Source organism: Tetrao urogallus (assembly GCF_951394365.1).
Source record: "Tetrao urogallus genome assembly, chromosome: 2".
Lineage (NCBI taxonomy): Eukaryota > Metazoa > Chordata > Aves > Galliformes > Phasianidae > Tetrao > Tetrao urogallus.
Window position 1 is genome coordinate 50,973,887 of NC_136814.1, and position 124,334 is coordinate 51,098,220.

General features: G+C 40.1%; 3 protein-coding genes across 3 annotated transcripts; 2 read left to right on the top strand and 1 right to left on the bottom strand.

Moving 5' to 3' along the window:
• Positions 1–9,215: 9,215 nt before the first annotated feature.
• SYNJ2 (synaptojanin 2) lies at positions 9,216–74,808 on the top strand (the record flags this gene model as incomplete). The annotated part of the gene is made up of 27 exons (XM_079550572.1): positions 9,216–9,336; positions 18,418–18,504; positions 27,282–27,552; positions 29,905–30,133; positions 39,814–39,897; positions 41,520–41,581; positions 44,659–44,755; positions 47,659–47,831; positions 48,248–48,329; positions 48,549–48,698; positions 48,802–48,967; positions 50,210–50,401; positions 52,359–52,443; positions 53,328–53,468; positions 56,100–56,292; positions 57,876–58,034; positions 58,278–58,434; positions 60,170–60,287; positions 62,651–62,869; positions 63,524–63,602; positions 64,817–64,985; positions 65,340–65,492; positions 68,101–68,235; positions 69,366–69,478; positions 70,211–70,319; positions 71,609–71,811; positions 74,038–74,808. 27 exons carry the CDS (start codon positions 9,216–9,218, stop codon positions 74,806–74,808), a joined length of 4,518 nt encoding a protein of 1,505 aa, XP_079406698.1.
• A 5,915-nt stretch (positions 74,809–80,723) lies between these two features.
• Positions 80,724–99,610, bottom strand: SERAC1 (serine active site containing 1; the record flags this gene model as incomplete). Its single annotated transcript, XM_079532833.1, has 17 exons — positions 80,724–80,860; positions 81,538–81,681; positions 82,170–82,352; positions 82,904–83,001; positions 85,343–85,443; positions 86,215–86,356; positions 87,153–87,303; positions 88,979–89,141; positions 90,529–90,642; positions 91,785–91,913; positions 92,433–92,554; positions 95,422–95,571; positions 96,544–96,633; positions 96,952–97,088; positions 97,427–97,463; positions 98,767–98,858; positions 99,549–99,610. The coding sequence occupies 17 exons, from the start codon at positions 99,608–99,610 to the stop codon at positions 80,724–80,726; spliced, it is 2,052 nt and encodes a 683-aa protein (XP_079388959.1).
• Positions 99,611–100,801: 1,191 nt separating this feature from the next.
• On the top strand, positions 100,802–103,879 carry GTF2H5 (general transcription factor IIH subunit 5; the record flags this gene model as incomplete). Its single annotated transcript, XM_079532653.1, has 2 exons — positions 100,802–100,836; positions 103,699–103,879. The coding sequence occupies 2 exons, from the start codon at positions 100,802–100,804 to the stop codon at positions 103,877–103,879; spliced, it is 216 nt and encodes a 71-aa protein (XP_079388779.1).
• Positions 103,880–124,334: the final 20,455 nt, after the last annotated feature.

Below are 124,334 nucleotides of genomic sequence, written 5' to 3' on the forward strand. Positions count from 1 at the left end.
TTCCCAGTATAAGCATTTTTGCCTTACTTGGCAATAGATGAGAAACTAGTTAGAAGTAACACTGGCCTAGCTGCTGCCTATAAACACTTGGTTGTGCAGGACTCTGGTCTGTTTCTCGCTGCTGTGAAGCCAGAGAGCAATATTCATCCTGGGCCCACTTCTGCAGCAGGGAGGACAAGATGGACACGTGTGCCTCTGCCCGCTTCCCCTGCCACCTGAGCTGGAGGACGAAGATGCTCAAGAGCACATGGGTTCTGCTCCAGCCAGGTCAGCCTTCCGAGTGGCAGCTGCTGGGCTGGCACTGAGCCTGGGCTACACTCTTGTCAATGAGGCACACAAAACTCAAAGAGCATCACTGCTTTTATCCAGGCTATAAACTCTGCATTAGCCTTTCCGTGTGGAACAGATCTTGCATCGGTTCTGGCCCTTCCACGAAGCTTGCAATAAATCTCCAGGACCAAACAAAGTTTATTTCAAATTTCTGGAAGGAGTAAAGAGAGAATTCAGCTGAACCCCTACCAAAATATGCAGAAAATATCAAGATAGCCACTCCATAAGGAAAGCACATGAAAGCAGTCATTGCACCATCTCTAAAAGCCACAGAAGGCATTTGCAGGGATGGCTGAGATGGAATTACGCACAAGGACTGCTACTTGACAGACCCGGACAAGAAGCAGCAGGGAACAGAGCAGGAGAAGGGAGGGCTGGTGATCAGTAAGGGTGATGGTAGCGTAAGGAGTGGGAAGTAAAAGCAGGATAATGGGCTTAAAATGAGTCTAGCTGCAGCTCCTGCAGCATTCAATCAGCGGAGCTGATCAGCCCTAGAGGAGCCTCCTCGCTGCTGTGATGTGTGCCACGAGCACTCCTCAGCCCAGCAGGGATTAACGAGGGCTGCAGACAGTGTAACCCAAGACTCCCGCACTGGGGTGGGGACGGATCATTCCTGGCCAACCTCAGCCTCTCCTCATGGTTTGTGTGTGAACAGCAGACGTGGCACAGGTCAGGAGAACAGGCAATGCCTTTTATAAATGTGATGCGAATCCTTGTTTCGTTGAAGCAGAACGGCACACCTAAGTAAACATGTCACATTGTAAAAAAACAAATAGAGGCAAGACAGCCAAATGAAAGCCAATCAAAGTTCAGTTGTAACAAAGTCCAGGGATTTAATTGCTACATTAGGAATAACACAGCATACCAAAATGGTTGTTCAAATAATTCTAAACCATGGTATTTCCTCAGTCCTTCTCTTCCTGGCCCGCTCCCCTCACTCAAGCTGTGCGCATTCAGCCAGCTGCCCCTCCACAGCCACACCAACAGAGATACGCCTCTCTCCAGACCTCTTTCCCTTTCAAGGAAAGCAAGCTATGCACTTTGCACTCACCACAGAGATGCAGATAAATTACAGCACTGTGAAATAACTCCTTATGCAGTTTGCTCTATTGTACTATTTTAGTTTTTATTTGTTCCACACAGGCAACACTTCTCCGTTCCTGGCTGGTGTTGTACTGAACTGCACTAAGTGCTCTGCCTTGAACTGATCGATGTTCACTGTCACTTCAGTTGCCCAGTCCAAGACAGATCATCACAAAGCTGCTGAAGAGGATCATTTGACATTTATTGCCCAGTACCATTTTTTTAAGCTTTACAAACTGTACAAATACTTAAGCCTTTCAGACAAATGCGTACAATCTCTTTCCTTCACATAAGCCTGTTACTATGCTCCTCTTTCTCCCTCTGCTTTCTTGTCTGAAACCCCTCCCAGATCTGAAAATGAATGGCTAGGGCTTTCTAAATCATGAGGAGACATAAATACTGCAAAGCATCTCTTAGTAACATGAAATAAGAGAAACAAGATTTACTTGAACTTAAAATCACCACATACGTTGTATTGGAGAAAACTAAAATGAAAAACAACAACAGAACATTGACATGGTAATAGAAAACTGGTTTGTGCAAGGCAGTTTGGGTTGCTTCGAGAGGGTGGTTGAATCCATGGCAATTAGTTGGTATCTGTGCATAATCAGCAGTCCATTATCAAAGGCACTGCCCAGAAATTCTGTATTGGAATGAGTATGAAGCAGCAAATCCTGAACCTTACATCTAAGGAATGCCTCCCATGGGAACATGCATGTGAGAACTGGAGTTCTGGATTATATTTAAGCTTTGGGAGCAATGAGCCTACTGCCAGTGATGGAAGCAGAAGGCTCTCTTTGTCCGTATCCACAAGGTGGTGGCACTGAGTGCTGGAGAGCTGTTGTGCTCTGCCATGCTACCAGCATGGTGCTATTGCTGATTGCTGCTGCCACACGCTTTGTCCAAAGCAGTTTTCCAGACAGGACTTTGAGATTTTTCTGAAGAAAATACAGAAAAAGTTAAAATGCTGATAATACAGTCACTGACTCAAGATGAAGAGTCAAAGAACAGCATTCTGCTTTTCCACAAAGTGTTCTCCAAAGTAAGTTATCTTTTTCTTTTGGAAAGCAGTGATCTCATGCACTCTTGGCACAAACTCATGTTTTTGGAGGTAAGCACTTTGCTTCTAAAAACCCACTGATGTCATGATTTGACTGCTTAAAAGTGGTGTCCTCGAACAGACCACTCTCTTCCCTCCTCCCTGCCTTCTTTTTGTCCAATTACTTGACCAAATCTGAAACTTCCACAAAGACAAACTGTATCCAACATTCACTTCACAAAAAGATCTATGGTTTTGCTTTAGCTTTGTATTATGCATGCAAGAAAAACAGACCTGGAATGTGAGACTACTTTACAGTATCAGACCTACTGTGTTTATAAATGCATTTCTATGAAGACAGAATACGTGCTCGTGTAGCTAACAAAATCCTGTAAGAAAATGCTACAAATGCAAATAGTGAGCACTGAAAATAAATGCACTTAAAGTGCCCCATTATCCTTCTAGGTGTTCAAACAATTCCTATTAAAGGTTATAGATCAAAATTCTTGGAAGATGTTTTCTCTCAAATATCCAGTTGCACTGAAGGCAGACTCTAGTTCAATAAGAGTTACATAAATCAATATTAATTAGAATCAGGTATTGAATGCAGCAGCTCCTTTACCCCCGCCCTCTCCTCCCACCCCCTCATTGTTCTTTTTAATTATTTACACTTTACTTTCACATTCATCTTCTGTATCATAATCAGCTTCTGGTTGTATTCATGTGTTTTCTGCATAGTCTAGCTAGTTATAACACCAACAGGCAATGAAACTCACGGATTATGAACAACCAGGAAATCTCTATTCTTCCTTCTTACAAGCATGTTATGAACAACCAGGAAATCTCTATTCTTCCTTCTTACAAGCATGGAGTAGGATGAATGTGCTGCACTGGGCCAACGCCCTTTCTCTTTCAGTGCCCTATGGCAACAGTAGGTACAACATAGCAGAGAAATGTCACAACAGGCAACCTGAGATTGTCTGTTTCTGCACATTTCTTCACAGTCAGTTCATGCACAAGGGGGTGGCCTCTGCCGCCTTATCAAAACCGCATGCCTTGATACAGAGTAATCACAGAAGTGCTTTCATGCTTCAACAGGAGCATACACGATTTATCCAAATATTAAAGAAAAGACCTTTTGCCCACTGAAAAAAACCTCCCAGCTTATGTGCCACATCTCTGTCTCTGTGGACATTAAGCATTTTGCTTTGAATCTGAACATTCTATTTTACTAAGTGCTTTGGTTTTCCTGTGAGGAGTTTAAGGAAATTAGGCAAGAAGCAGAGGAAAACTTTGTGGGTTTCAAGTCCTTTGAACACAAGAGAGGAATACCTATGACTAATCATGAGCCTGTCAGCTGGAAGAAAGCACAAAAATTGTATCTGGTTGTCTGGTCACTCTTACCGCCTAAACAAACGCTGCCTGACTAAGGCTGCTCATCTGCACATACTTTCGGGATGAAGAACTTTAAACTTTAAAACAGCTGTTGTTACTGAAAATAGTATCTTAAGAAAAGGCAATTATCCGTGAAAGTAGTGTCTGCCTTTTCAGGTAGATGTCTTTGATTTAGCATACATGCAGTCAAAGTCAGTGGAAGAGGAGGTGAGAAATTCCACTGACCTCCCAACAAGACTTCAAACACAGTTTTTTCATTAGCGGCACTTGCAAAACAGCTAGCCCTTCACCAGAGAGCCTCTCAGCTCAACTTCAGAGCTTGAATTCACAGCCCGTTTTTTGCCAACACTGAGCTGCAGCCAGGTAAGCCCTGGCTCAACTCAAGTCCAAAGCCAGTCAGCTTACAGCCCAACTAGCACGAGCAGCTGAACCTGCACTGCTCACACAGTGGAACAACTGCTCAATTGGCAGAAAAACTGCATGCATCAGCAGTCTGGGGGCTGACCTGCTGGAAAGGAGCTCTGCAGAGGAGGACCTTGGTTTTTTGGTGGACCACAGGTTGGCCATGAGCCAGCAGTGTGCCCTTGTGGCCAAGAAGGCCAATGGTGTCCTCAGGTGCATTCAAAAAGGTGTGGCATAGGTACAGAAAGTAGGTCGAGGGAGGTGATCCTCCCCTTCTACTCAGCCCTGGAGAGGCCACATCTGGAGAAGTGTGTGCAGTTCTGGGAAAGAAAGCAATGCAGCTCCTAAAGTTCAGCAGAGGGATGCAAAGATAATTAGGGGGCTGGAGCATCTCCCTTTTGAGGAAAGGCTGGACGTCCTGGGAGTGCTCAGCTTGGAGGAGACTGAGGGGGAATCTTACGAGTGCTTATAAATGTCTAAAGGGCAGGTGCCAAGTGGATGGGGCCAAGCTCTTTTTGGCAGTTTCCAGTGGTGAGGCAAGGGGCACTGGGCATAAAGCGGAATACAGGAAGTTCTATCTGAACATGAGGAAGAACTTCTCTAGAGTGAGAGTGACAAGAGTTCTGGAACAGACTGCCCAGAGAGGTAGTGAAGTCTCCTTCTCTGGAAATATTCAAAATCCACCTGGACACTTTCCTCTGCAACTTACTGTAGGGAACCTGCTTTAACAGGTGCTTAGACTAGATGATCCCCAGAGGTCCTACAGTTGTCTGATTTACTAGAAAATCTCACTTGAGTACAGATCTGTGAGACTACTCATGAAGTCAGCTATATGTTTTAATGCCCTACTAAAGTGGAAGCTCAAGTCGTCTTCAATAACCCATTGCTCTCTCCCTCTAGTAATTGGTTGAAAGGTAATAGTGATACAAAATGTTAGCATTAGGTTAATTTTTCCTGCTTCAAGGGTCACAGAATGCAGGAGATGCTGCCTGGGAAAAGCTGTAAGCTAGCGGAAAGTTGAAAATGTTGACACTGTCTTAAGTAAAGTGTCTGCATTACTGCTGTAGTATTTGTGGAAAGGTCAAACATTCTTTGTCAAATTCTAAACAGACAAATAAGCAATGCTGATTTATCACTTGTGCTTCTTTTTAAGGAGATGTTGTTGACTTTGTTGAGATACAGTGACCTAGCACGAGGTATATCAGCCTGTTTCTGGAACAAAATACCAGATGCCTTTTGCACACAAACTTCTTTACATGGTCAGGACACAAGAAACCAACCAACACAGGAACATTTTCTCTCAATTTTGTGGAGAATGTAAGAGGTGACATTGAAAGCCCACAGCTACTTTCATAGCAACACTTGGAGTACTTTAGCCTACGAATGTCGCAAATGCTTCTCTACAGCACATTCTATTTTTAACCAAAAATGTGAAAACAATAAAAAGTTTTGCACATTAGCTGCAATAACTAATTGTCTTAAATGTCATCTGCAGGAAAAGCTACTTTGAGGTATTTCCCCTATTTCTTCTTTGATCACAGTGCCCAAAAACTTATTGGAAATGGCAAAAAGCAAAATGTTTCAATGACCTCGAGAACGCATTTCCTGTGAGGCATTTGTGACTATGTTCAAGTGGCCATAAATCTCCAAGAACTGTCCTCACTAGTAATCTTTGCTATTTAGATTTAGAGCTTTAAAAAGAATCGCTGTTGCATAAGAATGGGCACGCAAATGTTTGTTCCCACTGTACATCAACAAAGTTTTTTTTAATGTAAGTTCCCCTGTTGCAAAGGCAACTCAGCAGCACACAAAAGCCAACCTGGACATTCATCCATCCCATACCCCAAAGTCTAGGATCTGAGGTTCACACAGCTCTTCCACACATCCCAGCAGACTGCTGAATAATGCAAATTCTGCAGCACTGTTTGGTAAATGCCCTGCTGCCCTTTCTGATGCATCTCTGGATCAGCACACGGCCCCACCTGCTAAGGTCAGCCCCAGGACTCCTTCTCATTAAGGTGGTTACCAGTCCATGAGAGCCTCATTTCCATAAAGACTTGGGAGGGAGTCATTATAATGCACAGCATGTTTCAGAGGTAAACTGGGGGCTGGGGAGGGATTAAAAAATAGCAGTGGAACTGAATAATGACTCTGAAGAAGATAAAAGTGTTTTAGAAATCACAGTTGTCCATGGCAGCTGAGGCAACAGCTGAATTTCTCCTGACAGTCAAAGAACCAGGCTGAAAAATTTGTAAAAGATAGAATGGTAGTCTGTTTGATGGAGGTGAGTGAACAGGAAATAAACTTTGTCAGCTGGATGCGATCCTGCTACGACAGGGACTCAGCAGTGTTGCCATTTTGTGTGCACTGCATTGCACATAACCGTGGTCAGCAAACATGAGATCTTTAAGACTCCTCCCCCATCTGATGGGGAGATAGACAAAAGGACTTCCCTCCTTCTCCTGTAAATACAGGAAATGCAAAAAGAGCTGGAAGAACAGGAAATAAATGTTCACTGAGAACGGAGGATGAAATAAAAAATAATTTAAAAAAAAAATTGCTAAGGAGTTAATGAGGGTGTATGGTCTGGGTGAAAACAGCTGCTCTGGAGAAGAGAATGGTTTCACCTGGGAGAATCCTCAGCTCCAGAGTTAATAACTTTCCATGTCAAAAACATACAATTGCTCCACAGCAAAAGACAGATCAACTCTAAAAGTAACCTAAAAGGTGAGCCATCAAATTCAATATTTTCTGTTAAAAATTGATTTTTGTGTATTGAATGGTAGTTTGGGTTAAATGAAAAGATTTTATCTACCATAAAAAAAGCCTTTCCATGTCCACCTTGTACATCAGGCAAGGTTCCTTCCTGTGAATATTTTTCTGTGAGGGAGGATGGTAAATTGTATGGCTTTAGTCAGCACTCCATCATCCTCTGACAGTTGCGTTCTCAGTCTTATGTTACCTTGTTACTAAGATTACCAAGGAACAGAGCAGCTTTCCCTATGGGAGAGGCTGAGAGAGCTGGATCTGTTCAGCACAAGAGGAGAAGACTCTGGGGAATTTCATCAGTGTGTACAAACATCTGAATGGGAGGGTGCAAATGTGAAGACAAGCTCTTTGCAGCGGTGCCCGGAGGCAATGGGCACAAACTGAAGCACTGGAGGTACCCTCTGAACAGCAGACAGCGCTTCTTATGCTTACTTAGACACAAGGAAAAATTTTTTCTCTCAGAGAGTGGTCAGACACTGGAATGACCTGCCCAGGGAGGTGGTGGAGTTCCTGTCCCTGGCAGTGTTCAAGAGGCGTCTGGATGAAGAGTTATGAAATATGGTTTAGTAGCTTCTGGTAGCAATGGTAATAGAAAGACGGCTGAACTAGATAATCTTGTAGATCCTTTCCAACCTTGTGATTCTATGATTCTGTGCTGTGTGGGTGATGGAGCGCTGGCACAGGCTGCCAAAGGCTATGGGGTGTCCTCTGACACTATTTTTTTTTTTTTAATTTATACAGTAAATTGTATGTTGTAGTTGTTTAACACAGGCAGCAGCCCAGCACCACCAAGCTGTTCACTTATTCACCCCATGTGGGATGGGGCCGGTGAGAAAGGTGAAAACATGGGAACTCATGGATTGAGACAAAGACTACACGAATAATGCGCAACAAGGAATTTGTTTGCTGCTTCCCATCAGCAGGCAGGTATTCAGCCACTCTGCCAAGTGAGGTTCAGGTTGGATATCAGGAAAAATTTCTTTTCAGAAAGAGCTGTGAGGCATTGGCATATGCTGCCCAGAGAGGTGGTGCAGTCACTGTCACTGGAGGTGTTTAATAAATGTGTGGATGAGGCACTGAGGGATGTGGTTAATGGGAATGGTGGGGATGGGTCAACAGTTGAACTTGATGGTCTCAGAGGTCTTTTCCAACCTTAATAGCTCTTTGATTCCAGGAGAGCAGAACATCTTGTGGTTCCTTGGGAAGACAAATGCCAGCTCTTCTAGCACAGGGCAGTGCTAAAAGCAGAGAAATTCTCAACTCTGCTCTGCAACAACATTGGTGTGTTATCACCATCACCTTCAGCAAAATTAGAATTTGCTGTGAAAAAAGCTACTGACAAAAACTGCTCATGAATTACAAGCATGGGCAACAGAACAGCATAGCAGCATCCCCAAGTGCCGGCTTACTGTCATAATGGAGTTCATGAGGAATCATTCCTGAAAGGCAAAAGAAACACGTTTAAAAGGCCATCTTTTATTTATTTGTTTTTGATTATTTTAAAACACACAAATGAATGATCCAGGGCAACTACCTGCAGCCATGTGACACAGCTGTCCATAGGCAGCTCTGATTGCTTAAGTGGTATTTCCAGCCTTTCACTTCAAGAAAGCACTTTTCTCTAGGAAAAGAAGTCACCGTGAGAGACGAGAAAGATTTAAGAGCTTCTCCGTGTGCCTTTTGCATAAGACAGCTGTAAGAAAGGCATCTCTTTGCTCTTTAGAAGTGGGTATGATTAAATCACATCCTTTCTTACAACCTCCGGACTCTGAGAGGGCTGCGGTCCCATCGCACTCGTTTCACTCGCACTCTGAACTTTGTGTAAATAGGATTTCTGCTAGAAATCACTCCCAACTGTCTCTGCTCCCTGACGGCGCGGGCAGGACTCGCCCCACCGCCAACGGCTGAGGCCCGGCCGGAGGAGCGGGGCAGCAGCCGGAGCCTGCCGCGCTTACCGCCCCGCTGTGCGGCCGTGGCGAGGCGGTGGATGTCGCTGCTCCTCCCCTCCGTCGCGGGCAGGGCTGGCGGAGCACACCTGCCCCGGAGGAGGAGCCGAAGGGACAAAGTTGACTCCGGAAAGTTTACGAGGGAGCGTGGGTGGGAAGAGAAACGGGGCGAGTGGAAGGGCGCTGCCCAGCCGCGGGCCGCCAGCTCCGTCGGAGACCCGCGGCGCCCGGTGCTGTGAGCGGCGGCTGCCATGGCTCTGAGCAAAGGGTTGCGGCTGCTGTGGAAGCAGGAGCCGGGGCCGAGCGCTCTGCTGGAGGCGCGGGGCCGCCAGGACTGCTTGCTGCTGGAGGCCGGCACCATGGCGGCGCTCAGTAAGTCAGGGCGGGGGCAACGCGCGGCTTTCGCGGGGCACCCGCGGGTGTGAGGAAACGGCCGGGAGGCGCGGGGCTCGGCGGTCTGCGTGAACAACGCTGCCTCGCCGTGCGCGGGAGGTGGCCGGCTGCTCCCGCAGCGCCAGCCCGGGCCGAGTCCCTCCAGCCTCCTCCGGGCGCCTGTAGGCTCCTCGCGGCAGCCGGGGCGGAGAGGGCTTCAGAGGAGGGTCCCGCTGAAGGGTTGGGACTCGGTGCCCGAAGTTTCTCTCCGGCTGCATCGGTGCCAACTAGCAGATCGGACGTGCAGTTTACGCTCACCGGCAGGTCACAGCGGAGTTTGGCGTGGATGACTTGCCTGAGATTGATATCCCGCAAAGAGAGCTGGCTTCCAGCTGCGTGCCGTGCACGGGTGTGGGGGCACCTGGTGCTCGGTGCGGCGGCCGGGGGCTGTCGGGCAGGGCAGTGGGAGCCACCGGTGTTCTCGGGATCTCCTCATCGCGTGCAGTGGGTGACGCTGGGACGCCCGTGGAAAAATTAGGTGATTAGGGGTTGTAAGGTGCAAAAAGTAATGCCGGGGGTCGTTATAGATTGTTGTTAATTGTGGCCGGTTCTTACCTGCTCCGGTAGTTGTGCCCCCGTTGTGGTGTGGAACGCAAACGGGGGAAGAGAGAGCTGAACTGTGAACTGTGGCAAAATGTGTGCGTATGGTGTGCTTTGCACGGTGCCGGTTACGATGGCCTGCGGAGGAGAGCAACAGGAAGCTGGATTAGATCTTCCATGATACTCTGCGATAAAGCTTCCAGGCTAACGTGTTTGGTTGTCAGGTCCTGGGGCTTTTTATGAGTGAAGAAGGCCAACCAGGTCTACAGGAGACGGATGATATTTGTGAGAAGGGTTCTGAAAGTAGGAGCATTTTAACCTGTCCTGATAAAGCTCTGTTAATGCCACAACCTGCGTTGTGTTACTGGAATTTTATGTTGTGTGATACTTTGAGAGTTCTGTTACATGCTAAATTTGTTGGTAAGAATGGACGTGAATGTGCAGAAAAGTTATTCTGTATGTTTTTGGTCAGTTTTCACTGAGCTGTCAAAATGACAGGTCTTGTAGTACAGACCAGCACTGTGTGCACACCTTCCCTGATCCAAAACTGTATTGACAGAAAAAAGTCAATGAATTTTGGTATGGCTTCTGTTATTCCATTCCAAACCCAGAGCAAATCCACTGTCTAAAGCCAATGTGCATGAGTAGGACTGAGAAACCAGTGTTCAATTAGCGACCTCAGGCCTTAGTAGAACCAATTGTTGAGAAGTTTATTTACAATCTCACTAATCTAAGGAATCCTTAACTTAAAATAGGCTTTTCTCTCACAGGTGTTGCTATCTTCCATCTGAATACCTGTAGCTAGAAGTGTGGAAGTGATTAAAGAATTCATATGGTCTCTTCTAAAATGTGTGTTATTGTGCTTTAGCACTCAGTGATCTCTGGAGGTTTCTTCCAACCCCTGCAATTCTGCAGTTCCATGGTGGCTACTGTAAAAGCTGGTTTCCCATGCCTTTGGAAAGTCACCTAGGGAGATAACTGTGATCATTCATGCATTGGCATCCAGCCTAGTTTGTGTTAATGAATTTGCCATTTTAATTCATTTAGTTTCTCTTCCTGCCTGGTTCTGTTCCTATATTAGAGGAAAAGGTAGTTTATCCAGTTGAGCCAGTTTAGCTCCTTTCTCCTATTTATGAAGGAAAGGACCAGAAAAGGAGGAAAAACCAGAGGCAGGTATTGTGATGGTAAATTTACAAGAACTGTGAAGAGGAAACTCCATGGCTAAGATGTCAACAGAGACAAGGTCAGTTTTGTTTTGATTGCCCTCAAGTTGTTACTGCCTGCAAAACATTTCAGATAAACACAAACCCAGGGCTAGTAGGTTTGGGCTACTTTGATTTTCCATTTCTGAAATGGAGATATGAAGAATTGCGTGCCCGTGGTGATGAGGAAGTAATGTGATTATGCCTTGTGCAGACTTCCATGTTCTAAATCAAAATAAATGTGTAAGTTGTACAGATATTGTAAGTTGTTCATGCAGTTTTATAGTAGCAACCTTAATCTGATACAAGTGTAGAAAGGAATAATTATGGATGGACAGTGAAGGCCTGGAAACAAATTATAGTCATTGTATGTTATTCTTTTTTTCTTAATTACCAAGTGTTTAGTTTGCTCTTAAGCAGACACGGCATCTGAATTTTTACTAGAAGAGGTTAAGTCACTTCCTTTCCTGCTATTCAGTTTAAGTCGCAAAATGGACTGAGAATCATCCTAGAGGAAGAAATGTTATAAGAAAAAAAATTGGAAAATGCACATGTGTATGAGCACGATATCTGTAGAGGCCATGAAACTCTGCCAAACTCAGAATCAACCCTTTCAAATATATAAAGCAAAACTTTGATACTAGTTCATGGGAGATAAGATACTTTTTTCCTCTTTCGATGTATTGTAAGGGTTATGATGACAGTGTATTTTCAAAATTCAGAGTTTTAGTACTTGAAAAGTGTTTGCATGTTCAATTTCAGTAGTGGAAAAGTATTATGAGGATCTTCAACTGTCTGAGAAGACAAGAATTCATACAATAACCAGATTCAGGCTGTAAATGAAGTCTAACTTGAGAAACTTTTGTAAAGGTCAAGGAATCAAAAATCACAGTGGGAGAACTAACTGCCCTATCAAAACTCCTTTTTCTGGATAGTGAAGCAATGTAAGAGTCACACAATTTTCTGTTCTAGCAGAAATTCAAGCAGTACTTTTAAAGAAATTAGTTTTTTCCCTCCTTTTCTCATGATGTCACTGTAGGGTGGGGGGTAAGACTCTCTGCTTTGAGTTTAACAGCATGAAAGAATGTCTCCAGGAGTTCACTGAACTAGAATATCAGTAATTAACTTCTGCCATGGAAGGGAGTTACAGGAAAAATTGTCACTGGTTCAGAAGCCTTTGCTTACATGAGAGGGAATGTAGGTAGAAGTGCTGTCACTACTTTTAACGCGGTAGTTTTAACACTTCATAGGTGAAGTGAGCTGCATGCTAAAGCCATAGAGCTGCAAATATAGTTTTCTAACTTTATTATAGAAATGAAATGATGTCAATAGGAATGCTCAGCTTCTGCAAGTCATCACAAAAATGTATTTTTGCAAGGGCAGGGCCAAAGGACATACAGACAGTTAAAAACTTTTGTAAGTGCTTTGATTCTGAAACTGCCATTATTAAAAGATGTTAAAACACCCATCAGAACGGATCCTAACTGGTCACAGTGTTTTGAAAATACTGAAATTCAGAGTTGATAAAGTGCATGCTTTGCAGGCGTGTCCGGAGGTTTTTTTCTCCAGATTGTCACTCAGAGATCTGGGAGGTGAGCCTGTACTGGAGCGGATGGGCATAGTAAGATGGTGGAGAAGCTCTGTGCCTCCTCAGCGGCTTCAAGCGCAGGTGAAGCTGGGGCTGAGTCTGGCAGTGGGAGGAATGCGAGGCCAGATGCTACTGTGTGCACATTCACCATCTGCCATTGGATTTGTAATTCTGTCTACAAATACGTCATTGAGCGAGGCTATGGAAATAAAGCACGAGTAATTGTGCAAACATACTGTGAATGTATTACTGTATGCTACACGCTATCAGAAACAGTGAGCCCAACAGCATGACTTGTTTTACTCATATGCCTCACTATTTATGTATCTCCTCTCCTTATTGTATTTGCATTCCTAAAGCTTTTTTTTTTTTTTTTTTTTTTTTTTTTTTTTTTTTTAAATAAAATACAGTGTTTCATAAAATTTTCTGAGGTTTAGTGGTGTTCAAACTTCTCTCATCTGTGGATTCATACAAACCTTTTGTAGTGGGAGGAGTCTGACAGAAGCCTTGCTGATGTTGGTTGTGCTGTTTGTGTCTTTGTATGACTATATATAATATATAACATTAACCACATGAAGATGATGGTCAAGCTCCAGAGAAATGACTTAGGAACTTCTCCTTTATGTTCTTGGCTGCCTGCTGACCACAGGAGTGGCTGGTACAAACCTAGTGGTCTTCTGAGTCCATTCCTTTACTGTGAGTGAATATATCCATATCCACAGTTACGAGTATGAAAACATGATTCCTTACTGGAAAAGAATGATTCCTATTATGTAAAAAGCTGGTGGATGAACTTCTCCAACTGCCACTTTGTCATGTTTTCAAGCAGAAAAAACTCTTTTCTGTAGAAAGCTAGGAATATATTGCTTAAAATTTTGAGTATCCAGACTGTCAACTGGAACTCTGACCTTTTCCCAACTCTGTACTGCATGACGTATATTGTGTTAGAGGATACAGCCTGGCTTGTGTAATATCTGTGTAGCTTGAACTGGATGCGAACAGGAAGTTTTTAGCAACAAAAGGTTATGAATGTAAATGACAATACAACAAAGTGCTTTAGGTTTGTTTGAAAAAACAGGCATTCTAAGCATGTCATTTATCTTCACTCATATAACACCAGATGCTGGATGTATTTCTATGTTAAGATGCTAGTATATGTATTTTTTATCAAATTTTTTGTATATGAAATTTGTTTAATTATATATTTGCTCTTTCGTGTAAAACTTCACACCTCTTTCACCAAAATACTAGAAGAAGCACAAATAAAGCCCCCATCACATCAATCCAACAACTCTGCAAATATGTGCTTGTGTATTATGAAGTATTTCTGTAGCTGTTAAGCAAATATCTAAATACTTCCAGAATCAGACTTAAGAGGAGAGCCAGAATCCATAACCCGGCCTCTCACCTTCTTGAAGAGTTCTTTCCGTGGTTTACCTGAAAGTTGAAGGTGTTACTGTGTCTGCCCTTGATGTTGGACCTTGAGGTGCCTTCCTGCAGTCACTGGGCTTTTTGGGCACTACAGGGCTGGCAGCCATGGTGGTTCCTGGTGAAGTCTGGTGGTCACAATTTGAATTAAGGAAGCTGCGTGCACCTGGCCGATTGCTGCTAGACATTACATCAAATGTGCAGCTTTTGTAAGCAGGAAGTCACACTTGGATAGTAGTATGTTGTTTTTTTTTTTTTTTTTTTGCATGGCTCTGAAATATTTTCTGCTTTGAAATAGCTCACTTTTGATAGAATTTATTGTAATTTGATTTTGTTGAATTATTGTGCCCCTCTTGTTTCACAAGAGTTGAGAATTTCAGCTAACATGCTAACCTTACATATTATTTACATCAGAAGCTTCTAAATAGTATTAAAGATCGTGAGGAATGCATGCAGTGTGCAATTCTATAAAGCTCTTACGAACACACAACACAGTTGTAATTAGTGCAGAAGGGTGGGTACTCAATTATATGTTTAGTGGAAGGATAGATTGCTAAAAAATACTACTGGGAAGCTTTAGAGGAGTTTGATAATTACTAGATGTACTCTCTGCTACCTGAAGCCATTGTTAAACACCAAACAAATGCACTGTGTGTTTGGGAAAGTCAGCTTGTTCCCCAAGAAACACAACCTCATGGTGAATTTCATCAGCTTCTGTAGCACCTCCTTTTATTAACTACACGTATATACATATATTTTGCACCTCCTTTTATTAACTATATGTATATACATATATTTTCCACCTTTCTTGAGAAAGAAAGGATTTTACTTGTGGGCAGAATGTAGTTACACGCCCATTCTTCATCCTAGATTTTAAAGTAGACAGCACTTACAGCTTCTGCATTTCAGAGCTTTGAGAAAGCTCTTACACAATAAAAACTCGGGCATGAAAAACTTTAAGTGGAAAACACGGCAATGATTGTCATGTTACTGATTAGGAAAGTGCTGTGTACTTGGATGTAGCTAGCTGTCAAATGTTTCTACTAAGACGGTATTTACAATATTATTCAATCTTGTTCTGTGTGTTTTATATTCACCCTGTATATCAGCAGTACTTTAGAATTCTGTAGTAATTTTTCCCTTTAGCTCTGCTCTTTATCCAATAGCATTTTGTTTTTTGTTTCTTTTTTTGTCAAGCTGCTTGCTTTCCAACCCTTCTGTGTCCTCGCATTGCTAGCCAATAGTCTTAATATAAGGTTTGGTGGTGAGATGTCAATAAGAAATGTTGAAGGTTTACAAATAATTATTTCTAGTAATAAGATATGAAATTGACTCAGACCCTCTGCAGTGTCCTTGTAAAGTCACACTCTGGTCATCCTTTCATTGTATCAGTTTCTTTGGGACAGCAGGTCCCTATCTCAAGCAGCATGGCATTGTTTCAGAATATAGCCGGGGAGTGCAGTGGGATAGGAGCCTGCAGTATCTATAACAAATAGATGCTTTTCCTCACAAAAATTTGGTCTCTGCACGCTACAATACTCTGGCCTCCCAGCTTATGTGTTCATATGGCACAGATGTGTTGGCTGGGTTTGTTTCTTCTTGGCCTGAGGAGCGAGCTGTATCCAGAGTGCATGGAGCTGGTCAGGGAAGAAGCATTTTGTCCCTGCTTTGGTTTCATGAATCTAAATGTCTTCTAGAATAAGTATCAGAATCTGCTGTATGATAGAAGTTTTGGGGAAGTCGTTGTCTGGTGAGAAAGAGAGGCAGCACAGCCCAGCATCCTCCTGCAGCTTTGTGTTGGAGGTACTCCTCAATTTTAGGTGGCTCCTTTGATTCTGAAACCCCAGCTGCTGCTGCCATGCTGGCAAATGTTCAGTCTTATGGTCTGCCCAGAAGCAAGAGTGTTCCTCTACTGCTGTTGGCAAAGCCTAGGTCTGTGCAGATGGAGATGTCCCATGCCAGGAGCTGATGGCTGCTGCCACTGCCTAGGAAACTTCCGTGGCTTCTGTATGTGTTAGAGCCAGGTGCTTCTCACTGTTAGTATTGCGCTGCTTAAGTGCTTCCAGGATGTGCCTTGCCTGCAAGTTTGTAAGGTTCTGCCTCAGTCTGAGATCAGAATTTCTCCTTATTTCTGTCACTCCCTCTTTCTTTCCGAAGGTGGAATATTTAGAGCAAGAATTTTGTTTGTTTTTTCCTTTTTTCTTTTAAACGTAACAAAAACAAAGTTCTAAGGCAGAGAAGAAATCTACGAGGATACCAGGGTGTTGTTGCTGCTTCTTCCTAGATACTAGAGATGATGTGAAGTGAGACATCAATTTTCTAAACTCTTTTTCTCTTCTTTAATACATGAGGAAGGCTTAACACTGTTTAGAAAGAGCTGGGGCTGTTCAAAGAAGGGGAGGTGGTCTGATGGCAGCCTTTCAGTACATAAAGGGGAGCTACAGAAAGGAAGGGGACAGACTCTTTATCAGGGTCTGTGCAACAGAATAGGGGGAAATGGCTTCATGCTTAAAGAGGGTAGATTTAGGTTAAATATAAGGAAAAAGTCCCTTGCAGTGGGGATGGTGAGGCACTTGAACAGGTTGCCTAGAGGTGTGTTTGATGCCCCGTCTCTGGAGGCTCTCAAGGTGAGGCTGGATCAGGCCCTGGACAACCTGATGTAGCTGTGGTGTCCCTGTTCATTGCAGGGGAGCTGAACTGGATGGCCTTTAAAGGTCCCTTTGAACCTAAGGATTCTGTAATTTTTATGATATACATATATATATTCATATACATATATATAACATTGTTATATTCTACCTAAACTTTTTTTTTTTTTTTTTTTTTTTTTTTTTTTTTTTAAATTTTTGCATAAGTTTGCTTTGGTGTTTTTTGTTTGGTTTTTGTTTTGAGGTGCCCAGCCCTAAAGAAGTACTATAGCAGAATACTTGGACTGTTGCTGCCTAGAGGTTCACATTACCCAAAAGAAATCTCTTTATTCTTTCTATTGCTTATGTTTTATTTCATTGGTGTTTGTGGTATCAACATTTTACTGCTTTCTTGTGATTCACTCAGTGTTTGTAAGAAAGCAAAATAGATACATTGTGAAAGTCTGGTGGCGAAAATAGAATTCAGAAAAAAATTAACAATTTTTCCTTATTTGTGACAGATGCTAAAACTGAGATAAATATGTTTTGATTTTGTTCGTAAGAGTTGCCTCTTCAGCAATTTACAGGAATTGTGCAAATGGAAGAGTTTCCCATGCTTCTCTCTGAGCTCCTTGCATCTTCAGGTTTATAAAGAAAAGTCTGCTTCTTTTCCTTCTGTCATCCATCGCAGGCAGCTCAGTTTGTCCTTGTTAGGCCAGAAGGTTTTAGATTCATTTTTCAATTGCTGAAGCTTACTAGTAGCAGAAGATTTTGAAGTATTAGCTAACTTCTGAAAGTGCCATGTATCTGTTCATCCGTGGTCAAGAAGTAAATGGGCATTTGAGGGTTACTGTTTTACTCATTCAGGAGGCTGTTTGCTCCTCGTTGGGAAATACGTACCTGCTGGTTCAGGAAATTATCCTTGCATTAAGGTATCAGGGACATGTTTGACCATGTTCTGGCTTAATGCTTGTGCCCATTGGGATCAATTAATGCAGAAATACACAAGTCTAGCAACAGTATCTGATTCTCTTATTTATTTCTTTTTAAACAGCTAATTCTTATTCTATTAAGGTATAAGCTCAGTTTCTCTTGAAATCAACATTTGATGTGTGTCTGCATTGAATTGTGTTATCTCCCTTATCTCCTGTAAAAAAATCCCAATTCTGTTAGAAATTAGACTGCCAGAATCTGAAAACAGAATCCATCTCTTTTTGTATGTCAAAAATATAGATTGTATTTTAGCTTATGTTCAGACAATCGTGTTTCGGTTTTTCTGTTGCTGTTAGTTCAGAACAGTGTGAAGTTCAAATGTGCCTATACATTCCTTCATGAATTCTGAAACTGATGTGGCATCTGCTAACACCTCCACTGTAGAACTAGAGCATTACTAATGATCATATTTTCTAGAAGGGCAGAGTGCCCCTTTCTTTCTTTTAAGATGGCATATGGAAAGGCTGTGCACTTTTGTCCCATCTCTTTTTAATGACTGTGCTCTTATAAGGTTTTAGGGCTGTCTGTGTGGTTTTGCTTTCTGAATGAGATCAACAGGGGTGGATTGCTGTAGACTATAGCAATCTTAAAATGTGATGAGAACCAAAAATTAAGGTTTGCTGTCTTTCATTTTGCTTCTCAGCTCCAGAAGAAAAGGATGCAATTAAAGGACAATATGAAAAACTCATGGATGCTTATGGCTGTTTAGGAGAGCTTCAGCTTAAATCTGGTAAGTGACTGTCTGTATGATTGAGATTATAAAAATGTCCAGACAACACTGGCATGCTGTAGTGCCAAATGGCTCAAGTTCTCCACTTAGCATGTGAAAGCTAATTGCAGTCTGTTATCTGTAGTCTGGAAAAGATCTGCTTCTTTTTTATGCTGTGCCAAAAGCATACTGTTAAGTGATAGCCCAAGAATTTTGGATTTTTTGTTTTGTTTTGTCTGTTTTAACTGCCTGAAGATGATTGTCTTTTTGTTTTCTACCACATTTCTTCAAGGCAAATTCTGTTTTCTTATTTTTTTATTTTTTATTTATGAAGGTTTGTATTTAAACAGTAAAAAATTATGATTATTTGAGACTGCAGTTCTACAGCCCTATCCTTTCTGTAATGCCCAATTGCCTTTAATTGGGAAATTGTTATGGATAAAGATTTTTAGAAGCAAGCCTTTAACTTCAGGCTTTTAACTAATATTGGTAGTAATGTAAGGAATATTTATTATCACTACTTTCAATTTTGGTACAGTTTGGGAATCTTGATTTAGCACAGGACTTGCTATTATACTGCCCACAGGAATTTTAATGGAAACAGCATGTTTTAGGAAGAGGACTTCTATAATTGATTTGAAGGTAACTATTTTGCAAAGCAGAATTCACATCTACTGATGAATAGGATGCATTAAAACAAAAGCTTGATGATATTAAAGCATTGTACAGTTCCAACCCTATCTGTGCTCATTAAGGAATACAGCATAAGCTTTGCTCCCATGGTCTTCTTAATGTAAGCCTTACTTTTGACTTGAGGGGATGACAGTATTGATTTCCATACAACTTGGTGCTTGATCAAGGAATCTGTCAAAGACTACAGTGACATGAGCACTGCCTTATTTAAATCAGTACATAAAGTGTATCTTTTTGTAGTTCACTTGCCATTTTATGGCTCTTAGAATGTGATGTGGGATTGATCAGAAGAGGTGGCTGCAATCCAAAAGATTTATGTTTCAGTATTTAAAACTCTATGTCTGTCTAGGCTCTTCAAATGAACGCGTTTTTTTTTTGTTGCGTTTCTTGTGGAATTAATTATGCATTTTTATAAAGATTTATATCTATTTGTTAATGCAATTAAAAATGGAGGGCTTGTGATTGTTTTTTTTCTTGGCACTTGGACCTGTTTTTCCTCATAGGAGTCTAATTAAACCTGCTGTAATAGTAAAGGAATGTGGTCAAGCTCTTCAGGTTACAGATGAGTTTCTTGTACATGATGGAAACTGAATATATCTGGTTTCATATTAAAAACTTCATATCTTTCATTAAAAGTTTCTTATCTGGCTTCATATTAGAAAGAAATTAATTTCAGCTGGGGTGTAAAATATACTCAACCTTATTTTCTCCTTTTTATTTCTGTGCTCCCCATGTCCTTACTTCTTGAACATCTGCTTCAACGCCTGTAAAGTGTGAGGCTTTTCCTCTCTAAGCTCTATCACTGCTCCTTTGTCTTGTTCTAGTGTTAAATTACAAGTACTGGTACAGGATTTCCTTTGGAAAGCACTGTTAAAAATTTTGTTGGTAATTGGATTAAAAAAGGTTCATGCTGGAGGCCAACTCCTAATTGTGATTGAGTGAAAAGTCAGGAGGGTCATGCTGTAATGGTAAGCAAAGGTAAGCAAACATTGTCTGCTGCTAAGCGTGTTTTAAAAAGCAGAGAGGATTGCCTGTCTGCTGTTTCACCTGCTATTTCAGTAAAAAGGTAGCCCTTTTTTTTTCATGTCTCATATTTTCCATTTGATGTGTAAATATGCCTTCATCCCTTTAGCTTTCGCTTATGTAAAAGATTAACACTAGAAAGGCATGCAATATAACTTTTTTTAAAAATATCTGCAACTGCAAACATGAGCATAATTGGCCAGCTCCTCACTGCCCATCAGTGATCAGGAGTGTCACTATTTTTTTTTGCTTACTGTTGAAAATGTGTAGATCATAAGTCATAAATTAACTGAAAATATTTTAAAAAGTGCATTCCACTGGGATATTAAAAGAGTCTATCTGTAGAGCAGAAGGGGAGATTCTTTTGAGACATGAAAAGATGTCTCTGAGCACTTTAGTTAATCTGTAAATATCGTTACTTAGGAATCCAAATAAATCACATTGTATGCCTGCCAGAGTAGATCATGCTTTTCAAAAAAAAAAGATGAAATATGTGAAGCTGACTCACAAAGTTAATGTTTCCCATCAGTGATAACATTCACTTGTATGTACTTCTGTCTGTTAACATGACTCACTAAGTTCTGCTTTCTTTTGTGACATAGATGGCAGCAGAATGAATTGTACTGTGTTTCTGAGCTGTATCTCATCCAAGACTTTGCTACCAAAAAAGATCTTGCTGCAGCAAATACATTTTCAGCAATGAGCTGGTTTTGCAGTGTTTGGTTTAGACGTTGTGATGTCAGGAAGGAGGGTGCATATAAAGTTAGTGTTCTGACATCATCGTCATGTAGTTTATGTAGTTTAGTACAGCTGCTGTATTTAGGGAGGCACTCTGACATCATTTGTCTGTATATACTCTTATGCTTGTACATGCAGTGTGTTTGTTTGACAGCCTAAAGGAAGAATTTTCAAAGGCAAAGAGGTCAACAAAGTACATTTCCTAATATATAATTGTGTTTAGAAGTGAAAGAACATCTTTGAGGCTAAAAACGTCATTTGAAAAACTTAATTTCTTTTTGTGATTCTGATACAGATTTCACTGGAGGTATTCAGCTAGCTGCTTAGAACCAGATCATCTGCTACACTCTATTGCTAATTTTGAAGAAAGATGAGAGGCAATAATACCTTTGACTTTTTTTTTAGTAGACTATAAAGTGAAGTAGAGCTATGTGAGGAGATAAAATGCTGTGGAAGTGGAACATGCTGACAGAATATGAGAAAATAGCATGAATATTGGAATGAAGAGTGATCAAAAACTGGACTGAATTCATTTTTAAAAGGTGATTTTATGTGGAATATTTAAGTTAAAAGGACAAAGTCAGAATTGAATATTGCCTTCTTTAAACAGTATCACATAACAGGCACCTCTGAAGTCATCCCACAGAATACAGGGGAAACAACTGTCATGAGTCAAGGAGACAGGTTAAATACAGAAACTGCAGCTCATTATAGGTGTGACGTACCAGAACTGCATTTCCTGCAGCAGGCTTGCTGAAATTCCATTAAAGTAGTTGGCTTCACAAGAGCTTTTAAAAAACAAATAAGGACAGAAGTTATTTTTGTCTTGTTTCTCTGCCAGAAAGTTCTTTCTCCTCTGCCTATCTGGTACAACTTAATGAATAGGGCATTCAGCACATATTGCTGGGAACAATGCATTTCTAACATTTCTTCTAAAGGGTTCTTTACAGACTACTGTGATGATTTATAGTTGTAATGGGGCAAAATAATGATCTTGTAAGAAACACTTCACTTTTCATTCAAATGTTTATTCAGAGAAAAAAAAACCTGTGAGGAAATTAGAGATTTCTACATTTGTGATATTCTATTGCAGTTCTTAATGTTCTTAAATCACTTTCATAGGATGGTTTGGGTTGATAAGGACCTTTAAGAACATCTAGTTCCAACGCCCCTGCTTTGGGCAGGGACACCTCCCTCTAGACCAGGTTGCTCAGAGCCCTATCCAGCTTGGTCTTTGAATGCTTCCAGGGAGGGGACGTCCACAGCCTCTCTGGGCTCATCTATTCCAGTGTCTCACCACCCTCCCAGTAAAGATTTTCCTCCTAATATCTAGTCTAAATGTACCCTCTTCCAATTTAAAGCCATTTCCCCTCATCCTGCTGCTACCTACCCTTATAAAAAGTTCCTCCCTGGTTTTCCTCTATGCCCACTCCAGGTACTGAAAGGCCGCTATAAGGTCTCCCTGAAGCCTTCTCTTCTCCACTCTGAATAACCCCAGCCTCCTACTTCCCTCACCGGGGAGGTGCTCCATTCCTCTGATTATCTTTGTGGCCCTCCTCTGGACCTTCTGGGTCCATGTCCTTCTTGTGTTGGCTGGACACAGTGCTCAACATGGAGTCTCATGAGTCAGAGTAGAGGAACAGAATCACCTCCCTTGACCTGCTGGTCACACCTCTATTGATGCAACCCAGGATGCGGTTGCCCTTTTGGGCTGCAAGTGCACATCGCTGGCTTATGTTGAATTTTTCTTCAAATGGCTGCCCCAAATCCTTCTCCTTATGGCTGCTCTCAAAGTAGGATTGTACATCACATTATTTGTGAAACTTTAGAAGAGAAAAGAAAGAAAGAAAGAAAAGGCTTTCTTGTTGTGAGGGCCCAGCAAGCTGATGTGGCTATGGATACGGAATGAAGGGTGAGTGCCAGACCTGGAGCCCCGATCACACCATAGGAAAGAAGTTTGCTGTTTTCTGGGATGCTTTTAATCAACCTTAGTGCTGGTCCCATTTATCATTCACTTTGCAGCTGCCAGCTGAATGCAGCATACTTTCTGTTACTACAGGGTGCACTGACATCAAGGACAAACTAGTGTAATTTTCCTCCCATTGTATCTCTACCAGTTACTTTTTTTTTTTTTTTTTTTTTTTTTTTTTTTGGTGTGTGTGTGATAACAGCTGTGGGCTCCTATTTTAAGAAATAAGACTGGACTTTGTTCTCCTATTCCAGATGTGCAAGAACCCCCAGAGAGGACATAACTTTGGTTTTGGCTTGACTGCTCATTTATTGACTTTAGGTGTTGCTTGTTTTCGTGTTTTTTTTTTTTTAAATCCATTTAGCTATAGATGTTTTGATCAGAACAAATATAAATACTCTGAACGCTGTTAAGCTTGTTTCAAAGGCAGTAGCCTCATAGTGTGCTTCATAATGCTGCTGCCAGGTGGATTTGACTGGACTGTATGATATATTTTTGTGGTGACCCGTCTAGCATGGTACTTTAAATGCTATTTGCATGGGAACAGTTTCACTGCAAATTTTAAAAAAGTAACAATATTTTTATTATAATTACAGTATTGGAAATGATAGTGAGCTGTGGTTTTGAAAAGTTAAAGCTTCAGGAACTAATGAAGTAGTTATGGCTGTTTTAAGGAATGTCTGCGTTTCAGCTTTCTCTATTTCATTAGCACTGTGGTATTTTCATAGTTACCTCAGCAAAAACAATTTCATTACAAAAAAATCCTCACTTTCTCATGCTGTGGCCTCACAAATGCCTGTACTGTCAGAAATTCTAAGTTGTATTGAGAGCAGGAGATTTTCTGTGGGGGAGGGTTTAGGAAGCCAGGAATGCAGCTTCTCACATTCTTTTGTAGGAATTGCTGGATAATAAAAATGAATTGCGTAGGAACAAAAAGAATCTCTGAGTAAATTCCTGTCAGCTAAAAATGTTATTTTTCTTCCACCGAATGAACAGTTACCAAAGGACGTAGCATCTGCAAGTCTTAGAAATGGAGAAAGTCAATTTAAAATTTGGTTTTTATAAAAGTTGCATGCGCCAGTAACAGCAACATCTGTCCTGAGGGAAGCAATCAAAGCAATTTCTAGCAGTGTGTTTGTGCTTGGTACATCTGTTTCCATGTTAAGTGGTTAAGTGTCAGCGACTGACAAACAAGCAGAAGTGTCCTGTGGCTGGTAATGTTAGGTTTCTGCCAAATGAGGTACTATTTGGAGATGTAACACTTACGTTTTTTTCCTTTGAATTGGCATTTTCAAGCTGAGAAAATGCCTAACTAAAAGATCAAGTGCAGGTAACTCAGTTATCATTTCCATCACAAGCTTGATCAATGTAGTAATCATTTTATTTAAAATCGTAAGCAGCCTGCATCAAAAGAGAGACGTGAGGTCGAGACAATGTGAGCAAATAGATTTGGGATTGAAAGAAGAGATTCCCAAACAAAAACTGATATTCCTGTCAATGAGGGAAACATGGAGAAACATGTGTTCTGCTGTGTATAGCTGCATAGCTTAGTGGTGAATAATTTCTTAGATTTTAACGGAGACATAATTGAAAGGTGAATAGCTGTACAATCTTTTGGTAGCATTAATTTTGTTGCGTGAGGCTCTAGGAATGTGAGGGGTTGCTCAGAGCCCTCTTGCTGCTCAAACCCTGTGGCTACATCCGTGCTGTGGGTGAGGATAGGGCAGGGCACAGGCGTGAGCACTGTCATTAGGATATTACAAGGAGACAAGAGTGGCACACCCATCAGGCAACATCAGGCAAGGATCTTCCTCACCCAGACAGCACAGAGTGCCCCAGGCACTCTGGGAAAGGTTGCTGAAGACTGGGGCAGTGCTTGTGCTCCTTGCCTCAGCATCTGAGCCAGCCAGCTCTCTGAGCCTGTCACTAATTATTTTCTATCTCTGAAACTGATTGATAGTAAGGCGTATATTAACAGCGTTTCTATGCACTGCTTTCAAATTGTCATGAATTGAGTTCACTCTGAGCTGATTAGCGTTGCAGAGTTTTACCAAAGTCACAGAAGCTATCAGCTTTCCTGCAAGACAGCTGACCTTTGGTTCTTCTGGAGGTTGCAAATCAGAATTTAGTTGGGTGTAAACTACCATGGTGATAACTGATGTCATCTTCTACTCTTAATCTTCTATAACTATGCACATTCATGTGCAAAGAATTAATAAACTTTCAAATTATAAGTATTTGTAGTCCTCCCCTACAGCGTTGTCTACAAAAGTGCAGAAAATGTGCTGTAGAACACTCAAGGAGGAGAACACAGCATACCCTTGTTACAGAAAGAAATGTGATGAACAGTTGTTTGTTTTTCTTTTTAGTAAATACCACCTACACTGGCCTTTATGCAATACTGAAGTCAGCAGAACACAGCAGAATGAATAAAATCCTATCTCCCACCTTGTCCTGCCATCTCAGTCCCCCGTGCCTACACAAATACTGTAGCCCTGCTGAAAGCCAGCTCCAACTCCAGTTTTTGTGGCTTACCAGTGATCTGAAAGCAAGGGCTCTGCTGACATTGCAGGAACAAGCTAGTTGTTGCAAAGGAACTTGTCTGCATTTCTGAATGCCGGGCCTCTGTGGACAGTTGAAGAGCAGTCCTGCTAAGTTGGTTGGGTCCTGCAATTGTGGTCACAACGACCCCAGGCAACTCTACAGACTTGGGGAGGAGTGGCTGGAAAGCTGCCTGACAGATAGGGACCTTGGTGTACTGATGGACAGTCAGCTGAATATGAGCCAGCAGTGTGCCCAGGTTGCCAAGAGGGCCAACGGCATCTCAGCTTGAATCAGGAATGCTGTGGTGAGCAGGACTACAAAAGTAATCCTGCCCCTGTACTTGGTACTGGTGAGACCTCACATCGAGTACTGTGTTCAGTTTTGGGCACTTCAGTACAGAAAGGACACTGAGGTGCTGGAGCAGGTCCAAAGAAGGGCAACAAGGCTTGTGAAGGGCTTGGAGAATATGCCCTACGAGGAGAGACTGAAGGAACTGGGGCTGTTTAGTCTGGGGGAAAGGAGGCTGAGGGGAGACCTTATTCCTCTCTTCCAATATCTGAAAGGTGAAATGGCCTCAAGTTGCACCAGGGTAAGTTTAGGTTGGATATCAGGAAACACTTCTTTACAGAAAGGCTTGTTAAGCACTGGAATAGGCTCCCTAGGGAGCTGGTTGAGTCACCATCCCTGGATGTGTTTAAAATCCATTTGGATGCGGTGCTCAGGGACATGATTTAGCGGAGGGTTGTTAGAGTTAAGGTAGTATGCTTAAGTTGTGGTTGGACTTGATCTTTAAGGTCTTTTTCAACCTGAACTATTCTGATTCTAAGGTGTTTACTTTTGCTGTTTGAAACTTTGCTGTGCCAGATTGTCACCAAACTCTTAGCTAAATAGGGCCCGGTGTCAGGCTATTAGCAGGTCAGCTGTTGTTTCTGCTTTAGCAGAGCAGTAAATCTTGGCTTATCTTGGCTTCTACCTTTTCTTACTAACTTTATTTAGTAGGATGACATTGCCTCCGTAAGAGGCCAATTTAAGTGAATGAGTTTCTTCCAGGCAGAACCAGCATTTTCAGAACAATTGTTACGCTACTGCTTAATTACTTTATCATTTTAGAGAGGGTGAACATTTTAGAGAGGTTGAAATTGTTCTATGTACTAAAGAGCATCAAAAATTTATCCTTGAGTTTTGGGGCCCTTGAGTTCAGCTGCTTCATGGTCTCAGCCTCTCCACAACTGTGAGAGATAGAATAATTTCTAACAGTGTTTGAGGGTGTCATCTAATAGTGTACACTCTGTTTTGGTGATCCAAAAGAAGTAAATCTTGAGAACTGGTAATACAGAATCTTTCTGAACAGTTGAACACAGCCAGCTTCAGCAGAAACCTTTGTAGGCTCAGTAACTTTAAAATTCTGAATTCTTTTGAAAAACCTGCAGCAAAGAATGTCCTTAATCTAACAAATGACCAGTGTTCTATCTTTCCTTGATTCAAATCCAGTGAAAAATGTATGTTCTCCGGGGGATGAAACTTGTTTTTGAGTAGTGACGTGACAGATAGCTCATTGCACTTCATGAACTAAGAGGGGGAAATTTAATCTGGTACAGAAGAGGGTGGATATGTATAAACACTGAGGATTATTATGCAATTTTACTCACTTACCTACAGTCAAAAGGAACTCAGAAATGCAAATGGGCATGGATGATGTGCTTGTGGTTTGCTTTTCTTTCCTGAAGCAAAGGTGCTGTCCTCTGCTGGAGCCCTGTCAGCATTACACATGATAGAAGGAAACGAAATAGCTGTGTCCTTCTGTAACACTTCTGTAACTATCGCCTTCTAGGTAACGCTCGGCTGCACTTTCTGGTCCTGGTGACGGGCTGTACGTCGGTGGGAAAAATCCTGGACGCTGAAGTTTACAAAATTACTGCAACAGATTTCTGTCCTCTCCAGGAAGAAACAAAGGAAGAGGAGCGTGTAACTGCCTTGAGGAAAATACTGAACTCTGGGATGTTCTATTTCTCCTGGCCTAATGCAGGCTCAAACTTTGACCTGACTGTGCGAGCTCAGAAGCAGGGTGATAACCTCTATGAATCCGGTAACTGGTTCTTCTGGTTAGTACTGCATGTTTGTACCCAAGTCTACTGTCAGCCCCATCTGTATGTTACAGGTCAAACATCCTCAGCAACAAACGAACACGTGTGTTCCAGATGTGCCACCTTTCACTGTCACATCCTTTTACATGACCTGTGGCCTTGGTGAATTCATTGTAAAGCAGGGCCAAGAAAGTAACTTTCATTTAATTAAAATTAATCTGATAGTGAAATGCAATTCTAATATCTGGAAATGTCTTAAAAGCACAGCAGAAATAAGGTTTATTGTTCACACTACAGAAATCCTCCTCTGCAAGTTACGAATAGTTTCCCCTGCAGTAATAATTTGCTTTAACATTTGTCTGACATTAATCTCTGTTTGAACTTTCCATAAATCACGTCATCTGTGCTGACATATCTTATACGTCTTAAAAATGTATGAGTTTAGAGACTGTAGTTTAATCCTTCAATAAGTGCCCTAGTTTTTGTGTTGAAAACATCAATATTAATATGTTTGCATCTCAGTGTAAATGTTGCACAGCAGACTCCAGTGATCCATTGCTCTGCAATCCTAACTGTGCCTATAAAACAAAGTACAAGTATTTCTTGTTGAAAATATCAATTGAGTGGAAAGAAAAACACAAGTTTTGGGTTTTATATCAGTTAGGTGGGTTCACCATAAAGACAGACTTTCTTTACAAATTCTGGCAGTGTTTATGATTTTGGGGTTTTTTTGTTTGTTTTACACAGAAAGATATATAGGAAACATAGTTGTACTGGAGATAAATGAGGTTGTGGCCTCAATACGTCTTGTGGCTTGAAGTAGGTGAATATAAAATAGGCAAAACAATTCATAGTGGCTGATAAACATGAGAGAACAGTTCATTCAGTCTGAATAGCCTTTCTAGCTATTATGTTATTTCAAATTATAAAGGTTAGAGTTGCCATTTTCACTCAGAAGGGAGATATGTAAAACTTGCTTTCGACTTTCCTAATCATGCAAAATCAGAAAAGCTCAAAAATCTCTCTAAGCATGTCAAGTCTGATACAATATACAAATGAGCTGTGTTCCAGTGTAGAAACTCCGAAGGTGGCAGTATCTCCTCATTTAAAAAAAAAAATATACATATATATATGTATATATAAAAACTTTTAAAGTAACCTTTTTTTACCTGTATCATCTTTTGAAGCTCTTGGAAAATAAGTGTTTGAACCTTCTGAATATCCTTTCCTGTTTCTGGCTAATCCAGTGGTAGCTCATGAAGGGGTTCCATTGTACAACCCCTTCATGAACAGTGTAGAACAATGAACATGTAGAACAATGATGAATGGTGACGACATCACATTTAGCACAAAAAAATGCTCCAAAGAAAATTTACCTTGAGGCATTTATGTGATATGGGAAATGTTAAAAAAGCTTCAGACAAGCTTAATTAAAAGCCATGCAACTCATTTGTTAATTGAACTGCAACAACAACAAAAAAAGTACTGGAATTTGCCTGAGCCCTCGCTCAAACTTTGTCTTTGAGTAGAACGAGGAAAAGAAGGTGGAAGGGATATACCTCAAATTGTTTTGGAGTTTTTTCAGTTGCATATCAGTTAAAAAAGGTAAGATTGTCTTGCACCTATTCAGAGAGATGTTGTACTCCAGAAATATAATCCTTCAGGGTTTTTCTGTAGATGTAATAATTCTTGAAGAGATCTGCTGTGGAGCAATAAATGATCATGTGAGGGATTTTCTCTGCCTTCATCTGTGATGAAAGTCACATTTTGAAAAATGGAATGAGGAAAAGGTCACAATATAGGAGACTAGCATCACTGCTAACCAGGCATGATAGGTTTCTTGGGTTGTTGGTCTTAAAATAAATTGAAGGTTAAAACACCCATTCTTCTAAATTTTAATAGCACTTTTTGTGACGTCTCCATTGACTTACAGGTCCAGTTTCTGCTTGGAGTTTTCCTGGAAATCTTGCTGGGATTTAAAATGGACCTTCATCCTGTAGCGTTTGTTAAGGTCTAGGCAGCACTGTTCAAAAAGTAATTAGTTTAACAGCACTGTAATTTAAGAAAAATACTGCTCAATATTTATGTATTTCTTGAGCTAGAAGAAGCAACATTTGCACCTGAATTTATAAGCCAGAGGGGCAGAGTATATGTGACAGTAGCATACTATTAAAATTTGAGATGCTTTTTTCTACCATGTTAGTACACAAGGATTTTCTCCTGATATTTCTTCATTTTAGATAAGGTGAAACTGCAACAGAAAAGAGGTCACAAAATATAAATTGCTTAAATTAGTGATTGTTGAGTGATGGGATCCATGCCTGCCTTACTTTATTGAGTAACAGTTATGTATGTTGTTGAACTTTGCAGGAACCAGCTATTGCATGTTCCCTTCAAACACTACCAGGTGAACTGTTCAGACTGGTTGCTGAAAGTGATCTGTGGTGTAGTGGATATTCGCACTGTTTACGCTTCCCACAAGAAGGCAAAAGCCTGCCTTATCTCTCGGATCAGCTGTGAGCGAGCTGCTGGTGCCCGGTTTCACATTCGAGGTGTCAATGATGATGGACATGTGTCTAACTTTGTTGAGACGGAGCAGGTAAGTGAATGTATCTGATAGCCTTGAATAATTCAGTCGCCTACTGTAACTGGGGCAGAGTTTTCAAGAATTAAAGGAGTTCAGCAAGTTTTTTCAATGGATATTTAAATATTATTCCACAACGGATCTATTTATTCTTTCTCAGCCGTTACATGTTTCTTTACAATCCTTTTTTTTTTTTTTTTTGCATTTCTTTTTTTTTCCATACTTTTGATTATTTTTTTTTTTTTCCTGAATGTGAAAATCATGGCCATTTGATATTGTGGTGAAGTACAGACATTGGTTTTTGAAAGACACGGCGAGCTCTGTGTGCTAATTCATGTGAAACCAGCATGTTTAACAAGAAGGTATTTAATTGCATGCAGCTTACTTAGCATTAGTCGTGAGGCCTGTGTACAAGTATTAAACAAAAGGATGTTTTAAAATCTATTTCAGAATAAATATTGTTTTCTTAATGCATTCTGCATATGCTTTAAAGTAATCTTAAAGTCATCGTAATTACCATACCAGATAACTACTTTGAGTTATTATAAAGCAAAAGTCTGTATACTTTCTTTCTTTCACTATTTTAAAGTACCTCTGGTAGTCCCCACTGCCAGGTTTCCTGGAACAGCCATTGAAAGTCTCCTGCACTATAGTGGCATAAATAGTACTGCACTGAAGTAAAAGGATTCTGTTAGGGATGCTGCAAGTGATTTTTCAGCTGATGTTTGCTTCTGGCTCTTGACAAAGACTCCTAGAAATAGGAGAATAGGAGAAAATAAATTTCTCCGAATGCATGTATTGGCATGTAAAGTTACTCTTACTTGCTTTGAATTGTAGTCATCTCTTTCTGCAGTAAGTTTTTCAGCTTTAAATGAAGGTGAATTACTAATTTCCTGCCTCACAGGGCCTATGCCTCATTTACAGTGAGGACATTTATAAAAGGGTAGGTATTAAGATTATTGCCGTACTGTGGTGAAGAGGAACTCCTACTGCTGAAATATATCATACTAGTCAGAAGGAAACTGTCTAGCAAAGGAGCTGTGGTCACTAGTAGTCAAGTCATCTTTGACTAGTAAAGAAAACAAAGCAAAAACACAATCTTCTCACAGTTAGGCAAATTCCAGTGCAACTCATTTTGGAAGAGACTTTACATGCCCCTTTGCTTTATGGGGCTTTCTCTCCAGTGAGAGACAGATAATACAGCTTTTGTAAATATGTAGTAGAAACCTTATTTCCAATTGATGCTGAGAGGAAATACACGAGTGAAGTACATTCAACAGGCTCATTTGATTGACACAGCAAAGCAAAATAACAGCCTGTTGGTTTTACTGTGCTTGCTACTTTGAAAATGAAGAGAAAGCATTGGACCCTGAAGAATCTGAAATCTTTACCAGCTGAAATGAGTGCTTTCCTTGTTGAATCAAAACTGAAATTACTAGGAGTCAGAAACATCATACTTAAAATACAGAAATGGATGTCTCTATAAGTGGAATAGATATATGGGCTGGTAGTAGTTCTCACAAAGAACAAGGATCCATTCATAAAACTTACTTGTTTTCAGTGTCTTTTGGGCATCTTTGTAAAATAATGTATGTAGCATAGTATGTTTATCTGTATGTACATATGCATCTCTATATGTATATTCAGGTACAATGAAAATAGATTACTTAGATGATTTTCAGAAGGGAAGACTGGTGACACTCCTGTGCATGACATAGTTGAGTTTCTAGCTTTGCCTTCACCTTTTCCAGAAGATTTATAGCTGTAAGACTATGCTTGACTACTCAAGATGGTGTCCCACCTCACAAGCATCTATCCTTGAGCACTGTATTTCCTCATGACATTGGCATTGTGTGAGTGTTGCAACTTACTCAGTTCTGTCAATTATGTTACCCCACTGCATGTTGTAGGCATACATTCTGACACCTGTTTGCCTAAAATCCAGCAGTCCTTTAAGATGTTGCCTTGATGTTACACCTTTAAGCTCTTCCCCTGATTCTGCTTAAGTATACATGTAGAGCTACCTTAGATGTGACAGTACTGCGTTGCTTAGCTGAAGAGCCTGGAGGAGTCACAAACTGGTGTTACCTGGTCTTCCTGTGAAGTTTAATCCCCCTGAAATTCTCATAACGTGCACAATATTGCACACATAACTTTCTGCTCAGTGGTCAAAGTTCTTATTTGGGATGTGGATGGCTCTTTGCTTATATCTCTTTTTTTCCCAGTTTGCCTACATTTTTCGTAGCCTGGCCTAGGGGGCTGAAGCACATCTGCTGTGTAGACAAACTGAGAGTTGGGATTGCTCAGCCTGAAGCTGACTGTGCTGGTTGTGCAGCCTTTCACTACCTAAAGGGGGCTTACTAGAAAGCTTTATCAAAGCCTTTGGATAATGGCTTTAAGCTGAAAAAGATTAGATTAGACTTAAGGAAGAAATTATTCACTCAGAGCATGTGAGGCACTGGAACAGGTTGTCCAGAGGATCTGTGAATTCCCCATCCCTGGAACTGTTCAAGGTCTGGTTGGATGAGGCTGTGTGCAATCTGACCTAGTGGTTCCCGTTGCAGTGAGGTTGGAACTTTAAGGTCCTTTCCAACCCAAACTGTTCTGTGATTTTAAGTTATGCTTATTGGATTGTAGAATCACAGAATGGCTTGGATTGGAAGGAACCTTAAATATCATCCAGTCCCAACCTTCTGATGCACTAGATCAGACTGCCCAGGACCCAGTCCAATTTGGCCTTCTACTGCAGTGCTTGGACCTCTAAATTCAGCCTGTGAATCCTCTGCTAGTAATTCTCTTTTGTACCTCTGATTCACAGAAACTGCAAGTCAGATCCTGCAGCATGTACAACTTTCTAGAAAGCTTGTCAGTGCATTGAGTAATGCAGATAGGTCTGCTCACTGAAAAGTGGAATTTTCCTCTAGGACTTGGAAAAAGAAAGAAGGACATATGCCGTTTTATGTAATGACTTGGTCTACTCTTTTAGTTGAGTGCCTTCTTTGCATGAATGCTCATGAGTATGTTACTCATGATTTGAAGAGTATTCTCTTGCTGAAACACAAAGGAAATGTTAGAAGGTTGTCAGCTTTCTTTCAAATTGGTCTCACATTCATGGCTCTACAGTTAACAGTTGTCTAATTATAGGGAATACTTCTGCTGTTGTGCTCACTGGTTGGGTCAAAAGTTACTCTTCTATTTAATTATATGTTTGGAGTAGATTTTGTTGCAAATTATTAGCATGAAAAATATGATTGCCTTTACATCTCAGCAGAAAGCCTGGGGATTGGCTCCTGGTGAACTGCAAAACAGCAGTTGGTTACTAATGCTTCCCTTGGCTTGGGCCAGGGCAAGTTCTTCGCAGGAGCTGCTGTGCTTTGTTCTGGTATCCAGGGGTTGCTGTGAAGTGGGAGGACTGAAGCTTTTGATAGTTTTGCAATAGGTTAAGCAAAAGAGCAAGAGTAAAATAGTTGCAGGGCAACAGGCTCAAGTAGGTTGAAAATTATAACAAGAACTTGCAATTTTAAAGGATTATGTTTTTGTTTTTAAAGAAGAAAAGAAGTTTGCTGTTGCTAATGGTGATAAACACTAGTTCTACCAAAATGAGCATCCTAAAAAAGCAGAACTGGGCTAACCACTGAGATGCCTGAGGTCCAGTTCAAGCTGGCATCCACTTACTGTTAGGAAGGAAGAGTCCAAGAAAAAACTCTCTCTTACTTTCATAGTAGACTACTGACTAATCTCCTATGAGGTAATATCTTGGCTGAATAACATTTTGTTTCCATTTGCTGCAGCCTTTCTAGTTTAATGGCATGCTTGCTCTGTGCTTTCATGGATAAGTAGCACCCTAGGATTTTGAAAAGCCAGGACTTTTCCGCCCTTGATAGGAATTGCTTCTAACATTTTTCTGTTTTTAGAAGAGAGAGAAACATTTAGTTTTATCTCCAGGCAGCTCTTTTATGCATGGATGGTGTGCTTGTTTCTCCCACTGTGCTAGCCTTGTGGCATTTTAGCTCTGCAATGAGTCATTTTTGTGGGCTCACTGAACTGCTGTGACTCATGGTGTTTGAGAAGAAGTGGGGAAAAGTTAAATATCTCATTTACTTTTGCTTTTCAAAAACACACACACGCACGCATGCACAAAAAAAAAACAAACCAAACAAACAACCAAAAAAACCAAACCAGGAATCAACAAAAAAGTCCTTTACCAGTAGGTCTTTTGAATATTTGATAATTTGGCTTGCATCTTTATAAAGGAAAAATAAAAAATAGTAGGATTGGCAAGCAAAAATAAAACACAAAGGAGAGAAAAATGAGGGCTTTTTTGAAATCTCTCTAATGTGTACTTCCAAATTTGCTGCTAGTTTTTTTTTTTTTTCTAATATATTGACATACCCTTTCTAATTGCAGAGTTGCAATTAATCCTCAAGTAGATTTTTAAATCAGTCAATTTTCCAGTGATAGTTTAAATGATACATTTTCACTTTGTTCATATCTGTTTGATAGGCACCTGCTGAGAGCAAAGTTTGCTTTGTTTGCTTTTCTCCTTCCTCATCACCCTTTCTACCTGGCCTAGCAATCTGCTGAAGCTGAGGCTGTATCACATTCTTTTAGTTCTTCTCTGCTGATAACATTGAGAAGAAAGCATGTTTTCCTCATTTAGTTTGTGTGCTCGTCACTGCTTACATTTCAGCTCCTGCCCCAAATATTCTCCACAGATTGAGGGTGAACTCTTAACGTCTTAGCATATAACTTAGGGGAAAAACTCTGATTTACCCAAGATAAACAAATGGTTTCAGTTGTTTTCCCTTTCATGGAACTGTTCGGAGAAGTGTCTAATATGGAAACCTTGACAAGGCATTAGAAGGAAATGCCATGAATTTGGATTGATGTTCCCTTTATTCCAGTTTAAGAAAAAATATTGGACGCCGATGAAGAAAAATGATCCCTATTTCACAATATCTCCTGGGCATGTTGGATAGCTCTCCAGGCTAGGAACGGATGCAATCATGTGGTTAATTTATTTTCTGGATGCAGTCTTACTGTGGCCACAGGCAGGACAGAGAGGATTATTTTGGCGAGTATATTATTGTGTCCTGTTGGTCTGAGTTAAAAGGAGTCCTGGAGAGGTAGGTTTAGACCATCTGTTATCTGTGCTTTTTGTAAGTGGTGTGACAGAGATGGAGATCCCAGAAAAAAGCCACGTTGGAATCCATTTCATCATGAACTGCGTGTGTTTCTTGAGTACATGATTAATTTTATCATTGGAAGTTGTGACTGGATAATTATTTCCTTCTAATGAAGCTGAGCAGGAGGTAGAGTTTAGTGAATAAATTATTCACTAAGTGATAAATGGGAGAAGCATGCTGGGATTAGAACACCAGCTAGTTGAAGTAGGGGCTTGTTTCTTGCTCAAAGCCAATGAGCAGTACCTGTACACCAACTTTTGCTCTGTACCCGGAGAGGTCCTTGGATTGGAGGGTCAAGGTCTGGCTGTATGCAACCAAAGAGAAAGCATGACATTGTTGCCCTCTTGAGCTGTCACCACTATCACCCTTGATCCCAGAGCTGGAGAAAGTAACCACAAAAAGAAGCTAAGCAGGAGTCAAAATAAACCCATGACAATTTCTAACACCAGATATCAGAGGACAGGAGATGTACAAGGCAAAAAGGTCCTCGATGTAGTGTAAGTATCCAGTTGCTATTATGTTGTCTGATTGGAAACTTGAAAATATATCTCAGAATCCATTCAGCTAAATAGTTTGAATTGTTTTATGGCCAGACCTTTTGAGAATCAAGCAGTCATCCTTGGATGTTTTGAAAATTTGATAGGAATGAATGTTCTCCTTGGGACAAGTAGTCAACATCACGCTGTCATTATGGAGGTAAGGCTCCACAACAGGTTAGTTCTCTGAAGCCCAAAGACAAAGTCATCATAGCATTAGCAGTATGTATCAACCCTAACAGCAAAGCATTATCCAAAATGTGGCTGACAATTGTTGCACAGTTAGAGGAACATGTGGTCTTTGTGGTCTTCTTGGATGTGTTCCTTGTCCATGAGTTAAACAGAGGACAGATAAATTCTGGAAATAAATCACTGTTTAAGAAAGGAACAGCCTTTTATCTTGTACTGGTCATCTTTCGTGCGCTGCCTTAGAAGAAGAGAAATGGGTCCATTTAGAACACAGGGCAACCAAGTCAACACCAGAATGACAAAAAAAGCAGGACAGATATGTGCTTGTAGAAAACATTACACTGTGAACAAATAATGATCCAGACTTGAAAGAATATGAGAAAAGAAATTCAGTACCTATCCATTACTAAATGCTGGAATTGCATAAGCAGCAAAGTTAGAGTTTTTGTTTGTAATTGTAATTTTAACAATTTACAATTGTAATTTCACCAGTGCTTACTTAAGTAAAGTTAGGTAATGTGTCTTGTGATAGTGTGTATAGGTGTTAAGATTACATTCATTTCTGATCTGGGAAGTCGTCTTAGTCTCTGTTTTTGAAGCTGCTCACTTAAGAGGCCTGCTGGTAGGAAGGTTCTTGCCACTGTTACTGTTAAGGTCAAGGGATGTGCATGGGAGAAGGCAGTGTCAAAATCATGGGTCATAGTGGTGAATAATGAATGGCAATGAATACTGCTGAAATTTAGAGAAGGTTTACCCGGTTGTAATGCCTAGTAAATTTGTTACAGTCTGTTTAGGAAGGAATGACTGTCAGTAACTGGGAGTTGCCCTCTCATTCATTAAAAAAAATATGAGGTCTTTTTCCAATTCACTGGCAGCTTTGAAGAAAATAATTTTAGATTCATCTGGGTCACGAGAATGAGCTGAGAGGATTGTGAAAGACCACAGAATTGCTTTAGAGAACAGAATACCAAGCTCTGTAACTAAAAAGCAAAAAAACCCCAAAAAAACGTGCTAATGTGGAGAACTTTCTTGTGAGTGACCTGTACTGAAGAGGCCATGCTCCCAGTTCAAAAACCTCATTTGAATTTCTGAAAGCTATGTGACAATGTGCATAAAAATACCAATTTGTTTAAAATGCCTTATCAGCATAGGCGAGTTCAATATTTGTCCTCATCCTGACAGAGGATCATCACATCAGGCTATGGGCATCACGTTTGATGACAAGAATGATCCACAAATAGTTTTTTGAACGTGTTTTTTTCTTTCAGTTCTCCAAATGACAGCTTAGTAGAGCAGAAAATAGAGAAGGCAACAGTGAATAGAAAATGTAAATAATAATATAAGCAAACATCTGTTAACTCTTACAATGTCAAATCACTGGTAAATGGAAATATGAGCAAATAAAAATTCTGTCAGTGCAGAAAGGCAGAAATGTTTGGTCAGTATTTTTCTACTGTATTTGGCATAAAGAAGGTGAGTTGTACGTGCAGGGTCTATAAATTGTGGTGAAATACTTGCTACTTAAACTGTAGCTTAGGAAGATGTTAAACTGCAGCTATTAAAGTTAGAATTATTATTTTTCTAATCAGTGAACCTAGAGAATTTGCAGCTGAGATGTTTTAAAAAGAACTAACCAAAGAGATACTTGCAACTGTGAAGCTTTCTGTTAGTTATGGAAATTGGGATGCTCCAGAAGATTGCAGGAAAACAGGTCCTCTGCAGTAAGTTGTTTGAGTAGACAGATTGTACTTTATGTGAAGCTTTGTCTGTAATCATCGTTACCAAATGTTAATGTTTTATTTCAGCTCATCTCATCACTGACTGTTCTTGTCAAATTTTGGGGTGGTCCAGTCTTGACTCTTCTTTTCATAGATTCAGGAATCCTTGGTTAGTATGAATCAGAATAATACCAAGTCTGTCAGTGGAGCAATACAAATTTACTTACTTTAGAGTGGATCCTCTGGGTCCTTGGCTGCCTGCAAAAAGATGATTGGGTGTTTAGAAGTCCCTGACTCATCTTTGACAGCCTGTCTCAGGAAATGAAGAGGAAGAAGGTGGGCCTGCTCACTCTTCCTGCAGTCCAACTGTGGGATTATTGTGGAGCGAGGAGCTGGACTCCTTTGAAGCTGGTTCTTTGTTTCTGTGATTTCTTCTGAGCACAGAATTGTAAAGAAAGGTACATGGATGTGTTGCTATGGTAATTAGTTCTTGCACTCAGTTATGGGCAACATTTAGAAAACTTCAGTGGAAGTGCATGTTTTCTGAAGCTGAGGTAGACCTTGCAAAGAGGCTTCAATCACCAACATACCAATATGAAGTACCTGTGCTTTTTTCCTGGAGTGGTACTAGGGTGAATACAACATGAAAGAGCACTTAGTTTATTGGTTTAAGGCTAAAAGCATACCATTTTGCTGTGTGTCAGAGCTAGCCATCATTCAAACATGGACTTTGCATCCTTGGCTGCTTAAATCTTTCATCTTAATGAAATGGAGATAATTTTGAGGGCACTACAAAAATATTGTAAAAGTTATCTAAATAAAACTGATGACAGAATATGGAAATACCTGCCTCTCTGATGTATGCTTCTTTCTGCACGTGGAACTAAAAACTGTACATTGGTGGCAGGGTCAAGGTTCAGGTAAGATTCTTCACCTGATCCACCCAACTGGAACATCTAGTGGCAAATCCAAAAGCAAAAAAAAAACACATTGAAGCCGTATGGTAATTCATTTTCATGCTCTTTTCTATTTTGGAGGCTAGCAGCCAGCTGGCAGCAGTTGTGCTAGATGATACGATGCAGTTAGAGAAGCAGCTACCTGAGTGACCTGTATGGATACCATTCCTCTGCAAGGCTGCAAAAGGCTCGTTGTGATGCATGAGATAACAGAGATGTGTATCATGTGTCACACGTGGAAAACAGCCAGGATTCTCCTGCTAAGAATAGGCTGGGGAGAGAGCTGGGTTTCACACAGTTGCTCTGTGGTCATACCCTGTCTGAAGATAGTACCTTTTGTGCTAAGTTAATGTATAATGTGAGCTTTGCCTGGAAGCTGGTGGAGGGGGAAGCTAACTGGGGAAATCAATGTTTGTATTTCATATGAATTTGATTAGAAATCAGTTGGGTAGCAGTGATCATAACAGATATGCAGCAGGAGTCTGAGGTCCGGTCTGGGAATGCAATGGATAGTTTGGAGCCTCTGGCTATAAACCCTCTTGAAGAGAAATAGGTAACGCACTGTTCACTGTGTCCTGGAATGGGAGTAGCAAAGTTGTTGGTTTCACTGAGATTTATTTGAACATTGACAAAGCATGACATGCAGTGAAATAAGAAATAATAAATAAAGCATGGGATAAGCCTGTCCCACACCTGACATTACTCATCATCAGTCACAGGGAGCAATGACATTTTGCAGTTAAATTTTGTGAGAGAGACAGAGGGAGAGCATGTCCTGGTCTTCCTGAGTTTCTGCACCAGTAGATCAAATCCATCTTTGTCGTGGATGAAAGATTCCTTCTGCCTTGCCAGTGGTACTGTTTTAAATTCTCTCTTATTTCTGGTGAGTAATGAACTGAATCTGCTGTGAGTACATGAAAGCGAATACGTTGTACTTTGTTCCAGTGCCTGTGAGACCATGGAAAAGTGGCTGAGCAGTAAGGGGATACGGTGAGATATGCTGTTTACTTTTTTCACCCTTTGTGTTCAGGTCTCAAACACATTTGATGAAGGAGTCACAGACGGATAGCTCTAATTGGAGAACTCCTTCCATTTGTTTTATCTTTGCAGACAATTTACTTGGACGACGATGTCTCTTCCTTTGTGCAGATCAGAGGTTCTGTTCCGCTGTTTTGGGAGCAACCGGGGCTTCAGGTAAACAAATAAATCAAAAAGCCTATCTTCTCTTTCTACTTCTAAATAATTGTTTTTGTAACTTTTTTTTTTTTTTTTTTAATGCGATACGGAGCTCATTCTATGAAAATGCTGATCTATTTCTTTTTAGGTTTGCTTTATAGGAAATAGCATTTAGATAAAAGGGAAAACCAGCTAAACAACACAACAGGCAAACAGATATAGTCACTGAAGTTCAGCATTTTCACATGTTCGTGTGCCTTGCTGGAAAGTTTTTGTAAGGGGTTATGTCCTGATGTCCTAAACTGAAGGTTACAGCAATATCGTTATAACACTTTGTTTTGGAATATCCTTTCATTCTGAACTGTCTGGTTATCAGGAGTATCCTGATTATATTAACCTCCTGGATAAAACTGATAACAGCAGCTCTATAAGAGCACTTTACCTTTAAAGTATAATGTTTAGCCTGTTTACTAGGTTTCAGTCAAACAGTAGCAATTATCTGACCTGACCTGACCTTCTTCAAGACAAAGATGTAGGATTTCATTAGGAGATTAATGCATGAAGCCTAGCAGGTTAATATGTGTTACAATTTATGTACTGTTAGAAGCTCGACAAAGAATCATCCTACCATTCCTCTCAGAGCAGAGGGATAAGCAACTAGTCTGACTATGCACATTCATTCATATGTGTTAGTGGAGAGATGTTACATAACTTTTTCTTTTTTTAAAATTCTTTAATAATCATTTGATACATCTTTATTTTTAGATCTAGCACCTAAGTACCATTCAGAATTCACCTGTTGGTGAATACTCATTACTCTTATTCCTTGGACGTGAATGTGCTGGCACTGGTGTTGGAAAGGCTTGCATAAATCAACATTAGGAAAATAACAGAAGATGCTGATGTACAGACAGAGATATATGATCTTATAAATAATTAGCAGTGTAGATTTATGGCACAGGGTTTGATCCATCATATTTCATAGAATCATAGGATAGTTTGGGTTGGAAGAGAACCTTAATGTAATCTAGTTCCAACCCCCATGCTATAGACAGGGACCAGGTTGCCCTCTAGACCAGGTTTCCCAAAACCCCATCCAGTCTGGCCTTGAATGCTTCCACAACCTCTCCAGATAACCTGTTCCAGTGTCTCACCATCCTCACAGTAAAGAATTTCTTCCTAGTATCTAGTCTAAATCTATCCTCTCCCAGTTTAAAGCCATTTCTCCTTGTCCTGTCACTACATGCCCTTATAAAAAGTCCCTCCCCAGTCCATGGAGCTAGCATAACATAAGCCTTTTCTGAGGGATGAAGGGCAGGAAAAGTGCTGGACACACAGCATATTCATGTGATGCAGTGTGGGATATCTGCTAGAGAAAGTTGGCAAGGGGAAGTGATGATTTATTTGATTATAAAAAGATGTGTAGAAGGTATCCCTTTGCTTAATAATAATCTTTTCACCGGTAATTGTAAATGTTGTGTGATAAAAGCTGTGGCTTTTGTATTAAGGATATTATGTGTGTGGGTGTGTGAAGACTATTAGGGGTAACCAATGCTATTAAAGAGATGCTTTTCTCTTAAGGAAAAAGGGGGACATCTATTGATTTACAGATAATTTTTCTTTCCAATATTTTATTTTAGGTGGGTTCCTATCATCTAAGGCTTAACAGAGGTCTAGAAGCTAATGCTCCTGCTTTTGATAGGTAAGCTTCATTCAACTTTGGCAGTAACACAGCAGCCTGGCATTTAACTGAGATTCCACAACTTTATGCATTCCCAGTGAATCATTAGAGATGTGAAGCACCCCTCCTATGAGGTTGCCAGTCCCCAAGGTGTTGCAGGATCATTATGTGTGTTTACTTTATTCACTTATTCTCATGAATTCTCCTCTCTATTTATGTTAGTAATTGAAATGATTTGGTCTCCTAGCTTGATTCTGGAAAAGCTATGAGATACTGAGTGATATGCCAAAGAAAGGCCTGTGTATCCTCTTGTAACATTTAAATAAACCTGAATTTACAGTACCCATGTGTTCTTTACCTCTGTGACTCAGACAATTAAAAATTTGACACCGCTTCCTAACCATTCTGGATTTGCTTTTCTCAGTGTTGCTCTGCTATACTGAAATAACAGCGTCTTATTCTGTCACAGCTGATATTGTATGGTGCTGTTGTGATGTTAGTCTTTTGTGTTACCCAAAGGCTGGCTGATAAACATTTTAAGCCATTAAGACTTAATATGGTATCTATAAATCATGAAAAAGTCTATCTCTCAGCATGATTTCTGCTGGTTTTCGGTAAAATGTCTTAATTTCATGGCTTCATTTACTGTAACTGTTAGCAAATGTGCTCTTAGGAGCTGTTAATAGTTTTGCTCTACTGAAAAGTCCCAAACAGGACCTGGCATCTGAAGGGTCTATGTACCATAGCAGTCCCTGCTCCAAAGGGACTTAGCCCAGGTTCTGAAAGCCTGGTAAGACTCCTAAATGCCTCTGAATTCAGATGTATTTGAGACTCATGTTCTTGCTGTCCTCTGGTGCCATGTTAATTTGCTTCACTACTTTTCCCGAGTCTTTGTCATAGAGTTCTGCATTCCATAGCAGAGAGAATTCATGTGAGAAAATTCTTTAGCATCCTCCTATTCTGCACAACGAACTGGGAGTACCTCAGTAAGGAACTACTCTGAACACCTTTTTGCTCAGGGAATCTGTTCTCTCTGATTGCGACTGGTGAAAATTAGCCTCTTGTAAGAAACATGAACTTGCACTTTTCCTTTTCCTTGTGCGCAGAAAAATCTGTAGGTTAGGTGAAGTTCAGGATCTCTCTTTTTGCAGAGCTGCTAAAGACAGCCTTTTGGAAATCATGGGATCATAGAATCACAGAATAGCCAGGGTTGGAAGGGACCTCAAGGATCATGAATCTTCAACCCCCCTGCCACAGGCAGGGCCACCAACCTCCCCATTTAATACTAGACCAGGCTGCCCAGGGCCCCATTCAATCCATCTTGAACCACCTCTAAGGATGGGACATCCACAACCTCTCTGGGCAGCCTGTTCCAGCAAATGGACAAAGAACATACATGGAAGCAGGCTCTCAGATGTAACAACATGCTACAGTTTCTGAGTGTGCTAGAGAGAGTTCAGCTTGTTAGATTTTCCAGCGTGATAGGTTAATGCTTTGAGAGGACACTGTGAGAAGCAAATGGTTATCTTGTTAGCAGATCTTTTTCTGTCCCCTTTCCCTGACAAATTCTTGGGGAGCTCTTCTCATAACAGGTGACCTGTGTTTCAGCAGTTTTGTTCTTTGAAAATAACGTTGCTGGAGAAGCAGGAGCCTGGTGCTGGAGTCAGATGGGTGCAAATGTACGGAAAGAGTTGGTGTACAGAGAATTGGCTGCAGAATTGGAAGCACAAATAATGCCAGAAAGTATATCTAGCCATGTTTCTTGAAACATATGATGCTAAGTTTTTCATTTCTCCATTGCCATGGTTATCTGTGTGGCTTAACTCTGGTTATAGATTTTAAAGATGCATGCAATAAAATAAATATTTGACACTTTGATTTTCTGACACTTTGTCATTGCATGTTGCTTTGGAGCAAGTAACAGCTTTCCATTTGTGTGGTTATTTTTCCTGTCTATTTCTATTCAGCTTGCTTTTAAGTATCGCTGTGGTGGTAGTACATGATATAAGATGACTAAGGTTCTAATTGTTTCTTGACAAGCCAGCACAGCTTTTGTAACACATGTATGCCAACTGGAAAAGAATGTATTAAGGGATCAATTAATGGGATCATGGATCCAAGTTGAAGGAGGGAAGATTTAGGTTGGACGTTAGGGGGAAGTTCTTTACAAGGAGAGTGGTTAGGCCCTGGAACGGGTTGCCCAGGGAGGTTGCGGATGCCCCGTCCTTGGACGTGTTCAAGGCCAGGTTGGACGGGGTCCTGGGCAACCTGGTCTAAATGTGTATGTTTGGTGGCCCTGCTAGGCAGGGGGGTTGGAGCTACATGATCCTTGAGGTCCCTTCCAACCCGGGTGATTCTGTGATTCTGTGATTCTGTGAAGGGGAGAATGGGTGCCTATGTATCTGGCTAACAGCTCTTGACTTTAGATTCCCTAAATGTCAGGCTTTGAAAGGTTGGCAATATATGCCAGATGAAATACTACTTTATACTTGTTCTGCTTCTCCTGAAGAATCTGGACCAGGCCATTTTGCTATAAGGATCTTTGGTCTTAACCAGTGTAGCAGTAGTTATATTTACTAACTTTCCTGCTTAATTTTAAGTAAGCCGTGAGTATCTCAAGGTTGCAGCAGCTCAGAGATGTTTGAACTCATCACCTATGATGTGTTCGTGCCTCTCTGACTTTGGTCCTGGAATCCTACGTCCCATTGTTGCCACTGAATGTTGGATCAGCAATGCTGGGCAATTCCTGCTGAAGCATAGTATGTTTTCTTTCCTGATCATCTTTTCTGTGCAGCTTTTAGGCTGAGAGCCAAGAGATGGGAACACATTTTGGACAATATCAAAGATAACAAAAGATCTGGGACCTGCTTCCTAAAATGCTGCTGTCTATGTTCAGTACAAAGTAATATGTTCTTTAATTTCATACTTGTACAACTTGCACTCAGCAAAGAAGCTGAGGACAATGTCTGTAGCTGCCATGGCTGAAGCATGCTAGATGGAACTACCAGTGCTCTCTACTTCTGTGTTTTGGAAAAAAGGTAGTAGGCTGTATTACATTGGTTTGTTTTTATTTTTTATTATGGTTACTTTTGCTGTAGGCATATGATGCTTCTGAAGGAGCAGTATGGAAAACAAGTGATTGTTAACTTGTTGGGAAGCAGAGGAGGAGAGGAGGTGCTCAATAGAGCTTTCAAGGTAAAAGACATGCATTTTGTTTTTATTTTGTTGTTGTTAAACTGCTGACTTCCTGAGCCTTCACATTTTGTTTTCTTTCTGGGCAAGTACCTGATGAATAGTAGATCTGAATATGTTTTTGTTTTTTTTTTCCCACTAGATATTACAGGGAATTAAGCTTTATAGTCTCTGTGACTTGATTTTCAGGACTGTCTTCTTGCTTATTTCTTCACACCTTTACTCTTTTAAACCAGAATTTAAAAATAACAATGTCCTAATTGTTCTAAGAGTAGTTCATGTTTGCAAAACTGAGTGCTGGTCAGCTTTGTCCATAGTGTGTAGTCAACAGTACAGTTACTATATTCTTCCAGGTGCCTCACCAGGTTGTCAGAACTGGTTTTGGGCCAGTACCTTGCTCTAGCTTGCTAAGAGGAAGATTTGATTGCTCTGATTATAGTGAGAAATAGCTGTTTACCACTAATTGTGATGGGAATTAACTGTTAGAGCACTAGATGACAATCTGGTTTATAGAGAGACATTTTCCTTCTCCCTAAATATGTTTTCCTAGACACAGCTAATGCTTGAAAGCGTCTGGGTTTCCTTTTCAGGATGACTGGCACTGGAAGTTTAAAAAGCTGCCCTGTGTTTTAGTCTGGAATGATATTTTCATGGCCAGATTTTTAAAACAAATGTGTACTTGAACCTGGAGATTGTCACTGAGTGGTATTTGTGGCAAGTGGCTGCTCGCATTAGCCTGGAGATTGATGGGAACCTGCCTCCAAAGTCCTCGTTGCTTCAGAAATCAGACATAGACCCTTGGGAGTATGTATTTACAAATAACTGTATGAATGATGTTTTAAGTACGCATCTATAGTGTTACATGTATTTATCACTACTGAAGAGTGATACAACAGTTCTGAGTTCAAATACTTACTCTGAAAGTAAGCACCTCTCTACTGGAAGGAGACAAAGAACATTTTAATGGTGTTTTTTCTGTGTGATCATTTCTTCTTTCTACGGAAGTGCTGGGAGGGATCAACTACTCCAGTGGGAAATGACAAAGTGAACGACTTCCTCTGTATGGAATATGATCACAGCAATTGCCACTGGAGTTAGTGAAACAGTGAGGAAGGTACAGAAAAGAAGTCAGGTCCTAGCTTCTAGTTTCAGCTTTTTACTGAATTTTACCTTGACACAGCTAGGCCTCTATACCCTCCTGGTTTTGCTTTCTTTACAGTATTTGTTATAGATTATTTTGAAAATATGTTGGAATGTAATTGTAAGATATGAAAACTTGAATGTTCAAATATAAAGATACAAACCTGACTTTTCTTGTAAATTTAATTCTGATATTTTTATCAAATACTTGCATTCCTGAAGGTAGTATTCTGGTCAATATCATACAGTGAGAAATTAAATCAGAAATAGGACGTCTATAGAATAAAGACCTTGCATTCCAACTGAAAACAGCCACCTCATGGTCTTTTCTTTACCTTTGTGTTTTAACAGATGAATCGTTAGAAAGAATATATAGTTAGATTTTAGTCCAGTGATTTTAAAGGACTCAGATTAAAAATAAATTATAGAATGGTCAGGAATGAGAGCTTTTCTCCTGTTGTGACGTTTGTTTCTCCATCTTCCCTCCTGTGCATGTACTTTTCTCCCAAAGGTTGCTGCAACCTTTACAAGTTTTCTCTGAGTTGGCTCAGAGTATTCCTGTTGTAGTCACTGCCACTGCTACTGATTTCCCTTGATCAGAATGTCTACACTACCGTTAGTTTGTGCAACTGGAGCAAACAAAAAATTGTCAATCATGACTTTGCCTGTTATACAACCAAACAAAAAACCAGTACCTTTCCCAGTAATGCTGTTCCTCTCACAAACGTCCTCTGTAACAGATATAATTATGTTTACAGCGAAGGCGGTACTGTAGTGTAGACAACAATTTACGCCTCAGGTGTGTCACCAGCGCCAGTGGATCTGGTGCAAATACAAAGTGTTTTGACTTCTATAATAATGTAATGAAATATATTGCTTTTTCTCCTCCAAACACCATGCAAGACCTTCAAATTTGTTTCTGGAGGGGTGATTTAATTACTAACTTGATACAGTTGTATATAGGCTTCTAATATAATATCAGATTTTTTTTATTCAATCAGGTTTTTTGTATTCATTTTGTATCAGAATAAAGGGAATAAAGCATTCCTTTCCTGAGATGAGTCCAAAAGTAAAGGGAATATACAAAGGTTTGCGTAATTAGAGTTAATAAAACAATTATCTCTGGCTTTGCCATGAAAAGCAGGATGTGTTACAGCTGTATCTATTATAGAAATGTTAATGAGATTTGTGGCAATTACGGAAATACATATGAGGTCATGGAAATGGGAGATGAAATAATCAGGCTGTTTGTGTCCCTTCTTTCACTTCTGTGGTTTGCCACAAAATTCTGTAGTATGTTTCCTGGGATATCATTTGTCTCTTCCTTCCTCCTCAGCCACACTCCACCTAAAATTAGGGCCACGCATTTTCTCTTGGCATTTAAAGAAGAGTTGCAAAATACACTCATGCTTTTTTATGTTCATGTACCTTAAGCAGCTCTGGGCATTCTTCATGTCAGAATTTGCCCAAAGCATCACTGTTGTTGTGCAGGGCTGCCACTAGTCAGGGTGCACACAGGACCAGTGCTGAGGTATGCTTTGCAGGCATAGTTTGGAATTTGCTGCAGGAAAATTGGGGTATAGCAATCCAGTTCAGTTTTGGAAAGAAAACAGAATTTTCATTGCTGTTTTCACATCTGGCATTTCAGACTTCCATGTGAACTTCTCAAAATTAAAACCTTTGTTTACAAACAATGAAAAGCATGCTGGTATCAGTCTTATGCTGTCATGTGAACAGGATTTGTTTTCCTTTCAATTTCTAAACAGAAACTGCTATGGGCGTCTTTCCATGCAGCAGACACTCCAATGATAAACTTTGACTACCACCAATTTGCAAAAGGTGGGAAAACTGAAAAACTGGAAAATTTACTGAGACCTCAACTGAAATTGCACTGGGAAGACTTTGGCGTCTTTGCAAAGGGCGAGAATGTAAGTCCATGGTGAGTGTCCCTGCCCCCATGCCCCAGCATAGCCAGGCACCAGCCCTCCTGGCCTTCCCAGGTTCATCTCTGTGTTTGGACCATGGGCGTATGTGGCCATATTGAAATACAGATTTGAAACAAAGTGTAGTCTTGGCACTAAATAGATCATTTGGTTTAACTACATCTCCATGGTCTAGAATTTGGAAAATTACCAATGCATGGATTTGCAAGCACTGTGTTGCAGACAGTCAGGTAATTAGATATGTAATGGAATACACTGTGTACTGTGTACTGATCCCACTTTCGCACCGTCAAAATGTGGGTGGGAATATTCAAGCTGAACATTTGACGATCTTGTTCAATCAACCTGTAATTAGAAGTTATTTTTAAAATATACTTTTCTTCCTCCCTCCTCTTGTGTTTAATTACCAAAGCCTGCAGACAGGTACTTTTCGAATGAATTGTTTGGACTGCCTGGATCGTACTAACAGCGTACAGTCCTTCGTTGCGCTGGAGGTAAGTTTATCAGAGGACCTTTCACAGATGTCTGTACTGCATACGTTGTCACACAGGAAAGAAAAGGGGCATAAGCCTCACCAATACAAGTCTTTCTTGCTAGCTCTGTGTTACAGAATTGTGCTGGCTGTAATAATTAAATTGAGAAGAAAAGGCAAAATATATTCAATAAAAGTGATTTTATTTCTTTTTTTTTTTTCCTTTCTCCTCCAAACCCAGATTCTGCTTACACAATTGGAGATCCTTGGGTTGAATTCTAGATCTATAGTTGAGCGCTTTGTGGAATCATACAAAGCAATGTGGACTCTCAATGGTCACAATCTGAGCAAAGTGTTTACTGGCAGCCGTGCCCTTGAAGGAAAACACAAGGTAAAGAAAAGCAGCAAAGCTGTTTACTCAGAAGTGACTGTAAAGAAAGGTGTCTGATTTATATCTTGTTGCCTCTTATGCTGATGATCTTGGTCTGATGTAGGTTGGGAAGCTCAAGGATGGAGCCCGCTCTGTCTCTCGTACCATTCAGTCAAATTTTTTTGATGCAGTAAAGCAGGAAGCCATCAAGCTGCTTCTCATGGGTGACTTCTTCAGTGAGGAATATGCAGATAAGGGCAAGATGCTCATGGATCACACTGCACTGCTGGGTAAGGCCAGCATAAACCCTTCCTTTTTCTTTTCTGTCTGATCTTGACTGTCAGATACAAGCAATTGCATCTTTTTATAAATAAACTACTCTTCTGTTGTTTAAAACACTTTTTTTTCAAGTTACTGTAGCAGAATCCTGTAAATTTTAATTCCACTGTGCTTATTTCTCATTTGTTTTGTTTTGTTTTGGACTTCCAGCATGTTTATCTGCTCTTTGATTATCTTTGATAGTTGAAAGGAGATGGACTGAAGGGGAAGATTTTTAGGTCGCTCTGACCTGGGGAAGTCTCTTGAGTTCAACATTTTTATCTCCTTATTTTAAGCCTGCAGTTTGCGTGTGCTCTTAGCCGTTTGGATCTGAAAGACACATTTATGCTGGTTCATTCTCTGCTTTACTGCAAGGCTCTGATAGTCCGTAACATATACATAGCTGTTTGCACCCAACTAGAATCAACCAGCCTAGCTCTTTGAGAAGAAACTCATGTGCAGAATACAGAATAACCTGCTCCCACAAGCAGTCTCATGTTGCCAGTTTGCTCCAGAGAACTGCTGGATTTTAACAGGGTAGACATGAGCCATTCAGCTCCATTTCAGACCTGAGGCTGTCACCATTGTGGACTACAAGGACAGTATAGATACCTTTTCTATGCCTGACTGCTGCTGCATATCGAGTAGTTGAAGATTAAGGTTATTACAGCTACTCACATGAAAAAATGCACTCTTAATTGTCTATACTCATCAAAAATAATGAAGGTAGCAGTTTCCTCTAAGGACTTCTGACTAGGCTAGAGAGCTGTGACAGTGCTAGTTTTGAAGATACGATGTGCTACTTTCTCTCTTTCCCTCATCTAAATTTGGTAGGTCTTGGCTTTAAGTCGTAATTTGTGGTGTACTCAGTGTCTGCAGGCAAAACTGAAAAGATTAAGGGAAGAGAAAAGAATTTGTTCAGTTGTTACTTGAAGAAATTCTAGAAAATATATGCTGGAAGTGAGTGACTGGCTTCTCACAGGCACAGCTGCTTTTGTAAGATGCTTGGAGTCTGGAAGAGAAATTGATAGCATCAGCCTTACTTTACATTGCCATTGCTACTGGAGTTATTCTTTAGCTTTTGCATTTTTGCTGCTAGGGTGCTGTCATTATTTCATAGTGACTTACATGTCACTGCTCTCTGGATTCTTTCTCTGCTTTTATGGCACATTTTTGTTTTACATGCTCTCTTTCTCTCTCTTCTCTTCCATTAGTAACTCCAAGTATTCTGAAGGCCATGTCGGAACGTCAGTTTGAATTCACAAGCTTCAAGCGTGTTCGTGTTGCCATGGGGACCTGGAACGTGAATGGAGGGAAGCAGTTTCGAAGCAACATCCTTGGTACCAGTGAGCTGACAGACTGGCTGCTGGATTCTCCAAAGCTCTCTGGAGTTTCTGAATTTCAGGGTAAGGCTTCAGAGTCAGAAAATGCATTTTGATATTGCAGTAGGTACTGCATTTCTAGGGTCTGCAGGTCAGAACACCAGTTTTGACCAGCTGTTCCTTTCAGAGTCAATGCATCATCCTGAAGGGCATTTTCTGGAAACCTAAAGGATGTATTCAGGCTAATTTAGACCTGTACAGCCTATTCTGCATACCACGTTTTCTTTTGTTCCTCAGTTTCCCCATTCTTGGTTCTTTATTTTGGGTGGAAGCTTTGTGCTTAGGTGCCCCTGGAATGTCTCCTTGTTCTTCATCTTGCCTTTCCTTAGAAGTATAGAAAATTCTCATGTTTCTGGCTTGCTTAAGATAGCCACTGAATTCTGTATGTACTGAACAAAGTCAGTTACTGTACTTTATTTCCAGATTTTATTAAGAAAAATGAAAAATGAAGGTACTGTCATTTGAAAAATGAGTGTATCCAATGAAGATATGGCAAAATCTGTGCTTTTGTTGTTACAGTGGAACCTGTATATAACCTTCTGCTGGCATCACAGGGATATTTATGTTCCTGCCCTTCAAGCTCAGGAATTAATTCCTCAGATCCCTGGCTCTTACATAAGCTGTCCTGTTTGAACCTGTCCCGGTTTCAGAGACAGAATTCTTAGTTCTTGAGTGTATAGATTTGCAATTCAGTGCAGTCAACTATATTCTGAACAGCTTGGGTGGGTGCTTGGTCCAGTCTTGTTCAGAAGCAGTTTATCTGTACTGGCAAATGGCTGTGCCCATGATATTAAAATTTGATGAGAGCCTGTTATTTGCTCTCCCTGCTGTCCCTTGTATTCCTGAGTGAGCTGGAGGAGCAGGACTAATTGATATTGGCAGTCAGAATATGGAATGTCTAAGTAGCTTCTGAAATGGAGCTGACTTATGTTAATGTGCAGAGCTCGGGTATGGCCACCAAAAGGTCTCTGTACATGGAAATGTCAATACAGTGCCTGCGTAAGTAGTTACGTGTTCAAAATTATTTTGTGGGAAATAAGTAGTTAACATGACAGTGCCTGTCATGTTAAGCCAAAAAAAGAAAGGGTAAGTGTCTTGTTCTAGTTTAATGCTTATGTCTACTGAGAGTAAAGCTATATTTTACTTCTCTTTATGTTCTTTTTCTGAGATAGAAAATAAGACTTCTGACTTAGACTCCTTTTTTACTATTTAGTTCTTTGTGCCCAATTATGTTACTGATATCTTGGGTCTGTGACAGTTTAAACAAATAAGCAAAACTTCAAAGAAAAAAAAAAAACAAACCCAAAATCAGCCCTTTAAATAATGGGCAGACCTGATGGGTCAACAGAAGTAGTTCATACTATCATAGGAGAGGATTTGATCCTTGCTGTTTTACCAGGATTGTATTCACACACTTGAATCAGGGAAGACAGAGTTGCTGTGCTCCAGAGTGACCTAATCTATGAAGATAAGGAATTTGAAAGTCTTCTATAAATTAGCAGATAAATGTACTAAATACATTGAGAGGGAGGGGACAGTATATAGGAACTTTGTATAGACAGTAAGTTCAGATGGACTTGGTGTAAAAAAATAAAAATGAAATGGGTGGGCGAGTTGGGCAAAAAGTGGGTGAAAAAATGGCAGGTAGTGAAGTGCTGTGTCCTTACTATGTTTGGAGTGAGAGAGGGAGAATACTGAACACTTTTTCATCTTAACACTGCTACAGTATAGTGCTTATAGTGATTGTTCTGAACTCTGTCTGCGAGAGTCTGGTGGGAGAAAGACAGGAAAAAAGCTGGAAGGAACTGTGGGGGTTGTTTTGTGAGATTAGATTAAAGAAGTAATGATTATGTATAAGCTTGGCAGGGAATGCACAGGATAGAGCTACAGGAATGATCTCTGACACAAATTAGAACACAAATCATTAGGAGAAATAATAAGGTAGTAATTCTTGTATAACTTTTTCCTTTTCTGACAACAGATGATGAGAACTGCCCTCCTGACATATTTGCAGTGGGATTTGAAGAGATGGTTGAATTAAGTGCTGGGAACATTGTAAATGCCAGGTAAATAGGATTTGTTTTTGTTTTGTTCTAAAGCCCAGTATTCCCCAAAAGAACGAGTCAAACAAAAGCCTCCAGAGTTGTGCCTTGCGTCAAGTATGTAGAACACTTCCTTCCAAGTCTGTTGCATGTAATTATAGCTGGAAATATGTTTGCTGTTAACAAACAGCACTGGGGTACTGCTGAAAGTGCTCTTTATTCTTGAGCTTCTGTGCATTAGAAAACTCTATATTTTCTAAGTCTTTGTGTCAGCAGAGAAGGATTCTGATGGATGACATTGTTTAACACTTGTCCTTAAATCCATGTATGGTGTTGGAAAAACATGCTCAGTGACTTGTTTGGTTTTTTTTTTTGTCTTTTTTGGGTTACAAGTTACAGCAGTGTTCAGCATGACTGCTGAGCTCATGGTGTACCCACATGATTCAGTTGACTTTGTAGATGAGGCTGGGTCTGCAAAACTGAAGCTGTATAACCCACTCACAAGGCTTCATCTAAGAACAGTCAATAGCTAACTCTTCTGAGGAGAGCCAGGAGAAGATCTCTTTATTGAGTATAAGAAATCTTATAAGTCAAAAGATTTGACTTAGATTTTTGGTTTTATAATTATGATTACTACAGCATAGATCATTTTTAGTATAGTTGACAGAATGCACCTCATGTCCCATAGTGGGATAACTATTTCTGCTTGTGTCTTGGCTTGCTGACCCTGCTTGCTCTGCTCTGGCTCACAATCCCTGCCATGCATCCTAGATTATTTTTAGTTCTGGAATCAGCATGTATAGAGCCTAATAGATTGTTTATAAACCTAAGGCACAGTTAATCTTCTCATTTTATTGATTGTGTGTGGTTTCTTTTGATTCCATTAAATGATTTTATGTTTGTTCCAGTACAACAAATAGAAAGATGTGGGGAGAACAGCTTCAAAAGGCTATTTCCAGGACTCATCGCTACATTCAGCTGACATCAGCGCAGCTTGTTGGTGTTTGTCTTTTCATCTTTGTTCGACCCTATCACGTCCCCTTCATCAGGTAAAAATAAAACCCAAGTCATTATAGTCTACATTTTCAGTGGTGTCTGCTGATGGAGTTTGACCAGAGAGAGTGGGAGTGATTTTTAAACTTGGCGGAAATTGTGCAAACCTGAATTCCTGTGTAGGAGAGACATGTCTCCAGGCAGCAGTTGTTTGGACTCTCTCCTCTTGAGCAGCCCAAGGTCCGGCCCAGTATATCTTATTCCAGTTCAGCAAGGAGTCTAGGCATGCTCTAGGTGGGCACTCATGGTGTAGCATCTTTTTTGGGAAGTGAATGACCTGACTCAGAATGTCCAAGAGCAATCTGAGCATCAAGTGAAGGCAAGTGCCTGCCTCTGCATGAAGGACAGGTTTTACTTTCTGTAGTAGGCGCTAGTGAGGCAGCCCATCGGGATGTGACATGTCAGGACCTCCCCTGCTCTGTGATGGATTTATGATGCATGCTTTAGGGGCGTAGACGAAGTACATAGGATATATAAACCGCTGTGTAGTTGCAATAAACGCCATTTGCCTCTCCATCATGATGTATGTGTGGCTAATGGCCACTAGTCATTCGCTAGTCCTAAGGCGACCCGACCCTTCAGAATGGGAGCTGCAACAACTTTCTAGCCCTATCCTTATTAGTTCTGTGCAGAACACAGTTCCAGACTTGAAAAGAATTATGGAAAAGTTGGGAAGAGATTTTAGAGGGAGAGAGAATTTTTCTCACTGCTATTTGAATGCCCATTAAGTATTTTTCTCTATGAGATGTCACAAGAAAGAGAAGTATGTCCCTAGTTAGAAGAGCCCAGAGCTATGTGTTCAGCTTACTAGCACGGATGTCCCTGGTGCCCAAACAAACCCTTCTTGCCCCTAGAAAATTCTCATTTTTATTAAAAAAGGAAAGAGTATGAAGCTGCAGGGTTTAGTGCATTAAATTGTTTTTGCCCTGGGCAAGAATTGTACAAGCTAAGTGTGAATTGGTAGGAAATGAGTAGTTAGCTGAATCTATCCTTGGGCATCTTCTTGTCCTAAAGTCTAGAGCAACTGTCAAACTGCTAGGAATTGGATATGAGCCTCTGAAACTGGGAGAAAAAGGGAAGGGTTTGTTTGTAGTGACCGAGTTCATTATTTAATGCTGATATATTGCTGTATGCTAGTTGTGCTTAATCAAATGTAACCTATGTGCTTATGTAACTTTTCCCATGTCCCATAAAAGGAAAACAAAAATGATCAGAAGTGCAAAAAAGCTTCTGTGCTTACAGAGATTGAAGAGATTAAGACAGAAATCAGAAAATAGAGGAATAAAATGAGAGAATGGCAGAAGCTTATGGAGTAGTGAAAAAGGAATGAAAAAATACAAGCATATACAGTGGCTTATCTCAACCTTTGCCATGAATAGAAGTCAGCTAAATACCAGTCAGCAATTGAATAGTCAGGAAGCAGAAAGGGAGAAGTATTTACAGAGAAAAGGGTGAACGCTTGCTTCTTTCTGAGCACTCAAAATCCAACTTTTCACAGCAAACTGTGATGCTCCACTTTTGTCTCCCTGAGGGTGTCTTTTCTGGTAGTTTTCTGCGATCAGGAAAAGAAGCCAACAAAGAGGAAAAAAGATAGGAGGGCAGAAAAGATGGGGAAGAAATTGAAAAAGATAGATGAAAACAAAGAGAAAAACAGGGAGAATCTGTAACGTCTTTCTTCATTCAGGTTATCGGTGCCTGGCAGGAAGCCAAATAGGACTTACTGTTTTCCCCCTGCCCCTTACTTAGAGCCAGTAATAGTCTTGTCTAGAGCTACCTGGCTTCTGTCTGGAAATTTTCTGAATGGGAAGGACGTACATGGTGCTGGAGTTGATTACAACAATGATGTCATCATTTGCTTATCTGATCAGACAGGCATGGTTTATTCTTGGAATAGACTGGCAATCTGAGAGGAATTTTCCTGCAGGCAGGTCTGCTTTGCCAAGCAATTCATCTTTCTTTAGGAAAACTCATAAGTGTATGCTAGTCGCAACACTGAAATATTACATAATCAAACATGTGGAGGATCTAAGTAATTTGTCATTAAAGCATAACTTATTTTAAGAGTTAGATCTAAACAGTTGTATCTGATGATTACTGCATCTGATTTAACAAGTTATGGGTTATGATCTGTTGCTTTTTAATGGTCTGACAAGTGTGGCACTGACTGTAAAGTTGGGTTTCAGTGGATAGTAACACCAGCTGAATTGTTAGCTGTCTGAAAAACAGATTCCCATGTAATTAAAAGTATAAAAGGGAATGCAATGGTTATTCATTTAATGTCTTTAGGATCATGATAGAGGTAAACTTGAAATGTGCATCCTGCTGAAGTTCCCACTGTTTCTCTTGCTGTATTGTTTGCAAGGACAAGGAGAGGGAGAAAATTAATTTTAAATAGTTTTACTTCTATAGTAACTTATAATATTTCATTTGAAATGTAAGTACGTGAACATCATCAAAGAGTCAGTGTGAAAGATATGCCTAATGGCAGCAGTCTTTCTGTTCAGGCCTCAGTTTGCAGAGGAGAGAAAGGAGGCATGGCACTGTAAACAGATTTTTCCTTTATGTTGGAAAATTATTTGAAGGTTTTCCCTGCAGCTCTTTATTGTTGTTTTTTTTTTTTCATACAGGGATGTGGCAATAGATACTGTGAAGACAGGAATGGGAGGAAAGACTGGAAATAAAGGGGCAGTGAGCATCCGTTTCCAGTTCTACAGTACTAGTTTCTGCTTTATATGCAGTCACTTAACTGCTGGGCAGACTCAGGTGAAGGAGAGGAATGAAGACTATAAAGAAATAACACAGAAACTCAGCTTCCCAATGGTAAGAATAGGTGTACATGTGCTGAAAATGTGGCAGGGTAAAGACTGTGCCTTTACGTTGTCTCTCTTTGTGTTCTTTATCACCCAGTATAGCACTTGCTATGCAGAAGTTCTACACTTTTCAAAAATACAGTGGTTGCAGTGCTAAAAAAGTCCTGGCCTTTGAGCAATTTTCAAGCTGATGTTTTAGGACAGTGTGACTTGATTGACAAATCTGTGAGACCTCGGGGATAATGTCTAAGTGGCTGGCGTTGCGTTCAGAAATGTAGCTCTTGCTGGCACTAGTTAGCAGGGATTCCTCAAAGACCATCCTTGCCACTCAGCACATCAGTGCCTTATCTGCTCCTGATGGGTACGATGTATCATTGCTTGATGTTTGATAAGGTACATTCTGTTCCCGTCTTTGTGTCTCTTGAATGTTGTCACTGTTGAGGAAGTGCTGTTTTTTCTCAGGCTATGGCAAGTAGGCACTATTTATTAGTCCATATGAATAATTTTTCCCCTGAAGGGTGTAAAATCAATCACTGTAGTGTTTTATTTCACATGTATCTCCTCAGGCCAACAAGTAACCTATGGGATATGGTAGTAGTGCCTCCTTGCTTCCCTTAATCTTGGTTCCGTAAGTTTATACAGTGTTTCCTCAGACCTCCCGGGAGAGGTCCTAAAGCAGACAGGGAATGGACCAGTCTGTGTATTCTGTTTAGTCAGCAGGCAATGGCATTTAGATTGCAAAGCATAAAATTTTGACTCCCTATGGTTTGCAAGGTTTAGAGGCTTGGCACACGCAGCATATTAATTAGTTATGTTTTATGTACGAAACAGTATTGACAGTTTGGAAATCCTGCATAGGATATCTGTTCTATATGGCCATAAAGTTGTGCTTGTGGTAGTTTTTCTTTGTAATATTTCATTAGCTATTTTATGTCGTCTACACTTGAAGTAATTGAATGTACCTTGTGTGTGAAATACATATAAAGAGTGCCCTCTAGTGCTGTGACAGCTACAGCTGTTTTAGAGGCGTTTAGAGGATTTTGGCGGTTTATAGCTTGACTAAAAGAAAATGACTGCATAGAATATAGGATATTAAGCGTAGGACTGGAGTGAATTTCTAGTGATGGTTTATTCCAGTATATTTAAAAAACTATGGCAGTGTGCACCTAAGGTCAAATTTGGAGCTCATTCTTAATCAAGACCTTTGTTGCTGTGAATGTGTTTTGGTAGTGTGGTGCATCTTGTGCTTTACTTAGAATGAGTAAGTGTACGTATGTGAAATGTGTTACAAACAAACCAATTTTCTTTTATATTCATGCATTCAGCCAAATTGTGAATTTAAAACTGGGGTTCCCAGCTTAGGCATAGCTTCAGAAAACAGGAAATCTGATACTCTTGTTTATAAAATTCAGCTCAGTGGGGCACAAAAGACAGTGAAGGAAGTAGTCCTTTTTGAAATGGATTTTAGTATGTAGGATATGGGAAGTGTGTGATCTGGTATTTAGTAATTCAAAGACTCCATTGTGTATTTCAGTGCACTTAAAAGTTCTTTTCCTAAGTGTGATTTAATGCTAACTGTATTCTCTAAACTAGGGACGGAATGTGTTCTCTCATGACTATGTCTTCTGGTGTGGCGATTTTAACTATCGCCTTGATCTAACATATGAGGAAGTCTTTTATTTTCTCAAACGTCAAGATTGGAAAACGCTGATGGAATTTGATCAACTACAACAGCAAAAATCCAGTGGAAAAGTAAGGCAGTGTGTCTTATTTGTTTACGTTTTAAAGTTGTTGTTTTCTTGAATACCAGTGTATTGGCTTGGTCTAATTCTTTGAGAGAGGGAAACGTTCTTCTCAGACATTTATTTGTAGTACATGAATGTAGTAATCTGTTTAAAAATCAAAATGTTGTTTATTCACAAAAAAAATTGGTAGAGCACAGTGGCACCTACTTCATCTATAACTCAATCAAAGAGAGGGTACTTCTTTCCATAGATTTTTAAAGACTTCCATGAAGGGACTATTAATTTTGGACCAACATATAAATATGACGTTGGGTCGGAGGCTTACGATACAAGTGACAAGTGCAGAACCCCGGCTTGGACTGACCGAGTTCTTTGGTGGAGAAAGAAATTGCCCTTTGAAAAAACAGGTGCGTAGGCTTTTTTCTCTTCCCTTATTTGAAAATTTCAAATTTCATTTTGATCCAAAACCCACATAAGGAGAGGGAGTTTGGGAATTTTGGGCTGCAAGAGCTGCACGTGTCACTTAGGCGTACTCAAATGGCAATGTCTTAGCTAAAGCAGATGTATTTCAGCTTCATTGGAATAACTCACAGAGACAGCCCTTAATTTTTGAGTGGGTGAACAAAGGCTTCATGCTACAGATTGAAAATGTGCTAGGAGATAGCTGAGGAACTGACAGCAACCCACCTGTGATAATCTAGAAGTTATTCTCTTGCTTTTCAGCAGAATCATTACTCCACATGAAGTTCCCATGTTGATAAAGGATAGATTTGTTGTTTGTCTTGTCCTTGGTAGTTGTGTAAGCACTTTTCTGTATCTTCTTGTGCCTTAGTAACTCTAGGAGTGTTTCTGTCAGTTTCTTGAGTTTGGGGAGATTTCAGTAATTAGTGCTTATAAAGTACTTGGAGATCAGATATGGCCAGTACAATAGATATCCATACAGAATTTTGATTTGTTTTTCAGGGAATACAGTAGCAAAATGAAAAAATATTTCTTTGTGTCTCCAGTGACAATTTTTATAACTGTCCTCTCAGTCTGCAGGCATATCTGTGTTCAGGTGTTCATAAAATCTGCATAACTTCACATAAAAAACATAATGCCAGGGAACTTCTGCCAGGGAATCCAAGACAGACCATGAGTACTTCTAAGTGTGAAAACTACAAAGTAAAACTACAGCAATCAGTGAATACATGTTGATGTGATACAGATTTATTCACAATTACTTTGGGAAAGAAAAAGTAAAATGAAGAGCCTAAACCATTTACAGAGATGTAATCTGGGAAAGGAAAACTGTAGGAGACACAGTAATGAAGTTAGAACAGTGAGCATCCATCTTGGGCTGACTGTTCTTCATTTCAGAAGAAAGAGAACCCTTCAGCATTTTCAAAGCATGTTCTTTATTTTGTATGGTAAGACTAATGCCTGGGAGGACTTGAGCCAATGGATCCCATGTTCTATGTGTACTCCATCTAGCATGTCTGCAAGAGCCCACACCATGTAGGAGTGGTTCCCTGCAGGTTCCTTGCTTTAGAGCTTGCAGGTAGACCCTGCACGTGGGCTAGCTCATGGTGGGTATTTTGCTATCTGTTTATGCAACTTCCCAACCCTGCAAAGCTTTTCTAATCAGTGTGTCACCATAGCTGCCATAGATCCTTTCCTTTTCTACTGATGGTGAAGCTTCCTTGCTTTTTTTTTTTTTTTTTTTTTTTTCCAGCTCTGCAGGCAAGAAATAGTTATCCATTAGCCCAAAAAGTGACCTAAAAACTTTACTATTACCGACAATGATGTAAAACCCCACTCTAGCATAGTGTCCGGAGAGCTTTCTGTTGCTTTAATGCATTATAGCATAAGTATTTGGTCTCTCCTTTCTCTTCGCTCTGCATGTACTGTTCAGGTATGCAGTGTATTTCACAAATACTTCTTTCCATGCTCAGAAGGAGGGTAGGGAGAAAAATACTAATATGACCCTTGATCAACACAAATTGTGCAAGTGATTGAGTGACATTCAGGTTGCCATTTTGCTGGTAACAACATAACACGTCTCACTGCTAGGATCTGTGAAGCACATCCTAATAAACTATCTCTTCACTGTTGGTAAAAACAGCTGTAAGTGAGTTTCAAATGATGTTTTGTGCTGCACAGCTGGAGAGATTAATCTTCTAGACAGTGATCTGAGTGCAGAAACTAAAGTCAGACACACCTGGACCCCTGGAGCCTTGATGTACTACGGGAGAGCTGAGCTACAGGCATCTGACCACAGGTAAAGTCCTAAGCAAATAATCAGAAGTTCTAGAAGGCCAGAATGTGTCATACTGAATGGTACCTTCAGAGCACAGAATTGAGTCTGATTGTAGCAGACACCACACGCTTAATTTCTGTTCCCTAGTCTGGAGGTTTTTTTGTTGTTCTTTGTTTAGTTTCGTTTGGTGGTTTGTTATATTTATTTTCTTTTTCCTCATGGTGGGATGTTTACCATGGTGGAAAGTCCTGTGTGGGACAGTGTGGCCTGGAGAGGCGTAAGCTGTGTTTATAGGGCCACTTCAAAGACCTCTTCAAAGAAAAAGTATTAAACTTTTGGGCTGCCCTTATAAATGGAGATTGGAGATGGATGTGAAAACAAAGAACAGTGCCCCTGGCTGTCCCTGTTCATTGTAAGGGAGCTGGACTAGATGACCTTTAAAGGTCCCTTCCAACTCTAAGGATTCTGTGATTCCAAATCATTAGCTTCTCTCTGAGGATATAAATGAACATTCTTCCTTGAACTTGTCACTACTTCACTTCTCTGAAACAAATTCTGTAATAAATACACCTTGGAAATGCCCTTGTATTCATAATATCTTTGCTGCACTCATTCAGCCCCTCTGGAAGCAGTACAATATTGCTCCTCATTGTAGGCTCGGTGATCCACGGCAGCTGTCTCTGTGCTTCTCATGGTGTCTTCACATGTGAGGACTGTACTGTATCCCTCCAGCAATGAGAGAACACACCTCATGCAATCAACTTCTCTGTGTCAGGGCTTTGACATTGCTGTGTTCCACAAAGCGGTGCAACTGCTGCACTCATTTTACAGGACCCTGAGGATGCAATCTGTGAAACATAGCTCTTGTACATTGGTTTTCTATTTCAGTGGGCTCAACTGTAAAAAGAGTTACAGTCAGCAGCTTTGCTTTCCCAAGGTTTGTGCTAGAAAAAAGGCTTGGCTGTATCGTTGTGGCATATGGTAATGCATAACGATTCACAGTGCTAATAGAAATAGCTAACATTTCCTCTGCATTATTTTTCTCTCTTTTTACTTTTTAGCTTGGCTCTCCTATTCATACATTCTGGTAACGCATATTCTCTTGCAAGTAGGAAATAGCAATTCTGAAAGTTAGAAGCAGCCTTTCCAGTTACTGCTCTGTGTGTGTGCGGGTGGAATTCTGAGAATGTAGATGGCATTCATGGAGATGAGACAAGCTTTAGTCTTTCAGACATCTTTCCCAGTTGTGTTTAGATCTAACACGCAAAGAGGTAATAAGCAAGAAACTGCTGAAGAAGCAAGTTTGTTGTGTTGGCTAATTGTATTGCTGTGTAGCAAACACATGTCAGTATGTCAAAATGCAAAAAATGTTAAGGCCCTTGTAAGCATCCAAAGGAGGGGAACAAAGTTGGTGACAGGCAGGAAGGTATGTGCTGTGAGGAGAGATTGAGAACAAAGACCTGGGCTGTCCAGTCTGGAGAATAGGCAGCCAAGAAGTGAACTCTTGCCCTCTGCAACTCCCTGAGTAGGCAAAATGCAGAGAGAGATGCTGAGCTCTGTTCCCTGGTCATGATGGAACAGCACAGTGCTGCACCATGAGAGGCTCAGGCTGGATATTAGGAACATTCTTTTACCATGAGGATGGTGAAACACTGGAATGGGCTTCCTAGGGAGGTGCTCTTCCTGTCAGTTGTCAAGGCAGTGCTCTTCATAATGTGCTTTAACTTTTGGTTAGCTCTGAAGTGGTCAGGCACTAAGACTAGTTGTTCACTGAAAGCCCCTTCAAACTGCGCTGTTTTATTCTGTTTGTTGCCACATTGAACCCTTAGAGTACTTAGTCCTTAATTTTTGGAAGACAGGCATCTTTGTGTGGCCATGCTTAGCAGAATAGATGGCCTTCCTGTTCTGCAGGGGCTCTGGGAGATGGCTAGTTAGAAAGGAGCAAAGTATCCTGGTAATCTTAGACTAGAGGTTTGCTAGAACTGCTGCATGCAATTGTTATTTGAATTTGTCTGTGGTGTGTCCTCACCGTTACACTCAGTTAATGAAGAACTGGTAAATACAGTTAACAGTGCTCAAGGCGTGATTTTTCTCTGTAGCAGAAATGAAGCAATCCATTAGACTCCCAAATTTCCAGCACCACAGTGCTATCTTACAGTGAGACTTTAAGTAATTTGTTCTGCTTCTCTTTCTGTGTAGAGCATACACACTAAGCCTGGTATGCCTAAGAAGGAAGTGATTAACTAATTGTTTGTAATGGACTTTGACACTGTGGACTTAAAAATGACCAGAGATGTATAGAATTGTTTTTAACTTTATGTAAGTGGCAACTGGGCAATGTTGATTTTAGTTTTAAATAGGTGTTTCTCCTTTATTTCTTGTAGGCCTGTGTTAGCTATTGTAGAAGTGGAAGTCCAGGAAGTCAATGAAGGAGCTCGTGAGAGTGTTTTCCAGGAAGTGTCATCTTTCCAGGGACCACTGGATGCCACAGTAGTGGTAAATCTGCTATCACCAGTGCCAGAAGAGAAAAATGATTTTCCTGAGGACCTGCGTACAGAGCTTATGCAGATGTTTGAGGATTATGGCACTGTTGTTCTGGTCAGGTAAATTTGGGATTTCAGGTGGTTATCATGTTAAAAAACACAGACTAGCAATTCCCTTTATATCCAGACAGAATCCATTTTTTAGTGGAAAGCAGTACATGAAATTCCATTATGTTTAATTCTTCATTAGAAATGAAATATATATATTTTGGATATCTTTTCTTTCTTGTCAGCCTGCTAAAGAAATAATCTAGGCTTTGCTTAGGTGCATTGCTTCTGCTGGCTGCTCCTCTGGCCGCGCTTCACTTCCCCTGAGGAGTTGTGCTTTCTTCCAGCACTCTTTCACACTCACTAGACAGCTTGATGATGTAAAAATCTTTGGGACATCATGTGTCCTCTGAGGTTGAGGAGGAGTATGCCAAGGAAAGTTGTAAGGGAGTGTAGTTATTGGACTGGATATCCTGTCAACAGCTGCCAAGGTGTGTTACGCTTCTTCAGGGCAGGTGTGTCACTGGGGTCACACAGAGGAGGAGGGGGGAAGGGGAGGAGCTCAGCAGGGATTCATAGGTTGCTTGCTTCTCTCCAAAATGTAGTTATGAGTAAAATAAAGCTGGAACCAAATAAATAGCTCAACAAAGTGACCGTGGTTGCATTTAAGGTTTTTTACTCACTGGTGAAGTGCACTGTTTTCTCTCCTCTGTCTTTTTTCACTAGGATCAGTGGAGGCCAAATGCTGGTAACATTTGCAGACAGCAAGTCAGCACTTCGTGTTATGGATATAGATGGTATCAAAGTAAGACCATCTCATACTTACCATAATGATCTCATACCAGGTTTCTCAAAAGTGGTTGCTTAGAATGAGATACTTAATTTAGTTAGAAATTTAACTAACTTTATCCAAAGAACCTTCATGCTCACAAAGTCCTTGGCTTTCCCAGCTGCTGAACTTCTTAATGTTAACGCAGTATTTTAGTTTCCGAAGGGCAGAAAGTAACTTTTCTTGGAGTTCCTAAGCAGTGCTTTGGGATACCACTACAAAATACATGGACTTGGCCATTCCTTTGGCACTTGAAGCTCTAGAGGCTGTGCCTTTATACTGTTGCCAAAGCATGCTCAAGATTGTTGTTTAGAGATTTTTGTTTCCTTTAAGTGTACCCTCTAAACTCCTTCTCCCAGGCTAGAACAACATGATTCATTGCCCTCTGTGGCAAGTGCAGCATTAGCTGTAAGGAATTTATATTCTAATCCCTTGTTCTTCCTTCCCACACATATACGCTACAAATTATCACCCCCATCCTTTATGCTGACTGTGTGGGGCTGCATTGTAAACTCAATACTGAAGCAGTGGATTTAACTGTTGTTGTTCTTTCATATTTGGAGTTTTATCTTTTAATTTGGCTCATTTCATTGATTTAATTATAGCACAGGATCGAACACTATTGGATATGCACAATGTGTGAAGGGGCTAGGAACCAGAGTCAGGAACTTTCCAAGCTAGTAGTGCTGGCAAAGACACTATTTTGGATATCTGTTACCCTAAATGTCATGGAGTAACACATACAATCAGCTGCCGTCTTAATCTTTGTATCAACCATCAATCAGGCAGTACACTGACTCTCATATCTGAGATTTTCTGAGCAGAGCCTCCTTACAGATGGCAGCAGGTAACGAGGTTCTGTGTATTTAGTCAGTAGCTTTAAAAAAAGGAACCCTCCCACTCCGTTATGAATATCACAGCATCATTTTGATACATAGCTGATACTTTGCTTCTTTCTCAATTAACCCCCAAATGCAGCAGCATCTCCTAATGAGCTTTGAAGCTTTTCTTTCAAGAACATCATTACAGTCTGAAAAATTGTTATGAGGATATAAAGTGTGCTTCCTTTTTGTTTATTATTGAAGATGAAGCGTTAGTTATATTGCTTACAAGCAAGCAGCAACACTTAACTTGCTCAGGTTTTTGTTTTGTGCCCTGCTTGACAAAGGGGAAATAATTTTTTGTGTTAGGTCAGAGGCAGGACAGTGAAGATCCGTCCCAAAACTAAGGACTGGCTGAAGGGACTTCAGGAGGAAATAGCTCGGAAACGGGACAGTGTTGTCCCCATGTCCCCCACTGCAAATTCCTGTCTTTTGGAAGAAAATTTTGACTTCTCGAGTTTGGACTATGATTCAGAAGGTGAGTAGCAGGTTTGTAAGGTAAATTGTGAGAAGTTGTTTTCCCGGCTTTAATTGCACAGAATTTGAGTGTTGCTGGTATTTTAATTTGCAGTGAAGCCACACCGCTTATAAAGAGGATTGTAAGTAAAACTGTGACCCAGCACTATTCCTGGCCAGAGAAGTATTGCTAAGATTGGCCTATCAGTGTAGTGTTAACAGAACATGTCAGCAAATCCAATGTGTGGTACAGTTGTCTAAATAGAAATAAACTGTAATGAACCCATGGATTATAAAAGAAGCCTGCCCATTGTGTATGTTCAATTCATTTATGTACTTTTTCATGAAGTCTGTGTTATTTAACATTTTAATTCAGGTGATATAGTGGAGGATGAAGATGAGTATTTAGATGATGCTTTGTGTCAACACCTGGAAGCAGACGCAGCAGAATATTTGCCTGATGGTTCTGGACACCTTTCATCCACAGCTCTTCCAACCAAATCTGGACAAAACTCACGGCTGTATAAAGGTAAATTGTGTATGTTCCTTAAATAACACCTGAACACTTGTTGCCTATTCTCCTTTTGTCTGTATTTTCTTATTTGTTTATATTTGATTGTAGGTCTCTTGAAGATGATGATTATCTTTTTGATACATGTTCATGCAGTGCTCAACAACTATTGAGCGTGTGATTGTAACCAAGACAACACAGCTATACAAATAATAAAGCTTAGATCTTACCTCATTCCAGCCCAGGGCAAGGTGGTAGTGCTGAGAAATGCCAGTTTCCTTTTAGAGTCTTAATAAATTTCTTTTAATTCATTTGATATTGTACAGCACCAGGACATAAAATACAAAATCTTCTGTACTTTATTTCCTTATTGGTAAGGGCCAGAGCAAAGTCAAATCCAAGAATTGCTGTTGATTTGGTGATGAGCTGTGTTCTGTCTGTTGAGCTGTAGCTGTGGCAGCACAGACTGGAGCAAGCCGGGCTGTTGAGGAAGTTGTGTTCAAACAACCAACTTCAAAGGTTAAGATTTCTCTTTGCTTCTATTTTATTTATATTTCTGAAGGAGCTGAGGTTCATACTACAAGTATATTCATTCTTTCAGAGCTTTGCAAATACGCCACTCTGTTTTTCTGGTCACCTGGCTTGTTTATACATTATTAAGAAATTATTCTGTAAAGTATTCTCTTCATAGCAACAGCTTTACATCTACAAGCTGCAGCAAGAACTAGCCACACTGCAGCCTTATTACATTGGCATGTGATCAAGACAGGCCTCAGTGGCCAAGCTGAAACAGGCTGGGTTGCATCTTAAACACTTCATTGCCATCAGCAGGTGATTCAGAAGCTCTTTCTGCACTCTCATAGAAGAGAATCTTCTGACGTAAAAGTGAAAACTCTAATGCCTTTAAAGGCTGAGTCAGAAGCAGAGTTCATAAAGATTAAACGAAATTCTTTAGTTTACACAGGCAGACATTCCAAACAATCACAGCGATATACAGCTTTCTGACCCACCTTAAGCTGTATGCTGAGTGCAGTGTATAGACAGACCCAGAAACTTAGCCCTGAGCCAATGAGTAATCTGTCATTATTAAATACAGTGAAAACTATCACTTTGTGCTATGAGATGGCTTGCCCTCCAAACAGCTCTGGCCTACTATTTGATGTGATGATTCATTACACTACAGAGAATTGCAGGCATTCCTCTCAACTGCACTAGCTCTTCTTCACACACAAAAAATATATAAAAAAAGTATGTAGGAGGCTACAGAGTATAGTTTGAAGGAGTTTGAGAGGCTGGTCTTGCAAAGTCAAAATATGATGTATTCAGTCCATCTTGAAAGTCTCTGCTATTCCAGATGCCTCAGTTCTGCCTGAGCGCCTCCTGTCAAAGGTATGATGGCTGTAGGGCTGGTTCTGGATGCAGAAGAAACCAAGGACAGGAGCACATTAGTGTGCATGAGTGTTTCTGAGGTCAGACGTTCCTGAGAGCCATTGCCAAAACCCAGCAGTCTTTTAAGCAGGAGGGATAGTGCGGTGGCTGATTTTTGTCTTGTGCTCAGTATTACTGCCAGAATTTCCAGCTGTGCCTTTAGGCATCTGCATGGCACCTCGGATCATACTGATGAGGCCATATCTGCTGCTTAGAGAAAATGTAGAAGGAAGGGGGGGGCAGGCTGGGCAGATCACAGGCTGTGTCTCTGTGGCTGCCATCTGGTGCTGAGTGGGAGCAGGAAAGTGTGAGGCAGCTCAGCATTCCCTGGAGAGTACAACTTTCTGAAAAACAGGAACTCGTCTAAGAATGCAGGAATAATAAAGCAGGAAAGACTGCTGCTTGTCAATTCCTTCCCCCTCCTCTCCAAACCACAGGGACAAAACTAAACCAAGTGGGTTCTGGAGCCCTAGAGGCCATTTCTGCAAGGCTGGGTAGGGGAAGGAGGTGAGACAACTGAGGTGAAAGCCCCCAGTGCAGTTGGCTGGGAGCTGAAAGCCATCTCTACTCCTCTCCATCCATTAGAGAGGCTAAAGTGGAGTGAAAGTGCAATAGCACAGTCATTTCAGGTGCATCTGAGGGCTATCACATTGAGGCAGGTGTACCTGTAATGAAACATTGCTGGAAAGCAGAGAGATTTAATGAGGGAGTGATTCAGATAGATCTTTCTGAGACACAAAAACAGTTCTGAGCAAGGAAGGTTGCTTAATCTTCCAAGATAATTGTGGCCTTCATGAGGGAATAATAGGGAACTGATCGTGACTCACTTTCCCATGGCTGCTGTGCCTGAGTTTGAATGATGCCAGGTCACTGAAGTCTGCCTGTGAAAAGCTTTCAATGTAACGAGGTGAGCAGTAACCCAGAAATCAGATGCAGGCAGTCTGTGCGTCAGCAGGAACAGTTAACAAATGCTGGAAAAGGAGAGAGGGAAACATTTGACATAAGGTTGGGTGGATGTTTCTCAGGTGGGAGCAGGGAGCTATTCCAGAGGAGCAAACAGGATGAAAGAAGCAGTGTGCTGTTGCTGAGATACCTGGCTTGGGATGGCCATTCGTCATTGCCTCTCTACAGATGGCCCAGATTTGTTGCATGCTCTTCAGCAAGTGTCTGACATGGATCCTTTCTAAAATTGCCCTAGATGATGCAGACCTGGTTGATTTGAAGCTGGACCTGGAGGCAGGCGGGGAGCATCACCGCAGGTCTCCAAGCAGGTCTCTGTCTGTTCCTAATAGGCCTCGCCCACTCCAGCCCCCCCAGAGGCCTCCTCCTCCTGGTGAGTTTAACTTTCTTTTACATAGTGTTGGCCTCAGCTGAACAGTTTTGCCTGCCATCTCTGGGTGATGAAGAAAATGACATTGTTTTGAAATGTCAAGCTGCTGCTCTGTTTGCTTCCCAGTCTGTTTTAGTCTGCCTACGGCCAAGCTAGCAATGGGGGAAGTCTGTTTTTAGGGTGACAGGTATTCCTTAAAGAAAGGCTCCATGCTTTAGTGAGTACAGTATGACAACACTAACTCATCACTCAGTTCAACGAGTTGACCTGCTGCTTTGTCACAATAAATACCATTATTTATGCCTGCTGGCTTAGAAAGTTGCTGGGTGTTTTCTTATATTTCCTTGTGTCTGACTTAACTGTAATCTTCTTTTTAAAAGCTGTGACAAAATGCTTGTTCTGTACTATTTGGCCTTTTCTACTTTACTTTGCAAGTAGCTCTTGCTCATTTTCATGTTCACACACAAAGGTGCTGTTTACCTGAGTTCTACTCACCCAAGAAGTTGTCAGTACTACATTGCTCTTGTTCTTATAGCTGCTTTTGATAGAATGCCAATTGCTAAATCCAGATAATTATCTGGGTCTTCAGTGTGACACAAGCTGTACACTGTATTGGTTTTTGCAGCCCTATATTCATATTTTTCAGTCTTAATTCAAAGGTTCTGTCAGACTCGTTGCTGGAAGATGAGTTCTTCAGCATTATTCCTGTTCATTTCTGAGTCTGTTGTACAGAAGTGACAATGCTGGCATTAGTACTTGTATGCCTGGAAGGCAGCGTTATTGCTCAGCTAACTAAATTGTTAGTTAGACTAACTAAGAAATTGTTAGACTAACTAGGAAAATCCTTCCTGAAACAGCTCATGATTTCATTTGTGTTCAGGTTTTTCCATCCTAGACTTAAGGCAGTAACAGCTTCAGCCCATTTATTCCTTCTAGATCAAAGTGTGCTCCTCTTGGTGCCCAGGCAGAAGGACTCTGATGTCCCTCAGGAAGGTCTTACCTAATGTGCCTGTCACCTGGAGGAGCAGGGACAGTGACAGTGTCTCTTTCATTTCTCACAAACATGTTTCAAAGAGAGTAATCTGTCATTGCAGATTTCTGAGAGCAACAAGCCATTTTTATTCCTCTTTCAGCTGGAACATCAGGCAAAAAGTCTTCCTCAGATGGTTCCCTCTCTTCAGGAAGCCACTCCACCTGCTCCATCCTGGCCACAGCAAAGCTGCTGCCTGGAGCCCCTCAGCAGCCGGTGAGTCCTGCCTCTCAGTGTGGCCATGTGGCATCATCTTCATCTCCCTCATCCATGCAGACATTGAGCATCAAGTACGTAATGCTTTTGTCGTATAAGGAAGGAAGTCCATTGCCTGCCTGAGCTGGAAATGCTAAGATGAGTGTGTGGTACTGTAATACTAGACCATAGGACCATCTGGACCTGAGAAAAATAGTGTTAAATTGTCAAGAAGGAGAGGCTGAAGAGCAAGGAGAGAGAATGGTGCACATCCAGGGCACTGCTAGTTCATTTTCTATGATGTTCTTTGACGAATGCTAACTTGAATTTTGAGCACCACCATAATGTGCTTTAATTCTCTTCTTATCTTGTTTTGATGGGATGCCCCAGAGCCTGACATCCAGGAAAAGTCTTCTGGTGCCAGCAAGGCTGCCACCCTGTCAACAGGGAAATCAATACCCAAATGTGGAAACACTTCCCCACTCCTGTCTTATTAGATGGAAACCATAATGCATTGAACAAGGGATGGCTAAGGGACCAGCTGTGGCAGTTAGCTATCTGCCTTTCTCCTCAGCTGATAACAAAGGCCCAGTGCTTGCCAAAAGACTCTCCACCATTTCTGTAGGATTTCTAGATTTCTGAACAGCCATTGGCAAAACCAGAGCTTTACAGGTGTGTGAGCTTAGCCATAAGATCACAAGTACACAAGAAAAAATGATTCAGCATTACTCATTTTTGTATTTTTTATCGAAGCCTAAAGTTCGTACTGGAATAAGTAAACCTTACAATGTCAAGCAAATCAAAACCACTACTGCTGAGGAAGCAGAAGAAGCTATCAGATGTCTTATGGAAGCTAAAGGAGGTAAGCCTAGCTTTCTAATGGACTTTCCAAAAATCTTTAAATACAGAATTCTGCAAGTGTATTTATCCTTCTGCTGTCATAGCCCGAATGCGTTTATTTCTATTCAGAGGCTCTGCTGAACATGGACATGCACATTCTTATAAGACTTTTCTTAGTGTTATCTGTCAGTTTTGATAATGCAGGCCTTGTTTTTCCAAGGTAACTCAAGTTGAATATTTTGTTGCAGAACCTGTTGCTATGAGCATTTGGATTATTGATGTCCAGATCTAGTCTGAAAAATTAAAAGAAAACTGGAATCGAGTGCTTGTGTTACCTCAGAGTTACATTTGCTGCTCCACTTAGTGATGTTCACTGTTCCTAACTGAGCTATAGAGCAAATACAGCAGTAGGAGAAATAACCTGGATTTTATTCACATTTGCATAACAAGTATAGTTGCTGCCTGCATAGAAGTCTGTAGTACCTTTAGCTGAAATATCTGTGCAGAAAGGCTACTCTCTATAGGCTCTCTGTCAAAGCCATGGAGATGAGAGTTTTTCACAAGGGCAACTCAGAGCAGGAAATTTAGGCCGTGTGAATATGCTCTCTGGAGTGTCAAGCAGCCTTTTTTTGCTGATGCTGTATAAAGAAGAAAGAATGCATTATGATTGGAGAGCACTGAGTCTGCAAGGTGCTCAGTTTAGGAGAAGAACAACCCCCTTTGTTTGTAAACACAGTGCAGTCTGGAATAATCCATTTTAATTAGGAATATCATAAAGGCACTTTGATGGTTGTTCTTCAGACACTGCTGTACATTTATCTTTGAAATCAGGTTTACTCCCCATTAATTTTGAAATTTCATTTCATCAGTTTGGGTAAGGAAACGAGCCTAGTCAGCATCGCTTTCAATAGCTTGTGCTCTACCCTAGTTAGCATTTACAATTCTTTGCTTACAGGAAGCACTCAGTGTTGTCACCTTGTTTATCCAGATCAGAGAACTGGAGCAAAGGGAGGCTCAGAATGTGAGCCCAGTATTTCTGCACCCCAGCAGTGTTAAACCCACTTGGCTCAATGGTGACACAGCGCCGCGTGTTGGCATGAAGCATTTCATACAGGGAAGGTTTTCCTCGACTGCTGTTTACAAAACGTCACTTACGAATTCCAGACACAGGTTCACAGAGATCTGTTTTTCTAAAACATGCATTCTGGGCATCAGCACTGTATATGCCCTTTAGACCATGCACATTTTGGAAAACATGACTGTAAAAGGAGGTATTTTGCTGCTAAGACACTAATTGGTTTTGCTTTTCAGGATTACAGGAAGATGCACTGAAGCCTGCTCCAACTCGAAACCAAACGTTCACCAAACCTGAGCCTGTTCCCAGCATCACAAAGTCCCTGTCCTTTCAGGGCCCACAGACAGGACCAGCACTTGTGCCCCATCGGCCTCCACCCAAAGTTCCAACTACGAAGAAACCAGTACCCCTGCAAAGGGCTGGAGCCAAGATGGAAAATGTGAGTTGGAGCCTTAAATGGTGTGAAGGATGAAAAAAGGGTGTGTGTGGGGGAGCTGTTAAGCAGTTGTTTTGAAGCCCTAATGTTTAAACAGTGCCCAGTTCTTAGTCAGCAGGCTCTGAAATGGTATTGCTTGCTGTAGTCATAAAAACGTTTGAGGCAGTCAAGAAAGGAAAGGAACCTCAGGTTTTTACTCAGCTTTTCTCTTTGTGAGTCTGTTTTCCTAGATGTCGTTACTCCTGGTTTGTCTGAGCACTGTCAAGGTATGTGGCACTGACTGTGAAAGTGTCATGGCTCCAGTATTCTGCTTCCTCTCCTCATTGCATCAGCTTTGTTTTAAGGAGGAGACCACAAGAAACCACTGACTGTCTCATGTGGAAGTCACCCTCTATGCTTTTTTTCTTCCTGTGTTTTTACTCTGTTGATTATGAAGCATCAGAGCCATCTTTGCATCACCTGTAGCTACATTTTTGCTTGTTTGTTTGTTTTGTTTGATTGTTTTCAGTAAAATCAGGAAGAAAGACTTCCAGGTACAGAATTGCACAGAAATTTCTGACTTTTTCAATACTGGCACTCTTTGGCTTTTTATTAAACTAAAGGGCAAAGCCCAGCTGCTTTACTATAAGGCAGAGGTACACATCTTCAGAATAAAATTCTGCTTTGAATCCCAAATAGAAAAAGGCAGCTGATGTGCAGGTTTTAAGAGTCATCTCTCCCTTATCACAGTGCTTACTTTTAACCACAGCCGGAGTGTTCTGCTCCGTACTGTGTCAGCTTCTTTCTCCATATGCTGTTCACTGTCCTGTTCATCCAACTATTTTTTCACATGCCTGATAATGGGATTCAGTGTTTCACTTTGGATTTTGGATTCTACTCAACAGATCAGGATCTTAAAAATACAAACCTGTAGGTGTGGGTTCTTAATGTGTCTCTCTGTCAGGTCTCTACACAGACTGTCTACAATTTCTTTCCTCTTAGAACAGCTGAAATGCAGCAGTTGAAGTTCAAGACAAAAATATGTAACCTTTTAGATTCTTCCTTAGACAGAGCCTCAGCAAGCTCTGTGCTAAGTTAGGACTCTTGCAAAGGCCTTCACCCCTGTCTAATGGGGTTTGGGCCATCTCCATTATCTGAATCACGTAAGAATTAAAAACAGGCAGCACCCTGCGTGCCCTTTCCTTCATCACTCAAAAACTAAGACTAGTCTATTTATTTTATGTTTATCCTTCCTCCATGCATAGGGCATTCCTACAAAGTGCTAGAGGCACTGTTATCCTGGTGTTGTATGAAAGCTTTTGCAGGAATTTCTCTATTTCAGTTTGACTCTCATGTCAGACTTCCACCTCTTCCCCCAAGTGAGTTCAGAGCAGAGTGCTGTACTAGAAAATCTCTATTCAATCCACTTCTATTATTAAAAAGGGATGCAAAGGTAACTCAATAGCAGCCTACAGAGAGCTAGGCAGAGGATACGTCCATCAAATATTTGGACTGCATTAAAGAAACCTATATATTACGTTTAATATTATGGGACAGCAGTAAAGCATTAAAATGTTTTCATTCAGCTACACTGATTACATACAGTGAGCATGAGAAATCTGAAGCAACCACAGCCTTTTGGACTATTTCTTACATTTCTGTATTTTTAAATAGCAAAAACATACAAACTAAATTGCATTTTGAGAATTTGCTTTTAGCTTCAGTTCCTAGCATCAGTGAGACGTGCAAATGCCATTAATACCTTTCTTAAGTTAGTTTAAGCCAATTGTCCTTCAAGCTTACGTGCTAGAACATGGCCAAAGGCGTGAGCTCATGGCCCCATTAATTCAGCCCTCACGCATTCTTGCTTAAATAATACTAGGCAGCAGGGAGATGTAACAAATAAATAACTCTTCAGAACTGTGTTAATTCAGCCTGGAGCTAAATCCTAACATGAGAAAGAGATGCTCAGAAAGAGAAGTATTTTTCATGCAGAGAGTGAACAGGGCTGGAGGATCCTTGTCCTCAGATAGCATGCTTGGACACTGGTCCAAGGCATAATGCTTGAGGAAGAATCAAACAAGCATAGTTTCAAATGGTGCTGTCAAGCCGCCTGTCTGCACTGCTTGTTTTTTTCAGTACTGTCAGCTTTTCTCAGCAATGCCATCAGTAAAACTTGCACTGGAAGCGACTCAGAGTTTAAGGTACCATGTTTGTTCTCAAATTTATTACTCCTTTTCACCCTCTCAGGCCACATCTAGAGAAGAGCGATTTGACCAGCAGACAATACAGAATCCCTTTGGCTTGCCAGAGCCCTGTCTAGAAGATGCAGCTATTCTCAGTCCGACCAAGATTACTCCAGTCCCTAAGCCCAGAACATCACAACCTGGGAAGCCTCAGGAGAGCAGGGGGAGCAGTGACAAGCAGCCCAACTCCCCAAGCACAGCTGAGGCCAACGCACTGCCTCCCCAGAACGCTTCCTTCATCCCAAAGGTGCCACCACGAAGAAAAAAGTCAGCTCCTGCAGCTCTTCATCTGCAAGTTCTCCAGAGCAGTGACAGCTCACTTCTTAGAGAGTTAATGTTCAACTCCAACAACAACAATCCTGGCTGCCCCCAGCCTCAGGACTCTGTCCTTCAGGTTGCCTCCACGTGCTCTGCCCTCTCAGTTCCTACACTCACTGCCAGCCAAGGAAATAACACAGTCCCACAGCTGGCACCCAGTACAGAATTGATTACTGTAGCAGAAGGCCAGCCTCCGCTGCTCTCGGATAGCAGCTCCCTTGCAAAGAACACTAATCTCTTGGACTTGGACACAGATTCTGCCTGCCATCTTTCCAGCCAGGTGCCGTCAGCAGTTTCTGCAGCACACAGTCCAGAAAACTTGAAACTCCCCAGTCACTGGGTGACATTCAGTGATGATGAAGACAGTGGTGCACTGTCAGAAGGGTTCAACAAACTGCTTGACCTAGAACAAAACAAAAACAGCTTGGAGAATACAAATAATAATTTAGAATTGTAGAACTCATCCTCTCGATGTTCCTGTAGAAGTAATAGTAAGAATGCAAAAGTTTGCATAAAGGTTTTTATTTAAGGAGATACATCATCTGTCCATGCTACATTTCATTTTCATTTTGTTTAAAGACAAAGAAACTGCCCCTGGAGGGAGGTGTACAGAGTATATACAACCTAATGTTATCCAGTTTGTTTGAGAAGTTCTTTATTCTAAGTTATTTCTTTTTATTAATCCACCCGAAGATATTTTATTTCAGTTAGAAATCATATGCAAGAACATGTATGGGGAAAAAAAAAGTTAATAAAAACATTTTCTTTTGACATGTATATATTAACCTATTTCTGTCACCTAAAATAAAGTAGCCTTACCTTGAATAGACTGCTATAGTTATTCTGGAACAGATATCCCCAGGAGGAACACATATCAGTGTAACTACAGCAGTAATGCTGGTATTATTCTGCCAGTAAGTTTCCACCGTGGAAACAAGGCTTAGGCATTATCTGCATAGAGATAGCTGCAGTCCTGGCAGACCACAGTGCTTTCCTTGTTAAACTCATTTCTGCATAGAAAGTAAAATACAAGGTGTGGTTTCTGAGGCTGAGAAGCAGAAGCATGAGCAGTGTTGCCTGAACAGCAGCAAGAAGGACCTGGTTTTGCTTCAGCTCAGGACAATGACTGCTCCCTCCCCCCATATCAGAACAGGTCTCTTCTAAGTGCAGTTCTTTTAATGGCTTAAGAACACGCCTCAGCTATTCTGAAATTATCTGCTAGCCTCTCAAAATATTGCTCTGCCTGTAGGGAGACTAATGGCACCTTTTGTAGTTTTCTTCCACTTTTCCAAAACACCATCCTGGTCTTTGTTCTCAGCAAGCCTACCCTAAACAACACACGTACTTTCCACTAAAATAGCATATGGACAAGGACAGTTCTTTTGGAACATGCTGCTCTTGGAGCCTAACAACTTTATTCCAGTGCAACTCAGGCTGTCAGACCCTGAAGCTAAGCCACAAGATACACAGCTGGGGATAGCAGAATCATCCTCTAGAGATTAAGGCTCTCTCACAGCCCAATAGGGAGCTTAGCTTGGAGCTACCTGGTGTGCTTCTAGGGATAGGATGCAGGCAGCTGCATCAAAGACTAGAGAATTGTAAGAAGCATGCATAAGCCTGCTGTTTAGGTGCACTATGCATCTATACAGGGAGTGTCCCTAGGAGACAGTCTCAGCGCACACTGTGAGGCTGTACACAATAATCTGTTCAGTGTAGGTTCTTGCAAGCAAAAGGTTTAAAAGAGAAGAAGATCGTGTTTTGTGGTTCAGAACATGATAATCTAGCAGGGGAAGCATCACCCCAGTTACAACTTCAGAAACTCCAAGCAAGCATTCCTGTGTGCCTGCTCTGCTCCTCCCTGGCATTTTCCATCAGTCTGCTGGGCCCATGTTTCAGGTAAGTTTATCTGTCGCTTACTCTGGTGAGCTCATGCAGTGGTGCTGCTCAGCTCAGAGCAGGCATGAGCTTCTTCATGGAGCCATTACTCGTTTATCAGCAAGCCAGCAGTCACGCTTCTCAGAAGGCCATGATTTCAGTAGGATATCCATGGTGCTCGGCTGCAACTGCACAGGATCTCACCTGGCCCGAGCAGTACCGCTGTGCAGCACAGATGCCATTTGTTTGCCATCTTGTCACAGTAACTTGTTGATTTAATAACAAAAGATCTTAACTATTTATTTTTCCTTCTTCCTACAGGAAGATTTTCTGACTGACTTGTTCTCAGCTGCTTGGAAACTGCAATTCAGCAGACTTCCGACTTCACTGCCACGTGTTCTGTGCCTCACTGCCACGAGCACAAGAGTGCACACAAGGCACCCGGTAAGAGGCTCCTGCCTTTCTCTGTGCACCCTCCTCCTCTGCTCCCTCATTTGCCAGACACTTCAAAACAAAAAAATCCCAAAAAACTCGAAAGACAAATGCATGAAGCCTTGAGTTGAGCTTCTTGTAGAAGTGTCAGGTTGGTGAAGCAGGAAGAAGCAGCTGGTCCGTTCCTCACACAGAGTCTTGGACTCCTCAAAAATACAGCGATTATTTATGGACACGTATCAGTACAAAACATCAAGAGCAGTAAAAAAGAAAGTATGTTATATGGCCATATCCACCTGCAAAGATAATTAACAGCTCTAGGACAGCTAATTTAAATGGTAATGAAAGTAAGTGGTAGCAAGAACGCCCATTAAAGTAGATTTATACAAGTCAAATAAAGCCTACTTTATTACTCTCTCTGAACACAAGTATGTGGCCTCTAGCATTCTAAGTGATGGCTGCATCTATGGCAAGCTGCCCATTAAAAGGGTCCCTGTAGCTAACTGGTTGGTGCTGTCAGCAACAGCACATCCCTGTCAGTCACAGCACCTCAGCAGAAAGAAAGAAACATCCCAGCTGAAACAGCAGCAGCACAGAGGGAGCAACATGCTGCCTTGAGATGTTATCCTTCCGGCTTGTGCCCAGTGCCAAGTGCTTTTCAGAGGCAGGTGTTCATGACCTGCATTCTAGTTTTAATGGTCAGGACAAGTTAAGCAGGGCCAGACTCGCTCTGCATTTGTGAAACCATCACAGAACACTGCAGGAGGTGAGGATTCTTCCCTCTAATCCTCGCCTAAGCCTGCCCTCCCCACAAGATGAGCAGAGGAACCCAATGTTGTAACTACTATCTTCTCTTTTTTACTATTGAGATGTTTTCTTCAGCCTCCTGCTCACACCACACTACACCAGTGCTATTTCCACCAGGGTAGCAATGGCATATATTTCACAACTTTCCTTCAAGAAAAACAGAAAAAAAACAATGCATTTAACCAGCAGCCTGCCTGGAAGGCTGTCTGATTTCTCCTTTTAGCCTCATGAGCTTTTTAGGCAGAACATACTGAAAGATAAAGAGAACCAAAAAACCTAAAATATTTACTGGAATTTTCACTCATGAAATTGTCTAAAACTGATAGTTTAACTGGAGTGAAAACTTCTCCTTTCCTGGCCAGCTATATTGCCCAGCACCACAGAACACAAACCACAGAGAAAAGAAACCCTCCTTGCACAAGTGTGAAAACAGCAATCAGAACTTGATTGCTACCAGAAAAATTACTACTAGATGAATATCACTACTAGAGTGCTGCACAGCCCCAAGAGCAAAGACTGACCCACTCCTTATGAGCACTCTCTTCCCATCTTACCACTTGTGTCCCACCATGCAGACGAACTACCAGCATTCACAGTCCTGGCCACATCTGCTGCTGGGTTTCCAGCTGGGATGGGATTAAGGGCACAGTTTGAATCCTATGGATTTATACAAAAACACTCTCTGGAATTAACGTGACGCTAGGGAAGCATAAGAACTTAAATTTCTAATGGGAAGCAGACAAGAATGCCAGATGCCACCCCATTTGCCCTCTGGGTCTAGAACCAATGTCTCTATATGGCTCAAGCAGCCCTTTTGCAAAACCTAGAAGCACAACCGAAAAAATTCCCCAGTCTGGCAAAACCACAATGACCAGCTGTGACCCCACTTCTGTGCCTTCTACCTTAGATGAAGGATAAACATTACATTCTTCCAGCATGAGACTGTCTCTAAGGAACAGGTCTTCAATAAATATGAGCATGAACCAGGGCATTCTTTTTACAATCAATCAGCTTTAATATATATTGTGGTGTATTTAGTGCATTTTTAAAAACACATTTTGTAACTATTCCCAAAAAAGCACAACTGAAAGTATTAGTTTTAGAAGTTTCACATATATATATTTAATAACAAAAAAGAGAAAGTTGTCTTGGCAGTTCCAGTTACAGTAACAAAGCACAGATGCATTACTGAACAAAATTAATGTGTAACATCAGTGATCTGAATCCCTTTAAGCCAAAGAAGTCCATTAAAATCACTACAAGGTTTGTCACACCAAGCAGAGTCAGTTATTAGAAATCGTCTACTGGCAATGGGATTGACATACTCTCAACTTCGTGAGTACAAAGTGTTCTAATATATTTACACTTTAAAGTTTAAACCAGAGTTTAAACAGGGTAAACCTCTTCAGAAGTTATGACAATTCTGTTACATTTTCTACCTGAAATACTGCCATCCAGTGTTCTTTCCTATATCTTGATTATGGGGAAAAAATGCTCTTCTGTGAGTGTAGTGCTGCACATTCTCTGTACTGTTGCGGGTTGTGAATTTTACCATGCAACTTCAGCAAGAATCAACTTCCAAAAAATGTGTTTGTAGCCGTTGTGTTCTCCTGGGCCAGAGAGCTCTGTAATAAAAACAGCTGCCTCAGAACCCGGCAGGACAGCAGTGGCCTCTGACACCTGCACCAAGCCCATAAAGGACTGCACCACATCTCTCTGGTAGCTTTTAGAGCCATTATTCTAAGTCTGGTAAGATTAGATCCTTATCATACAAGTGATGCTAAGAGACATCCTCTGCATGTCATCAGGCCTTACTTAACAGTCAGCCACAGGAACACAGCCTAATCATATCCTGTTTGTCTTCAGAAAGAGCTGGGAGTGAAAGGAAGGTAGGAAAGAAATGGCACTTGCACTGGGCTTCTCTTACTATATTGCAAACTACCTAGGATTTAAGAAAGTGACAGAGTGCTGCCATTTTTTTTCTAAAAATAATTATTTCTCATCAGTGCTGTTAAGGTATCCTTAACGTGAACAAGTTCAAATAAGACAATGCTTTTGTCTTGCTCTGTATCTACACCAGTAAAATACACGTGAGCACCCTGGGACCCTCTGCCTTTCAACTGGGATCATATAATCACTCAATTTTTATTTCCTGTTTAAATTTTCCCTCGACCTGAGCTCCAAACTCCAAGCATCAGCTTCCTTGTTGGGGTCTGCAGCTGTCTTACCCCACGAGAGCATTTTCAGTGCTCTTCTTAAATCAGCTGAAGATCTTCTAAATGAGTAATGTGAGCTGGGGACACCTATTCAGTGCATCTCATGAGCCTTTAAAGAAAAAGATCCTGGCCTCCGTTCCAAATGACCAAGCACAGAACTGCCCTCAATCTGACTGGATACATGCTATCTTATAGAAACTAATCTCAAAAGTCACTAAGATTAAAAGAGAAATGTACAAGAATGTAAACATTTGTGTTTTTTTTCTAAATGTTTTTCTTCTCACTTATACAAATGGATTAAATCAACTACAGCTGTTTATGCAAGACAACCTCCAGAAATTAGTAAAGCTTTTATCTCTTTCTCAGACAGAAAACAGATGCTGTCTTTGCTAACAAATCTGGGTAAGTCTATTAAACAAAAAGACAAATTACAAAAATGTCTTAATTGGGCCACTAACTAAAATGCTACCTTCACACACATGAATTTTCTGAGACTTCTGACATACTAAACATGGAGAGTAAACCAAAGCTTTAAGGCAACCACATGCTTCTTTCCACCTTTGACATAACAAATAACCATCTCAATTGTTTCTCACACAAACCATGAGACTTAAAGTCCCAGATGCATATGGACATTACTGAGACCACCTAACTTCAGAGCAACCTTTCTTGGCTAAAAGGAGATGCACTGGGCACCCTCCATGCATCATCTGTGTTACTCCAGAAGGACATCTCCATCCATTCTCAGCCAGATCGCTGGAGAATCTGCACATGGTTTGCCAACAGATCATGCTTACTCTAAGCCAACACCCATTTTCTTTTTGCCAAGTTTGTATGAGTTTGTTTCAGTTTGTATTTGTTTTGAAGAGATTTCAGAAATAAGTTAGTGATGTCTCCTAAGTTCAAGATGTACCAAAAATTGTTTTAGCAGTAGATACTATCGACATATATCGTATCTTTGCAGTTTTGCAGATCCTCTAACAACTGTTAGGAGAACTTACTGTGTTACACTACATAGAAGTAGACAAGGATGGCAGAAACCTCATTCCCCAAGGTCAGTGGCTAAAACATCCTGAATGAACTTCAGCGTACGCTGGTACAGGAAAGCATCCTTCTTCTTTGGCTTACAAATATTAAGATGATTTACATCCACTGGAATAAGTTCTCCAATACCTAACTCTGGGAGAGAGAAAAAAGAAGAAGAAATAATGATCACAGTTTGTAAGATTGGCTGGTCTGAAAAGCGCATCCTGCATTAGCAATTGCTCTCTCAGAAGCAATTCCCCGTCTGCCCTTTAACTGCTTTGGCTTGGTGATTTTTTAATGTGCTAAAAGCATCAATACCTGCTGTTAATAGTCTGATTGGCTAAACATTGCTCCAAAACCCATGCTGGTAAACCATTTGGTCCAGAGTTCTACTATCTTTATTAAGAATTCCTATTAGCAGTTTATTAATTTTTTTTTTCTTATTTTCTAAAGGATAACATAGCTGGAATTTGCAGGAGGCTCTGAAACACTATTTGGCCTAGCCATACAAAGACAATCAGTTGCTCATTATTAGAAAGGAAATGACTGTTACAATGTAACATCAGCCATGTGCCTAGTCAGCATTTTTTCAGTAAGCATTGTTGGCATTTGGAAAACTCAAAACTAAGCTGCTATCATAAACTACAAACACAGCTGCCTCCCATCTCAGCAGGCAGACTGTAGTTAAGTTTAAACAGCCAAAAGTTAAAACAAAAGCTCCAAACATAACAGATGTTTTTTCCAAGGTCTTCCTACCACCGAATCCCCATTATCAATGCCTACAGGAATATATATAAAATTAAAGAAAATTAAGTGACTATTTGACTTACTTGCTGACTCCAGGGGTACAACATGCAGTTTCAACATGCTGCCTATATGCGTTGGCAAGGTTTCTGCAAAACTCAGCACTGGAAATTTCTTATCTTTGGCAACAGACAGGAAGTCATCATTCAGCACCTTAAGGGCAGGAGAATCTGTGAAAGGATAATGTTATTTTTGCAGCTTTATCTTGAACAGAAAATTAGAACTTGTGTCTGCAAAACTACAGTCCCCATAAAGTGCTTTGGAAAAATCAAGAACTCCAGTAAAAAGGAATAGCATTCTGCTTGTAATTCCTTTTCCCAGCAATCATATGTAACATTTCTTTCTGCGTAACACAGAATTTATACAGAAGACAAAAATCTGAAGTCCAGCACACACTACTTTGCTAAATGACCTACACTACTCCTCTAAAAATTTGTTCTGATTCTCTTTCCCCCCTCCATGTCTGTAATTAAATAGAAAAGTTACTCTTGACAGTTCAAGCTACAACACTAAGCATAAGAAGGGCAGTTGTAGTTCTTATCCAGCTTTTTCTGATAGCGTGATTTAAAAAAATAAAAAAAAAAAAAAAAGGAAAAAAAGCATCATGAACAGATTAGCAGAGATCTCTACTGCTACATGGTAGCAAAGTGTGACATACCCTTGCTGAGTTCTTTAACTTCCACAGAAGGGAAGAGAAGATATCTGGCATTTATGGAATATTCAGCCAGCTGGGAGCCATGGTGAGGTACACTATAAAATATGATTCCTCTCGTGTTGTTTACAATTTTACCCATTTCTGGATTCTTGGAAGCATCCACCAGCATCTTTTTCACTAGAAGACCTGGCAAGAGAAACTGAATTAATGCACTGATTTAAACCACTGTGAAAATAATGATGGTGCCATATTAGCCACGAAGCAACTAACCATATTCTTGCCTCATTTGATTAATCCTTAGCGTGTCGAATACGTCAGATCAAGTTGGAAAAAACAACTGAGGCATTAAAATAAAATGTTAATTGAACAGCATAAATCCAAGTCTATAGACTTTTTAATTTGCTTTTAGCGTTGCTAATGACATCTAACATATGCCAGATGATGGAGAAAACTCTGCCTCTGAATTTCCACTTGCATGAATTTCAATTCATTGATTTTATGTTTCTGAATCAACACGGTACAAACAAACAGGAATAAAAATCCATTCCAAATGCGTGTGCTACTGCAAACAACACACCAGGAAAACAGAAATCTATTTTACATTTTCAGATCTTTGCAAGCGTTGTACACAGGCCATTCAGAACAACCGCCTTTCAAAATGAATTTGGTTCCAGTCTCATTCTGAAACGTAACAGCAGATAAATCAAAGCATTCTGCCAGACAGGCACTGCGCTCACCGCCCATGCTGTGTGACACCCACACCACGGGTCTCTCTCCAATCCCAGCAGCTCTGAGCTTCTCCAGAAGCTCGTTGCTCCTGTAAGCAATAGATGTCCTGCAATGGATAAACAAACACAAGCACAAAGGAACATGGTAAGCTGAACACCAGACTTAAAGGGAATAAACTTTCAGCGCTGGAGTTTTATGAAAGTGAATTCAGTAAATAAAACATTGATTACTTAATTGTTGCTGCTACACTGAAAACTAAAGATGTCAAGAACCTTTTAAGGTCAGCTTCACAAGGGCAATAGCAATTGAAATGAGTTCAGTTTCTTGGTCTTGCTAGAAATTGCTATTTTAATTTCACTTATCAGTTACTGCCCTTAGTTTTAGTTCTGCAAATCATATCTTCTAAATGAAACCATTTTCACATGTTTACAAAATTATATTTTCATTTTACCAAAGCACCATCAGTGCATAATAAACTTTATGCCCTGAAACAAGAACATATGTAAATACCTGACAAAAATGTACTTTGCTAAACAGTGCTCAAGTTGTAAAGCAAAGTTGTTCAGGAAATGAATAAGTGCATTATCATCCAATGTGTTAAAAAAAAAAAAAAATTAAATCACAAATTACATCAGTTATAATTTTTCAAATAATTATTTCCAAATGCTTGGTATTAAAGTAGTATAAAAACATAATGATTTCGATTTCAATTTGAAGAATGAAGAGGTCAAATTCTGGAAAGGATAGGCTACATGTTAAAGGCTACAAATGAATCTGTGGTAGAATCAAACCAAAATTGATCCCAATTCCCAGACTAAGCTTGAAAGAGTGAAATGATTACTCCTTGTGGCACAATAGGAATCACAGAAGACTCTTTGATAACGAAACCTCAGGATATTGGGGCAACCACTGTGCAAAGCCTAATTCACTTCATCTCTGTTGGGTCCAAGCATTATCACTAGAAACAGCTTTCAGATAATACAGATGAAAAGGATACTCAAACCTGTCTTTTCATCTGAGCAATATGCTTTAAGATTGCTGAGGGACTTAACTCCCTTCTGAAACACTAGATGAGCCTATACTCTTACAGCAGTGATAAGGATCTGAGCGTCCAGCTACACTCCTGTTGCTGCTAGTTAAAATATCTTCAAATGTCTTTCACTTTTGATTAAGCACAACAAACTATAAAATAATCATACGCTATATGCATGGGTGAGCACATATTGCAGGTAATGCAGTTTTCCATTCTGTGATGAAAAATACGTTATCTTAAAATAAATGCATATGTATTTATTTATTTTTTGAATTTGCTTTCTTTATACATACTCGAGATGGATGTGGGGAAAAGGGTCTCTCATAGAGGTACCTATCTACACATTCATTACTGTCACTGTTCTGACTAACTTCGAATAGAGATACTGTCAGTCACATCTTCCTTGTCTTGCCCCAATTGCATGCTTTCTTTAATGCAATAATTGCATCATTTCTTTGTATGTCCGTCCACAAGGAGGAAAAATGAGCAAGTGCCAAGCTCTCAATCTTTTATACAAATTTTGTCCCCTACTCAAAACATAATTAATTTTCAGATTCTTAACCTGTCAGCAGTCACGCACGTGCCTTCGTGGAAGTATGCAAGTTGAATCTAGTTACATGCCTATGTGTAAAATGAATGGGAGGACTTGGATTACAATCAGATTCAAAGAGCACTGAAGTCAATTGCTGAGTCTAAAATCCATTCAAACCAAGTCATCTAAACTGTTTTTATGTTTTAGAAACAACATTTTTGGAGGAGGTGTCTTCTTCTGATCTAGCTGGCTCAGGCTCACTAAAGCACTGCTCCTGTGACAAGAGCAGTGGTTTTATTACACTATTTGACCAAAAAACAGTGTGGGCTGGAGACAATTTATTAATTCTTAATTTGTGCCTAAAACCTCTTCACTTGTTAGCTTCATAATGTATTGTGAAAGTCTAAATCTTAAAGAAGTTTCTGTAGCTCATCTACCAAAGACAAATGGCAATCTCTTCGCAGGGATTAACACTTCTGAATAGAACTATAAGCTTTGTTTTCCCGCGAATATCAAGTCACAATACAGCAAGTCTTCTGTTGTATTTACAAAGTACTGTTAGGCCATTTTAAGCTTAATAAATACTCCCCTGAAGAAGCAAAACTAATGTTATATCTAAATCAATAGACCACTTCAGTGCCTGAAGACCCTGAAGACAATGAAGACACATGAAGCAGTCTGTAAGAAATTAAGAATTTGAGTTAATCCATGAGGATATAAAGCTTGGGTAAACCATGACTTTAGCCAAGATTTTTCTAAATTTTATTTTCAAATACAACAAGAAAAGTTAATTTCACTGTTTCATTGTAAGTGATTCAAATAATTAGCTATATAGGTCATCCTCTTGTTCCCCCCTCCAAACTGCAGGCGTGTATTTGTTACCTGTGAGGCTCAACAGGACATTTTGCTTTCCAGTCACTCAAACGGGTGTCATATTCCACAGATATGATTCTAAGGGCAGGACAATCTGAAGCCAGCCATGTCTAAATAAAGAAAACCACCAAAAAGAGCTTATTACTGAAGTACTTGGAAAACTCTTACAAACACTTCAGCAACAATGGAGCAAAGCTGTTATTATGAATAGAGTATCAAGTACAATTTTTGTTCTTCACGAATCCTCGAATACATCTTACACCTGCACTGTTATTTTTTTGTTATTACAGACTGTCAATCTCTTGACAACTTCCTAATCAAAATGAAGGCAAAGGCTGGAATGGATTACTGATTTGTGCATTCCTGGCTCCCTCTCCTGGGCGGAACAACAATTACTGACGTGGCCAATGGGACTGATGGGTTGAAGTTTTGTAGATATACTTTGGTGTTTACATCAATGTGAGCTGCTTGAAGCAGTCATTACTTATATACCAATAATTTTTAGAAGGCAAACTGGAAAAAGTACTCAGGTACTCAGGTACTCAGACATTCATATAAGAAATTAAAAATGTGATTTCATGTTTTCGCAGTTACCATCTTTTTCTAAGCTGTAGAATTTCCTTTAAAAGAATGAGAGCATAAGGACAGCGTACATTGCCTCCTCTTACACTACCAGAAGAATGACACTGAGTGCATTAACTTTAGCAGAGATTTTCCTTTGCAAGCATAACCTGTTGAAAATTTCATTTTGCTAACAAAAACCATGTGAAGAACACAAAGTATGCTACTCCTAAAACAGATCAGAAGTCATCCAATTCTCTAGCCAGCTCTCATTAACAAAAAAACAGCAACCGTTCAAGAAAATGGTACTGTCTTTTTACCTTTGGCCAGCACTGGCTGTATTCCTCCTGCACTTCTGAAGCCTTTTTATCCACAGGTTGGTCAATGTCTTGCTGTCTCCAGGTTTTAAACGCTGCTCCCAGAAGACCATGAACAAAAAGGATGTCTGCTCTGATGGGCTGACTGACATAGAAAGGAATTTGTAGAAGACAGATGACAGATATTCTTTCAGCAAATTAAATTTAGACAGAACTCTTAACATGGGTGATATCAAAATGCTATTTTGAACACTGTACATGGTTTCTTGTATTATGGACAACATGCCATGACACTGCATGATATTTCACAGAGGATACTCAGATCAAGATGAAAAACACAGATTCGCCCATAAGAGAGATCTAGACAGAAGTATGTAAAGTACCAAGCTCTTGTCTCATATTCTTCCATAATGGAAAACAATATTCTTTCCCCTTACTATTAATGCAGCTTGGTGAGACCTTTACTGTCTGATTCCACCATTTCCACTAACACAAACGGCCCCAAGGGTAGTTGCTGCTAAGTGACATACCATGTTGGAGACTGCTTCAGTCCCAGATAAATGTTCTTGGAAAAGAAAAAAAGAAAGCCTCAGCTTCTTTCACTGCAGCTGAGGACAATGGGCTGCTATCAGCAGAATAACTGCTAGGCATCATATCCCAAGACACACCAGTACAAAGGCTGCAAAACCATAATTCATGTAATGGTTTGCATTTTCCAAGCAATACAGGAACACTCTTTTCATTGCTACGGACAGCTCCGAGCACTCCTGCTGTTCTCACATTAGAGGATCTACATTCAGTCCAGTCAATCCATCAAGAACCAGAGGAGCAGGTAACAAAAGTAGAGCTGCACTCTGAAACCATTCTTCTGAATTTTTGTAACTGAAAATTACAGAAAATAACTCAAATTACAGCATGCACAGTTTCTCCTTCTGCATTACCTGCTACGATACTGTGGATGTAAGACATAAACACCATCTGGATACTTTTCTTGCACTGTGTCCCTGTCTAGGTTAGCCAAAGCTCTGGATGCATGAGAAGACTGAATGACATGCGGGGATTTCATTACTTCAGCAAGTACAGAAACCCAACCTACGTTGAAAAAATAAAGCGTCAGAAACATCATCCCAACAAGAAAATTCACAAACATCATCCTTCACAGCAGTAATTGTGAAAATGGGCATTAAAACGTAAGAATGGCAATATCAAAACAAATTACTTCAACCCACTTCTCTTTACTGCAGGAAAGCCACTGCTGGATAAGTGGAAATGGCAAAATTAAAAAATTCAGAGTGGTGAGGAGGAAATGTTGAATTACTGCTATTCAGATTATAACGTGAAGCAGAACCCCTTCCCAGAAGGAAAACAAAGTGTATCAGCAGGTCAGAGCAGCAGTCGGACAGAGAACACATCTTGATTCTCTTTCTGCAGCCAAGATTCAAAAAATGCAGTGATAAGGAATGTTCCAGAGAGAAAATGGAAGTCAAAGCACAGGAAAGAAAGGGAACAGCACACAGGAATAATGGCAGGCAGAAAAATTGATGATTGCTCTGAAGAACAACTTCTAATTTTAAATTCCAGAGTGCAAAAACATTTATGTAATTAAAATTCTCCCGCTATTCTACAACAAAACAAAAACCAAACAATTCTGTTTACACTTGAGAAACATAAAAGAATAGCTGACAGAACACATTCCTCAACTTAAGTCATAGCTACCTCAAGAAAAAATAAACACTTCACAGACTCTTACCTAAAAATGAAACTTACTGTTTCTTAGACATGGATGAGGCTGCTCACAGAGTCCTGAGACATGCAAAGGAATGAATACATACATACACACACACACACACAACGAACATTTAAATACTTTTAGAGAAAACTGAGTCAGAATGATTGTAAGGATCTGTGATGAATGAGGAAAAACCTTTAAAATCCAAGCAGATAAGAAACAACTGAATATTCAGAGCATACATACATACAAGAACAAACGGGAAAAGTGTGCAAATTTGACAACAAAAATCTATGAAGAAAAATTTCTCAAATTAAACTTGCTGGCAGAGCGGACTGAAGCGCTGTTAAAGATCTGGTGGAAAACTTCCTCAGCAAGCGCTAGCTGGGAAAGGGTTGGCCTGCAGACTGGAGCAGCTGTGAGGATCTGATGCATAAGCAGCATGAACAGCAGGATGCGAGGGCACCCACAGGCACCAGAAGCTGTGTGAGTTCATCTCTGCCTCCTGCCACTGTTATTTGTTCTTAGTTACTAGCTTGACACAAAGCAAGGGAGAGTGGGAAGGCATGTTTTATTTTATTCCAAAACATAAAGACACAAAGTTCCTTCATGAGACTAAAACACAGTAAAGTTGGAAAAAAAAAAGATCAATAATGCAGATGGTCTGTGAGAGTAGGAAATTCAGAAGATTTCTGTCAGTAATTTGAACTAAATATCAGAAGTCCCAATTTTCACCATCCTTCAAAGACTTTCAGTGCCTCTAGCTCTGACACACATCAGCTAGACAACGCATGTAAGTTTTTAAACCAAAGCTGTCTAAACTATTTATGTTTTATTTAACAACAACAACAAAAAAAGGCACAAACTAACAAAAAAAAACAAGAAAAAAAAATATACATGCATACAAAACATACATATAAAAACCAGAACACTACCACAGTCCCTTACATTTTACAATAGCACTGAATCCAGTGAAAAATTTAGAATATAGAACTGGCAGTCTGGCATTCAGGCTGCTTGCACTTGCTTTCCTTTTACCTGCACGTACTATGGATGAATGAAGACGTTCATCCAAAGCCATATTTCCAATAATGCGGATTATGTTTCTCTGTATTTTTGCAGAATCTTTACGGAGCTGGTATATCCTCTGCAGCAGCTGAAGGCCGCCCTGAGCTTCAATTTTATCACAGTGAGATGAAACCTAGCATCATACAGTACAATGACAATAAGTAGATGTTCTGCAAAAGCTTCTTGGTGATGCTGTTAATACAGAAAGTAGTTTTATGAGCTGATATGATATGGCCCTTATTACATAAGAGTTCTTATTCATTTAGTATTTATTATTCCCTATTCCAAGATGAAGGAAATATTTTAATGTGTTGAGTGCATGATATCTATGAATTGACAACCTGAAAGATGCTGAGAATCATCACTATACTCTCCTTCACATCAGAGGAAAATGACATTGATATCCATTTGGCATGACCAACTTACAAGTGACATTCAAGAGTCTAAACAGGACAGCTGCCTGCACTTGTTCAAGCACTGCCAATTGAAGCCTCTTACTGCCTACCAGCTAAAGTGAAATTGCTAGCATACCTCCTCTTCGAAATATACAGACATTGTTACTCTTCTAATAACATCACTATTTTTACTGATCTAAAGGGCAACAATAGATTCTAGTTCAAGAAGATGAACACAGACAGATCAGTAGTAGTGTCAACACCAATAGCGACCAAATGCTTGTGACTTGAACGTATTTACAGTGCTTAAAAATGTACTGTGGTCATGAAACTGCTATGTCCTCAGGTATGAAGCTTTTAGCAAAGACAGAGGCATTCTGTGTAAGTACAGTCACAACTTGATTGAATGGAAAATCTAGAATGTAGAAAATCCTTACTACGTGAGAATTTCTATGCATATGGAAGTTGTGAAAGGAATACTAGCAAACTACACTTTATCCATCCCTACTACAAATAACAATTTAGTATTCTCAATACTATCTTTCAATGTTCAGGACTTCTGAGAAATTAAAGAACTTTCACAGGATAATTAGTAATAATAACAGAGGCTGTATGGTCACTGTTGAGACACAGCCTGAACCACTGATTGAGCACCTGGGGAAAGGACCCACTCAGCCCTGACAGCACAGATGAAGGCAATTCAGCTGTGTGAAGGGGTGGAGCCTGGCTGCACCCTCTTAGACCTTATTTAAGGGCTGACTGCCAGTATGGAAGGATTTCTGGTTACAAATCCTGCCCTTGGAGAGCCCAGATCTTCAGAGACAGGTGAGCACTTTTTCTTTTCCTTTGTAACACCTTTCCACTGTGCTAGTCCCTTTGTCATTACACTTCTTGTACCACAATTCCACCTGTTTAGCTTTCTGATTGTTACAGAGGCACTTGATATCAGAAAAATGAGTTTGTTATGCTTCCTTATGATTCATATCAGTCTCAGTTCTCTGAAAGCTCTTGCAAAACGGACAGCAGCTAGGAGACAAGAAAATGGCAACTCAGTCCCAATATATGACCGCCTTAGAAAAGAGTATTTATAAATGTTTTCAGTTGTAGTTTAAAACAGACAGTTACCTTAGAATGTTGCACTAAAGCTTGCAAGCAAAAGAGTTCTACTGTCTCTGAAGGAACTTTACCCAAAGTCTCACAGTATGGAAGTCCATTTCCCCCAAAACACCATAAGCCTCCCTGAAAGGAGAAATAGTAAAAATGATGCTATGTTCCAAACGGCTACATAAAATAAGCATTTCTAAACTAGAATGCTACGTGTGTAATGTTCTATAGAGATCTCTTTAAAGAGAGCTCAGCATGTATGAATTTAAGTGTATAAATTATATAGCAGCACACTATAAAATGGCCTACTATTTTTTATTAAACAAATTTTCAGACAGAAGCTTCCATAGTCTATTAACTTCAAAACACACAATAAAGGGGGAAAATGCAGGGTTCTTATGTTAATTAATGTAATCTCTTAAAACTGTTTCCTTGAGGATAAGGAAGCAAGAATCAGCCTTAATTTAGACTTCCAGAGTTGGGAGGGGAAAAATAAATAAATAAATAAATGGGGAAAAGAGAAAATAAGGTATTTGACACTTAGCATAGTGCCAAGAGGTCAGTCTGTCTCTACCATACAGCAGGAAGACCAGCAAAACTTTAAGAAGGAATAATTTTCTAGGACAGTGCAATTAGTCAAAATGTTTCCAAGAGTGGTCTTACAAGTGCTCTTTCTGTAGCAAGACCTCTTGTTGTGTAAACAATGGAATCCCCATGTGAAAACATTACACTTCCTTGTGTCTTAGGGAATAAAGAGTTATTGAACTCTGAAATCTCTAAATAAACCCTGCTAAGCAACATTATGACAGTACTTTTTTTTTATTATAACTTTCAAAAGTAAGAGTCACTGATTATAAAAATCAATCGACTTAGGTTTTGGCAACAGTGACATGTTACAGGAATGTATTTCCATGTAATAAACAGTTCATGACCATAGGCAGCAATTAGTTTGATAGTAAGATGTCAAGAAGGTTTAGTAATCTCAGCAGATGAAATGTGAAAAATCTCTTTATGAAGACTGTGAGAGATAAGATATGTCTTTACTTACAAGCCTTCCCACAAAGCAGGTATCTCTTGCTAAACCAACTAGTACAGTTAAGAAAGATAAAGAAGCTTTCAAGCATGTGGTCTGTATGTAGAAGAGCTTATACTAAGTTGTAATGTAACAAAGACTGCATTTTTTTCACTTATAAAGCTGAAAAATATAGAAATAGGTATGTATCTTTATCCTCTGAATAAAGAAACCAAATAGTTCCAGTCTGTAAGTGGGAACTCACCCTCTGTGCAGCAAGAGTCTGACTACTTTCACGTAAAGCAAGAGATGTGAAGTACTGGACACATGGATCAAGGCCAGACTGAGGTAAAGAAACCAAGAGCAAGCGAAGCTCATCTTCTATGAGATAATCCTGTGAGAAGTAAACACAGTTTTTAAATCTACTCTTTTAAATTCTGAAACAAAACACAATATGGAAGAAAATAAAGATCTTAAATAAATGAAGAAGCTACATTAGTAAAGCCAAAACTTCAGTGCTCTGCAATTTGGGTTTAGTAGTTACTCTTGTAAAAACTCTGGGAGTGATTAATACTAAAACCAGCCACCTGAGTGATGAAAAGTAAGCTTTAAGCTTCGTGCTTTAGTGGCCTTTTCCTAATATTTCCTTATACACACTGTGACTTGTACAAATTACATTGTGTAATTTGGACATACAGTCAAACAATAATCAAACTCCTATCTTCAGCTCTTTGCATCACATAATTCACTAATACAGATACTCCAGAGGTACATTACAGATTGATGTTTTGGTTTTCATTTTAGTACTCACTCTTTACTTTTGAAGAATTCTATTTTAGTATGGTCACTAACAATGGAAGTAGTAAACACAAGTAAGCAAAAATCAGCTGGTGTCTTCTTTCCATTTACTTACATTTTTCATTTTTGGCAGTGTTGGTGGAGGCAGGAAAAAGCGAAGGTCGATATCTTTGGATCGAGCCAAACCTATAGCGGTCCTTTGATCACAGGTTTGGGCAACAGTACCATACTGATAATCTGCAGTACAAGAACTCCAGCATTAAGGTTAAAACTGATAGTAAATATTTCATTTGGCTTTAAATTTCTGATTTCTTTTTTGAGTTGAAAAGAATAACTTTTCTGCAGTCTCCTTAATAAGCCTTGACTCTATAGTCACAAATTCCAAAAGGTAAAAATAGCAGTTGTTAGACTCAGCACTGTGCTGAAACAAAATAGACCTGTGCACTAATTGTTGATTACAAATCAGTTAAATAAAGATTCTTATGTGAGTTGAACAAATGCAAAGGCAAAAGCTGAGTATTGCTACTGTGAAAAGAATGCAAGAACTATAAATTCAAGCCTAAACCTTATTTTTTTCCTTCATACAATATTAACCCAAGTTCTAAGCAGAAATGCTGCCAAGATGTGGGCATGAACTTTAAATGATACCAAAAGCTTTGCTTCTACAAAGTTTTTAAAGTAAAAAAAAAAAAGAGGTAACCTTAGACCATGCAAGACAACATCACTGTACAAGTAGCCTTTCCTTACTGAAGCACTTGCTGTCTTTGCAATAAGGACTTTAAGACACCCTACTGAAGGGAAAACAGATTTAAATAATACTTAATTTTCAAAACCTATCTATTTTACAGCTGGGGAAATTAAAAGGCACATACTGAAATTAGTGTCAAACTGAAGGAAAAGACAATATTGAAGTGGATCAACAACTCGCTATAAAAGTGTTTTTATCCTCATTACTGTTATACATCTCGTGAACAAAAATGACAGGCTACTTAAAAGAGGCTTCACAATCACAGACCAGGCATCATTTTTCCTTGGTGCAGATCACTTGCAGCCACAAACTGATGTCACTGAAGCTGTGCTTTGGATGAGCAGGACGCAGTATTTATGATAATGCATGCTGAACAATTTGGTTCTAGCTGTGAAAAGGTAGCACATTTCCAGTCCAGATCTTTGCTGGAATGAGTTTTGCAATATCAGAGTAAAATAAACCCGCTTTCTTTATGAGGTAGTTGGCAAGAATTATTACTGCCTGTAAAACATCCAAATACTGCAGCAATTAGTATTATAGAGAAAAGGATATAACAAAGAGCAACTAAATTCCCACATACTGGCCATCTTATGCACTGAATGATACAGGAGGTCTGCAGGGAAAGAAGCCTCAGAAAATCTGCTGGCAGTCTTCCCACGTGAAAGTAAGATGGCCATTACTGAACTGTTACACACAGCTTCAGTGTAGGTACATCTGCCTTTCAAATGTTTTCAAATATGACTTTTTATGTAAACAATTTGAGATAATTAGAGTTTGAAAGAGGCAGTCTGAAGCAACACACATTCTACTGTGTGGAATTGTACAAAATGTCAACTGACTCTACTACCAGGATAATCAGAGTGGATTAGAGTGCTACCTAGTTTACACAGACTAGTGATGGAGTGGAGAAAAGGGTGTATATGTATACCCTTTACTTGGAAGTTCAAGGACACTTGCTGCTTTAAGAAGAGAGAGGACTCAAGAACCTTAAGTTCTATACCATGCTTTATAATATGATTTACAAGATACTGAAGTAGGTAACTGTAGTGGAAATGCATGTCTTGTCTGAAGCAGTGATTGAGCACCTGGTGGGAAGGCAGGGCCAACCCAGGGGAGCTCAGGTGCATGCAATGCCCTGAGTGACTGGAAGGGGTGGAGTCATGATCCAGCCCTTCCCAGATCTCATTTAAGAGCTGGCAGTGGAGGTGAGGGCATCTCTTGCTGGAGATCTCTGCCTACTTGAGACTGGCCTTCCAAAGGTAAGCAGCTCTTTTCCTTCATTTCTGCAGCTGCTACACTTAGGCTCATTCTCATTTGCTGCAGTCAAAGACTTTGCCACTCTGCTATTATCACAGTACTTTCCATCCCATTATGGCATTATAATAACAAAGGGGGAAAAGAACATAAAAGAGAAGCAGATTTCCCTATTTACAGATAAGTGTATGACATGTAATGTACTAATAATGTAACTGATGATACCGCAGCATTAAATCAAAGTAGTTTTTTTTTCTGTGGGATAAATCTGTGAAAAGTTAAAAATCATTAGGATGTTTCAGTATTAAGGTAACAGTAACAATTAGGACAGAAAATGGCTTATAAATAATGTTTGTGTGTGTGCAAGTCCTCTACTTCTAGTTTGTCACCGCTGCCTTGTTGTGGTTACCTACCATTTCCTAACCAATCTTTAACTGAACCATAGCCTTAAACCCCTTTCCAGCAGAGCCTTACAATGATTAGTACCAGAAGCAGTACTATTCTTAACAGCTTTAAAAGGCCAATGAACCAGAACTGCTCTCCAGCAGTAAGACAGCATCATACTAAATGGTGGTCCTGATAATCTAGTGGGGAAGCAGAGGGAGGCCCACACTGCAGCTGTGCTTTGAGTGTATGGTAACTGCTGAGTCATGGCCTGAACCACTGATTGAGCACTTGGGGAAAGGACCTGGTCAGCCCTAAGAGCACAGATGAAGGCCTACAGGTTCATTTAAGGGTTGACTGCCATTGTGGAAGGATCTGTTTCTGGAGATTCCTCCTTTGTGGAGTTTTCTGTGAGCCTATCTTTGGAGATGTGTGAGCACCTTTCTTCTTCCTGTGTAACACCATTCCATTCATGCTAATTCCTTTGCTATTATATTCCTGTATTGCCCCTCCAGTGTGTTGATCTTTCTGATCATCACAACGAGGAAGAGTATTAGGAACAAAAAATTGCTTGCAATGTTAAAAAAAAAAAAAAAAAAATATATATAATAAAAACCTGATTCTGGTCCAAATTACACTTCTTTCAGCTACTAGCAATTTTTTCAGGGCAGCAGCAGATAATGGAGACATGGTTGCATTTTTTGTAGATGAATTGAACTATACCAGCATACATTACCATGCCAGTGAGTGTTCTTTGCCAGCTCTTGCACAGCCTGCAGTCGGACCTCTTTGTCTTCTGACTGAGTCCTTTTTAAGAGGAGCCATAAAGCACATTCATGATCTTCTCCATCAAATGTACTAAAGTGCTCTTTAGCAGAAAACAAATGAAACCCAAGTTATTCCTAATGAGCATTTTAACAGGCGAGCTTCCATTTCACTGAATTAAAAAGAAATGATCTGTTCCTTTTAGTACTTCAGTATTAGTTGTTAAAGTATTTCTCTGAATTACTATTAACAACTAATTGGTGCAGTAAAATAGGACAGAATGACACCCACAACCTCCCTGGGCAGCCTGGGCCCACGCCTCACAGAATCATGGAATCATAGGGATTGGAAGAGAGCTCGGTTTATCAACTGGTCCAATTCCCTGCTAAAGCAGGTTCCCATTATGTATTACACAGGAAAGCATTCAGGCAGGTGTTGAGTATCTCCACAGAAGGACTCCGCAACCTCTCGGGGCATCCTGCTCTGTGAGACCCAAGTCAAGAAGTTCTTTTTCATGTTCATATGGAACTTCCTGTGTTCCAGTTCATGCCCTTTGTCCCTTGTCCAGTTGCTGAGCACCACCAAAAAGAGCTTGGACTCATTTAATTGACACTCATCACCCTCAAGGTAAAGAATTTGTTCTTAATATCTAATCTGAATCTATTCTCTTTCAGTTTGAAACTGTTACCCCTTGTTCTATTAATATAGCTTTTGAAAAAAAAAAAAAAAAAAAAAACAAAGAAACAAATTCCTTTGATACAAAAAAAACTTTGGTATCAAATATTAACTCAGTACTGTAAGCTTCACTTCCCATCTGAAATGGGAAAAAAAATAAATCTTCATTTATTCTTCAAATCTCTTCTTAAACATTACTTTTACTTACTTAAATACAGTTCTAATACACAGAAAGTTTTAATTCAGAAACTTACATTAAATGCTATTAGATAACATGTTCTGTTGTGTTTGAAACAGAGGAAATACTAAGTTCTTAAAAATAATTATTTTACTTTCTAAAAGTGCTTAGGTTTTAGATAGAGTACTATGCACAGGTACTACACATGCTTTTCACACCTACCATTGAAAGGTCTCCGGAAAACTTTAGCTTCTGTCTCGAGAATTTTCCTTACTGCTCTATGGATTTCTTTTCTGGCTTGGTATGTAATCCCTAAAAGAGCATTTTTAGGTTACTTAAGTTTGAAAGACTGATATGGCACGATATTTCAAGATTTCAAGATGCTGGCTAGTTGTTGGTTGTTTTTTTTTTTTTTTTTTTTTTTTTTTTTTAAGATATTCATATTTATACTTTATAAGGTAACTATATATACATATGGATATAGATCTCTTAAAAATAAATCAGGTGATGTTGTGAATATTATTTTTGTAACATATCCCAAAATGTATATTTCTGGATATACAAGTAAATTCCAGAAATACTGTATGCTGTTAACATTTTATTTTTGGATTCCAAACAATGACATCTTACCTTGATATTCATTTGGATTTCGAGAAGATGTACGTATATACACATGGGATTTAAGCTTTTCTTGATGTATAGCTTGAGTATCAATTTGCAGCAACTTCTTTAAGGACAAAACTTCATATGTAATGAATACAAAACCTCTTTAAATGAAAGAAAGCTGTGTATGAATACTATTGGAAAAAGAGGAAGATTACAACAAAAATATCTTAACAATCATTTTGGTATAAATCATCCTTTATTCATTAATTACAAATACCAGGTTTTACCAAACATATATAGAAGTCCATAGATTATATCAGTTTAGCACAGAAAAGAAACTCTCAAATAACTAAGAGTAAATCTACCAGAAGATATGATTCCAAATTACAGCCCACGATACCTAAACCCCTCAAATATTGTCACATTTTTGGAAAGTAACGTGAATTGAAGTTTTTACTGTATCCATAATTTACATATAAGCTTGCTAGTTAGAACTTACCCTAGTATAAGTGATCCAGTTACTTTTGCAATTTTTCCTTGAAAAATGAAAAAAGGACGTCAAAGAAAGTTGTGTGCATCAAGTCAATATAAACACATAACATGTGATAACCAGATGGTAAGAACTTCAGGTACTAAGGTTTTTTTCTATTTTTGTCTAGCTTTTGGAAAATCACTACTTAAAATTAAATAAGGTCTTGCTGGATTAGAATTTCCTGCTCTCTTAATCTAGGCAATGAAAGGTTTCCTACTGCTGCTATTTACTGTGAGTATTGCTACCTGTCAATTGCATTCATTCCCCAGCTGCAAGAATCAACAGGAAAAATTCTATTTATCTCACTAGCATTTGTTTGAACCTCCACATTACGCTAAGGAGTTAGCTTTTTCTTCTTGACTGGATATTCAGTGTATGTGAAAATCCCTGCAGAATCTCTCTGAGCAAAGATATTTTTCAAATAATTCCACTGAATCCGAACTTACAGAGCAAAGAGTTGAATTAACACCACTTGCAGCAACTTCTCTTTTAAATACAAGGATTCCTGTCCGATTTGAATTATTTGTCCTGAGTGAAGGTTGGCTGATTATCTGGACTTCGGGTTGTGAGTAAAGTGCAACACTACTGCTACGATAGCGGCAAGCCCAATGGAATGTATCTCACCTATCATGAATAATTGATTTTCCTCAGCATGAACCAGGAGGTTTGCCCTAGACCCACTGCCACAGCTTCTGCCTTTGCAAGACTTTAAGAATTGTGGCATGCAGACAAGAAGCAGTTACAAGCTGAAGAAATAACTGGCAAAGGGACAAAAAAAAAAACAAAAAACAATGCAATGATTCTGTGGAGCAGAAATAGAAATATCTTGTCTTTTAATCCAGGAAAGTACACCTTAGAACTGTAAGAATTTTCATTTTATACAAGATATTAAAGAAAGCAAGAAGATTGTAGAACTTAAAAAAAAAAAAAAAAAAGTAAAGGAGGAAGAAACAAAGTTTATTCAAGTGCTGCCCTGTTACTAACAGTTTATGGATGCGATGTTTTCATTGTGCTAATCATTAGGAAATGACCAAAGAAAAAAAAACATAAAAATGAGCTTAAAATAATTTAATGAGATTTGTATTTTGGTGGGACTCCCATCATCAGCATTATCTAGAATTATCATCATTACAATGCAAAGCAAGTCAGAAGCAGACATTCACTTTAGGAAAATAAAACTTTTCATCAGAAACTTTGCAGAGGTGTAGATCTCTTCTTGTCATTTAAGCATGCACAGTGTTACATCCACACAGACTCTTTCCTCTTTTAATAACACCTCTGATTGATACTTATAGAACTGTACTTACTTATATCATTCCACGATGGCTGTTTTTTGGTGGCTGGACCAGAAGTTCCTATTTGTCTACAGCAAAATATGCAGTAAGCAGCCACTGACATTCTCTACATTCAGAAAAAGAAAAAAAAAAAAGGATTTGGGAATTATAGTAGAAAACCTGTAGCCATTTTTCCCCATCTTTTTACATTCTGTGCCACATAAAACACTAAGTAAAAAAAAAAAAAAGTTATAAACTCCTGAATTTAGTAGTTTGCATTTTGATTACAATAAAAGCTTATAGAAGTGTTTTATGCAATTACGTATTTATGTTAATACTGGTAAGTATGTATCTCTGGCTACCTGCTCTGCTTTGGAGCCTTTTCTGATTTCCTCACTTAAATAGTCACATCCACGTGAAGACAGTGCTCAGTACAACACATGACTTAAAACAAGTTAGTAATCAACTGTTCATAATTCATTTCACCTTAACACCTAAGTCTTTTACACTGACTTAGCAGGCTCTAACAACTCATACAGATTGTTGGTGCTAGAAGGCAAATTGGATAACATTTGTCTTTTCTTGCTGACTTACACTGTAACACCACAGTTAATAAGGGATGTATTTTAGCATCTACACAATGAGATTTGATGAATGTATAGTTGTATGGGTGAAGTGTTAAGAAATGAGGCAATTTAGGACTTGTGAAGGAGCCAATTACTGTATCTACCACTCACGTCTATACATACTAGCACCTTTTTATATGTTAGCAACTATTACTACCTATACATTTTACCTATACACGAAAAGCCTACCTGAGGTTAGGACAGTGATCTAATTGGCTTTGGCTACCTACAGCACCAATCAAACTCTGCATTCTTTCTGCTGAAGGCTTCATCCAAACATTCAGACATATTTTCAGTGCAAGAATTACACTGGCTGGATATTCTGCAGAAGTAACTTGAAATTAAAACGTCATGATGTGACGTGAGCACTTGCATTACGATGCGCTGATAGAAACGTGAAGCCAGTCTGTTCAAACAGATGTGAATCACCCCCGTACTTATTTTGAAAATACAGATATTGAACATCTGCCTTGCCACAGTGACGATTAGTCAAAAAGATGAAGTGCAACGCGTGTGAACGGCCATCAGGCCCTCCGATCTGGAAACAGGGATGACTCCCCTTCACATCACCCCAGCATTACCACAGCTTTCTGCCTTATCTCCTTCCACTGACTTCATTTATTACATTTCTGATAAGCACGGAGTCCCCGCGGGCTCCTCCCCGCAACCGGAGCGCTGTCAGCGGCCGGCCCCAACCCAGGAGGGCCTTCAAGGCTGAGGTTTGACGAACAGCGGCACTGGACCGCGAAAAGACCCAGCCCAAGCCCCTCCGGCAGCCCCGCCGCCTCCCCTCGCTCGCCCCGCCGCTGCCGGTACCTTCCGCTTCCTATCTTTCCCCGCAGCCGGCACCGCCGCTCACGAGCTCCCATGACGTCATCACGCCGCGCGCCGCTCGGCCAATCCGAGCGCAGCGTCAGGAGGGCAATAGGAGGAGCGAGGGCCGCGCTTGCGTAGTACGCGTGTGTGGGCTGGGTGGGTGAGCGTGTGCTGCGCGGCTGCGGCTGACGGAGCGGTAGGGCTTGCTGGGCCGGAGTTGCCCGTTCGCCGCCCTCGGCTTAGCCTGTGGACGGGTCGGAGCCTGTCTGCCTTCGCCCCGGCCGCCTTTCGCAAGGCCACGGTTCGCATGCGGCAACGAGAGGATTGGGAACGGGGGGGAGGGGGAGGCAGAGCCAGAGCCGTTCTGGATGCTGGCGGGGCGACGGGGGAGGTTTGGGGCGGGCGGTGCCTGCGTGTGACTGCCTGCATGAAGAGGTAGGAGCAGGCTCAGGCGCAGGGTAACGGTGTTTTGCTTTCTGCTCGCTTTTTTTATTTTCCCCTCCTGGGTCGCCGAGTTCAGCAGAGGCGTTTCTTTGTCTTACAGGCTTCATCTGCTTTTATCTGTAACCCCAACCAGGAGTTTTTCCTGCCACTCGCACCTTTCGGCGTTTGTGAGAGCTGCAAGGATGGTGAATGTTCTGAAGGGCGTTCTCATTGAATGGTTAGTGACAGCATCAGCATCTGCTCAACTGGTTTTTTAGAACTGGAAATATTTTAGGTGCTTTAAGAGTCTAGGCTGAAAAATGAATTTGTATGTAAGGGATACTGAACAGACAAATGAAAGATGAGGTCTTTAGGGGAAGAAGGAGAGAGGCAGTTGTAAGAAATCTTAATTCCAAACTCAGTTTTTCAAATATGTTGTTGTTTTCTACTTAAACTTAATGTCATGTGTACCTCTTGTTTGCTGTACTGCAAATAATGTTGAATAGTTTTGTTCCTGGGTGATGTGTTTTCTGTACTGATTCTAAAGGGAAACTTGTCTGTTTTTCATCCTTTGTTTTCTTTTTTCATTGATTCCTGTTCATGTTGTACTCAAGGCTGGCTGCTCTAAAATGAGTGTGCTTATAATTTCAGAAAGTAAGCTGTTCATATCTGTGCAGTCAGTTTGCAGTCTGAAATCCCTAGACTAAGGTTCTGCTAACAATTACCTCCAAATTAAAGGAGCTGTCAGTTAATGTTTGTGGAGTCATTATATATCATTATATTACGAACAAGATTTCTGCTGTGTGCTTAAACTGTAAGCATACTAACAGACTATAAGTGCACAAATGCAGAACGTCCTGCACGGTGCATACAGCTGTGTGTCTACTGTGGTTCACTTCTAAGCTGACTGGACATTAGCCAGCTCACATCTGAATGCCTCATAGTTGGGTATGAGCATCTTGAAGTATGAATTCCACTATCACAAAAAGCTTATTGGCTCTAATTTGGCTGCATGTTATTATGGTGACAAACCTGACCACAAGAAACAGCCTTCCTGTACTTTCTAAAGACACCAAAGCAGAATTGTGGACTGGCAAAACAATAGATTCTAATATCTCAAGCAGTTAGTACAGTGTTGTATTTTTTCCTCTTTCTTTTATATATTCTGAAAGATGTGTGTGTTCTTGTACAACATTGTGATCACTTCCCATTTAATATTAGAATGAAACTTAATTATCCTCCCTGGAAGGGAATCTTTTATCTGACGAGAAATCTATAGCGCCTGTTATGCCATCAGAGTTTAAACAGCCCCCTGGGAAACTCACCTTTGTATTGGCTTTGCTAGCTGCTGGTTGCTTTCTTGTTTCCTTCTTGGCTTTGCATAAGGCTAGCTGATGATTCCATCCTGGGAGAAGATGCGGAGTTATTACAAGCCTGTCCCCATTTTTACTTTTCGGATACAAATTTTTTACAACTCATTTTTTCCAGGATGTGTTTGGTAATAAGTTGTCAAGAAGTTGGGGAAAAAAATAAACACTTCTGAATATGTTGAAGTAAAACATTAAAATAAAACAACAAAATGCTGATAATAATAACCTGCATATTATTCGTTCCCCCTGCGTTATTCCAGTATATTCTTAAACTGTTCTTAGGACAAAATCGCAATGATGATAATCTTCAAATGCTGAACAAGATCAGTGTTTCTGCTGAAGCATACATATCATGGCACTGATTGCAGTCCTTTATGTTGATTATGTGAAAATGAGTATATTGCCTAACATGCAGGCTGGGCATCCCAGCTTATGCTTCTGGTAATCATAGCGTATTGGTAAGGTACGTGTGGAAGAAACAAGCAAAAACAAACCTCTGTGCAGCCATCAAAAAGAATGTGTAGAAGTAGGCTGAGGACCACACACTTTTGGTATCTTTTTCATAACTTCTTTGTGTAACAATTGTTTTTCTTCTAACATTCTAGAGCACCTAAGTAATAGCTTCTCTGAAAAAGATGGAAATTAGATTTTCCTACTCTCCTTGCCTCAAAATTATTATGTTCTTTGTAGAGTAATTTTGTTTTAATATGTTTGAGGCTAATCTTGTTTTTTTGAGTTGCTAGTGCTTGAACATGCAGAGAGATTTGGTTCTCTAATGCATGCCTTTGCATCACATACATGTTTTAGGTAAGGGAGTATAAAATAATTATCTAAGGAATTCTTTTAAGATAATGTTGCTGTTTACTACTTTGTCAAAACAACCATGTTCGTGATTTCGAATTATTCTGCACTACCTGACTGCAATTTATTTCCTGCACATGTCCATTTACCAGTTATTGCACCCAAGTATCAATTCTTATCAAAAGCATGATTTTCCTGTTTTTTATTAGAAAAATAAAAAAGAGTGAGGACCCACAACTGTCAATAAATATTAGGACTGAATTACTCAAAACTTCAGTGGATCCAAAAGTTTATTCCCTGTCTAGTTGATCAGTATAATGCAGACGTTCATGTAATTTTCAAGCTTCTGAAGTGTTCTCTGCTGAACACTTGTATCTAACTTGCAAGGTGATAACATGAAAAAGAAGGGACAGTTCAATTACAGTGTGATAAATATATAATTCATGTATGAGCTCTTCCTTTCTCTGCTGTTCTACTTTGAGATCTTTGCTGTATTGGGTTTTGGTTTCCCTTAAGAACATGTTTCAAGATAGCGTGTTTCTTTGGCACTGTTTTTGAAAACAGCAAGGTTAAACTCACCTTGTTAAGGTGAGGTTGTTGGGTTTGGTTTTGTTTGTTGTGGTTTTTTTTTTTTTTTTTTTTTAAGGTACTTTTGTAATAGCAATATAGTGGCATTTCTATGCCAGTTTAGCAGCCAGTTCTTTTTAGACTTGGTCATCAGTTCACTTTTATTTCTACAATAACAAAGACATTTTTTGTTGCCAGAGAAACAACTTTTTCAAGAGCATCTTAATCTTTTGATTGTGAGCAGCTCTTGAAGTTAGTACAGTTTTTGAAAGAGCTTTCAGAATATCTTAAAAGGATGTTCTTAATTTTTGGCTGTATCTTATTACAATGAGGTGGAATCTGATGTATATTTGTCTCTACAGTGACCCAGCAATGAAGCAGTTTCTGCTCTACTTGGATGAATCAAATGCTTTGGGAAAGAAGTTCATCATACAAGACCTGGATGAAACTCATGTCTTTGTATTAGCAGAGTTGGTTAACTTCCTCCAGGAGAGAGTGGGCGAGTTAATGGACCAGAACTCTTTTCCTATTACTCAGAAATAAAAAAAAAAAAAGAGGAATGAGATTGCTGCCAATTTTTACAAGGCAAATTTCAGTAGTTTGGGTTGTTACTGTTTTAATAGACCACGGTTACTAAGTTCTATGGTGAGGTGATTATTCTGGAAAATGGGTAATTTTCATAGACAAAATACTCTTGAACTGAATTTTATTTCTCACTTTGAAAGATTATGGTTTCTTTATTAAAATAAATTATAAGATGATACACTTAAGGGTGTGCAGAGGGGTATTTTTTGATGCATGATTTCTGGTTTTCCTTTAGAATTATCTTGTGAAATGGTATGACCCAAAAATGAGTGATGTTTCTGTATTGGAATGCTTTATGAACCTTCCTGATGTGTTATATTCATGTGGAATTGATTAAATTTGCTTATAGTGTGACATAGAATGTAAAGAAAGTATGTGCTTGGTGGAGCCTCCTCATACATTGGAGGCATGGTCAGATGAAATCAAATTCTTCTCTAACTTAATGAGTTTTAGATACCAAAATAATACTATGGTTTTTTTTTATTTTTTTTTTTGTCACACACTTTGCATGTACTCGTAATAATGACCTGCTTTTACCAATGTTATCATTTCTGTGTTGTTCTGAGTTTGGGGAGTGGTGGTGAGGATTTAAGGTTTTGACAGAGGGTGAATGCAAAATCTGTAATCTTGCATCATAACATTGAGCTTGCATATCAACAGTAGCAAATAGAAGGGGCAAATTTGAGACCAATCCTTTAGATATAACTACTTGTGGTTTTTTTTTTTTTTTTTTTTTTTTTTTACTGAAGCTAATACAAGAACCTGTGTGAATAGGAAGGGGAAAATAAAGAGTTGATTGCTCTATTTAATAAGAAGACATTTGATTTTTGTTTTTGTTTTAGTTCTTTGTCCTCCACTGCCCCTCTGATAAAATCTGCAAAGATGAGTCCTCATTTCTTTACACTGAAAGTGTAAAAAAAAAAAAAATCTGCATGTGTCACTTGCTAACTTAGACTCTGGCTTATTCAATAAGGCAGCCAGTGCACGATGATAAAACCTGCAAAGATTTTTGATAGCAAATATGGCCAGATATAGATAATAGGAAAAAAAAGAATGTGCTACGCCTTTCTTTTTTATCCTGCTTCTTGCTTAAAATAGACAAATTTATTGGTTTTAGTAAAGAAAGACTTCTTAATTACCAGTTCAAAGGGAAGCTTGGTTTTCAAAGCTATGCTCTACAACTACCTGAAGGAAGGCAAGGTGTCAGTCTCAAGTGACAAGAGATAGGATGTGAGGTGATGACTACAAGTTGTGCTATGGGAGGCTTAGGTTGGATATCCAAAAGAATTTCTTCAAGAAGAGGGCAGTTAGGAGTTGGAACTATCTGTCTAGGGAGTAGAGAGAGTCCCTGGAAGTATTTAAGAGATGAGGACATTTAGTGGTGTACTTGGTAGTGCTAGATTGATGTTTTGACTTAAGGGTCTTTTCTAACCTATATGATTATTCTGTGATCTAGCCGACCAGAGGAAGAGCGTGACAGGAGTGTCATCTAAGGGATGCTTACTTGAACTTCATCTTTTATTTGCTACTTAATAGCTCTGAAAAAAGGTCTTTGGAGTTCACTTTATTGTGTTTTGTGAGTAACGTTTGAGTAGTAATTGAAACTTTAAATGAGTTTATCAATATGACTTTCATTAATTAAGTGCAAATTGTAATTAATCCTAATTGATTAATTGATTAATTGATGAATTGATAATTGATTCTATGATTCTATGATTCTATGATTCTATGATAATGTTTTGGGGTGATATAAACACACAAATTCCCTTTCCTTCTCTCCAGTGCAACAGTATGCCAAGGGAGAATAATTACCCAGTACAGTAAAGGAAGGAATAACCAGTAATGAGTAGAGAGAACTCTGTGCGGTCACCTCAAGTATGTGAGAACAAATTAGAAAAGATGTTTTATGCATTAACAAGATCCTCTTCTATGAGTTTTAAGTGATGGGATTTCATGGTTTTATTAACATGGCTTATTTTAACTTTTCTTAGTTGGCATCATCACCACAAGTGTCAAATTTCAGCTCACCCCTAAGCTGAGACTTCAAAAGTAGGTCTCTAAAAATACTGATGGAAAAATACATTGCTGAACATAGATATCTATATTAAAAAATATGTACATGAACAAAGGCTGAGAGGTAAATTTTGGTTTTTTTGAACCAGGCAGTAGGCCACTGAAGAAAAATAGTAAGCTTTTCTAACAAATCTTTTCGCATTTCTAATTTCACAGCAGATTTGAGTCCTCTCTCTGCACTGACTCTCACAAATGATCCCTTGAAAGCTGGTAGAGCTTACTGATGAGTGAAATGAGGCATTACTCACTATGTCAGAATTGGATCTCCATGTCTGTTGTATAACTCAGACATTGGCAGGGTTTATGTTTTTTATACATTTAAGTTTCAATACACTTTGTAGGTTTTTAATGATGGAAAAACAAATTTCTCCTAAATTAAATCTTTGGTCTTATGACTCAGCAGCTAACAAGAAATTTGTAAGAAATAGGTGCTCTGATAGAAATATGATATTTAATGTGAATAGAGTTAATACTTCACTCTTTTGTATTGGAAGAGGTGTGGGCCTAACAATTTCAAGGCAGACCAGTAAGGGGAGCTCTTAGCAATACTTTAAACTGCTTTTTGTGAAATTGCTGCTGGTAATGGTGGGTCACAGATTTATTGTGCTTTGAAGCATTAATGTCTCACTCTGGAAATGCTTTAAGCTACAGATGAACTATTTTAACTTCAAAGAACCCCACTAGAAAGACGTTTGTGCAGGAGAGTTTGGAATGCAATTTATTTAGCTCTGAAATTTCTTAGATGTTTAGTTACCTAATGTTTTCTTTCTGTAATCCCACCACGTTGTAATGATGCAACTGAAACTGTCATTTTCAGATGTTACTGCTTGGCCTGTATGTATCCACACCGTTACTCTGCTTTCAGAGTTGCTCTGAATTAAGCCACATCATGTTCAGTGCGTGTAAATCAGAGGCCAACAACAACAAAAACAGTTCCTGAGCTGTCCAAAGGAAAGGTTAACAAATTTCTACAATAAAAGTTTTAGTCTGAGGAAAAACATGGTAATACTTTGCATACTAGTGGTTGCATTTTTCATATAAGAAAAAATCTTGATAATAATCTGTCCTCTGATTGTGTGGCAGTAATAAGCAGATTAATTACAGAATAGAAACTGCATTAAAATTGCTATTCATGAAACACTTTTTAAAAAATAAAAAAATGTAGTATCTGCTAGCTTTTAGCTATGTGCTTTGAGCAATTCTAGATGGTAATAACAACAGCAAGTAGAAAGGTGCTGGAAGAAATGTTTTGTTTTTTCAAACACATAGCTTTATTATAGATAAAGGCTAATAGTACATGTGTAGGAATGTGCTCCAACACAAAATCCACTCAACACCAGAACTCTTGTCAGGTAACTGCTTAGCTGTAATACTAGTCTCCTGGGAAACAAACTAACAACAAAATTCTGGGATGACAACAGGTTGAGGGATGTAGCACCTAGACCCACAATTTTTTACTTTTATTTTACAGGAAAGATGGGCCCAGTTGTAAATCACAGAAAACTTGGAATGGTGCCTACCTTTGTATCAGTGAAGGTGTCACTTACAGATAAGTGTTGCACAATTGTGCAGTGTTGTCACTACTGGCATATTGGCTATGCCAAATAAACATGCCAAGCAATCCTCTAATCTGTCAGCAGTGTCAGTTATATTCCTGCTCTTTTGAAGGTAAAGGGTGTAAGAGCAAGATGGATGAGAAGGTAGAAAAGAGGCTTTTAACTACCATTTCCTGTTAAATTTTGAAATTAAACAAGATCACAAGCAACACAGGAGGAAAATTGTTAGTACACTTAAATTCTATTTATCAAATAAAAAAAACTTGCAATTAACTAGAATTTATTTTGCTTACAGAAGGTCCTGTACTTACCAGAAGAGCCAATATATCAGATGGACTGGGAGAACAAGCTTTCTTAATGCTAAGACTATCTAGTTTCTGAAAAATACCTCTTCAACTGTAATGCATAGTGTGCTTTCTGCATTTGATTTTGACAGACAGTGTGATTGAGGTCTGTATCATCTTTCTGATGATGACTGGATTGCCATTGGGTAAAGGTAGCTGTAAATGGAGTTTGAGAAGAGCAAGAGAGAAGGAATGAGGAGCAGCCAAAGACAAGCATCTAAACAAATTTGTCATTAGGTCCAGGAAATCTGAATTTTTGGAAGCTAATAAATGTTTCCCTTTTGGCTTTGAAATTTAATTTAAAATTTTACTTAAATGTTCAGTAAAGTCATTTCTGCCTGTTCAGTCTCTGGTATGACAGCAGGAGTAAAAAGAAGCTGTAGGGAGAAGGGATTCTGAGGGCGTATTTGTTTCAGAAGCTGGTTCCTAAAGTTGTTTGCTACAAGTGTTAAAGACCTTTTCAATACGTAGAGTTATTCTTGTTCATTTCTTTCTTTAAACGTACTATAATAAAAAAAAAACTCTGTGTGAAGATGCTAGGGAGAACTTTAGCTGATTGAATTGCTAGGTACAAGGAGCAATGGTGAAGGAGGCTTTCATATAGTGGAATTTTTCATTATCATCATAGTTACATGGAGATCATAAACCAAAACAAGCCAAAGAAGCAAAGACAAGACTGATAAAAATGGCATACATTTAAGTCTAGTGGTCAGACATTGGCAACGCTTCAACTTAGTTCAAGCTTGAGATTAATCACTTGTATCAATATTTTAAAGCTTCTACTAGTCTGAACGATTGCCTGGGACATCTGGGGCAGAATTTCCTGGAATCTTATCACTTGTGAATAGATGGAGCATCAGTTCTAGGTTTTCCAGTCTCAAAGGCTGCCACACTAAAACATGATGAGTAGTTTTGCTCTTGGTGCTAGCATCCAGTATCTAATGATGGCAATCTTAGGTTTGTAATATCTGTAATGATGTGTAATGCAGTAGAGAATCACAGAATGGTTTAGATTGGAAGGGACCTCTGAAGGTCATCTGGTTCGACTCCCTGCTCACGTAGGGCCACTAGGACTGCACAACTGCAAGGATGGTGTACAAATTTAATTTTCTTGTAGAAGTCTGAAAATAATAATAAATATATGTTGCTAGTTTAAAATGCATTATTTTAATTCTATTTGCAGAAAGTTGGGCAAATTATTGATGCCAAGCTTTCAATCCTGCAAAGAATTAGACAGACTAGTTTGTAGAGCTCAAAGATCTGCACAGATTTTTATAATGATGAAGTCTGTGAATTGAACTTATTTTGCTTGCCTCCTATGAGTACACTTGAGAGAAGAAAGAGCACTTTTTATTGTAGAAATCTTTTCCTTTGGCTAACTCAAAAACTGTTTTTGTTTTTGCTGTTGTTATCAGTTAGTTTGTTAGTTCTGCCCATTTCTCCTCTTAGTAAATGAACATAAAGTGTGCAAATGAAGAAGGCATGAAAAATGAAATAAAATGGTGGGGAAAAAAAAAAGTGCAACAAAAAACATGTAATGTGTGAAAGAGTGAATATCTTACCTAGAAAAAAAAAAAAGAAAAATCATATGTTTGACACATTAATAATGCAAGTGAGTTTCAGAGGTTGTTTCTATGTGTTGTTACAGATAAGTGGGATTTGTCATCTGTTTTCCTGAAAAAGAGGCCAGACTGTGATTTCATAGAGGGAAGGGCTATGAATACGGGATTAATGGTTCAAAGAAATTGAATGGAAGGAGCTACTTCCTCTAATAGCTGATTAAGTAAAATTTAAACCATCGTCCTGTAAACGTGAAACTATCGTCCTGTTGTGACTGAAATGAACAGAACTGCATTCCTTTTCAAACTGCATGATTGCTATTGCCATTGACATGAAACACTCTTAGAAAATATTGTGTGCAATTTCTTTTCTGTCATTCAGATGTTTTTGCTGTTAGCTCCGTAGCATAATGAACTGGTCAAGCTTATTATTGGATGAATGGATGGAGCAGAACCTGTTGAAGGAAAAAGTGGTCTTTTCCCCTTGAGTTTTCTCTCACTGTTACATATTTTGTTTATTTAAAAATAGTTTGGAGTGTGAATTAAGTGCTTTTTAACATGCTTGACGATCCAAGACTGTACTATAAGCGACAGGCATGCAGAATGGCAGCTGCAAAAGACTGATGTGATGCAGTCATTTCTTTAGCTGTAACGTGGCTGTGTATAGGGCAGCAGCATCCTGGTAGGCAACTTAACGAGCATGTGCTATTGTTAAAAATGTTACAAGTTTTGTCTTCTGCTTTCTCTTTGAAAGTTGGGGTTAGCAGCTAGGATGCCCCTGGGTCCCAGTCGCGGGGCTCAGAGTTGCGTTTGAGCTTGCTGTTGCTCCCTCGGGCGCAGATGGCTCGAGTTGAACCCAGTAGACGAGAGAAGAATTCAGCGATAGCGGGTTCGGCCCCTCAAAGCCTGCCCCGAAGAAGAGCTCCCGCTAACGACGCAACGTCAGCGCCGCCCCGCCGCCGTGAGGAGAGCCTCTGGGGGGGGGGGGGCGGCCCTGGGCCCGCGGCGCCGCACGGCGGGGGCGGGGCCGGCGCGGGGAAGCGGCGGGGTCACGTGGCGGTAGGGTCACGTGGCGGGGAGTCGGGCCCAGTCGCCGCCGCCGATCCGGTAGCGGTGAGAGACGGAGACGGGAGGGAGGGCGCGGGGGGAGGCGGCGCGGGGCCGGGGCGGGCGTGGGGCTGGAGCGCGGGGCTGCGAGCGGCCGCCGCCCGCTTCGCTGAGGTGAGTGCGGGGCGGGGGTGGGTGGGCAGCTCCGCGGCCGTCGTCCTTTTGTTCCGGCGGGCGGGCAGCCCGCTCGGGGCGGGGGTCGCCGTCCCTGGCGATGGGCTCCGATTAGCCTGGGGCCGACCGGGAAGCCCACGCTTTTCTCTGGTGCCGGCTGCGCCCGACACGGGCGGTGCGGAGCGGGCGGACTCCTTCGGGCCGGGCCGGCTGCGCGGCTCTCGGGGTGCGATGCCGTCGGCGCCGCTTCGGCCCCGCTCGCTCCCCGTCCCTCCGTGCGGGGCTCTCGCGGGGCTCCGGGGAAGCGCCGGGGTCCGCCCGGCCGTGGTCGCTCCCGGGGCCGCGTTGTACAGCGTAGAATGGAACCGGCCGGCGGCTCCGAGTGCCGCTGGGTGCCCGCTTCTCGCAGCGGCGGTTCGGGGAGCGTGCCCGGGTGTCCCGGGGGAACACGGGGTGAGGGGCCGCCCGGGTTATCGGTACGTTCGGGTGCTCGGAGCCCCGCGATATCTCGGGGAAGGACCAGACAAAGGCCTCCGTAGAGAAGATCTTTCTTTGCTTCTTTAAAAGATGGGATTGCAACCGCGTCGTTTTCGTCGGTGACTTCATTTTGCCGGGCTGAGAGCGCCTGTCCCGGTGTTGGTGGTGGGTGAGCGGCGCGCCGTGCTGTAGCTAGGTTAGGTAAGAGGTACGTGCTGCTGCTGCTGCGTTCCGCACGGCAGCTGCAAACAGCGCAGTTGTTGCTTAATGGCTGTCTTTGAAAATGATTTGTGAAGTGTAAGTCTGAAGCCCTAAACTATCTGACTAATGAAATGCAGAATACCAAGCGCTCGCTCGAAAAGCGAGTGCTTTGCCATCGTACGGTGCTGGCACCCTTGAAGATGACGATGTGAATGTGAGCCACAAATGTTTAACTGTTTCTATTGAAAGCTTACTCAGTTCTCACTTAAAAAAAAAAAAAAGAAAAAAAAAAAAAAAAAAAAAGGCTTTTCACAGAACAGACTTCTCTTTACATCACGGTTCCTGGTTACACTGCTTCGATCGTACCATCACAGATTTTTCTGCAATAGCAAACATGATGGTGATCCCAGGGGTTGCTCTCAACTCCATCTTGCAATCCTGATTGAGAAACAGCTTAATGCCAGCAGCCCCTAACCTAAGAGCTCTTGGAAGGGAAATGTGGACAAGTGGGCCTCGATTTTTTTATTGATGATTGGAGACAAGTGAGATGGAACTATTTCCAAAAATTGTCTGTCTTGCACTGCCCCCAGTGGTATTTTATAAAAAGGTAGTTATCAATTTCTGTGGGGCTGAAACAAAGCAGTAGGCTGTGGTCTGTGTGTAGGTAGATGCTTTGAAAATCACAAACAGCCCAGAAGACTGCCAGCTATTGCTGTTGTGAATGACTTCTATAGAAAGTGGATTGTTTTGTACAATACATCACTATTTTGAGTGGCAGCCTGTGGAATTTGTTCTCACCTACTCAACAAGTGTTTATTCCAAAGCCCTTCTCATATTTCACTATTCCGAAATTGCCTATTCGCTTTGGGAGCTATACTGAGTTCCTGATGGGCAGTTCATTCACTGTATGTTTTTCAGTAAGTTGCTGAATAGATTCAGATGGTTCTGTTGTAAGCTTACACCAAGCAAAGTGCTGTGGTGTAACTTCTATAAGCTCCCCGAATCCTTTTATCACATAAATGATTGCTTCTGCTGAACTGCCAAATAAAATTTGTTTTGTTTATAATTAACATCCAGGAAGAAAATTAGTACACGCTTCATGTTATTATTAAGCTTACTTAGAATGTACAGCTTTTAACAGTACTTTTCGTTAGTTGGTTTCAAAGCACTTGCAAAAGAATTCAATGTAATCATGATTTTCTTATTTGACGGTCACCACCTAGCGCTCATGAAGATATCATCATCCAACTGTGAGTGGCTCTAAGTTGCTCTAAGAAACTCTGTAAGAGGTTAAAAAATCATGTATTGATTAAAAAACCTCATCTCCTTATGATAAGACCCCACAAGTTCACATTTGAACAGTTTTTTGTTGTAGCGCTTTTATTTTGCTTAGTGGTGCCCGAGGTCATGTTGCACAGTTCCTCCCATGTTTTGGCTGGGAGCTAAGCTTGCTTGTTGTTAGGTAGAACAGGCTTCTCTGCTTCATATCAGAAGAGACCCTGCAGAAAGCTTAACCAAATTCATGTATGAGTTAGAGAATGATTCAGGTCAGGTTACTCTTAGGGGCTCCAAGTAATCACTGTGCATGCCTCCAGTTACCAAGGAGCTTGGTTGCGGAGTGTGTTCGTACAGATGTCTTTTGATATCTATTAGAAGTGGGGGGAGTTTTGAATGAGTTACTTGTATTGCCAGAACCATTCCATCTTCTTGGCTTTCTTCCTCTTCAGCGTGCAGAAGCTACGTGAGAGGTAGTGATTTGGAATCTTGCTTTTGTTGCTATTGACTGGAACTGTTTCTTCTCGTTAAGCATCCCATTTTTTGTAATGCTTCTGGAAGCAGAACAAACTTCTGGTACAGTAGATGTGAGGTGCACCTTCTAAAATAGTGTATTTTTTTTCCCACTCAGCTATCTCTACCAATTTTGGTGTGCAGATTATCACCAATTTTATTATTGGTGCATTTTAATAAGCAATCTAGTTTAGGACTTGAGATCTCTTATACTGTGTTGATATCTTCCAAAATAGCACAAAAAATTGTTTTCTGTTTTCTGGTTGGAAACAATGGAAACATTTAAGGATAACAATACTTGTTAGTAAATACAAAGATTTTATAACAGCGGTGTTACAGTTTTATTTGCATGGAAACTCCTTGTGTGTGATGCTGTCCAGAAGTGTGCTTATGTCTTTATATAACATACATATCGCCTTCATTAGGGAGATAGTAGGGCTTCCCTATGGTAGTGAAATGCTTGCAGGCAGCAAGCACTGAAATCAGTGATTTCAGTTGATTCAGTTTCAGAACAGGGCCTGCCTGTAGGCACAACAGGATCTAGACTTGTTAGATCTGTGTAGATTCAGATTATTTTGGAAAAAGATTCAAGGGGTTCAGTTTCATGGAGGAGAATTTTTTGCCTATTTGTGTGGTCATTATTTTGTGGCTCAGCACCTCTAGTCTTTGGGGGCTTGGAGGGTTGACATGGCTATTGCTTTCATCCTTGTTTATTTCATTTGCTATTGTCTGTTTTGTGTTATTTTTAATTAATGTCCTTGTTTACCTACTTTTACAGTACTTAAAAGTTTAACTTCTTAAATGGTCTCTGATAGTTTTTGCTTTGTGCATATACTATGGAAAACCTTAGTACTCCTCAGCTGCACATCAAATCCTTGATAGCTAGAATCTATCACAGCTGTTCTGGAGAGCCTCCCACTGGAAATCTGGGCCCTTTGCATGGCATGGAGATCCTGGCTCATTTGATTGTTGCCTATGCATAGTTTCAGTGCCAGCAGACTCCACCCTGCTAGGAGTCATATATGCTTTCCTAGTTTCCTGGGTTTAAGTCATCACTGACGCCTTTGTCTAGTGCAGAATTCTCTTTGCAAAACAAGTGTTTGAAGATTAATTTGCCCATTAGAATGTAAGAAATCCGGCATTTTTCAGTACTAGTACCGGTTATTCTTTTGCTTTGTATAGAATAAATTCCTCTCCTGTTAAGACATTCTTCTCATTAAATGTTTGCTGAAGCGAATATCTTGTCAGCTAAACTGATTTCTGAATAAATCTTCAAACACCTCTTGTTTCATTAGTTTGAGTAATAATTGCTAAGTAAAATTTGGAAGGAGGCCAAACCCATATCTATTCATACAGCCATTTGAAGAAAATTACTGCATATACTTTACTGGTGCTACCTGGCACCACTTAATCAGATGAAAAACATAGGAAGGATTCCGATGTTGGATACAGTATGAAATAAAAGCAGTATTTTTCATACAGAGGGTGGTGACGCACTGGAACAGGTTGCCCAAGGAGGCTGTGGATGCCCCATCCCTGGAGGCATTCAAGGCCAGGCTGGATGTGGCACTGGGCAGCCTGGTCTGGTGGTTGGTGACCCTGCACAGAGCAGGGGGATTGAAACTAGATGATCACTGTGATCCTTTTCAACCCAGGCTGTTCTATGATTCTGCACATGTGTTAAGATCATTGTTGTAGAGCAGTGTTTTTGGAGATGAGCAGAAATAAAGCCATAATGAAAAGCAAAGGTGGGCTGATGGCTGTGCCAGCAGTGGATCATATTCCACACGGGCTCCTTAGTTGGAGAAAGATCTTGACTTGTGATGTTCTTACATTGAGAGGGGAGGGTGCAAGAGCAGCATGTGCTCCTTTTTGTTCTGCGTTGGTGCAGCACCCAGTGCAGTGGGAGCCTCATTCTGTTTTGCAGCTAAGTGCTACTGGCTGTGCTTCATAGAGAATGCAGCTCTGCTCCATCAGAATGGTGGAGTGACTTCTAGGAAATCCTGTTAGTCAGAAATAACTAAAAAATAGAGCGTAGCCCCAAAGGTCTACCTGTCTAATACCTGGCTAAAGTACATGGAAGGGAGACTAACACAAATCCTCTCTTGTAGATAACAGGCTGTGGATAATAGTTAACATTGTATTAAAAATATCACAGATGTTACTCGGAAAGCTATTTTAAGTGTTAAGTAAAACTCAAGGGGGGAGTGAATTCAGCTAAGGGAGAAGGGGGAAGAGTTATCTATTTGTGGTGCCTTCCCCAGCTCTCGTGAGTGATGCAAGTATATTAAGAACTGTTGCTATATAAATATCTTGGCTGCCATACAAGTGCCCTACATAGTGCTTTAAAATGAGGGAACTGAGCAGTGTAGGTGTTGAACCAGCTTTAGATATTTTACCTTCATTTTCCCCGTGCAAAGAAATGCAGACCAAGAATGAGTTCGTACCAGAGGTGTTTTCCACATGAGTATCTTGTTTTGATGGTGAGTGATAGCAGGTGCCTAGGGCGTGCAGACAGCTGGATTGTCTGAAGGAAGCTTCACCAGCTTCTAGCAGGGTGCAGTTTAGAGACCTGTAAACAGACAATTTGGTATTGAATCGTCTGGTTTTTAATAGCTGTGGTGAATCTGTGCAGTGTCTTTTTGAACCCTCAGAGACGTTAATATCTGCAACATCTAGTGGTGCAAGAATGATAGAAATGGAGGTGTTCATTTCTAGTTAGAATCACAGACTGGCTTGGATCAGAACGGGCTTAATACATCATTGAATTCCAGCCCTCAGTGCTGTTCCACTGTTGCCAGGTTAAAAGCTGTGATCCTCCACTCCATTTTGCACAGTGCAAATGCTTGATATTTTTAATTTGTAAAATTTGATATCAAACTTGTATGGATGAGGTTGACTGCTTTATGTGTACATCTGGATTGTCAGACATGTGCAAACTCTATCTTACTTACTGGGAAGCAACTCTTGTATCTTCTCACTTTTAGTAATGTCCTGTTTGCTTATACCTTGCATTACTCTTCAGCAGTTCTCTGGTTCCATTTCACAGGCAGCTTTGCACTTAGAGATGTATCTTTTTGTAAAGACCCCGGAGTTGATATCTGTATGAATTGGATCTGCAGAAAGGTTGTGAGCCTCTGAAAGGTAATGGCTGAATTTGTGAACATGTGAAAGAATGGAGAAAGTTTTGATTCAGTTCTTGGTGTGCAGTTTCCATAGTGGTGTAGCAGAGGTCAGGTATTACGCCCATATCTGTCACACAGTTATCTACAAAATGTTGTAAGACATTCCTGAATAGTTAGAAACAGAACAGTATGTAATGAAATGGCTTTCTCCTGCAGCCCCCACTTCTTGAATTTTTACTTCATCTGTTAAGAACCAGTATTATAAATGAGATGGGTTTAATGGCTCTGCTGCATTCCTGGGACCTTCCCAGTTTGATGTGGACTTATTTCAGGCTTGGATTGCTCCTTCCTCCTTTTCAGTGCTAATGTTTGCTACAGATCTTTAAAGATGTTTTTGTTGATGCTTAAGGCAAAGATCTTTCATGGGCATGTATTCCATGGGTTCATTTTTTTTAATTTGTCAGAACAGAAAATGGGATGCAGCTCCCATTGTCTGGTAACTTTACAAAATTAATTAGACAAAACGGTAAAGGTGGTTGAATTCTAGGAGTGAGATTTAAATAAACACATTTGAGTCTTATAATGATATGGGAAGCTAAGCAGTGAAAATCTGCTGTCTTGAATGAATGATCGAGAGATAAAATTAAACAACCTCGTGTTACTGGTATGAGATTTGGAACCATTTGTAGCTTTTCCAAAGTGGATTTTTTTTTTTTTTTTAAAGAGGATTTTTTTTTTTTAAAGTTAGCTATAGCAAGCCCCATTATGATAGTAGGCGAGAATTAGTCTGTTTTACTGAAAAAAAAACAAAACCAAACCAACTTCTGTGCAGCAATAGATTCTATTAAAAGCGAATACAAAGAATAGGATTAAGTGATTATGTTTTCTTCCTATGAACTACAGACTTTTCGGAGGTGGATTCTTTCCAGATTTCACCAACCTGCTGAGAAGCCATTTTTCTTTAGAGCAGTAGAATAACAATAGAACACGTTTGAACGTTTGATCCAGTGTACATAATTTCCCAGTGTTGCAGAGAGGATTTTTGCATTTGGATGTCTTTGCTGGAGCTGTGGTAAGACTGAGGAAAGTGCACTGTATGAAGCAATACAATTTGAGCTCAGTACTAGTGCTAGGAGGCAATATTAGTCCCCCTTTTACGTTCTCAAAAGGCTAAGTACTTATTTTTATTAATAAAGCAGTTGGCTTGGAAATTGCTCTTTCTTCAAAGGAGATAAATGAGCTGCCGTTGTAGCATGGGTGGTGATGAAGAAAATTATACTGGATATTCTCATAATACAGCTTTGTTTTTAGTTCTGTTGGAGGATTCTGCAATAGTTATTATTAATACAGAGAACAGATGGCCAGAATAGCAGTTGTTTTGGGCTAAAAGTGACCGGTAATGCTTAAAGATTTTATAGAAGATAGTGTTCTGTTTTCACTGGACACGAAAGTAAAGTCTTTAGTCACTGTCAAAGGGAGGTTATTCCAAAGGTTGGGTAGTTTACTTAATTCATTCATCCCCTTTCCCCTTTGGAATTTGGTTTAAATACTTCTGGTGTGAGGAAACTTCTTGTTGGTTTGGAGAGAAAATATTTGTGATTTGATTGTCTAGAGCTGTGGTGACAGCACAAGCTCTTACTGGTTTTAAAATAGCATCGCTCATTGAAACTTTGTTCTCTGGTTTGCATTTGAATTTGTGTTCTCCCTCCTTGTCCAAGGGTGAGTGAAACCTGCAAATTGTCATTGGTGGACTTATCAGTTCTCTTCATGTTTGACAGAGAATGAAAACTCTCCTTAAATAACAGTGGCGTCTCTGCATGGGCGGTAGTAACGGAGTTTTTATAGTGTGTCTCCAGGAGTAGATAATCTCCTAGTAGCCCAGTTTTGGCAAAGAAAGGTGTAATGAAACAGATGTGTCATCAGAGTTTAGGTTGTATTGATTTGCATCCAGCTGCATTATCACATGGACAAATGTCACCTGATGACTCAGTGTCCATTCCAGCATGGAAATGACTGTTTTCACTTATGTTTATTTCTTTCATACGTTGGTATGTAGACTAAGATTTAATTGCTTTCTGAGCCTAACACTTACCCAAGCTTTTGAAATAAGTTTTCTTACTCTGGAATATTTTTAAGACGTTTGTGTTACTGCGTTTTTCGCTGGCAGGACTAGTGTGAAAGCATTCAGTGAAAGATGTTTAAATACTGGTAATGCTCAGTTCCTTCTCTCTTTTGATTGCCCCAAGTGGCATTTTGGAATGCCTTTCATTGTTTTGTTTCAGAGCATCTCGTTACGTTAGCTGATCTGAAAATCTAGCTGGGAAGTTGTTCCAAGTTAGAAATAAATCAGCAATTGCACGCACACACATTTGGCTGCAGAGAGAGGTCTGTTTTTAGAAAAGGGTTCTGTTCTGTTTTCACTTAATTTTAATAGTCTTTTACATTCATTTGAGGCATCCTAATGACTTCTGGGATCTTATCCAGACCTTCCTAATAAATAAGTGTGTGTGTCCTGTGGATCAAATTTCAGAATCAGTTGTGTAGGGAAAGTCCCACTTATCTGCCAGATAACTTCAGGTATTCCAGTAATTCCTGGTGTGTGTTCATAGCACTGCCTCTGCTTGTCTGGTCTTTGCTGTAGCAGAGTCTTTGTGATTGGGAAGGCAGAGCAGCCTGTAGGAGATTACTGCCACATAAATGTAACATATTAAAAAGCAACTGCCGTCCCATATAGATTAGTATTCTGGTGATTGCTATTTTTTTTTCCTTTATGAACCTGTGTTAGCCTTAAGGTTGATAGTTACATTTGGGTTTTACTTCTGTTGTGCGTTTGCTGATGGCTGCAGCAGCAGATTGAGAGTCAGAACTCCTACTCTCCTCCTGCTTCTGTCACGAGCTTCTACATTGCCTTCAGGTGCTTAATTGTCTTTTACTCAGTGGTATAATGGGAATAATGCTATTTTCCTACTCCTCCTTAGGAGCATTTAGGCTAGCGAAGTGCTTTCAGGACACTGGATAGAAAATTGAGGACTCAAGGTCATGTTAAGTGGCATCATCATGTAGTTGGATACAAGTCAAACATTCACTTAACAGAGGATGAGTGGGCTGTGTAAAGGTTAAAATAAAAAATGCAGAAGAGGAGACAGGGCCAAAATAAGAGAGAGTGAACCAAAAGTAGTGCAGTGCAACTCACCTGCTTCTTGATTATTCTTGTTTATTTTGGGGGGTATCTCTTAATGTCTGTAAGCTGTCAGCAGTGCTGCTGAAGTAGCGATACTTTGAAAAGACTGGCAGAAAATGTGTGCCTGGATGAGGTCCCTGTATGTGAGGCATGTAGTCAGATGTCTCCACTAAAGCACTGCTGTGTCCGAATGATTCCTCCACCTGTTTGTAAGAGATCCAGGAAAGAGTTCAGAGTATCACTGAATCAAAATGTGGTATATTGGGAGTTTGGGTGTCAGCAATGAAGAGCCTGTATTGATCATTTGTTGGCAAGGGTGCATTTGTGATGGAAGAGTTGATTGGGCAGCTGAGTGCATTTCTGCTTCTTGTATAATAGAAAACACTTCCATTGACTATTCAACTTTATCTATAGAGATGTTTTTTCCCCTCAGATTTGTGTGTAGGGAGTGTTTTCATTTTACACAGTCCTGTGTGTCTGTGTTTACTGAAACAATGAATAAAGCAGGGTTATTGTTGCTTGAAAAAATCTTGTCCTATGTTTGGATTTCCTTTTTAGAGAACAGACTCTTAATTCCTGTAATAACTTTATTTAATATTTACTCAGCTATTATGCCTCAGATTTATATTTGAACAGGCTAGTATGTGATATGAAAAATACATTTTATCCATTTCATACTTTGGTTAAGACCAGAATTAAGCACTAAGGTTATTTAGTCTCAACTTCCTCGTGGAGCTGCCTGTTTTTTATGTGAAGGAGTTGCATATTGGTTGAAACAGTCTTGGTATTTTTGTTGCTTTTTATTTCCCACCCCTCAGAGACAGTAATTATGGGATTAGACTTAAAATCATGATACAGATGTGATCCCAGTTCTCTCATGTAGTCAACTGATTGTAGGTCTGTTCTCGCATTTCAGGTTCAGGTAAAGACGCATCAAATAGGGTTGTAGTTCAAGGCAACAAGGCAAAGATAAAATTCCCTATGTCAGAGAAAGCAATGAGAAAAGTCCAAAAGGTCCTTGCTTGTCCTTTTGAGATTTATCAGTGTTTTGGTGCAGATGTTTATTCAGAAATGGGGAAAACAAAATCACATTCTTTCATGCTAATGTTCCTTGGCTGGTTTCTCAAGTTGTGGTGCAAAGCTTTCCAGGTGTCTTGCCTAGAGCTGCTTGCCTTCTTTGCAGGGTATCTTGTTTACCTCTCTTGATCTTTTCTATTTTTGGAGAGGCTTATTCTCTCTTCAGAGGCTTACTTGCCATCTTTGAGCATATGAGTAAATTCAGGGCTCTCTTAGGGGTTTACATTTGTCAAAAGATGATACACCACTGTCCCGTCTCTTCTTTTGTCCCTCTGTGCTTTTGAGACTTTATTTCAGGATAAGCTCCTGTGGCTCTGCTACTGATACTGTGCATTGTTCCTCTGAGTGATACTGCTGAAGGCTTTTGCTACCTGTGCTGTGATGTTTCTTAGGTGGCCTGTACCCTTGCACTCTGGCCATCACTTTCAAGCTTTTCTAGCAGAATTTTTCAAAGTTGTCTCTTTTACAGTATGACTAAGTGGTAACAAGGAGGAGCGATAAAAGTTATGGGAGATGCTGGTTTCCATACAAAATAGAACTCTCAGAAGTGTGCAGCTTATTTGGCAGCACTAGGATATCTAGTGTATTTTGCAGCACTCTTGTTGTGAACTGACAGCCAAAGACCTTTTGTTCTGTGTTTTGGAAAATTTCAGGCCTGGAACTCTAGTGTTGACTTAGTCAGAACACTGCACAGACAAAAACATGTTGAGACAAGATCCATACATACGTGCTGCTCTGAAGGCCTCAATGTCCCTTCTTATATGAAGTTTTTCAGACATAATAAAGAAATATCCCATGTTCTGTATTGCTTGGAGGATCAAAAGCTTAAGAAACAAGACACTTCAAATTTTGAGCTATTTGTCCTAGCATCTATTTGCATGGAGTGTCTTTTGCATATTTGTTCTGATATTTACAAACAAAATGGGCAAAAGCTTAGATTTTCTTAATTTGTTTATTCTGTTTGATTTTTGTACTCTAAATTCTGAAATCCTTACTGATGAGTTTAATTATAAACAAGACATTCTGTCATGCTGGTGATAAGTCTAAATCTGCCTTGGGACAGTTGCCTCTTTCCTAACGTGATGGCAGTGGAAAGCCTGAAGATGCTGCAATAAAACAGATTTCTTTCTCAGCTAGAAAAGAAATGTTTATTATCAGTGGCTTATTAGATTCTTAGTCTCATGGAAATTCATTTTGTGTCATGTAGAACACAGTCATCCTTCCATTAAATGCCCTGGCTCTTTGAGGTTATGAGCAAAATCAGCAGAGCATCCGAGTGTGTTCATAACTTGGGTATGTGGAGGCATATTTTGCTGAACCTGTACCTTGATCAGCTGTAAAGGTCACTTCCTACTTTCCACTGCTGTAAACATGTGTTACACAGTTTTTGCACTAGGAGAGACGTGCTGTTTGAAAAGAGGTACTTCTGTTCTGTCCTGTTTCCCTGGCCCCAGCTCTGGTATATAATTACAGTAATAGCCAAAAATGTCTGGAAAGTATCTAGCATGAGGATAACAATCTCTAGGTGTTAGCAATTTATATTCACTTTTGAAAGCAAACATGCTTACTTTTATCAGTTGGGTTTTTATTGGAATAATGCAAAAGGAATCACAGCCATCTTATTTTTTTTTTTCACCAGTATTTTCTGTGTTTTGCTTAATTGTTGATTGTACATTGTTTTCCTAGTACACGTTCCCATCTTGCTGTACGAAGAATGCCTCATTTATTGAGACAGGATTATCTTGTGGATTTTATAAATGTGTCATTTCTGATGTCAATGATTTATTGTTTCATTGGCAGGCTAATAAATTGCTTCAATCGTTTCAATTTTGTTTTTACTTCTTCGAGCATGCAGGTGTCTCACAGATGCTATTGCTAGGATGAAGGGCCCTGATTCTTCCCCACCCTGCATCCCCATTAAGCTAACGCATCATCCCTTTTATTCGGTGGCAGATGACAGTGTAATATGTGCTCTTGGCATGTTTACTCAGCATAGAAAAGTGATACCATGCCTAAAGTCTGATTCAGAGCTTTAACATTGGCTTCAAAATGAAATGGCATAAATCTCAAGTGTTATTCTCTTCACCCTGTGAACTTACAACAGGCTCGTTCTCTGTATGACCTTAATTCATTGCCCCAAAAGGAAACTAGCTCCTTGTGCCTTTGCTTTCCTGTCAGAGGGTTCCCTCTGGCTCATCATTAGCTGCCCTACAGGAGCGATGTTTGTCGTGACCTGCTGTCCTCAGCGGGAAGGGAGCAGATTAGTCACTGCTCAGGTTGGAGCCAACTTCTAAAGGCTGACCTTACTGCTGCCACATGACACTGCAGAGCTCCACAAATAATAGTTGTTTTTTTTTTTTTCTTTTGGCTATGTAAGTAGATTGCTTTAATTTGGGGCTGAGGAGGAAGCAGAAATTCTAATTTCAACATGGTCTGTGTATTATGAATCTGACATGTTGATGCCACATTCATCTGTCTGAAATCTTGTGTATGTTGACATTTGAGGTCTGAAGAATCAATTCTTCTCTTTTTTAGAAAAAACAAAACCCAAACAAAAACACAAAAACCCAAAGAGTGTAAAACTAGTGTGTTCAAAAGGCTTTAGCAGACAAATCACGTTGAAGTCTGGCTGTGACTGCCTGATATTTCCCCTCCTGTAAGTGGTGGAGACGGTAACCGCTCCACTGCTGATTTCAAGGGGAGAGAATGTGTGCTTATCTTGTGCAGTTGCCTTGATAGTTTGACTTTTTAGCTCAGCCTTACCTTCTTTCCCTGCTTTTAAACTGAGGTTTGGGACTTTTTTGTTTTGTGATGACAACAAAGACTCAAGTTCTAAATGGAGGAGGAGGCTTTCACAGGCAAAACTTTTCCCTTTATTTTTTTTTTTTATTTGGGGTGTGTTAGCGTATTTACAGGGTAGCTAAGAAGGGATATAAGGTATGCTACTTTTAGTCTAAACATTATAGTAAATTTAGCCTATAGCATAACTCATCAAATATAATTAAAATAACTTTGCTAATAAGTATGATGACTATCTCTCAAATACTTTTGGTTGAAAATTTTAGTATCTCCGATGACCAAATGAGAGAAATTGCTTGGTAAATATTTGAATTCAGTTTGCTTGAAGGGGCAGCTCACTTTGCAACAGATTTTCTTCAGTAGACACAGACAGAAAATTCTGTTTTAGTTTAGTTTGTCATTTTTTTTTCCCTTCAAAATAAGAAACTATGAAAAAGCTTGTTTTACTCTTGCAAAATGAAGGAGATTAAGTGTGCTGTTGAGATCAACAAGTTCTCTTAAGGATGTGATGTCCAAAGACCATCAGCTCAGCTCATGAGCTAAAGATAATACTTCTTTTGTTAACAGGAGAAAACAAAAACAAATGTAGTTTTTAATGCAGAACATAATAGAAGCATGTGTATCCAAAATGTCTATTGTAGTTTTATAATTAATGTTGTCTAAGTATTGTCCAGATCTTGTATAATTTGGATTTATGTAAATGAAATTACAGTTTCCTTTGAAACCAGCTTGACACACTTGCGAGTTTGCAAGATAATCCTCAAATGTAATACTTCACAGTATTGCAACAATTTTTTTTTTCCTCCTATCCCTGGCAACCACAGTGACATTGGATTTGACTGGTGGCAGTGGTACCTTCTTTTTCTAGGCTGTCTCTTGTAATGCTGAAGCTTCCATGCCAGGAATGCATGCTGTGTGTGCCAGTGGTACCTAGACAGCAGTTCAGAAAATAGGAAGTAGGCTGTTTACTGTTCTCTAAAATCAGGTATGAAAATAATCTGGATAAATGCAT